This window comes from Chiloscyllium plagiosum, unplaced genomic scaffold (assembly GCF_037043375.1).
Source record: "Chiloscyllium plagiosum isolate Xiang-an unplaced genomic scaffold, Cpla_swu_hap1 HiC_scaffold_13, whole genome shotgun sequence".
Lineage (NCBI taxonomy): Eukaryota > Metazoa > Chordata > Chondrichthyes > Orectolobiformes > Hemiscylliidae > Chiloscyllium > Chiloscyllium plagiosum.
In genome coordinates, this window is record NW_028270151.1 from 46,987,159 (window position 1) to 47,131,337 (window position 144,179).

Genomic DNA, 144,179 nt, shown 5'->3' on the forward strand with positions numbered 1-144,179 from the left:
GGCTGGAATTGAATCTGGGTTCCTGGTACTGTGAGGTAGCAATGCTAACTACTGAGCCACTGTGCCTCCCTATGATGAATCAATACACCCTTATTTGTCTTCTGCATTGGCTCTGTCATTTGTAGATAGCTGTACCAAAGCTTGTAGATGCTGCAAGAACTCCCTTCCTCTGTGGTAGATCTTGCTCTGCTGTTCTTTCCCCTCAGTGCTCCACAGCAACTGTGAAGGATGCTTCTGTGGAGAGGACAGAGTTGCATCTGCTGTCTTTTGTGGTGATTCCATTCAAAGTGGAAGGACAGCAAGAAGAACTGCTAGATATTATTCTGCCCTGCTTACTAAACCTGCAGCCGATCTGAGAATGCTTCGAGGAAGTTATAGTCTTCGTAGAGTGATACTGCACCTATGACACCTTTCCCTATTAAGCTCTGAATATACCCTCGCAGAGGCTTGTGTCACACTTGATCAAAGCCCCAAGCAGTGTATGTGTGTCCCATTATTTTCTGTATTGCTGTTTTTGTTAAGAGAACAGCTCCTTGCCATCCAATTTACAGGATCTTGGAGATATGTACAATTGTAAGAATACCACCAAGCCTGACAATATCCCTTTCCATGTACATGAGTAATCCTTACCTCATGTATGGTGATCCAAGAAAGTGTCTGTGGGCTTGGCATGGAGCACATGTCTGGAAGCTTTCTGCCAAACCATCTGATTCACATCCCAAACCCTCCAGCCCCATATTCCCTCCCACATCAAACCTACCATGGGAGCACTTTCCCATCATCCTTTGCAGGGGCTGGCGTTCTGGCTTGCAATCTTCAAGACTGTGCCTTCATCAATGGGGATGATATACATACTGAGCAAATATGCTTCATACTAACTTCAAAGATCGTAAGATGCCAATTAGGCCAGAATGTGGGCATGAACATAACCACTACCTGGACCTATTCATGATTATCTTGGCCTGGCCCAGGAGCAAATTCATGATGGGATTTGATGACCTTCCCACTCCCCACCTCTGTGGGTGGTCAAAGATCAGGAGTCTGGGACTGAAGTACAAAAATATTTTGAGGAGCAACCCACCCCTATCCCCCCTCCAACAGACCATCCCACATGCCACACACCATCCCACCGCCCCCCCCCCCCCCCCCCACCCCGGAACCACGAGGGAAAATGAAATAGCTGCTGTACTCTATAACACAGAATGCATGTGGAGCAGTGATTCTTTGAGACTGCAGTTGACACTCTGCTTAACTCTGAATTGAAAGCTGGTGTATAACATCATGTAAATGCTGGATGTGTGATTACTTTACTTTAAGAGGTCATATGTGCCAGCCCCGCTCTCTGACCCCTTTCAAAAGGGTTACATGCTGCTGCCACTTGGACATGGCTTTGTCAATATCATAATTTTATTGTACAATTGACCTTTGGATCAATACGACAAGCTTTAAACAATACTATCGCTGTAATGATTAGTAGGATCTGCCTATGACTCGCAAAATTACCTTGTCCATTCTTCCTGTCACTTGTTGCACTCCCTTGTGTCCCTGATGACCTTCTTTCCCCTATTTTGATTAAATCCCTTAGCCTGACCATTTAATGACATTCTGACCTCCTATCAAGGTACCTTTGTCTTTGCTGGTTCTGCACATTCATCATATCAAGGTCAGAGTGACTATAACTAGCCTTGTAACCCGCAACAGCTTTGGGACTAAATGGTATTCCCATTTCCTACCAGGTCACACCCTATCATCTCCAACCATCCCCTGGGACGGTGACCATTGGATACAATCAGGCCAATCCCAAGATTTGAGCTGACCACAGTCTTTATGATCACATGATCTGACCCCAAAATCTCCCGGAATTTTGTGTGATCTATCCTGCTCTAACTGACCATAGTCTATTCCACAGACTAAATTCACAAGACAACTGAATGATCAGCAAGCCCCAGGCATAATTTGCTTGACTGCTGGGGTTGACTTTGCTGAAATCTCAGGAAGCAATAGCACACCTCCTCAGACTTGCACAGAACCAATAACACACCAACTTTGGATTGTATTGGTCTATGGTTATGCTTTGTATGGTATTGTAGTGGTTTGCTATTGCTTCTGCAGATTGACCAGAAGACTCTCCCATTCTTTTTACCTGCCACTGGCATATAGTGGAAGGATTTGTAATTTGTAATTCTGCTTAGCCATATAATAAATATGCATTTCATCACCATTGAAACCCAAAGTGGGACTTGAAATTGGAGCTTTTGGCTCAGAGGCAGAGTTGCTTCCTGTGGCACCATAAAATTGCCTCATATCAAATAACAACAATCTTTAATTCATCGGTCATCAAAAAATGTAGATTTCTAAACCCAGGACACTGGAAACAAGTCTATATCATAATGACAAGATCAGCTCTGCTCAGCATTAATACTCCAAGGGGTCGATATGTTAGATTTTTTGATGTTGTTGAATTCTCAACATCTAGAAGTTTTTGGATGAACCCAAATTGAGGTTGTTTGCTAACATTCAGCTTCCTGACATCACCTCAGTAGCGTAGTCTAAGTACAGATATGGATGGGAAGCACATTTATAGTGGATGTGACAATGTGTATGTGTGTATAATTTAAAGGGATGAATGCATTTAAAAGAAAGTGGCAAAATGACAAAGATAGAGAAGCGTTTGTAAAGACTCCAAGGCAATTCTATCCAATCAAAATCGTGAAGTCTTAAAAGAACGGACACTAAGAGCAAGCAAGGCTGCAAGGAATGGAAATCCACATACAAGCCTCTTTCTGCCGAAGGTAATGTGGCATATTAGAACCTGATCTTCTGCTGGATGCCTAGCTGGGGCAAAGCTCAAGCTCGCTGGGTTGAACAGTGGGTCTCATGGCAGCATTATCACTGGTTGATATTGCAACATGCCTATAAAAGGCGATGAAAGTCAACAGTGACCAATAATTTGCAGGGAAGTGGGATTGTCAATGGCTGCCAGAGCTGTATTTACTGTAGTCACAGATGCCCCAGCAGGAGACAGCTAAACTTTACATCTGAAATGGTCACAACATTATTATATTATAGATAAAATAAAATAGAGATCATGGGTTGAATTTTCCCTTCCCTGGGGTGTTGAGAATAATAGCAAGCATGATGACTTAATTGGGTGAGAGTTCCAAGTTCAGATTCCTGCTGTCAAGCTTTTGCAATTATGTCCTCCCAATTCAGATCACAAGATTACTTTCTCACCCTTAGGTGGCGTGAGGCCTATATACATGTATTTTCTTCTTATAAATGACTTGACTCATCAGAATTAACCTTTTCCCAATCAAAATATTCATTGCTCGAGACACTCGATTGCTAATCCACAAGCATGTAACTGGCACTCACTCTGCCTCCAGTTAGGGTGAGTATTGTCACTGTCTCTACTGGTACCTTCATAGTGTTCTTTTCTTCACTTTGCTGGAACTTCCAGGAGGCAATGTTGACTAAAATACAATGTATCAATGGACCATTTCTCCATCCAACTGGGCAACAGCAATGTACCGGTATCTGCTTCTCAGGTGACTATTTAATAGAGTCAGATAAGCAGCACATGGCACATACTGTCTGCCTTGATGTCTGTGCTAGAGGGGAAACTTTTAGTGCAAAATGTAAAGCAATTGCATGTGGTTATTAGAAATGGTAAATCTAGGTTGTCCAAACCTACTTCAGTTGTTCTTTTGCAATCAATTTGAATATTGCTGAACAACTTCTGTTTTTGCTGAACCAACAAGCTGTGCCAACAAAGCTACAGGGGAGCAGGTCAAATTAGACGCCATTTGATTCCATGTAAACAATGTAAAGTCAAACTGTTGGATTGACTCCATCTTAATGAGACTTGAATTGTTCACCGTGTCTGAAGAATTAAGCAGCCAAATTTAGTAACAAAAAGCTGTATAAACAGTATGTAATTGATTTATTAAAATGATCTTGAAAGTAAAACATCAGATTGACTTTCATATTCAGAAGTTTTTATTAGCTTTAATAAATAAATTTTGAGTAATGCAACGTTGAAAGAATGTTGAGTGGGTGTAGCGCACCAAAACTAAATTTGTTTTGCAATTATTTTTATGAATATTTCAGAGGAACAGAGCAAATTCTATGAACAGAAATGAGATGACAGCTTTACATTCAGTATAAGAAATTTCCTTGTATGACTATGGTTATAATGGAACTAACCATTTATGGCAAATTAAAGGCACAGAAGAACATCCAGTAGACATTACTGGATTTCATCAAGGGATGATTATATTTTAATATGAAAATAAATCCCTACCTACAATTGGGTTTGACAACATTCTATGCATGCTCCAGATAGAATGTGCCTTCACAATAACATCACTGTGCCTTTCTGCTGTCAGCATTCTATTATGAATCTGATGTGAAGGCTAGTGTTTCTGTTGAGATTTTCTATTCATCTAATTTAAGAATCTTCACTGACATCAAACAAGTTTTCAAGAACAAAAAGCATGTTACAGAAAATGTAATTACAAGAAAACATTAAGTTGAGTGATCTCTGCTCTGTCCCTTGCATAAACACAACAGCTTCTTTAGCACAATAGCACGAGTGGCCTGTTCTGTATAAGTTTTGATAGAAATAAATAATTGAGAAACTTCAAACATTGGTTCAGTATCTCATGCTGGATTTATACTGGAAGAAAGCTTAATTTGCAAACCAAAGATTATATTTCATTCTATTTGATCTAAGTTCCAAATGAGTTGCAAGTCTGGAATAATTGCTTTGTAAATACAAAAACAAAATACTGCAAGTTCTAGGAATGTGGAAAACTGATGGAAATACTCCATACGCACCCAGCATCTATGGAGAGATTAATAGATGGGATTTAATAGATTCAATAAGGAGAGTTTGAAGGCAACTCATTTAATTCAGTGGTGGGGTGAATGGCAATGGGGGACCCTGCTGTCTTACCATTCATTCCCTGATAATATTTAAGTGTGGATGGGAAAGTGTGTGGATGGTGCCCATCTCAACACCACTTGGTGCCCTTGACAATCAATGCCTGCTTAAAGGTCACACTCCACCAGCAGCTGTATTCATCCAGCAGTCGCAGCAGGACTTGTCATATGGGAAGCCAGGAAAGTAAACCTACTGGAGCTGCCTGCAGGCTTGTTGTTGTGGGGGTGTGGAGGCTGGAGGGAATAGAGTCATAGAGTTATAGAGATGTACAGCATGGAAACAGACGCTTCGGTACAACCCGTCCATGCTGATCAGATATCCCAACTCAATCTATTCGCACCTGCCAGCACCCAGCCCATATCCCTCCAAACCCTTCCTATTCATATACCCATCCAAATGCCTCTTAAATGCTGCAATTGTACCAGCCTCCACCACATCCTCTGTCAGCTCATTCCATACACGTACCACCCTCTGCATGAAAACGTTGCCCCTTAGGTCTCTTTTACATCTTTCCCCTCTCACCCTAAACCTATGCCCTCTAGTTCTGGACTCCCCAACCCCAGGGAAAAGACTTTGTCTATTTATCCTATCCATGCCCCTCATAAATTTGTAAAACTCCTATAAGGTCAGCCCCCAGCCTCCAACCCTCCAGGGAAAACAGCCCCAACCTGTTCAGCCTCTCCCTATAGCTCAGATCCTCCAACCCTGGCAACATCCTTGTAAATCTTTTCTGAACCCTTTCAAGTTTCACAACATCTTTCCGATAGGAAGGAGACCAGAATTGCACACATTATTCCAAAAGCAGCCTAACCAATGTCCTGTACTGCCACAACATGACCTCCCAACTCCTGTACTCAATACTCTAACCAATAAAGGAAAGCATATCAAACGCCTTCTTCATTATCCTATCTACCTGAAACTCCACATTCAAGGAGCTATGAACCTGCACTCCAAGGTCTCTTTGTTCAGCAACACTCCCTAGGACCTTACCATTAGGTGTATAAGTCCAGCTAAGATTTGCTTTCCCAAAATGCAGCACCTCGCATTTATCTGAATTAAACTCCATCTGCCACTTCTCAGCCCATTGGCCCATCTGGTCCAGATCCTGTTGCAATCTGAGGTAACCGTCTTCGCTGTCCACTACACCTCCAATTTTGGTGTCATCTGCAAACTTACTAACTGTACCTCTTATGCTCACATCCAAATCATTTATGTAAATGACAAAAAGTAAAGAGCCCAGCACCGATCCTTGTGGCAGTCCACTGGTCACAGGCCTCCAGTCTGAAAAACAATCTTCCAGCACCACCCTCTGTCTTCTACCATAAGCCAGTTCTGTATCCAAATGGCTAGTTCTCCCTGTATTCCATGAGATCTACCCTTGCTAATGTGGTGCAGGAAATGCTAATTCTTATTCATAGGCATTCAGACAGATCATGGCAGCCCCCCTCCCCCACCCCCTCATTGAGAAGGGCTCTCTGTAGTGCTGAGAGCCCTTCTCCTACTGGTTTATGCAGCCGCCACAATCCCAGCCCTGTATTCTCCGCACTGATATCATTCATCTCATGGCCTTGCTCCATTGACAGACCTGAGTGTCTGGTGCCTGCACTGAGCCCAGCAGCTACCACTGCTCCCTCAGCAATACACAACTGCCAGACTCTCATCAATCAGCAAGGCCCTGGGGTGGGATTTTCACATTACCCACCCCGCCATCCCGATCCAATATGGTCTTTTTATTATGTAATCACCTTGTCCTGAGATGTTATGGCACACATCTGCAGCAGGCAGTACTTGAAAACGGGTCTCCTGGTCCAGAGGTACTGACTTTACAACTGTACCACAAGGGTCCTACCCAATGTCTTTGTGACCTGGAGAGGTCCATTGTCCAGTTAATTGTCTGACTAGCATTTAGTTTGGTAGGATGCATAAAGTGGGAGCACTGATCATCTCTGTTATATACCAGTACATTGCAGAACATTTGAAACTAAAAAAAATCCCCCTTTATTCATAATATCTTTAGCTTTCTCACTGAATGCTGCCTGACTTAATGAGTATTTCTGGTTTTTTTTTGCTTGGAGCAGAGATGGAAGGGTTACAGAGAGTTCTCCACTTGTCTCCAACCTCTAAATTCACCTTTTGCCAACTATTGTTAGCTGATAGCTGGTTGGGAACCAGTCTCATGTTGCATCATCCGTATTAACACTAATTATTGATCTGTTGCCTTTCTTTTGCTGTTGTTAATGGCAGCTTGTTTACTGGTGGCACATAACATCCGACTTCAGTGACAGACTTAAAAGCAGCCTGCATCTTTCAAAGGGGAAATGGACTTCAGCTGCATTCGACAGCTTTGCAATAGGACTGGAAGCATTAGCAAAGGATAGAGATGTTCTGTCCATTCATGGGCATTAGCATCTTCAGCCAAACCTCCGGGCACTAACTATGAGATGTGCATGAGGTCTAAACTAGAATTGTGGTACCAAAACTGTCCACAAAAGCAAATGTAATTAATAATCTGACAAAGGTTCTGAAGATTTCAAAAAACAGCACTCTTGCTGCTCTCTCCTTAGACATATACCACCAATAGCCCCAGCATTTACAACTCTGTTTCAAGTGGTTCACTACATCAACCAGCCTTGCAGATCAACAGTAGCCATCCACCTCAGTTGCCATTGCATCTTAGAAACAGTGAAAGTGTATGATTAGCACAGGCAATAGATGTTTTCACAATGTGATTTTTACTTCTCATTTTTCAATATCGTAAACCTGAAATGCGATGTTGTAATAACTTGGTGTAAGCGGTTTGTGTGGATTACTGTTGGTTCAGAATTCCTGACAAAGTGCACACGATAAGATCAGTATATGCCCAAATGGTGCGACTCAAATTTTGTATTCTCCTTTTTGAAGCACAACAGCCTTTTACATTAATCTAGTGTTTCTGCCCAAAGTGGCTTCTTCATGCAGTAAAATCACTAAGTTAAATTGTGGAAGCCTGCAAATTTGAGTTAAACAGAGCTTCAAAAGGTTGAGGAATCACCTATGTGACCCAGTTTGCCTACAAACAAGTTCTGTCAAAAAACATGAGCATGATGACACAGTAAATGTGAACGCTTTTTTTTCAATTTGTTTACATCTTATAAAGGCCTGACCTTGTATCGCAAAAGGTAAAAATAACGAGAGTTAGCTCTGAAAAAAAGCCTCAGTTGTCTTTCTTTCTGCTTAGCACATCATGTCATTAATGCAAACATCTTTTTAGGCAGAAGGACAAACTTCCAGAGCAGGTCTTCCATTTTTTGCAGCTTCAACTGTGGAAACAGGAGAGAGAGCAGACAGGTATTCATCAGACTCTTCAGGTCCATAAGAGCCTTTATTTTCTTCTATTCATACATTTTGCCCACCTTTCTGATCCACTTCAAATGATGGAGATCATCCAGGCCGTTCTGTTAGCCTCATAATATAGAGGTTGATATTTGCAAAATAACATAGCTTCTTGGACTTTGCTACCACAAGCAACAGCATTTCTTTGGTACCATCTATGTTGCACCAATCACATTAATGGCATGTTCCTCGCTTTACTTTTCACCATATGCATTTCAGCATTAAATAGAGTGATCTGCTAAAAGACAGCAAAACAATCCACTTTCATCCACATTAAAACTACTCTTGGTGTATACTCATTCTGAAAAAAATTGTTCAAAAACATTTTTGCTGCAGGCTTTCCCACGATTTCACACTTTAGCTTGGTCTAACTCCACTCTGATTAGCACAGTCATATGATAAACATGCATAAATCCAGCTAATCAGGGTTACCAGTCTGAATTTTCAACTTAATGTGGGCATCCTTTTTTGAATTTCCTATGTCAATGAGAATGAAGTTTAAAAGCAAGTTGTGTCTATTTTGAATTCGTGAAATATGAAAATGTTAGTTCATTAACACTTCCTGGATATTTTACATTGGCTTTCCTTCAGAGAAGAGGAATTTAAGCAACATAAATGTTGTTTCGACACACTTTGTAGTGTATTTTTGTGAGTCTTTATAAGTTAGTCCAAACTTCATTTGATGCAAGTTGAGTCAGAAATAGCTCTTCAATGGTTTCTAGACTGCTTGGTGTGTGAATTTGAGTATTTCCACATTTGTAGAGTAGGATGTCTTTTTATTGGATCATGTTTTATAAAGGTATGGGCATAATCAGTTTCATTCTATATGCTGAAAAAGGCATTAGGTTGAATTAATAAATTTGTGTAAATTGCACCACCCTCTTCCCATGTTCAAAGTAGGTAGCTTTGATCTTTCCTATGCAAGATGACCATATCTTTATTGGACACATCCATGTCCGATGTCTTAGGTAGGTCTTTACAAGGATCCAGATGTATAAATGCTCAGTGCAATTGTTGTTGGCTTAGCTGATCAAACATTTACCTTACTTTGGATGACTAGCACATAACTTTGCCTGGTCCTGAAGAACCATACTGAGGCTAAGTTGTTTGTTAGAAGCCTGTTTCCTTCAGATGCAGTTAAATGAAAACACTGCTTTCCCAACCGTAAAAAGAAAGTGCTCCAGTCTGTGATGTTGCACCAAGATTTCTACGTCTTACCTTCTTGTCAGTAAAATTGGGTAATGCTAACAAACCATTTAAGGATTCCTTTAGAATTCAGCTATGTAACAAGGACTTAAGATCAATACTGAAGCGTAAAAGAAATCAGTTTCCATAAAAGTACGTGAGTAATGAAGATGAAATACATACCATGGTATTAAGTCATAAAAATTTATAGACTACAGCTGCCTTTAAATTTCCTTCAGCATAAGAATATTAACTGTCTCCACCTCACTCAATATATTGTAGGGTCACAACTCTAAATGCAACATTGAACATTCCAAAGTATTAAATTTAGTTTCCTGTCAGCAGGATTGAAAAGAAATGAATGAAATCCATTTTCACTTTAAGACAAAGACCAGAACTTGCCTAATATTTGAATACTTGGGAGTTAACTTCAGCCAAAACATAACCACAACCAGCTTAAATCAGTCTCTATTTGTTACATGAAAGTAGAGAGTTCTGTGTGAATTGAGCAGACCTGCATGCCCCTTACTCGTAAAAATCACCCTTAGGAATATGAGTTCAAGTGTTCTGGTAGTCACTTTAGTCGGACCTGAGTTCAAAAACTACAGCATTAAATTAGTACCAGAGTCTGTCATATTGAAAAATAGGCCATATGAAGAAAGTCACTTCATGCTGAATACAGAAATAAACCTCTTGGAGAAAATCAAAACTTAAACCAAACAGATTGAAATTTAATCTTGCTATTCTGTCAAATCGTGAGAATATTTAGAGTCAAACATAATCTCCAAATATGCAGGTATAATCCAAATTTCTTTCAGCAAGTGAAAAGAAATAACAAATAGAGGATGACATGAAGCCAAATGTACAAATAAGAATAATTCCACCAAAATGAGAACCAGAGACTCAACAAGGTGCTCATAAGAAAGGAGTTTCACAATGTAATGGTCACACATTGAGTCCATGGGTTGCAGGATACTTGAATCTGTCAACTTCAGTTGTGGTGAGTTTTACCAGTTACAGGCTGAATCTGCAAGGGTTCCTAATGATACTGGAGCATTTCCTTTCTCTGTAGGTGGATGACATTCTCCAATTGGTTAACAGCTACACGAACTTGAGACCAGTTATTGGTCCACGTGTTAGTAATGAAATACTCAACCTGACTAAACTATCTTAAACAACAGAGGAAGCTTCAAGAAAGCAGCTATTTGAGGTTAATAATGCTTACTTTAAGAGACTTGAGATTTAGGCATTCTGTAGATATACCACAAGATTTGTTGAATTGGATTTTCCAGGTCCAGAGGAGACCTTCAAAATGAGACAGATTGGCATGGCGATATGCTACCCAATGCCTTCCCTCCTCCATGTAATTAAGTGCTGGGTTCATGGTTCCTTCCAAACCCACATTCATTTAATTGACTACTTAAGAGTTTTAATAAAAACAATCACTTTAGGTTCTCATCCTGATAGCTGCAATTTCCCACCTCTGGGTGGGCATAGTGTGGGGTATGATGTTTGTTGAGAGCTAATTCCTTTCACTTGCTTCTAATGCCCTGGCACTTCTGCTCCCAACCCCTGCAACAACACTCAAAGTTTAACTTGTGTTAGTCCTCAATCTTGAGATTCCAGTGCATGATATAATAGCGGCAACCATAGTCCTCTCACTAGTGCTGCTGAATGCTACAGCTGTGGGCAGATGGAACATCATATACTTCAGTTTCAAGTTGAGAGGAAGGTCTGCCGGTATCCTCTTAAGAGCTTAATGGACAGGAGATCCCATAGGCCTTCCTTCTAATACAGAGAGTGCGTGTATGTCTGTGTCTGTCTTGGCTCTCTTAGGCTATCACAAGACACCTGCCAAAATCGGAGAAATTCAGCCCATTGTTAGTGTTCATCATGGTATTTAAACTTTATGAAAAATGTCCCCAAATTCAGTGACATCCTCAAATCCACAATTGATTGACAAACAATGACAGTATTAGATTAATAAATATATATTCCTCATTGACTTTGAAGCCAAGAGAAGATTTTGAAATTTTAATATAAACTTTATTTTTTCATTAGACTTTGTCATTTCACTCTATTACAGAATTGCTTCAGGCCACTATGACTCATTTTTAGTTACTCACTTAAAATCAGGTGCATTGTAAAACAAACTCTATTCTTAACTCAGGATGTCTCCAACAGATTGACATTACCATAAAACATTATATTAACCAACTGCCAACTTTGAATACAAGGAATGGCACTGAATTTGATGCACAAAAGAAACAAGCTCAGGGAATACCATAAACTTCTTAAATAATTTAATTGCAAAAGGTTTTTTAAAAATATTTCTACAAATGCAAGAATGCATCTTTTTCACCATTAAATACATCTCAATATTTTAAAAAGTTTGCAAAATACTATACAGGTATGTTTTCCAAAGTGACTGGAAGACAGCCATTAGGTTTTTCTACAAAAGATTAGCCACTGTATGGCTCTTACAGAAGTACTATGTAGAAAGATTACTTGAGAAGAAATGGTGGGCCACATTATTAAAGCTTGCACCAAATTCACAGCAACATAACCAAATGTATTTTGTTAGTCACAGATGTCGAGCAGGTACTGTGAACTACTACTGAATGACCTATCACAACGAATAGTTCAAAATTATTTTTTACAACATTGTTATTTTACAGAACAATTTGGAATTAATGGTCTACTTTTGTGAATGAGGATTGCAGAACATCAAAATTTAACTGTATCATTCTGCACATTTTGCCTTGTCTATATACAATATAGGTACGTGCCATTTAGAGTGGCAAAATATACACAATCTGTATTTATTGGTTAAAGCCCACACATTAACAAAGGAAAATATCTAAAAGTATGTACAAATATACAGTCTCCTCTGCCAATGTCTTCTTGGAATATTAAGTAAGGGGAGGTTTGGAGATGAGCTAAGAAATGATTTACTGTAATACAACCTAAATTAAAAACGCTTATTGCCTTTTCCATATTTTGTGTCACAATTACTCTTTGCACTCTATTGTTTACAAAGGTTTTATCTGTTCTTTAGAAAAAATAAAATTTCCTTTCTTTTGGCAATGACAACAAAATTTAACAGCACTTGATTAAACAGATGGCCATGAAGTTTCTTCGGTCATGTAGAGTTATTCTTTTTCTTGACAGCTCTCACAGTTAAAGGTTCTAAATCATTTTGGTGTTTCGGCATCTGCTTTTGCAATTCAGAATGTTCCACACAACTGTGTTCCCATGGGTGACAATTTCACAAATTTCAGCTGGAAGCCAAAGGAACCCCAATAATAAAGTCCAGAATGAAGATTCTGTCCTGCATTACAGCAGTTTTGAATCAGAATCAATTTATTGATGAAAGTCTTGTCATCCATCTTTTTCCAGGTGTTATTTGGTTGAACACTATAAGAACTGCTTCATGCCTTTTGTGCACAGCATATCCTTCCCTTGTCGGTACGCAGGGATAGCCAATGCATCCAGTCATTCATTTACTTAGCGTAACCATAAATTAAAAGAACACCCGGTAACTTCAACTTCAATCTTGTATTCATGATAGCTAGGCATGTTTCCTTTCACTTCCATCTCACGATATAATTATCCTGATGCCAGTATTCAATACTCAAGTGCCACAGAAGTTGTGAAGAAAGGTCATTCTGAACCAAAAGGTGCAAGCACACCTTGAAGGCATTCCATTATTATTCCAATCTGGTTTTATTGCAAGTTGAGAAATAGGAACTAACTCAGAGACTAGATTATCACTCTATATACAGAATTGTTCAACTTCTTTCTTTCTTTTCATCGATGGTGCTCTGAAGGAATGGAACACAAGTGGAATATCAAATCTATGATCCAATATCTCATGTGGTATCTTGATACATAGATTTTAAATAATACATCTTCAATATGAAGACTTAATAATATACTGACTTCTGGGCAGAACTTGCCTTCTGTGGCAGCTTTTGAAAGTCTTTGATATCGTCACAGGTTTGGTGCAAAAGAAGTAAAAATCCCATGACAGAAACCAATTGCCCAAAAGCCAAGATAACTATTTTCAGACTGTGTTCCTTTTTGGAGCCCTTTCAGATATTTTTCAATTCATGCTACAATTATCCTTGAACTGAGGGTTGACTTGAAACAATAGAACTAGGTGCTCCACACAGGAAAAACTGGAAGTCAGGCACTGCACACAATTATCCTACTTGACTTCAATCTTAATTAATTCCAGAGTGCCTTGCTGTCAGACCTGCACTGGAAGCGTTTGGTTCATCTGTAATCTCATGTCCTGAATGCTGCCGAGAATCTTCTTCTGGTGTCCAGCCAATGTAACTCCTATCCTCAGCAAGTCTCTGCAAAAGAATGCACATTTGTTACATTTTCTTTGTCAATTTATTTTGACTAGTTTCCAATTTTTAAAAAAAATTGTTTAATAATTCAACACTGATGTCTTCAGAATTCTCTTTTTTTTCCTCCAATGCAATGAAAAATGTGATTTCTGTAATTTTAAAGCAACAATTTACAAATGTCTGAGTTGCCCTACTTTGGTTACTAATATTGTTTATCATCTAAGATTCCTCTACTTAAACATAATTATTCTGCAGTATTTATTATGTAATAAGTAAATTATAAGGATTATCTAATGAAGTCTTTAATTGCATCCCATTCAGCTGATTGGTAGATGTCTAAAGACATTGACGACTAAAAAACCTTTTGGAAGGAAGAAAGTTCAACTTGATGGTTCACAAATTCAACTTCCCACTCATTACTCTTTTATGTAGTATTCATCTCTATTAGTTAATTCTGTCTTTCCTATGATGAAAAATATCTATGTAATCATTTGGTCCCAATGAGTTAAAATTACTTATTACACTGAAACCCAAGCATGAAGCCAGTTCCTCTTCAAGTCACACACTAATTTTATTGGGAACTTTATTCACTGTCACTGGGTCAAAAACTTGGGAGTCCTCTTCCTAACAGCACTGTGAGTATACCTATAGCACATGATCTGCAGCATTCAAGAAGGGAGCTCATCACCACCTTCTCAAGGGCAATTAAGGATGGGCAATAACTGATAGTTTGCCAGCAATGCCAACATCCCATGAGAAAAATGGTTTCCAATTGGTATTCTAAGGACAGAGCCTATACTTTAGGTGTGAGACAAATCATGACTAAAATGGTTGAACCAATTGTACATGTTTTTGTCTCAGCCTTAGTTCATAATAAATTTCATGAACAGGCTAGAGAAAGTGATGAGGTTTAATACTTACTCTGCTGTCATCTGCGCAACCAAGTCGAAAGAGGTGAACCCAGCATTAATAAAATTCTCCTTGTATCGACCCATTTTAATTGCATCTAGCCAGTCTCCCACTGTGGTGAATGTGGTGTAGTCAGGAACAGTACGATCCAAAAGAGGCTGGGAAGGGCTGTGGGGAAGATAAGACAAAATCAGTCCACACCTTAAGCCCTGTTTACATCAGTATCCAGAGTGAGCCTGAAACAAGTCACTTCAGGTACTGAGAACTTTAAGGATCACAGCTGCCCTGTGTGCACTAATTCTCATAATGGCTCAGTTCTGATCATTGACAATTGACTGAGCATGTCTACACTGCTTTAAGATATAATATGGCACAAGAGGTAAATGATTTGCTATTGTTTTCTGCTAATATCTGCAATGCTTTGTAACCTGTGAAGTAGTACACAAAATACCAGTTACTTGCTCCTTGACTAAAAAGTCTTAATTTTGTGTGTTTTGTGTTCACCTTGACCTGTGTGTTGAACTACATGGTTAAAATACTGAAAGGGAACTTCATCATCAATGACAAGGGAGACAGAATCAATGGAGGGAGGAAGATAGCATTTTGTATTTTTATAATATCATACAATGCTGTGAGCACTAATGTCCTGATGAAATAGTAAAATTGAATTTTCCTAACTCTGCACCGAAGGGGTTTTGCTTTTGTGTTGTCTGACTCTGTATGCTCTGCCACAATATATTTTGGAGTTGTGTCTGTAATGTGTTGGTAATGCAATGTAATACAGGAAAGAACTGGTTACTACTCACAGGTATGCTTTGCAATATATATCTCTCAAAGTTCTAGTTATCAGTTTTACCTCAAGAGAATTTAGAATTATTCTTCCTTATGACCTTGGTATTGAAGTGATAATGATGATGGCAGAACCATCAACTTTCACTGTCTTTACTCTTCTGAAACTGGGGAACCTTTGAAATTTTGTGTTAAATGCAGAAATCCATTGCTCCCAGGGATTCCACCCTGCCCTCCAGTTTGCGGCTGATTATAAAATATTGAGCTAATGTGAACTTCTACTCCTAAACTATTAATCTTACTCTTGAAAACTTTTGCAAAAAGGTGGACTTGTTGAATGAGGCAGACCTGTTCTTTTAATAACATACAAGTTTCTAATTATTCCTAAACAAACTCTCTGACCCTTAAACAGTACAAACACATTTGTGGAATGTCAAATTTCTCCAATACGATAAAACACATCCTGTATTTTCTTTCAAATCATTTCTTTCAAGTTTATTTAAGATACGTTAGCTTCTACTTTAATCTTATATGTATACTCCATTTTTTTATCAATATAACATTTAAAGTAAAAATGAAAGAAGTGAGTAGTTTGTGCTTCCTAATTTGCTGTTGATGAGAATACTTCATGTTTTAAACTCATTCATGGGAATGTGGTGATGCTGGCAAGGACAGCATTTATTACACATCTCTAATTGCCCTTGATAAGGAGGCAGTGAGATGCCTTATTGAACTGCTGCAGTCCCCATGATGTAGTTCATTGGCTGATTGACCTGTCGGATGACATCTCTGCTGCTAGACACCGAGATGACTTGGTGTCTGACTGAAACTGACATCAGGAAGGATGAAATCCAGGTTACAGAGATCACAAAACCTTTGTGGGCAACTTTCTTCAAGGTCAGTAGTCAATGCTGTTGCTTCACTGCTAACTGTGACACCCAACTCCACATTTCTGATTCTTTCGCAGAACCAAAATCATTGTTTTAGGTTTCACTCATTCATAGTAAAATAATGATATATTATTTGGCTTATTACTCTTAAAAGTAACAAAATACATAAATTCATCAATAATAAATAAAATATAGTTAAATGCATCTGTAGTATTTACACTTTGGCACAAACCAGACAACACTGTTGATTATATAAAATGAAGCAGATAGTTCAATAAAGGTCTATAGTTAAATAGAGTGAGAACAATTAGCAATGAGGACATCAGGAAAGAATTTGAGGCACAGTTTATTGTATACTTTGAATACAATACAAAGGTTAGCTTGCTTTGGACATATAAAGTGTTTTATGAGTGATTTTTGCCAAAATATTCCTACCAAGGCATCTGCAGAGAGATTCAAAGATAATGTAAAGCAGACTGCACAGGAAATGGATGAGAAATTTTAAGGAAACAGATCAAGCAGGCATGATTAGCAGCCCTTGTTAACGACCCATCCTGTTACATGGGCCAATATTGGAATTAGTCTGCTAACTGATGACAACATTGATGACACATATGTGATTAAAAGTGCAAAATGAATGAGCCTCTTTGGGTATTTGGAACTGGGACTGGGACCATATCATTGACAGCTAATCACTTAGAGCCATTATAGAGGTAAAGAATGACTCAGGATTGTTGTAGATATACTGTTAATAAAATAAAGTATTTGAAGATCATCTTCTATGCACATCAATACAGGGGCAGGTGATACTTTCACAAAGACAGATCTTATTGATGTTACTTAAAGGAATAAAGAAAGACGTCCCAGTCTCTTTCAGGGCACAAACTCTTTTAAGCTACTTTTTCAATTTTATCCTTATAATTTTTTTAAAGTAAGGGAAATAATATCTGATGGACACCCTACATATCATTCTTCACATATGCAAAGCTGTACTGGTCACTCAGGGCATGTGTTTCATTTGTTTTCACCTCCAGCAGCGTAGAGATCAAAATTAGACTCATATGAATCTAATTTCATACATCTTTTTTACTTAGAGACAAAGAGGGTGGAGGAGAAAGAACAGATGTCTTCAATATTTCATTCTTGAATAAGCAAACAAGTAATAAGCAGGATCCAAGATTCATCTTTTCCATTTCACCTATCCAGTTTTGCCAAATTAGAACATAGAAGAGTACAGCACAGGAACAGGCCCTTCAGCCCACAACGTTGTGCGGAACATGACGCCAAATTAAACTAATCCCTTCTGCCTGACCTTGGTTCACATCCCTTCATTCCTTGCATATTCTTAATAATTGTTATTAAAATTCCATTGAAATTTGCAAGCTTCTAGTAAAATATCGAGGTGGTTACACCTCAGTATGATCTTAAAGAATTCCAGCAAACAGCTCATCACTACACAGCTACATCTTCCATAATTCTCATCGAATGAGCCGGGCCACGAATTCTGCTGGAGAGAGGAGCAGCATGTTTTCAAATTAGGCATACCTAGAGTAGATGTGGCAGTGAGTTAACCACTAAAAACTAAGAACTGTGGATGCTGGAGATCTGAAACAAAATAGAAAGTGCTGACAAAACTCAGCAGGTCTGGTGGCATCTGTGGCAAGAGTTAACGTTTCAAGTCTGGTGACTCTTCATCAGAACTGATACCAGCTTGGGAAAAAATGGTAATAATGTTGAAGACAAGTTTGAGAGATGTTGGGGGAGTGATGAATGGATAGGTGGAAATGAGTCCAGAGAGCGAGAGACAGAGCGATATGAAAGAGGTAGCAGAGAAGGAGATTATTAATAGTAGCCAGGACAGAGGAGAAGTTGGATAAGTGAAGATGAGAGCTGATAGTAGAAGAGAATGGGTATGCTGTACTGAAAGTAATTCATGTCATGACAGATGACACAAACAAATAGGCATGGGTAAACCCTAAATTTTGCCTTCACCACTTCGGTAAGTATTGTATGACAGAATGGAAATCTGCACACATCCCCGCCCACCATACAGAAATTGCTTCTGGGCAACACCAAACAAAGAAATATAGCACAGGCCACTTTCTAGGCTCAGGTCACTTTTATCTATGTAAATCAATGTCAATTTGCAGTGTTTCATTTACACAGTGAGTTATCTCAGCAAATTCTATTAATATTTAGCCAAAGCAACTTACGTAAGTACTGTACTGATAACTTTGCTTTAAAATGCTGCATTATTGAATGGATGAATGGAAAAATACAAATTAAGTTGTGTTAAGTGCATGAGTGGGCAGACAGGTAGCTGATAAAATTTATTGTGGCTAGATCAAAAGTGATTCATTTTAGTAGAAGGAATGAAGAGGGGTAATACAAAATTCTGAGAAAGGAAGACTGAGGGTCTACATACATAAGTCTTTGGAGGTGGAAGATCATGTAGAGGAGGCAGTTGAATAGGAATTTGGGAGCATTGGCTTTGTAGTTTGAGGCAGAGAGTATAAACTGCAAAAGAGCTATATCAAATCGTCATGAAACACTGGTTGGACACCAACTGAAGTATTGTTGCGCGACTTAGGTCAAATAAGGTTAAAAAGGGATTTAATAGGGCTATTCAAAATAGTAAATTTTTCTGAAAACACGAATAAAGGGCAATTTTTGTTTGGCATAAAATTCAATAAGCAGTTGATACAGATTTAAGGTGACTGAACAAAGTGTCAGAAGCGACACAAGGAGAAAAATGCTTCTACAGTGAATTATGATTTGCAATGCACTGTCAGAGAAGAAATGGCCAGTAGATTCAATTGCAACTTGCAAAAGAAAACTAGATAAATATTAGAGGGGAAATATTTATGGACCTGTGAGTAAAGATCCACAGAGAGCAAATAGTTCTTTCAAAGAGTCAGCACAGTGGGCTAAATGTTTTCCCTATTGTTGTATAATTTAATGATGAAAGAAATAAATAATCATGGCTACATAATCATCTAAGTAATTCTTTTGTTGCAGGCTGCAGAAACACTGAAACTGCTGAGCCACATGTCAACTGTCTGTCAGATCAAATTTTATAGCAGCGTCAGTCAGCCCTGCTTCTTGTACTAAATCTGAGGTAGTCACTCCTGAAATCTGACTCATTAACTTTATCTATAGGCTGATGTCAGTCCTGTCATCAGTGTTACCCTATATCATTTATGACCCTCCTCATTCACTTTAATATATATACATTTAAGAGATTTTTAAATTAAAAAAAAACCTTAGTGCCTCATGCCAGTGTAATTAATTACTTCTTACTACCCAAAACTCCTTAAACATTCTTCCATGCAAATTTAATTACAGGTTTGACAAGTATTTCAGGTAGAAATGGAGATTTTCTTTGAGTTGAAGGTTTCATCCCCACGACTAGAAGTGGACTTTGTCTCATAAATCCCCCCAGTGTTTTTTTATTAATTAACTTGTCTAAAGGTACCATAAACGTTTCACGGCTATTGTTTATTCCCATCTTGCTGATGTGCATTTTTTCAAAATTTTCTGCACTCACTTGTGTAACTAACACATCTTTGTTTGTATTGTTCAGGTAGATTTCTTATCAGTCTTATCAATTAAGTGTCAACTGACCTTGTGACCTTTAGTTCTAAACAAAAGGTCACTTCATTATTGTTTCCTGTCTATCACTCATCAGTAAGGATCTAGATGCACAGACAGAAGAAAGGATCCAAGCTATTTTGAAAATCCTTAGTGCTTCACCATTTGCTGAAGAGTCCATATTGTCTTTTGTGGTCCCACATACCATCTTAGATGACAGGCATTATTACAAAAGATAATCAGGATCATGACCGATACTGACTTCATGCTTGAGCAACAGACACCAAGATGAAGATTTTAAAGTCAATCACTTAAAATGTCAGTGTTTATATATGGAAATTAAGCATTCTTTCATCAAATTAAAGGTCCCTTTCATGGCATCCTTAGAACATGATGTTATTTAAGGTTATAACTTAAAAGGTAAGAACCTAGTCAAAATCAAAAGTCACATTTCTATGTGGTCTTGAAAACGGAACTTCCACTTTGTCATGAAACATACCCTGGATTTGCAATAGAGACGACTTTCAAGCTAGCTGCATTGCGAATAAGCTTGTCCAGCGTGTTTACAATCTGAGCAAACTTAGGTCGGTTGTTACGGTCTTTTACCCAGCAGTCCAACATCAACTGATGTAGGGCAGTTGGGCAATCCATTGGAGGTGGCAAACGATAGTCCTGTTCCACAGCATTAATAACCTGCAAGAGAATCCAAAGTGTTATGAAAGACTGCAAGTGAACTGAGCTCCCTTTGCACAACTCTCCATATTTTATATGAGTCATGGAATGAAAACTACAAATATCACTCCACTGTTTAAGAGAAACAGACAGGAACCGGAAAATTACAATGCTGTCGATTTACCTTCAAGTGCTGAAAACGTACTGAAATAATTCATCACAGAGTCACGAACTACTTTGACAGACAGAGCTCTATATACATCCTATATAGAGTTCCAGAAAACATTTGTTAAGGTCTTGCATTAGAGATTATAAAAAAAATGAGAGTGCATGAATATCACTACAGGGGTTTCTCAGTGTGGTGTCAAACGCCCAAACATCTGCAACTGATTCATCCTTCCCTCCACCATAAGATGAAAAATGGGGTCATTCACTGATTCTTTGTATACTTTCTGATATCATTGCCACATGCAGGAGGTCCTGGTCAGCTTTCAGGCTTTGGCTAATAACAGGCAACTACCAAATGTGTCACACACTTGCCAGGCAATGATTATCTGCAACACGGTAGAATCTAAGCATCTCCCCCTGACATTCAACAGCCTTAACATCATTGAATCCCCCCATTATCAACTTCATTTGGGGTTGCCACTGACTGGAAACTGAACTGGACTCAGCTGTATGACTTCAACAGCAGGTCAACAGCTAAGAATTTTAGGATGAGTGATACACCTCTCCACTCTCCAATGCCTCTCCACTATTTAGAAGACACAAATCAGAAATGTGGTGGAATACTCTCCACATTACTGGATGACTGCAGGTCAACCAACACTCAAGAAGCTCACCACCACCTTCTCAAAGGAAGTGAGGAATGGACAACAAATGTTCGCCTTTTCAGTACTTCTCACCTTCCACTGGTGAACAATTACATTTCAAATTAACCTATTGACATGGAAGGTAATTGGTAAGGAAGTAGAAAACATAAAGTAGGGGTAAAGGGCAAGAACGATGATTGACAGGATATGAGGATTGGAGCTTTCTAGGAATGTTTACTCAGCTCTTCACCATATGCAGTAATGTCAAATACAGGAATAGACAGTTATATGTCTAAGTATGCAGGTGATACTAAACTGGGAGGCACAGTAAATTATGCAGAAAGGAGGAATGTTGCCAAAGGAGATAGTGAAACTAAGTGATAGAGCTTAATGTGAAATGTGAGGACATTCTCTTTGGACCTGAGAAAGACAAGGTGAAATACTGTCTAAATTACGCACAGCTGGGAGCTATGGATAAGCAAAGAAATTAGAGAATCTAGATACTGTACACAAATTACTAAAGTTACTATACATGTTTAAGAAGGAATAAAGAAGGCTAGTGGAATGCTATCCTTTATCTCAGTAGGTTGAACTACACAAGTGTGCAAGTTATAGCTCCATTGTACAGACTTGGTCAGATCACATCCAGGGAGCATCATTAAGTTTTGGGCACTGAATCTCAGCAAAGATACATTGACTTCTTTTCAGAGAGACAGATATGATGAGTTGCCAAACTAATCATAAACAGATGTTTAAATTGAAATCCACAGCTTGACAAAATCCACAATTTGGCACATCTTCCAACAATCCAGCTCTGCCATGAAGACTGTGTTTTAAACAAAATCAAAAGCCTCACACAAGTTGATAAAGGCAATTAAATTGAATTTCCCCTCAGCCGCTTGACGTTTTGAAATTTTGTATGAAGCCTTGACCAGCTGATATAATTTCTCCTGAAAGCAAAAAGTACCAGTTCCTGTCTGGTTATTCTACAAGATCAAAAGTATTTGATGTCTGTGTCCTCATTTCAAACCAAAAAAAAATCTTAAGAACTGTAGTATCTGGGAGATATTACACAGCTTTTAGCCTTAGGTTATTCCTTATTGTGGGTAGAAAACATAACTACATTCTGGAGTATAGGAGGAATATATTTGACTACTATGAGCCTTAGAAGAAGCAATGCCAAGGCACTGCACTTCCAAACTTGAAACCTTACCTTATTACAAATAAGGTTTTGAACTGTAACATTCAATTGTCTTAATATGTAGCAAGTACATCCCCACAATAAGGCATCACACACATCCTACCATTCCCCAAAAATATTTAATCTAATTCTCTGTGGCACAATCAATACATAGACATCTATCCAAACCCCATTAATGTCAAAAACAGGACTCATGGTCCTGGGCTTCTATTTTCAGATCTGTCTGAAAGTCCTGCTGTTAATTTCATGGCAAATCCTACCACGTTTACTTTGACCAGACTTTGGAGGAGAAATCTTAGGGTTTTGATATCAATTTCTTGAACCAAGTTTAAAAAATTCCTGCATCCAGTCAGTGCAATCTGTGAATTATCCAAACGAGTCAAAATCCAAAACAATTGAGAGGACATTTCATCAGAAAGGAGCAAAGTGATAGCATTTTATTTAAATGTTTTATTTAACACTTCAGATGGATCCCTCATGCAATATGTTTGCTTGAGCTTATCGGCTCAGACACTTACATCTTGATTTGACATGTCCCAGTATGGTCTCTCACCATATGACATCACTTCCCACATGACTATTCCGTAACTCCAAACATCACTGGCCGAAGTGAACTTGCGATAAGCAATTGCTTCAGGAGCTGTCCACCTGATTGGAATTTTGCCGCCCTGGTACCAAAACAGAAAGGTCTTTTTAGTCCACCTTCACTTTCAACACATTGATATTTGTTACAAGCCAGATAAAACAGAACAATGCTGCTGCTGATTCATCAGGTGGTTGTGGAGTAAACAATCTTATCCTCCACAAGGTGAAGGAGCAGCGCTCCAAAAGCTAGTGCTTCCAAATAAACCTGTTGGACTATAACCTGGTGTTGTGTGATTTTTAACTAAGTCTAAATCAGTTTCTCATGAACTGCAGAAAGGATAAGAACAATTTTCAATTGCTGTTTCCCTCTTTCTCAATAGAACGGTGGAGGTAGTTATCCCTTTGAAGGTGAGGCTGACCTGATTCAATTTCCAGGAATACCTTCTAACAACGGGAAGTTGTTTATCATCAACATTTCTTTTAAGTCCAAATTAAAATATGTTATACTTTTTATACAGGCAAACTGGTTAAGACAGTGATTAGCATTTTCGCATACAAATACAGGAAGCAAGCACTGTTTGTAATATCTTTAGACATAGCAGGTATTGAGTGGTCTAACCAATTATCATTTAAAGGGACTGCTGAAAACTGCTATAAAACAGCATATGGAAGTTATGAGATGAACCTTTACAGTGCTTGGAGGAGAACAGTGCTTCTGTCGGACCCTGCAACAGTAAAGTACCCACTGTCAGCCTCTTCTTTACACCCTAAACACATCAGAATCATCTCCCCAAACATGGGTCCAATTCCATCAGGAGAAAGAAGTCTATGTGCAGCCTCAGACCTCTTCTGCTCACCTCCTCCTCTCAACGTCTGAGCATTCCCTGACTCTTGATCACCTGGCCTCTTGAATCACCAAACCAACAGTAATATTTTTTAAAAAGCTGATACTTTCGGTCCAATAGAAATATTATACTGAGGGACAATAGGGAAAATAGCCCTGGAAAAATGTGAGCAATGGCCAGAATTTGGAAGAATTGTGCCGGATTGGCATTAACGAGATTCCTGATGTTGAAAGCAAAAAGTCCCAATTTACAATGAAGTGTTGAACACCCAAAGGAAATTCTCACTGGGGAGCAATAAGGGGCATGTTTAATGCAGTAACATCTTATTATTATACCATCGTGATTCATTGACATGTAGCTTCCCATTTTCCCACTGATTAGAATCTAGATTGTGACAATTCCAAAAGTGAAAATCAGAATGGTCACCTGGCAATTCAAGAGGTCAGAAGCTAGGAATCCTGCAATGAGTAACTCTGCTCCCAACTCCCCAAAGCCTGTTCACTATTTGAAAGGCACAAGTTAGGAGTGTGATGGAATATTCTTCACTTGCCTTGGTGAGAGCAATCCAATAACACTCAAGAAGCTGACACTATCCAGGTTGCTTGCTTGTTTGATACCATTCCCTCCACCATTGACATACAGTAGCATCAGTGAGTAGCATTTACAAGATGCACTGCAGAAACTCAGAGGTTCCTGCACCTTCTAAACCCATGCCATGTGAATCTAGAAGCACAAGAGCAACAGCTTGATGGTAGATATACCACCTGTATTTCCCCTTCAAACCACTGGAAATAATTTGCCATTTTTTTTTGTGTTGCTGGGTCAAAATCTTGGAATTCCCTCCCTAAAGGAACCGTGGGTCTACCTACACCAAACAGATGGCAGTGATTCAGGAAGGTGGCTTACTACCACCTTCTCAAGGACAGCTAGAGATAGACAACAAATACTGGCCCAGACAGCAATGCTCACAACCCGTAAATGAACAATTCAAAAGAGTCTGCTTGTTGCTCGCTCCTCCAGTCCTGCATCTTGGACAGGAGTCTTCGACATCTCAACCATACGCACACTCCCATCCATCCATGAGAACTTCCGAATCCCTGACGGAAAGGCCCTTTATCTGCCCAACATGTCTGGGAGAAGTGACAGGAACCATGTCAGGCAGCTACAGATTTCCAGCACTTGGCCAAATACATGGTTGGCCTTTAAAGATGGTGCTCGCACCAGCAATCCCAGGTGGTCCCGGCAGTAGCCAATAATCCTGTCTGTGGTGACTGGAGGTTTACAATGAGAAAGTGCCATAGGGTGGAATGCACAGATAATGAGACTAGTTTGGGAAAAGTAATGCGAAGAAACCCATTAGGACTCACTGGAGAAAAACCCTCCATGAAAATTGCCAAAATGACGCTTTGCTAAACTCTAGCAAAATTCAGCCAAACGACATAAAGGAAACTGGAGTGCTTTCAAACTATATTGATCAGTAGAAGCATTATATTAAAAAAGCACATGAACTGAACATTACAACATGAAACAGTTTCACCATTTGTATTTTCAGATTATGTCATGAATCCTTTGCAGCTAGCATGACATTTAGTTTTATCTATAGCCTAACTACCTCATTTCATTCTAACATCTCAAGTGTTCAAACAACTTCAGAAAGAAGTACAGAGAATGTAATGCACATAATTGGTGTTGCCCTCACCAATGAACTTGTGTAGGTTGGATCAGTTGGATCATCTTCCAGGAATCTCGACAAACCAAAATCTGACACTTTGCACACAAGATTACTGTTGACCAGAATGTTCCTGGCTGCCAGATCTCTGTGCACATAGTTCATTTCTGACAAATATTTCATCCCAGCTGCAATTCCTCTTAACATGCCGACCAGCTGGATGACTGTGAACTGTCCATCATTCATCTGCAAAATAACAAGCAACAAGGCCAGAAATTCAATGAATAAAAGGTATTAAATATTTTGTTTCTATAAAGGCAGCGGAAGAGGAGCTCAGGTTTCTTTGAAATTCCTGAGGTAACCTTGATGAAATAAATTGACATCCTTTCAATCATGTGACTATAAAGAACACACCTGCACTATATCACACAAAGAAATCTGCCAAGTGTGCTTGTATTTATTTACAGGCTCACAGTGAGCATATTAACCCCCATCATCAAAGCATTTCACTTCAGTTTAGGAAAATCAAAGAATTAAATTCTAATTAACTGTTGCTATGTCAAATTTAATGTAAGTTTAGAGGGAAGCCAGGTACTGAAAAACCATCATGTCTCATTAAAGAAGTATGGTTCAGCTTTGGTGGGGTAGAAAGTGCTGGTAGTAAATTGACCACCAGTTATACATTCCTCATGATTTTTCTTCCCATGGATTTCAAGAACCACATTAGATGCAAGAAGTGCTAAATTTTGCACTTACCCGGAGGAAGGAATCCAAGGCACCATTCTCCATAAACTCAGTAACAATCATGACTGGACGGCTTTTAGTGACCACTCCCTCCAAATGGATAATATTTGGGTGATCAAACTGTCCCATAATACTGGCTTCACTTAAGAAATCCCTTCGCTGTCTTTCTGTATAACCAGCCTTAAGTGTTTTTATTGCTACAAAGATCTCCCTTCGTCCTGGAAGTTTAAGGCGTCCTCTACATACTTCCCCAAATTCACCTGCACAAAAAAAAAATTACAAACTAAATTTCAGATTTTTGGTCACATAAAACATGGCAAATTTAGATATGTTTTAGTATAAGAGATTGTCAATGCCTTTTGGTCTACCTGCTCCAATCACTTCTTCAATTTTTACACAGGATACATCAATTTCCTTGGCAAATTCTCTGACAGCCTCATTGGGATCTTCATAGGTGAAAGGGTCAATATAAACCTTCATTCCTGGTGTGACTATTAGTGATAAAGACAAGTGATATGCAGCATTAATGGAACAAATAGATTATACTTCTTGAATCAATAATTAGCCATGGAAAATAGAAACTGCATTTTTTTCTACCCATTTTGTAAGCACTAAGTGAGGACTAAGTGGTGTACTGGTGCCACTGCCTCTTGGACAGAAGATATAAGGTTCATGTCTCACCTTCCCTGAGTGTGTGCCAAAATATGTCTGAATAGGTTGATTAAAATAGCTAACTGAAAACATAAATTGAAAGTCATTTTCAGCCATCCCAAAAATTGTATTAGGTTTATTATGTATGCAAGTAAAGGCGGAGTTGAAAAGTGTGGTGCTGGAAAAGCACAGCCGGTCAGGCAGCATCCGAGGAACAGGAAAGTTGACGTTTCAAGTATAAACTCTTAAACCTGATAAAGAGCCAATGATCGAAACGTTGATTTTCCTGCTCCTCAGATGCTGCCTGACCAGCTGTGCTTTTCCAGGACCAAACTTTTTGACTTTGAACTCCAGCATCTGCAGTACTCACTTTCTCCACATAAGTCAAAGCGTTGACTTTCATTTTAAGTGCTGTCGAGAAAATCACTTTTAGATGAGCAGGACAGAAACTGAGTGCAATCCAAATAGAATTCTTCAATTCTAACATGGTCACCAACAAATATTATTGGCAATTTTTAAAAAGAACTTTGTACTGACAGTGGTTGTAAGAATGCTTTTCATGGGTCCAAACTTCTTCTGCTCCACCCACCTTAAGCACATTTATCCTACTCTGGGCCTTTCTACATCATAAGAAGTAGCTATCATCAACAGAATGAATTTTGAAATGCTGAAATGTTTGAGATGCCGAGGGGCACAACACCAAATCAACTGAAATGAGATCTGATGCCCAATTTCAGGTGTCTTGTTTGAGCTACAAGTGCCTTGCTCAGCCCTGCTTCTGGGCCTGAAAACAATGTGAGACCAACTTCTACCCCAATATGTTTCTTGTGGAAAAAGTTCATGGAGGAACTTACTGTGGCCGGTGCTGTACTGCTGGAGTTTCTCAGTGTATTCTGACTCTGAACCACTTCCACGTTTTCTTCAGACAAGATAGAAAAGAAATATTTTCTGAAAACTTTTATTGTGACACTAAGAGCATTAAATACAGACTATGAAAACTCTTATGAAGGCTTTTCTTTGAGCATATGAAAAGGTTTGATTACCTGATGCACACAAATGCAATCACAAGCACAGCTACAATAAATACCAGGCCTGCAGTGGCTGAACCTACAATCAGGGGCAATTGTTCTTGAATGCTTTTCCCACTCTCATCTGAAGAGAGAAGGACAGGTATTATTTAAGAGTTCAACCAGTAGAAAAGAGTAGTTTCATAAAAAGGAATAAAAACAAAGAAATGTGAAGCCCTTAACAATCTGTGAATGTGTTAATACGTGTATTCCACTTTCACATAGATTAATCCTAATCTTGAATCATCATCTGCTTCCCACAGTCTGACATAGTAGCTGATCTCTCTAGGATTTATTAATTGATTTCTGTAAATCATTTGACAAATGCCACAAATAGATTATAATAAATGCCAAAAAGTGAAGAGATTTAGATTATTCAAATTTTTGCAGTGTTGATAACATACCTAAAATAGTGTTAGTAAATTATCAACAACAGATTTAACTTTATATCCCTAAGAACTCTTGTTGAAAACTGCCAATCAAAGTCAAAATTTGACAGACATACTTTCCATCAGAGTCTGGAAATCTACAGTTTCGCTGTACTTTCCATATCCAGCCACGGTCCTGGCTCGCACCTGAACTCCATAAGAAGCAGATGGTTTTAACCCTTCAATGCGAATTGTGTTTTTCTGACTTGTAATGGTCGACGCTGTTGATTCATCTTGGTCCTGGATTAAAATACACGTGAAATATTGATGAAAAAGTATTAGGACAGGGCGAATAGTTATTGTCCAATCCATAACTCAGCTGCCAAGTGATAGTAAAAGGGCTTTTATTGATAAACCTGTGAAAAAAATACCTATTGAAGAGTATGTTCCAAATCACTTTTGAAAAGTGGTTTGTATTCAAAATCTTTGCAACACCAGGGCTAAAATAAATTGAGGGGGTGGATAATTGGAAGGTGAAATGCAATGTGGCGACATATAAGATGAAACATTTTGTTAGGAAGAAAGTAGAGAGAAAGTATAAACTAAAGAGTACAACTCTGCAGGGAGTGCAGGAGCATAGGAACCTGGTATATTTGTGCTTTATTCGTAAAGGTGGAAGAGGTTGAGAGAGCAGTAATGAAACATATTTGATTAATAACGTCTTTACTAAAATTGGCATACAACACAATAGCAAGGAGGTTGTGTTGAACATATAATAATAGACTCAGCTGGAGTGTTTTCTCCTGTTCTGCATGCCACTCCTTCGGATGGAACTGAAGAAATTGGCAAGGGTACAGAAGGTTTGTGAGAGTTGTTCCAGGGATGATGAATTTCAATTGTGATGATAGACCGGAGAAGTTGGAATTGAATTCTTCATAAAAAAGGGAGAGAAGAAATCTGATAGAAACATACAAAATTGAGAGATCTGGACAGAGTAAATAGGGAAAAAATATTCCCATTCATGAAAAGATCAAGAGCGAGACAACACAGATTTAAAGTAATTCATAAGAGAAGCAAAATGACAAGGAAAAATCTTTTACACAATGAGTGCATAGGCTCTGGAATGCAGTGTCATTCACAGTGGTGGAGGAAGGTTTAACTGAGGTATTCAAAAGAAAATTACATAGTTATTTGAACAAGGACAATGTGCAAGGTTCTGTAGGGGGAATGAGAGGCGAATAGCAAGAGGTGAGATGCTCTTTAACAGAGCTGGTGCAGACACAATAGGTCTACAGCTTCTTTCTGGGCTGTCAAATATCAATGATTCCCTCATGAGCAATTTTAAAAAAATATTCAATTTTTTATTTTCTATGAGATCCACATAAACAATTGAAAATAATTATTGGGAATAGAATACTTCAATGGTCTAGGATTAGTGTCACTAAAGTACCAGCATGCCTGATCTTTTCAGCAGCATGTATAGCATTACTGTACCTTTTCACGATATTTCAGCTCATAGTCCAGGATTATGCCATTGGGTTTTTCAGGTGCAAGCCATGATAGAGTCATGCTATTTGATGTGGCACTCAGTAGATGCACCATAAGCACAGGAGAAGGAGCTGCAAAGGACAACAAACAACAAACATTTCTTTTTAGTTCCAAGCACCACCAACAAAACCAAAGGTGTTTACAGTTCAGAAGAACCTTTGCCACATTTTATCTCTAATAGCTCTTTATTGCAGCAATCCAAAATAATTCCTATTTACCTACTCAGTTGCCACAGTGCTTTCTTATTTCAAATGCAGAGCCAATGTTCCAATATAAAGAAGAAGTGACCACTTCCTCAATAACTCTCTCAGCAATGTATTCTCAAATTCAACACTTTATGAAAAAAATACCTACCACCACTAAGTAGTAATTTTAAATTGGTATCTAATTCGACGTCCAATCAGAAATTAATTGTTCACAAAGAACTCGATCGAAATCATTCAGAATTTTAAAAACATCTAATAATGAATAACTACAACTGAAACAAACTGATACCTAAACGGTATAGGAACTTCCCTTAGCTTAAACCCACTGTTTTATAAAACTGTATCAATTGTTCAATCATAAGGATTCTCATTTTAAAATATGTCCTGAGGCACTGTATACATTCATGAGTGAATGATGAATATCACGAAGACTGCAATGGAATATGTCCCATCTTAGAAGTGCAGTTATTTGTCATTTCTCATTGCCCTCATAGCGTATTTTATATGTAACACCTATATTTTATCACTAACTAAAGAAATTCTTCTTGTTTTATATCCATAATACCTATAAATTAGTAAACTTGTTACATGCCAAACTCTTGCTAGATTAATAAAGATTAAACAAATAACTTTCCTTAATTTGCAATGATTCAATAGAAAGTATGTTAAAACATTATGAATTTTCTTGAAATAAAGTCTGGCAATGTTGGAGAAACTCAGCAGGCCTGGCAAACTCTGTGGAGAATGAAGCAGAGTTAGCATTTGAGATCTTCATCAAAGATCCTTAATTTTATATTAATTATTTTAAGGTAACTCTTTATCCATTTATTCAACACTAAGACCACCTATTTTCACTTTGGAAAAATGTCTGGGTCAGCCCCTGTTTCAGCTCAGTTCCTGCTGATGTCCTCATCCATATTTTTGTTACATCCAGAATTGACAATTTCTGCTTAGCTTCCCACATTCTACTCCAAGAGATTATCCAAATCTCAGCTGCTCATGTCTTAAATTGCATAGATTTCTGTTCATTTATCACCCCTGTGCTTACTGACCTGCACTGGCTTCTGCTTTAAGCAATGGCTCCATCTTAATATTCTCATCTTTGTTTCCAAATCCTTCCATAATCTTGACCTTCATTAGCAGCTGCACAGCTCCCCCTAAATTATCTGTGATTCTCCACTTCTTGACCACTCACAATTTTGGTAATGATGCATTCAGCTTAATTTGGCCATGAACTCTGTAATTTCCTCCCTAAACCTTTTCTTAAAGCTACTTCTTAAGACTCTTTGATCAAGCAATTGGCCATTAGCTGAACAATTTAACATTAAGTTTTGCTTTCTAATGCCCCTGTGAAGTGCCTTGTTAAGTTTAGCATGTTAAAATAAGATCCATAAAAATATATCTTTGTTGTTAAAAACAAATATGTTCATTTGCTTTCTAGCTTGCTGCCTTTGTACAGCAATTCACTTGAGGGGGGCTATCTTTTTCTGCTGATAATAGAGTTTCAAAACTGGAACTGTGAGTGCACAGAACAAGTTCCATCATCCTGCTGCAATGTTTAAACCCAAACTACTTAAATAATTTTACCTATAGAGAATAAGACTTCAGATTTCCACCACTTACAGCTCCTGCTGTCCAACTCCTCTAATCCAGTCATGCAACAATGGAAGCTAATACCGTCCATTAAACACCAATCAATGGACAAATTACATACATACTGCCTGGAGGTAAGATTCCCTTAACAGCCGAACTCAGAACACAGTCATCTGTCTCTCAGGGCCTAATTACAGCTACACCATCCAGCACCTGGACTGCCAGTGTGAATTCCTGTCTGACAAAGCCTGATGGCATCCCACCAGCTGCTTCGGGCTGTGATTTAGCAGGTCCCCTAACACCATTTCATTGTGTCGGACTTATAATATAGAAAGTGCCAAGTGAATGAATATTCAGGCCTTAATCACTGCAAGATAAGCTACAACACAAAAGGGGAGCTTAATGTGAAAGTCAGACAAGTCTTAACCTCAAGGATGGCCACCCTCAAATAAATCCTTTCTGCTCAAGGGTTGAGAGCTTTCAATAATTGGAATCAAGAGTTTAGGAAACCTACAGGAGTGTTGCCATTGCAACACAAATTGTTTTGTGGTGACATACTCAACAAGCAGAACATAATCTTCACACATACATAAAATGTGCATGTTTCTGTAAAATGACTATCAGTTGCAAATGTAATTTTTGGATATTGGTGCAACAAATGTGTGTCAAAATGACAGTTTTTAAATTTGTACGCTTTCTGTACAACCTGAAGCTGAAATATTTAAATTGCTTTTTCTTTTGTAAAATAAATGCACTTGTTCTTAACTACATGAAATGTGCCTACACTAACACCAGTTGTCCTGCGACAACAAATAACTGACACTTGAACTGGCATGGTGATGCAAAACTGTATTTATTCTGTCTATACTGTTTTCAGGGAGTGTACAATAGTGCTTTTGAGCTGGTGTGAGAGGCTGAGTTGGAACTGAACAAAGATGAAAGGAATCCACTCATATTTATTTGCACACACCCTAAATGTTAACCAAGATAAATGAAAGGAGACAAAATCAATGTTTATTTTAATCGGAGATGGTTAAGTTCTACATTCTGACCAAAACCATGCTAGAGACTGTTAACATCTTAAAAATTTATAATTAGTCCGAAAGAATAAAATGGCCTGAGGACAGGATGATGCCAAAGAAGCAGTGTCCTGTCAGGCCGTGTGAAACTCTGTAACCACCTGGCTCTTTGTCTACTTCTACTGGGGCCAAAAAATTCAGCTTGTGTTTTTTGAAGCTAGTGTCAATTGTATTCACTTTAATCGAGTTTGAAAGGATCAGGTTGCGGTTGGAATGTTGAAGAAACTGAGGTGTTAAGACTATAAGATAAAGGAGCATAATTAGGCCATTCGGCCTTTTAAATCTAGTCCGTCTTTTGATCATGGCCGATATGTTTCTCAACCATTCTCCTGTCTTCTCCCCATAACCTTTGATCCCTTTACTAACCAAGAACTTATCTATTTCTGTCTGAAATATGCACAATGACTTGGCCTCCATGAACTTCTGCGGCAATACATTCCATAGATTCATTACCCTCTGGCTGAAGAAATTCCTCCTATCCCAGTTCTAAAGGGCCATAACTTCACTCTGGGCTCTGTTTTTGGGACCTTGTCTCTCCTACTAGTGGAAATATCTTCTCCATATCCACTCTACCCAGGCCACTCAGTATTCTGTAAAGTTTCAATCAGATCTCCCTCATTCTTCTGAACTCCATTGAATACAGACCCAGAGTCCTCAACCACTCCTCATATGACAAGTCCTTCAACCTCAGGGTCATTCTTGTAAACCTCCTCTGGAAACCTCCCCCCTCACCAACCAAGGCTAGACATACTTCCTTAAACACGGGACCCAAAACTGCTCATAATATTCTAAATGCAGTCTGACCAGAGTCTTATGCAGTCTCAGCAGTACATCTCTGATCTTGTATTCTAGCCCTCTTGAAATGAATGCAAACGTTGCATTTGCTTTCCTAACTGCCAACTGAACCTGCATATTAACCTGAAGAGAATCCTGAGGCTAGGGCTCCCAAATCCCTTTGTGCTTCAGGTTTTCAAAGCCTTTTGCCCATATAAAAAATATTTTAAGCCTCTATTCTTCCTACCAAAGTGCACAATCTCACACTTTTTCCTACATTGTATTCCATGCACTCCCTTCCTTGCCTACTGTTTTAGACTGCCCAAATCTTTCTGTAGCGTCCCCACTTCCCCAACATTACTTGTCCGTCCAACTATTTTTGTTATCTGGCAAATGTAGCAACAATGCTCTCAGTTCTTTCATCTAAACTGTTATGTATCATGTGAATATTTGTGGTCCCAACACTGATCCCTGCAGAACTCCACTCATCAAGGGGTGCCATCCTGAAAAAGACCCCATTATTCCTTCTCACTGTTTTCTGCTACTCAGTAGTACCTTGTCCCCGACACTAGAAGCTCTCATTTAGTGAGCTTTGACAAAGGGTCAGTTAGACTCGAACCGTCAGCTCTTTTCTCTCTTCACAGATGCTACCAGACCTGCTGAGATTTTCCAGCATTTTCTCTTTTGCTCTCATTTAGTAGCCTCTTTTTCGGCACTTTGTCAAATATCTTCTAGAAGTCCAAATAGATCATGTTCACTTGCTTGTTACCTTCTCAAAGAATTCTAACAGATTTATCAGGCATGATCTCCCTTGACAAAGCCATGCGGACTGAGCCTTACTTTACTATACACTTCCACATACTTCACAATACCATTCTTAGTAACAGATTCCACAACTCTGCAGTGTCTCCATCTGCTCCACATGATTTATTCACTATCGGACCTTTCAGCTTCACCAGCATCTTTTTTGTAGTGATGACCATGATACTCACCTCTGTCCTCTGACTCTCTAATGGTTCTGGTATCCTACTGGTGTCTTCTTTTGTGAAACACTACTGATGGAAAGTACCTATTGAGTTCCTCTGTCATTTCTTTGTTCCCTTTTACTACTTCTCCAGCCTTGTGTTTCAGCTGTCCAATGTCCACTTGTGCCTCTCTCTCTCTTACATTTCCTATATCTAAAAAAAATTCTTGCAATCTTCTTTTATGTTACTAGCTAGCTAGCTCATGTTTGCATCATTACTCTGTGAAGCATATAGCAACTTCTGATGTCCCCAACTTGCTGTCAGCAATATCTTACTCCTCCGCAAGGTGCAATGTCATAGTCTGCACTGATGCAATCTACACAGAAATCAGTGATTCTTTTAAAACTACATTGGGAAACATAAAGCACAGATTCACTGAATTATTTATTGGGAAGCTGGAATGTTTAAGTTATATATAGACATTACAATATTAAATGTTGAAACAATGCCCTACTTACCAGCTTGATTCGTAGTAATATTAACTGCTGCAAACTGAGGAGGAAGTGAACTCTTGCTGGAGACTCCATTTACTGCTTGGATTTCAAATGTATATCTGGTGTGAGCCAAAAGATTGCTGATAAACACATGCCTTTCCGTCAGGCCCAGCTGTCGTGGGACAAACTCAACATTGTCATCACATCTGGAGCAGATTTTGCCTTCGACACTGCACTTCTTGCAGATGATATTATAGAGCAGGTCATCACGGCCACCAATATCCTGTGGCTCACTCCATTCCAAACTCAGAGAGGTCTCATTCACCTTTGAAATAACATTCTGTGCAGCAGAAGGTACACCTTAGTAAAATTGAAATTGGAAGTTAGAATGTGTGTTAAACATAATTAAATTCAACATGTATAAATTTAGAAACATGCATTTATCATTTATATAATACGTGTTTTGTATTATATTACTGAAATATATGTATTGCTTCCATATAATACTGGGTTGCAAACACTGAATTCAGACATAAAAATCTGTTTGCATCTTATTTCACAGAAATTAATGTTCTCATTGAAATAATCTGTAATAAATCAAATAAAAGAGCAGACTTATCTTTATTATAAATTAAGAGCTGATCAGAAGTACATTTTTTAAATGGAAATATATTTTGAGACAATGGAAGACTATTCATAGCAAGTCAGAAGGATATAACATCTGCTTTGAAAACACTTTGAAGGTCCCTGGAAAGGCAAATTGCTGTTTAAAAAGGAAAAGTTCTAAAATGAAATTAAAGCCTGTTCTGAGAGAAGGTATCTGGGGTTGGGTATGGCTTTTACTGATAAGCAGGCAATGGAAGCATCTGAGACACTAAGTTTATAGAAGGCAGAACGTAACTTCAGATGTACTTTTAACAACCAGTCTGTTGCCTGCATTGTGCTGATAAAAAAATGGAAAGCATCTGAGACTAACAAACCTTTAAATGCAAGGTAAAAGCCATAAAGTGTTTTTCACCAAATGTGCTAGGGCAAACTATTGGAGATAATCCTTTTAGGAAAAATAATATCTTGCTTGAAAGAGGATACATACTATCCTTTTTTCCCATTTTTCGACCCTAAGGTCATTACACTTAGAGCCTTGACACACCTGCATTATCTGCATTAGTACAGTATCCAATTAAGATTTTCTGGTTTCCTTGTGATGCATATTTTCCAGTGTCCTTGTAAGAGAGAGGGAGAGAAAGTGTGTGTGTGTGTGTGTTACTTCGTGTTCAATTAACTAAGATCCTGTTAGCTATTTTAATAAAACTTGATTACGTAAAGGATTTCTTTTTCATTCCTGATTGCATTATTTTTCATTTCTATGTTGCCCATCACATTTCACAGTTCCTCTCTTTTCTTGGTATCATTTGTTCATCTTACAATTCTGTCTTGTTTCTGAATCCAATTCATTTATATTAAATTATAAGTAGTGGTGGCCCCAATAATGTGTACACTACTTGAACATAGCTCCTGCACCACATTATGCAGTAAATTGATTCCTTGAAATAATTAATTTTTGAAGACTAAGAGGTGATTTCATAGAAAATTAGAAAATTCTTGAAGGGGCAGATGGTAAATGCAGGCATGATGTTTCCCCTGGTTGGACAGTCAAGAACCAGAGTCCACAATTTAAAAGTTAAGAGAAATACCAGTTAGGTTTGAGGTGAGGAGATTTTTCGTTAACTGAGAAAGTTGTGAAACTTTGGAATTTTCTACCACAGAAGGCTATGGAAGCTCAGTCTTTGTGAATGTTTAAGGTAGACATTGATAGATTTCTGATTACTAATGGCATACAGACTTATGGAGATTGTCTTGAATAAAAGATTTTGAAGTGCTTGATCAGTGAATGATTATTTGGAATGGTGGGGCAGAATCAATGGGCTGAGTAGACTGCTGTTCCTAACTTCCTGTTTTCCCCGCCATACTCTTTCTTCTTTTCATTTGTTGACAGGACATGGACATTGCTGGTTAGACCAGTATTAATTGCCCCTTTTTAATTATTGTTGAGAAGGTGGTAAAACTGCTTTCTTGAACCACTATATTGCATGGGCTAAGAAAAGGTATATAGTGTATAGGTGCAACCACAGTACTGCTAGGAATAGAGTTCCAGAACTTTTTGACTCAGTAACAGTGAAGGAATAGTAATATATTGATGAAATATAAATAATTACATTAAAGTGTAGGATGTTACTCCCTTCTCAGATAAAATTCAATGTAATGGATAGCATTTTTGTGACTTGAACTAAGCACAACATTGGAAGTATTGTATAACAGAAAATGAAGAATAATTCAATTAGTAATAGCAATAACCTCAGTAAGATTTTGGCAATCATTGCAATGAAACCTAACAAGTTTTAGTTGTTTTAACCGTTTGTCTTGTCTTGATGAGATTTGGGAGAAATTTGAGAGTAGTCATTATTAATTTTTTTTTCGAAGTGTAGTTACATATATTCGTAAGAATATTCAGTTACACTCATAAAATCGCCTTTCAGTAGTTGTGTCTCAAAGGCCTCACAGCATGCTTTACTGGCACTATGATATGTACTTGCAAACTTTTTTTTTGACAAAATAAGTACATAATGTGAAAGGAATTTCATAAGAGTATATTAACATGTTTCAACAAAGGTCAAAAATGTTTAAGCTTAAACACCACACACTGCTTAAATAGTGTAAACCATCTCAGTTATGAGACAAAATATTTCATATGTGCACTAAGGCTGCCAACATGGGCAAAATACGCACGCTACTACTCGGAATAGTGCTCAGGTTTAAAATTAATGTGCAGTAACTACACACAGACATGGTTGCTTAAGATTTACAGACTAGCAGCATGGTCATTAATGTGTCAGAGGTGCATTTACTATTTGAGATAATTAAACTGCAAATAACCCAATGGCACTATAAAAATATATCTGTCTCAGACATGTTCCCCCTAGTGCCATAAAAAGAAGAAACTAATGGCTTTGGGATCACAGGGAAAACAGAAAGAAGATTATAAAAGCCTTGGAAGTGGTTTAAAAACTGCTGTCTTTGTTCTTGTCAGTCATTGTCTGCTTTAAAGTCCTTCTCAACACAAACTGTTATTTAGGCCTGTAAAATAATCTATGTGAGTAAGATTATATCATGGCTTAGGCAGCTTAGGTTCTGTAATTATTGTACCAATGCTGAGAAGACTGGACTTGATTAGTGTTTAAAATATTTGGAGCTTGGTTGGATGCAATGTCATTTTTTCACATGTGTCTGAATTTGCCAACTACTATACTGGTCATATTCATTTGGCTGTGTTACTAATTACATCTTTAACTTTAAATACAATTAAAATCCCATGCTCAATTAATGCGAATTAATGGCAGAGTAAGGCAGTTTTTGCTCATTATGCCTTGAGTGTTTTGGACCTTCAACATTCGTGGACAATGAACATAGTTAGGATGTATCTGGATCTTTATCATAGTTTTATGCTTGCTTCATTATTTTTAATTTAAGACATGAAAAAAGAATTTATTCATTACTGCAGTGTTGCAAAATAAAGAAGCTTCACTGAAGTACAGGTTAAGCATGAGAATATAATATAAAGTAAGTTATTTCAAAGCATCATAATATTTAGCAAAACGTTTGGTAATTTGCTATATGGCTAAGGTTGTGTTTTAAAGATGATATCTGCTGTTCTAACAGCAGAAATGTAGAGACAAAACTGGTCTATGATCACCTAAGAGATTACGACACATACATGTATATGGTATCAGAACATCGTCACCAATTCTGTGAGAATCAATGTTTGTCACAAATCAACAGAGCTTAATATGAATGGTATGACTTAATAATTAGTGTTAGACTTCTGGTTGACATGAAAAATAAGATCAATAACTAACTTGTGCATCCCATCTCGGGCTGGTCACTGTCCGCTCGATAGAATCCATTCTTGCACTGACAGATAGTGGCTGCTTCAGAGTTGACCCTGCTGTTAGATGGGCAAAGTGCGCAGGGTTCATGCCCTTGTTTGGATTTGAATGTTCCTGGGCTACAAGCTGAAAGCCAAGAACAAACAGTAATTAGGAACATAGTGCTTTACCGGCAAACACATTTAATGTTTAATGCTCGCTAGTCTTTAGAACAAAGAATAAATGCTTAAGAAAGCTTTCCTTGCAGGTACAAAGCCACATTTGCAAAGAACATCAGTACATTATCCTTGGGAAGGAAATGATCCCACTAGAGATAATCCTAAAAGGGTCTGTAATTCAAAAGCAGAAATGCAGATATATGATTCCAGCCATACCCAGACACAAAACAAACTCAGACGGTTCAAGTTGACAACTTACTAATATCCTCTAATTGTAATATTAGTATATTACAATAATGTTCCTACAGTGAACTGCTGTTCTGCTGCTAGATATCAAAAATGCATTTAAGTTGGCTGCTTTCTGTTTCCCATGTTACATGGGGCATTACAACGCTGGGGGAGCATATCAGCTACAATTTTTTGGATTGGGTATGTGGTATTGTTTGCCTTTCCAACCACTACCCCTCATTTATCTGTGCTGGAGATAGGTACCAATATATCCTGACCCTAGGTGGATTAAATCTTAACCAACCTGCCCTGGATGGGGTTTGAATCCAAATACAGGAAAGTTACCCATTGAACTATCCTAGCTCCTACATTTTGGCTATTCTCCTATATTTTGAAGCAAGTAGAACATAGAATTGTACAGCACAGGAGCAGGCCCTTCAGCCCACCATGTCTGTGCTGACCATGACGCCATTCTAAATTAATTGCATCTGCCTGCAAATGGCCCTAGAGCCTCTATTCTCTGCCTGTTCATGTGTCTTTCTGAATGCCTCTTCAACACTGCCACTGTATCTGCTTCTACCACCTCCTCTGGCAGCATGTTCCAGGCACTACCACCCTCTGTGTAAAAAAACTTTCCTTATACATCTCCTTTAAATTTTCCCACATAACCTTAAAACCTATGCCCCTTGTATTTAACATTTATATCCCAGGAGGAAAACTTTAACTATCTAGCTTATCGAAACACCAATTCTAAGGACAGAATATTTTGATTCTTTGAATTCAACATCAAAAATGGAGAGACATTCCAATTCTGAATAGGTCATGGGGCTATTTTACAATAGCAGTTACCAATATCTTTATTTTATAGATTTCTAGTATTATTAGACAATGGTCATCTGCCATATTTTAATGAACCAGATTTTCTTGTAGCATGAAACCTAATGGTGTCTGTAATTCCTATAACTTTCTCCACACAGTTCAGCATAAAACAATTTTTATTAAAGTGCAGATTAGTGGCATCTCTGCAAAAAAAAAACAGGACACTCAGAACCAGAGTGAGCAGGGCAACCAGCAGGGTATGTCCTCAACCAATGAGGCTTAAGAGTTGGGAAATAAGCACAGAGGAGGGGGATTAATGGGAATGAATATTGCATCAAATCAGGTAAAGAAAGTGACATTTAAGGAGAAAGAAATGTTGGGATAAGGGTGAAAAAAAAAGCGACAGAAAGAAAAAGTAAGAAAAAAACTATAACAAAGTTGAAAATATTCAAAAAATTCAAGGAATGAATCTCCACACCTATAATTGTTAGTTCTTTGTGTCAGGAAGATTGATTGGCAGTAAACAACATTTATCATGCCAGTTAAAGGGTACTTACCCACCAATTACTAGCCCTAAATATCTATGGTGTTTTTAGTTTGTGTCTATGGTACAATTTCAGTAGCTTTACAATATTCACTGCATGTCAATGGTAAGGCAGTCAGCAAAATACTGTTTTCTGCAGTTGGCAGTAGAGTGGTGTTACTTGAACAGTACTTACAGAAATTTACATTTAACCATACATTTGAATCATGCTTAAATTTGCTGTATCATTCACATTTAAACAACTGCAAGTACCATTAGTAGCCCAAGTTATTTTGAGTACAAATTCTGGCTGATTATAATCTTTCTTTGCTGTGATATTGCTTTATCACTGAATATTGACAACGAAATTGGTGAATAAGTACTCCAATTTTACAATTTTGACACTTGTGCTTTCCACTAAAATAAAACTGAACTTTGAAAAAAACGATATTATTCGTGCTATTATCGTGATCATTTACAACCAGCTAATATAACAGTATAACTCCCACCATGTGAATAATAGAAATTGGAAGGTGGTTAAAAACTTACTGCACACAATGCAATCACTGCCAATGAAGTTGAAATAAACAATGTAGAACATTTTTTTAAGGATGCCTTGATAGCAAGTACCAGCTGCTGCACAAATTAGAAAAATCACAGGAGCATTGCCTCAATATTCTAACACAATCTTAAATAGGCAATGCTTTCTGACTGGCAATGTATCCTGACAAGATTACTTAATGTCATAATATTTTACAAAAATTAAGGTTTAGTCCCAGGACAGAAGATAAATTAATAGACCCAAGAGGCCAAATGACATTTTTGCATCAGAAACAGTTTTATTAACCTTGCAAAGCTAATGTCAGTGAAATTGTGCAGGAAGGCAGTTAAAAGTCTGGTTCCTGACCTGAACCAGGTCCTCCCCCTCTGACTGCTACTCCTCCCCTGACCTTAACCAACTACCAATGTTCTCCCCCTCAGTTCTAAATTCCATTGTGTTCCTCAATGACTTAGACACCAATAAAAATTCTCACAGACATAAGAGGTTCCAGAGCAATTTGAAATGACTGAAAGAAAATTTCACTTTATCTCAAAATGTAATTCAAAATCTTAAATATTTTCCACCTAACCTGAAAGCCTTTGGAGGTGAGAGCCAACTTTTCAAGGCTTCATTCTCAATGTTGAGTCAATCTGATACAGAGAGGAAACTGTAAAATTGTGCCCTAGTGCCCAGAGCATAGCAGCTACAATTTGTGGTGTAGAAATCTGGGAACTACTGCCAAAAACATGTTACATTACAGGCTGTGATCATTACTTATACAGACCTTTTTCTCCATTTCATGATGGTTTTAAAGAGGTTGCTGGCCGAATATGCCCTTAGCATACAACTCACCTTATAAAATAAGCACACAACTAGTCTTTTGCTCTGGTCTACTGAAGCTGGATTACTATAACAAAAATAAATGAAAAATCAAAAAATCTCTGCTACTTTCTCCCTGTGTTTAGGCTTTGATGCTGCAAAGTGTTTTGATTTTAAAAATTAAAAGTTTTTTTTGCAGCTGAAATGCATCTAATGCCAAACAATATATAGAAGATAGTCATTTCCTCAGTGATGTTTATATGTGTTGTTTATATGAGGAAGCCAAGTTCAACAATTGCATTTACTGGTCAAGAAACTAATGTGCACTATTGTCAAAAGACACAAAACCCACTGTATTCACTTCTTAGTGGTGGGAGTGACGACTAAACAATTGTGTCATCCCTTGGAGGCTGACCTGTGGATACTACTGCAGTGGGATAACTCACCTCATAAGATATGTGTTGCCTTTTTTTTGTAATTATTTCCTTCCAAGTTAATCATTTAGTTTTTGACAAGGTACCGCATGGTGGGTTGTTGAGTAAAATTAAATCTTAAAGGATTCAATGAGAGCTAGTCAATTGGATACAAAATTGGCTTGAAGGGAGAAGAGGGTTATTGTTCAAACAGGAGGCCTATTATCAGCAGTGTGCCACAGGGAGCAGTGCTGAGTCCACTGTTGTTTGTCATTTGAATAAATGATTTGGATGAGAATTTAAGAAGTATGGTTAGCAAGTTTGCAGATGACACCAAGATTAGTTGTATAGTGGACAGTGGAAAAGGGCTATTTGGGATTACAGCAAGCTCTTGATTAACTGGGTTGAGGAATGACAGATGGAGTTTAATTTGGTAGGTCAAACCAGGGTAGGACTTATATAATCAATGGTAGGGCCCTGGGTAATGTTGTAGAACAAAGAGATCTAGGAGTACAGGTTCATAGCTCCTTCAGAGTGGAGTCATAGGTTGGCAAAGTAGTGAAGAAGGCTTTTGACTTGCTACTTTTCAATGGTTAGAGCACTGAATATATGAGTTGGGATGTCTTGTTGCAGTTGTACAAGTCATTGGTAGGGCTACATTTGGAGTACTGTGTGCAGTTCTGGTCACCCTACCAATAGGAAGGATATTATTAAACTAGAAAGAGTGCAGAAAAGATTTACTAGGATGCTGTGTGGACTGGAATGCTTGAGTTATAAGGAGAGGCTGAAAAGGCTGAGACTTTTTTCCCTTTAGGAGACTTGAGGGGTGACCTTATATACATCTATAAAATCATGAAAGATATTGATAAGGTAGATAGCCAGTTGCTTTTTTCCATGATAGGGAGTCTAAAAATAGAGGGCATAGGTTTGCTGTGAGAGGGGAGAGATACAAAAGTGTCCGGGGGCAATTTCTTTACACAGAGTGGTGAGTGTCTGGAACGGACTACCATAGGTAGTGGTGGAGGCAAGTACAATTTCATCATTTCAGAAACATTTGGACAGGTACGTGGATGGGATAGGTATGAACGGATATGGACCAAACACAGGCACATAGAACCGGTTTAATTGTAAAAACTGTATGGCATGGACAAATTGGGCCAAAGGGCCTGTTCCCAGACTCTATGACTCTAGTCTGTAACCTATTCCACAAAGCAACTTGCAACGGTCTGACTTTCACGAAACAACATCTTCACTACATTCCTTGTGGAATGGAGGCAACCCTTAATATGGCACAGAATGCTTCTCAGGATGAATACTACTAGTTGCAGTGGATAGTTCTTATGCTTCACATAAACTGGATCTTTCCCAAAGGTTCCTGACAAGTGGTTTACATTGTTGCCTGTTGGTGCTAGGAAGGGTAGCCTCGAGGGCCACGTCTCTACTCACACTCATGAAATAGAATGACAGTCACTTTGTTAGTCATCAAACAAAAACTTTAATTCTGTGTCACTCACATAAAGGCACAAGTCAAGATACTGATCTGAAATGTGCAGCATGGACCCAAATTTAAGGGTCTGAAACTTGCTGGAATGTAGATTTAGGACTCATCAGCAAAGCAGAAACCAATAGCACACTTTGATGTTACTTTCTGTTTGGGCATCTGGCAGTTTCCATACAATGCTGCTCTCTTGCAAATTCAAGATGTCATGTTTCTCCAGGTTCCACATTAAAGATAGGGAGATAAAAACCTAGCCTACTCTTTTGCAGCCTGAAGAAATCCCAATAAATTAAACTGGTGATGCCACAATAGAGCGAGCAACATTTACTGGGGCATATCCAATTTCCACCCTAGAGGGAAACACAGTCCTAAAATTTGCATTAGGTCCCTGATTAGCATTTTCACAGGGCCCATAATCTTACTCAGACACAAAAACAGAAATTGCTGGAAATGCTCAGCAGGTCTGGCAGCATTTGTGAAGAGAAATCAGAGTTAACGTTTCAAGTCCAGTGACCCTTTCTCAGAACTGGCTCCAGAACTCAGTTCTGAGGAAGAGTCACTGGACCTAAAACATTAACTCTGGTTTCTCTTCACAGATGCTGCCAGCCCTGCTGAGCTTTTCCGACAACTTCTGTTTTTGTTTCTAATTTACAGCATCCGCAGTTCTTTTGGTTTTTACCTTATTTAGACAAATGCCTGAGCACTCAAAAGCTTCCACTGGAGCACTTCAGAAATGTCGAGTGTGGGAGTACTGCATTGGAAACTTGGTGATACAATTGTTTTCTAGCCAGAAATTGGACAGAATGGAGAGTAATTCCCTCTCCCTCCACGAGGTTTGTTATTGCTTCATTTTAACTTGGTTCTTCACTTTAGTTCTTCCCCAGCCCAATCAAAGACTGATTGAAATATTAATATCATTTGAAGATTTATGAAGGCTGAGAAAGTAACTGCTCCTTTGAATGACTACTTACATTTGAGTGGATAACTTAAATTTGAGAACATTTGGCCATTAGTTTACCTGCTGACACAAAATTAAAGCTATGTTGCAAATCGTACAAATGATCTAACAGTGTAAAATGAAGCACACTATCTCAATGCATTACAGTTCAGCTTGAGTCAGCTGTCCAGCCAATTCTGATTGAACTTCCCAAATTTGGCAATAATATGCAGTGATCTTTAATGTTTTAGTTAGACATTGAAAGTTTAATGAGTGCTGTACTGTGATATGAGACTTACTCCAACTATTATCACAGCCCCGCAAATAGCATTTATCTACAAAGAGCCTCTTGCAAGTACAATCTGGGAGGAAACTCATTCCTTTCTAATCTGACCAATGTCAACACAAATCTCTTACAGCAAACTGTTTCCAGAACACTCCAAGACAGTGAAGGAATTTAATGTTCGAGTGTTTAACGAGCATCTTTACAGATGTGGCAAAAAAATCTTATTATCCTACCTCATGAACTCCCAATATCCAAATGGCAAACATTATTTCACAGTAATGATTTCCATGGTTTAAAAAAATCTCCCCACATTCAGAAAAAGGAGTGCTCTGAAACAACTTGATCGCATTCTCCACTAAAATCTGGGTGAAGATTAATTACAAAATATATTCCATAAAACTTTGAATTAAATAAAATCAATATTGATAAATTGAGCTGAGATCTCCAGGGAGTGTTTCAAAGGAACTGTAACTATTCCTGTTGTGGAAATGTTAGTTTCACAGAATGGTTTAAAACAAGCCAAAGGATAACTTTCAGAGAGAACATGTTTGGGCTATTTTCAAAACATCGATTAGATCTTGTGAAGCTTTAGGAATTGCATGTTGCATGGATGGTGAAAACTTTTTATTTTAACCTGTTAATGGGGAAAACTGAATTACCTTTGTGCAGCACGTATAATTATTAAACATTTCCTTGCATAAAGCACAGGTAAAATCTCCCCAAAGGGTCAGAAACTGAGATATAGACTTGAAACACTAGGACTATTTTCACTGACCTACAGAAGAATGAGAGAAGATACAATAGAACTGGTTAAAATCATGGAGGGTTTTGAATAGTGACAGTTTACTTGCCTTGGTTTTCAGTCAGTGGTAGAGGATACTTAGTAAAGCTGCCAGTGAGAGCGGGGAGAGAATTTGGATAAACTTCTTAACATAGAAGGTTAAGAGAAATTGAATGCTTACTAAAGGGAGCAATTGACCTTTCAAAGAGATTATGTACATGTAGATTACAAGTAGAACTTGCACAGCCATGAAACAAATAAGGAAGCAGCATATTCATGGTATGACTGATGAATTTACCCAGTGTTTTTACTGTCATAGGCAGGCTAATTAGGAAAATCCAACTATGAAGTACCTAGAATAGTACACTTGCTCTGACTGGGTTGATGTCACTCCATGATGCCAAGAACAGTCAACAGCATATTCTTATGTTGTTCTTGATACATAGTCCAAAACACATTCTGAAAGTGACTATAGTTTTCAATATCAGTTGCTGGTAAAAACTTGTTAATTGTCCTTCAAGCAGAAGTTGCATTTTAAGGATGGGTGAGCACAGACTCAGAACAGACGTTGAGATTTTCATGCTGCTAGGTTTTTCTGAATTTGCTAAATGGTATGTCCAGCAGTCTCTATTACAGAATTATGGATCTGGCTATTGAAGTAGAACTGTGTGATTCAGTCACTTTCGGAAACCCAGGAGAACTCTTTGTTTGTATACCAGAATGAACTGCTCTTAATTAAACCTTTTCTAGATCCACATTTGACTCATCATCGAATTGGTAGCACTTTAGCCACCTAAGCCACAAGGTTTTAGTCCAGGTTATGCTCTGGAGCACCAATATCCAGATTGACTGTGCTGAGAGAGTATGTTGCATATGTCAAAGGTGTTGCTTTGCAGCAGTAATTTTAAACCGAGTTACCGTCTGTTTAACCGTAGTCAAACATCCAATGGCATTTTGAAGCAATGGAAATTTATCGCTGGCATCCTAGCCAAAATTAACCCCTCAAGCAAAGTTATTAAAATAGATGATCTAGTCATTTTATAACACAGTGCTATTTATGGGAGCTGGTTATCCACAAAACATTTGAACTGTTTCAGTGACTATACTTAAATGTACTTCGGATTGTACTGAGGTTGAGAAAGCTTCTATTTAAATGCATCTTTCTTTATTTTTCTGTTTTACTTAAGAATTCAGATTTTGCATCATTTTTAGAAATCAAATATTCAGAAATATTTTCAAATATCAAAAGCCATTTTCTTTAAATTTTAAATCTAAGGCAAATTGCTGGATAAGTAGGAGTTCACAATTAATTAATAAATAAGGACCCTAACACAGGTGTTCAGCCAGAAACAGAAATTCACAATGTATTGGATGGTATTTGGTGAATGTCTCATCACATTCCCATCCCGAGGTCGTTCGAATCAGAATATCCACCTTTAAAAGCAGAAGATAAATTGAAGCACCTGGGGTAAATTATTCTGCTTGTGGCAGATTTAAGCAGACGGTGGCAATGACAAATGAGAACAAACCAAAGTCAAAACAACTTCTGTTCAGAGAATTGTGGCAAGTACAATAAAGTACTTCAAATATGTTCAACAAATAGCCACAGATAAATTGCCAATGTGAACAAAAAAAGCTCCTTGTTAGATAGCTAGTATGCACATTCTTTGTGAATGGCTCGAGAAGCTATGCAAGTAATACAATCTAAACAATGAATGACAGACAAGGGAGACTGTGGACTGTCCAGAGGGTTATGCGACCTCCACTAAAGTATTTTTAGATCGATATGGAAGAGAAATAAAAATACTGACAGGCAATTTTTTTGTTTTATCTCAGAAGGCTCAAATAATGTTTACATTTTAAGAGTAATTCTTTATGCTGAGATACTTTGGGTAAGTTAAGGACTTTAGGACCCAGTATCTGCACTGTTTGGTGAGTTGGTAGTCATAGATTCAATGACATTCAAATGAGAACTGGATAAATATTTGAACAGAATTATGGAGAGAAAATAGGGGCATGGCACCAATGAGATCGATTTACCAGACTGCTGCCAGAGGCAAGGTGAGCTGAATGACTTCCTTCTATACAACATCAATAAATGATGCAATGGCCTATGCCTTTGCAGACTCTGCTGCATATACTCCTATGATGGACTGATGGCTAAAAGTACAGCCCATTGTGTCACAAAACTACGTGCTATTTCTTGCATAACATTTTAGGTCCGAACTTAAGTAATTAAAAGTAATAGAAATAGCAATTGTGCTATACTTGTTCTCTGTCTTGCCTGGTTCAGCAAGAGTTTCTAGTCCTGACAGCTACCCAATGTCTCCTCAAGCAAGGTGCAAAGCTTTGGCTGCTAAATAAGAAACAGATTAATATTAGGTGTCATGCCTCCCATGGTGAGCAACGAGGTGGTTCTCATTGTCTGGACTGTTTGCATGAAACATAGCCTATGCGATAACACCCATTGTGCTCTGCAGGGAAGGAGAGGAGGAAATAATGGGAAAAAGAGTTTTAAAAAGCCATTTTACTGTGTAGTTATATTTGTGATTTTACTATCATTGCTGTTGAAAGTTTTCTCAGGCTGCAGAATAACTTTACTTAACTCTGCTCGCCTGTTACCACTATTGTTTCTCTTAAGTGTTATACACGTTCTTTTACATAATCACCTTCAGGCCTATCATTGCCACTGTGTGTAATGTGGTTCACTGAACATTGTTCAAAACCCTTTTGCAATACATTCTTCCAAATCTGAACAATTGAAAGAACACAGCAGAAGTATTCTGTATTTAAAATAATGAAACCAGCATTTCCAAAGCCTGGAAATATTGAGATACTGTTTGGGTATCACTGTCTAAGTAAGTTTTGATTATTGTTTTTGCAATAGGACAATTAATATTTTGAGAAACAAATAGATGTTCCTGAAACTAACCTGTCCTGCTCTGCAGTTTAATAAGGACACATAGATGCTTTAACGAATAGCAGATGTCTTTAAAACATGCCCATAAGCAGAACCTTTGAATACTGTACTGTAATTAAAATATCTCAACCATTCCCTTGGCTATTTTAATACAATAAAGGTAATAAAATGGTTTAATGAATATATGTGTACCATGTTGAGGAGAAAATGCCTCAGGCAGCGCATCTTGTTAGAGTGAATTTGTGGCCTCCATCTATATGTTGCATTAACGAAAAACAGAGGGTCTGCACACAGTATCAGCTCTTTTAAATCAGCAGGAAATTAATTCATCAGCAAACCTTAAGTAAAACTCTAAAACCAGTAATGTGTTGTCAAACCTTTGAATTAAACCACAAGTTTATATGGGTTCATTTTCAAACTGGTAATGTTCCATTATGTAGATGACTTTTTGCTCCAACAGGGTCTGTTCCCCAATTTATGCTTACACTGACTGTATTCACTAATCTTTTATTGCCAAAAGTATCACGAGAAATTTAAATTAGTAATTCCTTTAGTAATTGTTTCGAGAGTAAAACTGCTTCATCCCCTGTTTTAAATTTAACTATTCACCAAATTCCAAATGATCAAAATAAAATATGCAGCATCGCAAGCAAACTACAAATGTTTGACTTTCTTTTGTTAGTCTGATCTTTTACAACTTTTAAGTCATCATTCAATTAATTGGCTTATAAATCTGGACTCATGGTCTTCCATGAAAAGGTCCTCTCAAGTTTATCAGATTTCTGCATTCCTTTTCATTCGCCTTACTAACATCATGGTCCCATAGGACAGTTCTCTACTACAGTCCTTAGATCACCTCCGCTCAGCTTCATCTAAACCCCTCAACAGTGTCCACCTCTCTCCATTGGGCTGAAAGCCATTCTGTGCTGTGACCTCTTTCATTGGGTCTCCCACTCTTTGATGCCACTGTCAATACTAAAGTTGCAGTTCACATAAATTTGTCCCTGCAGATACACTGAGGCCATCTGAGGTTCAGCACAAACTTATAGTCCTGTCACTGGAATCCTGTTGCCTGTGAGAAAGTTCAATCCATTAATTCTATCTCTCTCATTCCATAGACAATGTCTGATCTTCAAAGTATTTCCAACATTCTTTGCTTCGATATGCTGTTTGTTCTAGCTATGAAATATAAAAGCAATGAAATGCTTACTTAGAATTATGCTATTGAAGAAAAAACATGCATAAATATGCTTGGAACAATTTAAAACTAATACATCTTACTGAAGACTGACTGAAATGGATTGGTCCCCGGTTTTATTGCCTGCTCAATTTTGCTTTTCCTTAATTTCAATGGTGGGGAAATGGGCAGGATGGGAGGTCCATCAGTTTTCCATTCGGCGAACTAAACTAAAATTATTTCCAGTTGTATCTGTAGCTGATTTCTGAGAAGCAGGAACTCTAAACTTAATAATGGCTAGTTTAATTTAAGACCTGGCATAGGTGGGGTTGAACTTTATAACTCCAAGGCCTGTGGGATTAATAAAGTGCACTCAGAATAAAACAAGAGAAAAGAAATGGGAAGGGATCAGAGTAACTTTTCATATTCTGTTTTAGCCCTTGGTTCTTTCTTGGATTGAATCCCAGTTTGAATTAGACTTTATTTGAAAAGGAACACAGTACATTTCTGCCCTTTTTAAATCAGTTTGAAGGGATACAGAATGAAGGGATACTTTATCCAATTGCTTTACAAATTTTTGTCTGACCTATTCAGTAAGTACTCTTTGACCAAAGATTTCATTAAAATTCTTGTATTATTCAATATGTGAGCCATTGGCTTTGAACATACTTAACCTTAGTTACAGATAGATGAGTGGCACTGCATTCCTGCAATGCCGAAGTTCCAGGCACTACAATCTCTTGCTAAATGCAGTATTTTTACTTTATTGAGAAAAGCAGTTAACAGTAAGTGGCAGTGCACTAATTAAGGCTATAGTGAGAATCCATTTAAAAATGAGACATTTATTATATGATTCTAAGTAATTAGATACAAAACAATATTTCTAGAACACATTAATAGTAGTAACTGCAAAGTAGAAGATTTGGTATAACTTATAAGGACCAGAAATTATTCTGGGTATCAGTGGACATGTCCCACAACTCCAGAAGGAAGTCAATAGAATCCATCATCTAATGTCAGGGAGCCAGCTGTTGCTGGAATGTTGGTGTTTTAGGAATGTTGAGTTCTGTTTTGTAAGAGTATGACATCCACAACCCCTTACAAGGCAACTAATGATTGTTTGGGGGGAAGCAATCAGTGATAGGGATGGTTGCTGTTTATGGACGGGAGATCTGGGACCGCTCTTTTCTGGAATTTGCAATTTTCCAGGTTTGGCTGGGGTTTCCCTTCATAGTGGAAGCCGATAATTACAATGAGAGAAGACAGTGCAGCATCCAGATGAAAGCAAGGGGACGACTGGAGAATGGGCAATTAAGGAAATGTAATTGTCAATCGGTGCACTTACTCAGATGCCAAAGAGATTATAGTTTATTTCAGGGAAGGTCTGGCTATTCTACCTCATAAACCAGATTTTCCAATAGCCGGGAGCAGCCAAGTATTAGAAATGGACTAACATTTAGATTAATAGGCAACTCTGATCATTTCAATTTGGGTGACACTGATCAGTACAATTTGGATTTTTGGTATCTTTGTATTTAAAACATTTAATTAATCCAGTGAAGAGGTGGGGACACAGAAGGATAAAAGGAAACTGAAAACAAGGTGTAAAACCTGCACAGTGGAGTTCATGCAAAGTGATGAGAGTTTTCATTAATTGTACTTCACACATGATATTTATCTATTAGGGATGCATATGAGGAATATGGTAAGAAGAGGCACCCCTCACAATTTCCCGACCATTTTTGCAGAGAAAAACTGAGTAATGTGCAGTGGAAACTCCGGCATATATTCACAGAGTTAACAGAAATGTGTGAAAGGCTCTGAAGATGAAATAATATTTCTTTTTCGCTTGATTGTTTCTTAATTTTCAACACTTTGGAAAATGGTGGGGAAACGTTGGGACAACTTGAAGGTTGTTTGCAAACTGCTGAACATATCATGAAAGCTCTTTCTGTGTTCTGGAGTAAGACAATGGCATGCACAGCCCTGCAAAATACTCTTTACCAACATCTGAGGCTAAGTGTCAAAATTGAGACAGCAGTCCCACTGAGTAGACAAACAGCAGCATAGTCATATTCATGGAATCATTTCACACAATTCTATACACTAATATTACCATCCCTAGGGTACATCATGTCTTACGGGCTTGGGAACCCTCAACATTGATTCTAGACTCCATAAAGTCTCTGGCATCAGGTCAAGCATGGGCAAGGAAACCTCTTGCTGGTTATCACCTCCTCTCCCTGCCATCCCACCCTCACTCCCAGGAGAGCATGTCCAAAATAGCTTCATGTGTACCTTAAAATGAGGTTTCAACTAATGAGGCAACATCACAGGACTATTTGCATGCCAAATATTGGAAGCTGCATGCAGTAGTCAGAGGTAAGCCATACGACATTCAAGATCAGAGTCAAGTTCTGCAGTCCTCCCAAATCCAGTTGTGAATGATGGTGCACTGGAGGCAGATGCTCCACATATATCCCAATTCCCAATGATGGAGGAGCTGAGCACATCAGTGCAAAGGTAAAGCTGAAGCACTTGCATCCATCTTTAGCCAGAAGTGCCAAGTGGACAATCATTTTGGTCTCCTCCTGAGGTCCTCAGTATTGTAGATGCCAGCTTTAAACCAATTTGGTTCACTCCACATGAAATCAAGAAAAGACTAAAGATACTGGATATTGCAAAGACTTTGGGCCATGAAGCCAAATTGGAGTCAATGAGATTGAGGGGCAAAATTATTTGCTGGTTGGAGTCCTAACTAACACAAAGGGAGTGGTTGTTGGAAGTCAATCATGTTAGCCCAGGATATTACTATAGGAATTCTTCAGGGAAGTATCCTAGGCTCAATCATCCTCAATTTTGTTCTTCAATGACATTCCCTCAATCGTAAAGTTCAAATTCAGGATATGCACTGATGTTTGCACAGTGAAGAGTTGGGGACACAATGTTTAGTACTACTTGTGAGACTTTAGATACAGAAGTGGTCCATCACTATATGCAAGAAGATCTGGATGACATCCAACTTTGGACTACGAGTGGCAAATAATATTCACGCCACACAAGTGTCAGACAATGGTAAAATCCAATGAGAGAGAATTGACCCATGAACCCTTGATGTTCAATGCCATTGCTATCACTGGATTTCCCAGCATCAATATCCTGAGGTTAGTATTGACTAGAAATAAACTAGACAAGCCATATATATACTGTGACTATAAGAGCAGATCAGAGGCTTGGAAATTTGCAGCAAGTATCTCAGCTCCTGTGTCCCTAAAGCCTCTCCTCCATCTGGAAGGCAAAAGTCAGGATTGTGATAGAAGAGTCTCCATTTGCCTGAATGAGTTCACTTTTAAACGTACTCAAGAAGCCTGACACCGTCCAGGACAAAGTAGCTGGCTTGACTGGCACCCTATTCATCACCTTCAACAGTCACATACTTCACCACTGATGCACAGTGTGTATTATCTACAAGATGCCCTGCAATAGCTCACAAAGCATCTTTTGACATCATTGCCCAAAAGGAAGATGTCTACCATGCAGAAAGACAACAGCAGGAGATGCATAAGAATACCATCGTCTCAACATGCCCCTCCAGGTCACACACCATCTCAACTTGGAACTATACTGTATTTTTTTTTACAGTTACTAGATCAAAATCCTTGAACTCCCTTCCTAACAGTCCTATTGGTGTCATGATTCGGAGATGCCGGTGTTGGACTGGGGTGTACAAAGTTAAAAATCACACAACACCAGGTTATAGTCCAACAGGTTTAATTGGAAGCACACTAGCTTTCGGAGAGCTGATGAAGGAGCGTCGCTCCGAAAGCTAGTGTGCCTCCAATTAAACCTGTTGGGACTATAACCTGGTGTTGTGTGATTTTTAACTATTGGTGTCTGTTCACTGCAAAAAGACTGAAGTGGTTCAAGGAAGCGTCACAACAGCACCTTCTCTAAGGCAAGTAGGTACAGGTAATGAGTGCTGGCCTAGCCCATGACACCCATGACCCATGAACAAATAAAAAATGTGGAGCTTTTGGTCAAGGCAGTGGTGGTACTACTGAGACATAACACCTTCTTTATTGGTTTTTACATGCAAATTTGTGTAATAGTGCAGAATTATGAAATCTACTATTTTCAGCAATAATGTACTGAAATAGGGAGATTTAAGATGTTAAAAGCATCTTTTAAATATCAACAACCAACTCTGGACGTCATCTCAAATTTTCAAACATTATGTCATTTCATTCTTTGCTTAAGTTCTGAGAATAAAGAAGCTGACACATGACCTGGAATGTAATATTAATATGATTAAAAAGATGAGTACAATTCCAAAGATTGGCCTTTTCACATTTTGTTCTGAGGACTAGTCTGTTTAACTTGCCTTAATTATCATTCTTCAGAGAAAAACAGAAGTTGATGATCTCATGGATTTTTCCATGTTTTTAAACCCATTGTTCCAATGACTGCTTCACAGTTAACTGCCTGTGAAATCTTTTAAGATATCAAAAAGATAAATACAGCAAACTTTATTTTAATCGGTACCTTATGAACTGGCACTCTTGGTAAACCAGAATAAATTATACACCCCAAATACTACAAAGTTTACTGTATATTCTGCCCAATTATTGTATTTTTTGAATTTATTTGCCTCAATGTAAATATACTTGTTGTTCAATTGAATGGCCACATCAAATATCAACAGCTGACTCAATTTTGAATCAATTTCTCCTGAAATACTGAAATCTGCATGATGTCCGAGTTGTCAGTTGAAGGTAAGAGTGAGAAGGCTGTCTGGTGGTAACTTTAATTTAATGCAAAGTTACATTATTATTTAAATGATTTATTTTGTAAATAAAGTATAACAATGACGTGTATACCTCCTGCATTATGTTTCTAATATTTAGTGTTTCACACAGAACAGTACAGCACAGTAACAGGCCCTTTGTCTCTTGATATTGTGACAGCCTTTTTTCCAACTCTAAGATTAGACCAACCTACATACCCTTCAAAGTATTATATTCCGTGTGCCTAAAGTATCTGACCCTACTACCACTGCTGGCAGTGTATTTCACACACCCACCACTCTCTGTATAAAGAACATACCTCTGACATTTCCCCTAAAGCGACCTCCAATCCCCTTAAAATTACGCCACCTTGTGATAGACATTTCTGCCACTAGAAAAAGTCTCTGGCTATCCACTCTATCTATGCCTCTCAACATCTTGTACACTTCTACCAAGTCACCGCTCATCTTTCTTTGCTCCAATGAGAAAAGCCCTTGGTCCCTCAACCTTTCTTCATAAGACATGTCCTCCAGTGCACATAGCATCCTGGTAAATCTCCTCTGCACATTTTCTGAGCCTTCCACATCTTTCATATAATGACGCGACCAGAACTGACCACAAGTTCAGTTAGTATGTATTTTAACATTGATTATATAGATTTCTTGATCAACCGGAATATTTTGATCAACTGACACATTCCTGGTCCCAAAGTGCTGGATTGTAAAAATGTTTGCTTTTTTTTTTGGAATTTGAGGCAAGATCAGGGGTCAAGACTTCACAATATGGCAGAAGCAGGAACCCAATATCAGACCTGTTCTGAAGAAGACCTATTGGACTTGAAAACAGTAATTGTGTATCTCTGTACACAGATGCTGCCAGACCTGCTGAGTTTCTCAAGCACTTTCTGTTTTTGTTTTGGATTTCAATCAGTTGGCCACGTAATGACAAGGAGCATGCTCACTGTACAAATGAGGACAGTGGGCAAGCTTTAGAAACAGTCAAGCATAGAGGAGGCCAGCTAGCACTGAAGGAGCTACAGTCTGCCGTTACAGGTAAGGGGGAGAGAGAGAGAGAGAGAGAGAGAGAGAGAGACCACTTGCATCTTGAGGTGCCCTTTTAGCATTTTTAACATGCTTGAAATGATACATGGCCACACAAGCACCATTGTGGAGGAGAACTACACCCACCTCCTGTCTGCCACTCAGAGATCACCTCCGGGAAGCTGCTGTGCTCCCAAGAACAGAGGCCATAGGCTGACTGGAAAACTTGCATGTTCTCTGATCAATGGCTTTTTAGATGTTTCAGCAATCTACCCAACACCACCCAATCTACCCACCTAATCCAGCCTCCAGAAAACTGGTCAGGAATTCCATGCTTGTCTGCATTCATTTCCAGTCCAATTCTGGGGCCAACATCTTGTCCTTGAACCCAGTTTAGGTAAGAGAGTCAAAGATTGCAAGGGGAAAGCAGTAAGGTGGACTTAAAGCTGATTTAAGAACTGGGCACACTCCAGGTGCAAAATGGCTTTTGGCTGTTACTTCTTCATGCTTTTATGTCTTCCAGTTCAGCTGTAATCTTTTGAGAAATATGATGACTTTTTTGTTAAGGATGTTCATGAATTAATCAAATTCAGAGTAATAGAGTCTAATTTTCAGAAGTCCACATTATTAGCAAGAATAGATCCTTTTGTAACCTATTTTTGAAGACATAGCCAGCATTTGTGTGAACTAGTAGCATCTCTCAAATCTTCAAAGGGTGCTCTGCTATCTTAATATATGATTTTGTTTTGAACATGTCTCTGGCACATGGAAGGGGTTGTGGCAGTTTGGGCTAGAACAATGGCAGATCAAATTTCAGGTTAGACATTTTACCTTGGTCTTCGGCCTTTGAATTTGTGTCATGATACATTCATTTTAAAATGATAAAACATGTCTAATGAAATCAATTTTCACACAAAAACATTTTGAACAAAGAAAATATTTATGATTAATCTTGATTGTATGAATCCTCTTGGTTTCATGGAAATTGTTGTTGGAACTTTTACCCCTTTTTTTTTAAATCTATATTCCTTAATAATTGACATTTCTATCTTTTGAAAAGGACTCCAAATTTCCATCCTACTCATGCATCTCTTAATTTTGGAAACTTCCATCAGGTATCCTCTCAGCCTCCAACATTCAAAAGAAAACAAACCGAGCTGTTCAATGTCTCCTTATAGTTAATGCCCTCCAAACCAGTCAATGTGCTGGTAAACATTTTCTGTACCCTCCTCCAAAGCCTCCACATCCTTCTAGTAACATGGTGACCCAAAATATACACAATATTCCAAATGTAGCCTAAGTAAAGTTCTATATAGCTGCAGGATTAATTGCCAATTTTTATAATTTACATCCTGATCGATGAAGGCAAGCATGCCATAAACTTTCTTGACCACCTTATCCACTTGTGTTGCCACTTTCAGGGAAATGTGGGCTTGTGTGTCTATATCGCTCCGTATGTTAAGACTTCTCAGGATTCTGCCATTTACTGTATACTTCCCTCCTGCATTAGATCTTCTAAAATGAATCACCTCCCATTTGGCTGGATTAAATTCCTCCTACAATCTTTCTGCCCAAGTCTGTAGTCTATCTATATCCTACTATATCTCAGGCAACCCTCTTCATTATCCACAATCTTTGTGTAGTCAGCAAACTTATTAATCAGGCCACCTATATTCTCCTCCAAATCATTTATATATAGTTACAAAAATCATGGGTCCCAGCATTGATCTCTGTAAAATGTCTAATCAGAAAAACACTCTTCCATCACTACTGTCTGTCTTCTCTGACAAAGCTAATCCGGTATCTACCTTACCTGCTCACTGTGGATCCCATGTAACCTCACCTTCTGTGTCAGTCTGCTGTAAGGGACCTTGTCAAAGGCCTTGCTGAAGTCCATATCGACAACATTTACCTCCCCGTCCTTACCAATCATCTTTGTCACTTGCTCAAAAAACTCAATCAGCTTGGGGAGAAGCCATATTACTTGTCACTAAAAATATCCATATTTTCCCAAATATTAAGTCCTGTCCCTAAGAATCTTCTCCAATAATTTCCTTACCACTGACCTTTATTTGTAAACATACTTAATTTGAGTAGATGGGTCAGCAATAACAAGGAAACATTTACAGTTTATACTCGGTCTGTCTTGTAAGAATGTTGGATTTCCAAATGTACCTGGCAGCAACAATTGTTTCCAAAAAAGCAAGTACCACAATCATTTTCAGAAAGTTTTTGCAAACTTTAAGATCATCCCTTAAAAGGCATCCAATACATTGATAATGGATCAAACAGAATAGGTGCCCCAATGGGCTTCAAGTTACTCTCTTTCTAATACAGGCGGCACAGTGGCTAGCACTGATGCCTCACAGCACCAGGGTCCCAGGTTCGATTCCAGCCTCTGGTGACTGTCTGTGTGGAGTTTGCACATTCTCCCCGTGTCTGTGTGGGTTTCCTTCGGGTCCTCCGGTTTCCTCCCACAGCCCAAAGATGTGCAGGTCAGGTGGATTGGCCATGCTAAATTGCCCGTAGTGTTAGGTGCATTAGTCAGAGGGAAATGGTTCTGGGTGGGTTATTCTTTGGAGGGTCGGTATGGACTTGTTGGGCCAAAGGGCCTGTTTCCACACTGTAGGGAATCTAATCTAATAGGAATCTTTTATGTTAATGATCAACAACGTGTATTAATGGAAAAATGGTTGCAAACCTGTGTGATTAAGAAACCTGCTGATCTCACTCCATCTGCCTAATGATTCATTCAGCCTCAAGCTGCATTACATTATTAGCTATCTTTGCACGAACTCTTGACTACCCTCAAGACTTCAATTTCCTCATAGGCTCTCAGCTACTCAACAAGTTTCCATTGCTTCACAGCTGCAAGATTTTTCTCACCCCAAAACATAGAGTCTTGGAGCATGGAAACAGACCATTCAATCCAACCAATCCACACTGACCATAATCCCCAACTCAACCAGTCCCCCTGCCTGCACTTGGCTGATATTCCACCAAATGTTTCTTATTCATGTACGTATCTAAATGTTTTTTAAACATTGTAACTGTACATGTATGCACCAATTCATCTAGAAGGTTATTCCACACATGACACTCTCTGTGCAACAAACCTTACATGTAGTTTACTTTGCCATATAGCTGTACCAACAAATCCATTAAATGGATTTATAACAGGTACAGAATACAATTAGTAGAGTCAGTGATTTTTTTTAAAAATCATAGAAGAGATTAATCTCTAAAGATATAGCTCAAGTATATTAAAATGTGGATAGCTAGGTGTTACAGTATTTCAGGGCTTCCAAATTAAGTTCACTGTTCATTGATTACAACTTGAATTTGGTGAAGAACTTGAATTTTTTCACCATTAAGACAACTGTGGTCTATTCAATAAAGAAAACTTTTCTGATGGATTTTCATCACCAAGAACTTAGTGATGAAGAGGGAAAATCTCCATCACTCACTTTTATGTTTTCTTACCTAATGTTGTATAAATGTAAACAGTTTAATTGTGACACTTAGTAAAATATTAAAGGACTGCACATCCGATTTCCCCAATTAAAACTAAATGAATGAGACACTATTCAATGTTTCTGTCAAAATGTCCTGCAATTAACAGACCAGAATTTCTTTATTTCTCTCATTCATTACGCTTTGCTATTCATCACCCTCGTTGGAGTTAATGTTGTATCTTTTGTTGGCCTTAGCTTGATTCCTAATTTGTCAGGAATGAATTCTTCTGTTATCCCTTACAACACTGACACCTGCAAGAGTTCTCTCGTAACAGATGACTGCAATTAGTCACAAGTTACTGTTGATGTTGAAAGGATTCTTCTGCCTGAAGTAATTTGTGTGAGAAATAGCCATCTGTGCCATGTTCTCACCACAGGGTGCTACACTCACAGAATAACTGTCTTTTCCAAAGTTCGAAGACATTCAACTGTGTTACCTTGCTGGTACTTCTGAAAAACTGATCTACATGCTTAAAAGAGCAGAGCTTTCATGTAGTTATTTTTAGCATTATAATTATTTGGGGCTGACGATGCATGCAGCCTCAATATGAGTCCTGCTGTGAGTAGGCTGCTGTCATTAGCACTGAGCTCTCTAGATCTCTAGATATGTAGAGTCCAGTTCATGCATTAATTCAACACACCCTTCTAAACTACTAAAGCTCTTCAAAGAAGTACTGTGTTGAGCGAAGAAGGCACTCGTAGCTCATATCCATTAAATTTTATAGCTTCAAATTAAAGGAAACAAACCTAAATAAAGGAAAGTGACCTCTGAGCTTGTGATCTGTGAATTTTATTAAGGCTACATTGAGAAATAGACATCATACATACTAAAGAAATGAAAACAGGACATTTTGGGGCTGTGCTCGGTATAAAGTGTGGTACATGTGTTGAAGCAGATGGTGTAAGGATAGAAAGCTGTTGTATGGAGGGCAGGGGCAAGGAGGACTTGCAAATGGACAGCTGGAGTAAGGAGGTGTGATGTAAGAAGTAAAGGGATAAAAGAGGATCGTCTATGGAGGGCTGGCACATAGAGGCGGGGCAAAGAAGACTGGTGGTTGGACGCAAGACAGAGGCATGGAAGCACAGGGGCAAAGAGGACTATGGCATGGAGAGTGGGGTCTTGTAGTCCAGGCTATGGGGATGTCATATAAGAATGGTAACCAAACAAAATATTGAAATTTGGAGCTAACATTCAGATCAATGGGCTAACTTTTATAGCATATGATGTGGAGATGGCAGTGTTGGACTGGGGTAGACTTGTAATTCTATAGCATACATAGCCCATGTGACAACTCATTTCAACAGTGACTGCAAAATCTGCAAAACCAGGAACAGTTGACACAGTGGACAGCATACTGATAAGGTAATACCTTGGAACAATACCATGTCCTAAAGTAGGAAAGCTGCCAATGTTTCCAAGGCACAATATACTATTAAGCTTTCAGTGCTTGTCCTTGCAAAACCTTGAGAAACAGTCTTTTGGCTCAGACATTGCATCTCAATATTGACACCACAGGACACACAGTCAAATGGAAATTACAATTAAATTCTCCCTCACCATATAGCATCAGAAGAATATTTTTCAGTTTGAAGCAAAAGTTTCATGCAGAAAACTGCAGTGAGTGAAATTGAAAAGGGTGCAAACAATCAAAGGGTATGACAACTTGCTGTCAGAATACTGAAACAAAATCCTTACAGTCTTAAGGAGACTTCAATATGCATCTCAAACCACTAGCAGATTTTTCTTTAGCTGAAGTGGAAGAAGGCTAAGAAGAGACAAGCACAAATGAAATAAAAGGAAATAGTGTTGCAGGTATAAATATCCCGAGAGATGACAGCAGCCTAGCCCTTTGCTGTCTGATAGCTGTTCATGTGGAATAGCATTGCCTCAGGTTATTGTAACAATAGTGACCTTTTTTGCAATTGTATGCCAAAGATGTATAAATCTGTAGGTTTTTGGGGAGACAAATAAGGTATAGTTCCCCAGTATCTCTATTCTGTGCTACATGTTGGCTATAGCTATAGTTACAGCAGATGACTCTCAACTCCACATGATCCTTATCAGGTTGGCAAACCAAAGCCTGGATATAGGTGGCACCTTGGTGGAAGTAGTTAGCCAGGCTCTGCTGGCTATTGTTACTCTTGCATGTATTTCATGCAATGTCACTTAATACTTGGCATACCATCTTGTCGAACCATCCTGCCTATATAACAGCACTCCTTGGGAACTGTAAGCTCTGCATGAACTCAGCTTTTGTCAGCACAAGGATAACAATTGATTAACACACATCTGAGGTGCTCCCTGAACTTGGAAACTCAACATTGCTTCTATCTTCCCCAGAGTCAGAGATATAAGGAGATAACAAGGACAGTAATACAGTAGCACTGCACAATGCATCACAGTAGAAAGATTAGAAGACTACCCATGTCTAATGCAACTAACTGAGTTGAACACCAAGTGGCAGAAGCACAATTAAGCCGACAAAAAGGCTTTAGAAAAGACCTCACAATTTAGCAAACAGTTTTCCTGTAAGGCTTCTTAAATGTGATTTTATATTCAGCACACCAACCATTCTAGACAGATGGGAATATCAATGTCGTTTATAAGTATTTGAGGCTTACGGACAGGATGCTTTCTATTAAGCAAATATTTTAATATGGCGATGTTTCCAGCAGCTGCTCCTTATCTTCCTAAATGTATGCAATGCACTAAGTGAACAAAGACCTAGCACAACACATCTCCACCAATTTACTTATCAGGCTTTCTCAACCTACAAAGTGATCAGAAAATCTCAGCTTACATATAATGTTGAGCTTTTACATCTCAGAGAACTTATTCAAAATGAGCCTGGAATCATTTCACTTTACTTCTCCAACAAAGACAGACATACATGCACACACAAATATTCAAGGGTACAGTTTCAGGTCCGGTGCATATTGTATGAGACTGTGCTTATTCAACTGTACGTTTCTCTCAGTAGTACCCTGGAAGGGAAGGGGGTCAAAGACAACCAGAGCAGACAGCTGTAAAGTCTAAAAATTTTCAGTCTAAAAATAGCTACAGAACAATGCAGCAAACAGGACCATCTATCTATTTTTGGTTTCCGCTTACAAATTAAGTGTTGCTTCTCAGATCTGAATGAGGCTGGGTACAAAATCTAAGCCATGCCACCAGACTTATATGTGGACATCATCTGCTATGATTCAAGATAATGATGATGAGAGACTGTGATATCATTTTCATGCTCACTGCTGCAATGGGGCCACGGGATTTGCACAGTTAACACAACAGATAACATGAGAAAGACAAAGAGCAAATTTGCTTTGGAAAAGATCTCCACTGCATGCTGCCTTTAAAGTAAATAGTAAAAACAGATCAAACATGCAATAAACAAGTTACAAATCTTCACGTCCAAGTTTGAGTTCTGTTGCTTGAGACAAAGGCTGTGAAATTATTATGTTCATGAGAGTCACTACAGTGAGAACGCTGTCTTTTGAGAAACAGTTTGCATGTATTATGGACAACCAACTCTGTACTCTCTTCTCAACACCTCAAACCTCCAGCTTTATTTTGATAACCAACATTATTCTTCCATTCTACTATGAAGGAATTCAAGACGCTATTCTTTATTTGTGCACTTCATTGCCCTCTGAGAACAAATGTAAACGTCTCTTTACAATGCCTAGAACTAATGGGGCCTGTCCCCCTACTTCCCAAGAAAAGAAAACCTCTCACAGCCTCAGCCAATCCCATACAGTAGGGAAAGCAAACTTTCTTTCATTTCTCCCACCAGATTAAAGTAAAACCTGCCTTCTTCACCTATCCAAAGCCCATGCAATTGAAAAGAAAACGATTGCTTTATTTCTACCCCTTGCCCCCACCACCAAATGAAAATGTATACGAACCCTGAATAACTTCAAGTGCCAAGCAATGATCATCTCCAAAAAACAATCCAACCATCACCCCTTGATAACTACCATCACTGACTCTCCCAGCGTAGGGATTACCATTATTAAGAAGCCGAATAGGACAGTCATATAAATACCTTGGCTACAAAAAAAAACTAGCCTGAGGTTGGGAATGCTGCTACAAATAAATCCGTTATGTTGTTTCAAATTTTGCCCACCACTTGCAAGATTCAAGTCTGGTATTGAAAGTATTCTCTTCACTAGTTTGGATGAACACAGATCAAGATACACTGAAAAAGCTTGACACTGCCAAGAAAATACAGCCTGCTTGAATTACATCCCATTAAAACACCTTCAACATTCAATCCCTTCACCCCAAAGCACAGTGGTCCACAAGATTCTCTGCAGCAAATTACTTAGACCCCTGAAACAACAACTTCTAAGCTCACAACCTCGATATAGAAGATCAAGAGCAGCAGATATCTGGGAACACCACCACCTCGAAGATCTGACTTGAAACAATATTACTGTTCCATTATTGTCACTGGGGCAAAATACTGGAGCTCCTTTCCTAAAAACAATGTTTGTCCACCTCTGTCATATGGACTGGAGTGGTTAAAGAAAGCAGTGCATCATAATATTCCCAAAGCAAATTAGGGTTGGACATTAAATGCTGGCATAATGCCCACATTCCATAAATGAATTTAATAGAAGAGGTAGTTTAATTCCACTACTCCTTTATGACTAAAATCAACTCAGGTCCACAGCACCCTCCCTCAGTGAAAGGGAAGTTAGTTCTTTGCCTCGGACCACCCATTCCCTCTCTCTGACTTTTTGTGAGCTCTGTTCTCTGGCCTGTTCCAGCATTCACTCCCTTTTCTCTCTCATTCTCTGCCAAAACTCCCTATCCTCACCCTCTCACACATCAATGAAAGATGGCCCATTGCATCCATTTTACTCAGGGAAGAGAATGAGCAATGGCTCGGAGGCAGCCACCTTTAAGAGCCCCAAATCATTTTCCCAAATTTCCTTTCTCAGTTCCCTGTATCCTGTTTCCCAGCTGCTTCCAAACCATCTGCCGCATCCCCCTTTCCAGCAGCCTCCCACATCCACATCATCCCATCTTCTCTCATCTTCTGTCCAGATCCCGTGACTAAGTGTAGTCATTCACTCCATCTTTTAGCACTGCTTGACCTCAATACTACAATTAATCTCAACTACATGAGTGCAACCAATGTAACATAAACCAATGTAACTTCTCTGACAAAGCAGCTGGTTTAATCTGTTTGAGTTACATTTCGGCATCATGCTTGGATTCTGTAATTATATGACTGCAGCATTCTGTTTGTAATGCACACATGTTAAGTATTTACAGAGTGCAAGCAGCAGACATTAATTTCTTTTTCAGCTGGTAAACAAATCCATCAGCCTCTGTGGGTGATCAATGTTACATTCAGTCAAGTAACAGCTCAGTCAATATTTTATCAATGAGGATTCAGACAGAAAGTTATCTATAAAGATGACAAGTGGTACAAATCTGCTTTTTAAAGAGAATGCTGGTTATACGTAATCAGGATAGTGGGAAGTTCAGCGCACCCCCAGGACAATAAAATCAATCTTCAACTACAATGGGGAATATGGGACATCTCATTTGATGAAATGAAGTGTATCCCAGCAGTAAGAAAGGATAATGTATGACCAAGGCCAGATGTTAACACCATAAGGGTCTACAGTAGCCTCCTATAATAATTTTCCAACAATGTTTATCAAGGCAGTTCTTACAAAATAAAAAGGTCAAATTTACATAAAATGAAAATTCATATGTTAAATAAAAGAGGGGGACAGCGAATGACGCAACCTTACATGGAGATATCATTTATTGTGTATACATTTTGCTGCATATAAACTGACTGCCTCCAAATATATAGAGTACATCATCTGGTCTTTTTTCACACATTATTGAAAGAGAAGGAAGAATGAATAAAGAACATCAATGAAAGATCTCATTTGCACTCAGATGAAAGAAGACTACATCTGTTAGCTTTAATTAAAACATAACATTTACAAATTGCAGAATGTGCTTTCAATTGTTGAATTACCATCAACAAACAGTAATTTCCATTATTTATTAAGCTTTTTGTAATATGTTGGTTAGCAAAACAAAGATGGCCTCAAGATATTGCTATTTAGACAGAAGATATTTTAAATGACTTTCATCAGGCATGTTTTTGTAGTGGAAAAATGATGGGGAAACTGTCAGCAGTTTATTCCTCTGTTATAAATTGGTCTGGAAGGTAGGGAATTTAAGCCAACCAGAACAGAACTCTCTTCTACTAATGGCAGTTGATGCTACATCAATTGTTAGTTTTAAAATCTGATTTTTGTTAAGCAAAGGCATTAAAGGATGTGGACGAATGACAGTTGTATAGAGTTAGACCACAGATCAGCCACGATACCATTGGATTCTGGAACAGGCTCAAGGGATTGCAGGCCCTACTCCTATATATCCTATATTCTTATGTTCCCAGCAGCCTTAATGCCTGTATCATTCCAAGTACAGCCACCAGAACAATGTATTACCTAAAAAAGAAGCCATTTAATTATTTATGGCTTCCACCTAACCTTGCTTACAACCCCTTTGGAAGAGCTTCCATAGTCAGTGCATCCAATTAAGCAAGGAAATCCAGACGAGCTGATGAGATTTCTCCAAACTGTAAAGCAAAGTCACAGAATTAGGGCAACTTGCCCTTCTGCATGAATGCACCGTGCTAAGAATCTATGAAAGAAATATACCTTGTTCCTTGTTGAATGCCGCACAAGTTGGTTTTTTGACTCGTGCATAAAGTTCATGATCATTTCCCTAAAACCTCTCTGATACCGAAAACACTACTTTCACATTTGCGGAATATCAAACTTCTACATTTATAAAAAGGAATGTTTCTTTAATGTGTTTTTATTAAGCTTCTACCTTAATCCTATATGGTATCTCAACCATTTACTTCACTTTGTCTAAACTTAAATAAAATGAAGGATATCAGTGCAATTTGCTTCTTGACTCGCTATCTGTCAGAATACTTCAAATTGATTGGCTGCTTACCATGCTTGGTAACTTCAGGGGTTGGATTTTATGTTGGCTATGTGAGGCACATTTTCAGCAGAGGAAAGGAGCGTTTAAGATCGTTGTGTGGTTAGCCCCCAAGCTCTCACCCAACCCCAAGTTAAACCCTATCATAGGCTCGGGGGTTGGGCATGTAGATTGGTGACTGGCCTGTTCAAAGTAAATAAATAGTTAAAGATGAATTAGGCTAGTTAACAAGCATGTTGACCTGAATAATAAGTTATTTATGTCCAACTAAAGTTGGCAAGGTTAGGCAGGAGTTGGCAGGCCATTCATACAGGCTGCATAAACCCTAACAATTCCTTTCCCAAGGTCTGGAGTCCCAGCCAGCATTAAAAGACCCCAGGAAGTAATTCGCTGGAGCTGCTATGATCCAATTTAGCCTGCTTGCAACATGCATGGCTGCAGACAGATTTAATTGGGATATGTTGGCTTCCAGCTGATTTTCATTGCTAGGGGATCAGTCCCTTTATACCCTCATAAATTGCTGCCAAAATGCCTTGAAATCCCCTTTACTTAGCCGATGATTCAGACTTTTGTAGACAAAATTTAGGCTTATTTCATTGAAGCCTCAGTGTTTTTTAAGCAGCAGATTTGCCTTAGGATTTTATGATGTGCACATTATCAAACAAAATACTGATTTCTGTTTTTGTTTCTTTAAATGTCAGTTAAAGTGAAGGAAACATGTTGTGTGCTGCTTAGTAAATGCAATTTGTACGACTTTATGGTGAAAAGCTGTATCAAGGTAGTGTCTGATTTAGATTTGGTTGCCACACCTGTATGAATAGGCATTTACTTTAGCAAAATATTATACATTCAAGTGAAGACAGTGAGTGTAGGTGCCCTTTGTCTGAAAAAAAATACAAGAACAAAATCTAGTGGTACTGTAAAATTAGCAGATTCCCATGCACTATATAATTCTAAACAGAAAGAAGTAGCGTGACAGGTGAAGCCTGGGAAAGAGGATTTCCCGTTGTCTCTCATTTGCTAGATCTGTCCCACCCTAATATTCTCAAAGATTTCCTCAAAGCACAACAAAAGCTTTATAGAACAAGACTGAAACCACTGGCTACCTTGCAGAAGTTTTGCATACTGTACATCGTCATGTCATTTTTTAAAATAATGTAATTGTCTCTTTCTAGTAGTCTCAATGTACAATCCCCAATACTAGAGAGCTTCTATTTATATCTACAAAGTTTGAACCAGTGTCACTCTACCACAAAAGAATCCGACCCTATCTGTAACAAAACATCTAACCCCATCCTGTGTCTACTTATAACAACCAAAGCTACCTTCTTCTAAGTTTCTGTGGCATTTTTATCCTTACTGATGTGATGACCTGAGCATAATCAATTACAGTTTTTAGGTGCTGCCTGGCTTTCATTTGATTTAAATCAATTGAACAAAATTACATGCATTTTTTGAACATACAAGGCAGACAATAGGGTCAGCTTTGTCAAAGGGTCAGTTAGACTTGAAACTTCAGCTTTTTTCTCTCCTTACAGATGCTGCCAGACCTGCTGAGATTTTCCAGCATTTTCTCTTTTGGAGGCAGACAATAGCGTACACTCTTGAGATGATCATTTGGTGGGCTCGCAGCTAGGTGATGAATGCATTTCAAAATCAACATATTATTTCACAGTCTATGTACATTGAAATCTGCATCAAAATATGTTTAACAAAAGCATAATTCACTGACCATTATTTGTTACTAACTGCATGTACTGCAAACTTTGAGCATGGCTGCTTGGGTTCCTTACTTAATAAGTCACTTTTGAAAAGATAATGTATGAAGTTAGATGTGGGTTGTGTGAATTATATCAACCTGTCTGTCTTATAGTTTGGATTTGGTGTGTATGCTAAGATTACCAATATGAGTACAATTTCTTAACATTCACTTAAGGAAGTCAATCTAAGATTTTGCAGCGGAGAGATATGTCATAAATAATCTTTTAAATGTTTGTTTTATTAAAAAAATGTTTTTGTCATCCTATTAAATAACTTGAACGTACTGCTGAGTGAATGTTATAAACCCATACTTTTAATGTGGAGAAGAATGTAATATGCAAGAATTTATTCTTAAACTGATGGGATGATCCTGTCATGCTCACCAGATACAGGGAGAAATACAACTTTTCCTTCGTTGCTGATATAAATGAATTTCTAGATGCTTAAGAAGTAAATAGATAAGTTGTAGTAATGAGAGCAGTAACACACTTAGATCCAGAATTTTTGGTGAAGTCAAAATGTTCACCAAATAACTTCAATGGGAGTGTGATGGAAGCTTCCATACCTGGATGGGATTTCCATTGTACTTCCAGAGAATCTAGTGGAAGCACAACAGGAACAGCTCCTAGAAAATTCTAAAGAGTACTCTTCAAATTTCACATGAAAACTTTGATTTAATTGTGCTCTGTTTGATACTTTTGGTATAGAATGGCTTTAAAAAGTTTGTTGATGACCGCAAACTACATCAATCATGACTAATTTAATATAGTTCAAAAAAAATCAATGGGATCAGAGTAATTAATATTTTTTGAAGTAAAAATCAATATAAAATGACACAAATTTCAAGAACTGAAGGTACACAATGAATAAGCTCCATGGTTCACAATCTACCAGCAGTGTCAAGTCAATGTGAAGTTGAAAATGGCTGCACAGATGATGGGGTCCATCTGAAGTACTTCAAATTTCAATTAAAGCACATTATTTACGCTTGGTTAGCTTTTTGTTAAGGGTACATTTGGAAACAGTATGCACAATTTAAGGCACTTTACTTTAAACTGTCAATGATGCGTTGCAGATGACTCAAGATGTAAAACTGATCTAATGTTTTAGAGTTTTACTCAATCAAGTGTTGATAATCAGGAGAAACTTAACACAGATTTATCTTCTTGGGAATACACTTGTGTTTAGTTACCTTCATTAGGCGATTCAGTGTACTTCAATTTAGAATGAATTTTACAGAGTCTGGAGGAAATAGGCTTGATGGGTTCAATGACTTTTTTTTGTTTATATTTCTTCAATGGATCAAAACTATTTCAAACACCTAACTTCCCTCTTAAAAGCTATAACATGTCTCCTAGCAAACTTCTTAGGCTGTGGAATCTGCAAACATCAAGAACATGCAAATAGAAATCCCATTCATCACTCACGGACTGCTTTAAAAACAAGAATATTCTCAAGTTCCAGCATCATTTCAATTCCAACCTGTTCTTAACATTTTTACTACTGTGCCAACCGATTTTCTGACTGAATTCCCTTTCTAATATAGTCATGGACTCTATTGAAACATTGTGAAAAAGCTTTGATAAAGGTATGTAGGAGAGCTTGAAATAGAAAAAGGTACACTTGCCCACTCATTTGATTAGACCATGGACATCCTATTTTATCATGGCCTGTCCTAATTCAAACTTCTTACTATCATGCTCAAAAATAAAACAATCATAACTTCAAAATAATGAGTTAATCATATATAATGTCAAATTCCTTCAGTTCTGTTTCTGTTTATTACTTTGCTATACTGTCAGCTATTCAGGTGCCACCAAGCTTCATGTATGTCTACATTTGTTGTTTTGTGTTTTCCACAATACTTGTGGACTTAAATAAGCCCTTACCAAAGACTTAGCCCCATGTTTCACCAATTATTCAGAAGACAAAATTAAGATAGATGAATAATAATTAATTAAAAGAGAGGGACAGCTAGCTGAGAAAAGAGAAAACAAAATTGATTGACACATTCATTACACATGATACATAATATTGACAAAGACCATTCAAGTGAGACCATAATTTGCAGATAGTGCTTTGCTTCAGTGAGTCCAATACATAGAACCATCCATTAGAACCAATACATACATGGCATAAAAATATACTTGCACAACTTTATAGCTGGACCACAAGTTTCAGCCATTCCAGTCAAAGAAATAATGAACAGAATCTTGTGGAGACCATGGGGTTCTTGGACACTCGCAAAGCCCTATGGTCTCTGTCCTGATGGCAGGAAGGAGGTTATAAGTCATAAGTGGAGAGGGTCAGGAATCTTCCAGTGCATCCCCCTTGCTGATGCTGGGCCCTCAATCAGCTGCTGAGTATCTTTGAATGAGAAACAGTACTCTCCACAAACAAGCATGCCACGAGTTATTTTTGTTGTGTTCCCTTCATGGTGAGCACCTGAGCCACTTCTGTGCCCCGACCAGGAGCAGTGGAGGCCCTCAAATGCCTATTGATTGCTCACTGAAGGACCTCAATTGGCATTGAGTAGGAAGGCTGGTCACACACCTTCTTGCCTTGGATTTAATCAGGGAAGAAGGAAGGTGGCTGTGCCATCACAAGCTATCCTCCAACCTGAATAAATCCTCATGTCTCCCTTCCTCCATCTCCACCGCCCACCCCCATCCTAGCTACAATCCCACTCAGGATAATGGAGGGCACAAGGTCTGTGCAACCTTTGTATCTCCAGAGCTTTTATCTAATTTTCATCATATTAAGTTACATGATTATCCCATTTCTTTACTGAGAAAGGAACACAATGACAATTGCTCCAAATATTAGACTTAGGTGCCTTAGGTTTGTATGACTAATCTCTAAAACATTTGGGTGGAAACAGGAAAAAAGTACTGAAACCAATTGATAATTTTCCTACCTTGGCAAGCAGTCTCCTGTTTAGCAGGTTGATATCCAGCAGCACAAGTACAAGCTCCAACAGGTACCATCCACTCACCATCTCCATTACAGTACAGTTTTAGGGGGACAGACAATTCCACAGCATTACTGAGACAGATGCCTGGAGCAATCACAAGTGATGTAGGTTCTGCTCCAGTAACAGTTTCTGGAAAAACTGCAAAATTTGCGATCACAGATGGGCATTTCTTGTAGAACACACGCAGGGAAATGAGTGACATGCATGAGCCCAGATCCTGAAATGCTAGGTAGAATCCATTCTTAGATAATGGGCCAAAGCTTCTGATCTTTGTGTTGACTTTACCAGACTCCAGTTTGGAAAAACTCTCATCTGGCGCAATGGTGTCCACTTTTATGTAAGGGTTCTCCATCCACAATGGAGTAGATGCTGTTGCTGAGTCCGTGTCAGACTCATAGTAAAATAAATTAAAAGTTTCCTTACAGGAACCTGGGATATTTGGTATGCTGTTGCAGTCCCGCACAGTGAATTTCATCTCTACATATACTCGCTGAACGTCGTTATGTTCTATGTAAGTAGTTCGAAGCCAATTATTCTGGTTTGCTTCCATCACATTACAGACCTGGTATGTGCGAATAGGATTTATTGCATCATCATATCCACTTACTTCTTCCCACTGAACAAAGAAAACAGAATAATTATTTTAAAATTCACTGTCATTTTACAAATAATACATTTAAATATTACTTATGGATTAACTCTACAATTGTTGAACTGGGAGTATATCTTCAAATTGTCTCGACTTACTGAAGGCATTATAGTCAGCAGGGTTCACAATCATATAAAAATAATTCATTAATTACTGCAGCAATCCCTTCAGCATTGTTGTTTTTGCAACACCATTCATACATATGTTATCATAATTATTGATACATATTTTATTGCTATTCTATTTAATGAAATATGATTAAACATCCAACTTGATTTTCAGCCCACTGCACTATTGCAATGAAGCTCAACATAAACCTGAGGAACAGCACTTCATCCTTCATTTTGATTCCACTCTCAGGCGACTGTCGATGTGGAGTTTACACATTCTCTTCGTGTCTGTGTCGGTTCCTCCAGGTGCTTCGGTTTCCTCCCACACTCCAAAGGTGTGCAGGTTAGGTGGATTGGCCATGCTACATTGCCCATAGTGTCCAGGGTTGTGTAGGTTAGAAGGATTAGCAATGGTATGTGAAAAATATGGGGTTACAGAGACAGAGGATTGGGTCTGGGTGGAATGCTCTTTGGAGGATCAGTGTGAATTCATGGGCCGAATGGCCTACTTACACATTATAGGGATTCTATGATTTAGGCCTCCACAGCCGTTCAGACTTAACAGCGAGTTCAACAATTCTAGAGCCTAATCTCTACCCCAGTTTGTCCAATTTGGATTTTTTACTATCATTTTTGTTTGCAGTCAGTAGCAAACTTGCTCCAGTCACATCTTTCACTCCTTTGGACAAAATCTTACAAGATGAGGATGGGAGGGGATAGTTTGCCACTCCACAAGGAAAGTCAGTGACCAGCTGGCAGACCACTTCAGAATAAAAGCAAATTACTGCAGATGCTAGAATCTGAAACCAAAAGAGAAAATGCTGGAAAATCTCAGCAGGTCTGGCAGCATCTGTAAGGAGAGAAAAGAGCTGACGTTTCGAGTCTAACTGGTTTGACAAAGGGTCAGTTAGACTCAAAACGTCAGCTCTTTTCTCTCCTTACAGATGCTACCAGACCTGGTGAGATTTTCCAGCATTTTCTCTTTTGGGACCACTTCAGAAGCCTGTCCTGAGCCACAAGCAATGTGGGAAAGAATGGGATCCCTGTCCCTCAATGTGTGAATGTTCAACCCTCTCGAGCTGCCATCCAATCAGATCAGCAGTTAGCTCCAATGGCAACAGAGCTCTGTAATGGATGGTGCCTGGATCAGAGCACATCCAGGATGATCTCCCAATCGATCCCAGGACCTGGGCAAGTTGACAGCATTGGGAGGAAGGGTTTAAGCATCTTAGAAAGTTGGGGCAAGGGTTATGTTCTAAAGTGCAGGTACAGAGAAAGGAAGGAGGGGGTTTACTATCTTCTGGGGGAGGTACCCTGATGAGAAAAGGGCACCCTTTGAAGACAGTACTCCCCTCTTTCATGATCTTTCTAAAAATAATTTAAGGGTGACACATATTCCTGCTCATCTGCTTAATCCAACGGTGATAAGGAGTGGGCATGATAATAATGAGGTCACTTTGCCCTTATTTATTTACTTATGGCAAGCAGTCTGCTGATTGTGGCACCTGCCCATTCACTCCTAGCATGCCCTCACCCTTTTCCCCTTTATTATGGAGGTCAGGTCAAGAGTGGGGAGATGGTGAGCTTGTACTAAGCATTTGGTATTCCCCTTCAACTGAAAATGCACTCGATAGGGACATATTCAATCAAGCCTTTTGTTTGTTTTCTTGCACCGTGACCTATCTCTTTGGCCCTAGGATATTAATGTCTCTGTTATGCTCCCAGTTCTTAAGGAATGGACAGAGGACGGCTAAATGAAGCTGAGGCCATGGAGAGATCAGCCATGATCCTATTGAATGGCGGGCTTGAAGGGCCAGATAGTCTACTCGTGCTCCTCATTCTTATGTTCTTATTCTACGTTTCCTACCTTTCACTTTATCACATACCTATTGTCTTTATCATAACACCCTTTAGGCAAAATCTATTTTATCTTCAATTTTCCCTTTCCGACCAAGAATCATAGACATGAAACATTAACTAATTTTCTCCTTCTATAAATGCTCCCTAATCAGCTTAGTACTGTATTACCAGCATTTTCTGCTTTTGCTTCTGATTTCTAGGAATTTTAGATATTCTGTTTTGCAACTGGTACCCACCACAATATTTAGCCTACCTGCAACATTTTGAATGAACACCTTTCTGTAAACAGAACTGTCACATGTACAAGAAATTCCAGTGCAAAATGATGTAATCTTTACTGATTGACTTCCACGAACACAGGTTGACATTTGAGGCTACTGGTTTAGGCAAATTAAAATCAACTGTGAAGAGTTGTTTTCTAAAATGTGATTATAGATGTTTAGCTGCTAGATTTACTAAGTAGTTAATAGCTGCTAAAGGTCATAGGTCCTATCAAGTTTAGTCATATCTATATAATGCTCAAGGCTGCTTTCTTTTTAAAGTAGCCAGACTATACTCTGGAGCCTCAACTGAAGCTTAGTGAGCAGATACTTTTCAAAGGTGTTTTGAATATTATTCGTGGGCATATTGAATGTCGCTGTAGTTTACAACATGCATAAGCAATGTTTAAGCATAAAGTATTCACTAATTTAGTTCTTTCAATCATCAAAAAAGCTTCAAAGAATCTCATCCTATTTCAATTTTTCTCTGCTTTGTGAAGTAATTTGAATTAAGTAACCATCATTATGCGGTCCCACCATGCAGTTGATCGTGCTTTTCTAAAAGTAAAATGACATCAGTGTGGAGACACACTGTAAAAAAATTATTCTAATCATTAGGTTCAGATGAGGCAATTGGGAGAGGAAACTAGCATGGCATGTAATTCTATCACAACATTTGAAACTGGATCAGGTATGATCAACAAGCAAAACTGCCTTTTCTTGTTCCACTCTATACTGTCTATTGTTTATATTTCAAAATTATTGCAAACAAATCTTAAGTAACTTCTGTGGTTGCTGTAATTACTCAATGTTGTAAGCTTCGCAAAGGTTGGTAACCACAATCTGTTCAAAACAATTCATAGTTATGTTTGTACATATATTTAAATTGAAGACTGGTTTACTAATTTATGAACATCGATTTAGTAAAGATAATTACATTTGAGAGAGATGTCTTAGTGCACTTATCTAAACATTGTCTGTCTGGGAATTCTACATGAAACAGTGTCCTTTGAGAATTGTTCAAAAAGATTAGAAGTAAAATGAACTCAAAATCAAGACTTTGCTTCTGATGAAAATGTTCTTTTTTATTATACAGAAATATTGCTCATGTATGGTATGATATAAATACCATATGGCTAATACAGTGGGAAAATATAAGCTTTACACAGGTTAGAATACAATCAGTTTAAATACAGATTTTTTTCTCCCTTAATCATTGTTGTAATAGAAGATAAAAGGATGTTTGAAGATTAATAATATTTTCATGCAATGATCAATCTTTTTCTGCTATTCAGAAGCTACACACCTGTTCAAGCATTCCTTCTCATATTGCCACTGACAGAGATAAAACGTTCTGTACCCTACTTCATTTAACAAATTAAGGCTGAGGAATAAGAGAATGGGGTATGTCTCAATAGGTCCCTGGTACAGATTTCTTGAGCAGACACTTGATGAGCCTTTGAAAGAAAATGAAAGTACTCTCCTCCACCGTTCGCCAGTCACCACCATGTCTGTGGGAGCCCACAAGCCATCCTGCACAGGTTTGCCTGTCATGCTCCTTACATTCGGGAGTGGGTGGCATCCATGGACATGCCCAAAACAGAAATCATCAGGATGGATGCAAGAATATAGCTGGGGTCTCACCTGCCTGACTAAAATGTTCTATCTCTGTCAAATATACAATGGAGGAGGACATTAAATTCCGCCCCCAGAATGCATTCTCAGTGAACCAATCTACTCTCAACTTTGATTTAGATCTTGCAGCCTGCTACAGTAATCACATGCCATTTGTACTTGGCATATTTTGGTCAAGGTTTTGATTTGTTTTGATGATGTTTTGATCACCTGGTTTATTTTACTTTGTGGAGCCTTAATTCAAATAAAACATTGATTTAGGAGAATTTTGAACTTGACAACTTAGTTGTGTATGTATTGGGATTTGACCATATTTAATATTCCTTAAAATTAATTTCCACATTTGAAAACGAATCTTTCAATTATTTATGACTGCCTTTATTTTACCATTTTTACTGACACACACTGCCATTTTTGATTCACTACTTGGCACTGAATAGCTAATTCTATGCTGTCTTGATATGATTTAATGACAGTTTGTAATTGTCCACTGTTTGCAAATGTTTGGCATTTTGAACTGAAGTTTTGACTCTGAAGCTACTCAACCAATAACACTTTCAGAATTTGGCGCGTAATTCAAAAACTTGAAAAAGGGGCTGATTCGTCATATTAAATTCATCATTAAATATCAATAAAAAGGACAAGCCTGAGAAGTAAATGACTCAATTTTCTTTTTAATTATTTAAATAGTGGAAATTTGAGTAGGTTTAATTACAGCAGTATACTCTGACTTGTGAAGTACACCTGGGGTCAGGTCTGTGAAAATCTTTCCTCTCAGCTTTTGCTGTTACTGACTCAAAAAACTACTTTAATTAGTGAGCAAAGCTTTGAAAGTAACCAACACTCCATTTTATTGCATTATGTTGAAATATCCCAGTGTTTTTTTACTGATGAGGTGGTATGACATCTTACTGGAGGAAGATGCAAAAGCCTTTCTTCACCTGCAGGATCCCACAACTATCAGTGAGGTACAGATAGTTTGTTTTCAACATTTTTGGTTGTCCAGTATATAATTATTGTTCTTCTCTATACGGAGTTAAAATAGTTTTAGCAATTTTAATGGACTGAGCCTGAGCTGAACATCTTGTCTAAAGGAGAGCAGGTCTATTAATGCCCTGTTGCCTTAGCACTGTATCAATGTCATTGACCGGAAAGGTCAACTTTGTTCTCTGTCCACAAACATTGTATGATTTGCAGAGTATTTTCAGCATTTTCTGCATGATTCCCTCCTCACCTCAGTGAAGTACAGGTTCTATTTTTTTAACATTAGTTTAATTTTGTTATTCAATAATGTATTGTTAAATTTTCCTTACCCCAGAATCTGGGTATGCAGTCCATCCCAATTCAGCTGTTGCCAATCTTGAATCCATAAGCATTTCTGTGGACCAAAATTGAGGTAAAATCAATGTACAATCTAAGAATAAAAATCTTGTGATAAAATAGAAGGCAGCATCCATAACAACTTACATATCTACACATCAGAAGAATAAAACAGAACATTCATTGTTGCTTCTTTGTGCCTATTTCTCAGAAATATAGTGCTGCACACAATCTGACATGTCTTTGGTCTTCAGCTTTTATAACCCAAATTCACCCATGAAGAAGTAACTGTGCAAAAGGTGTACTTCCTTTCTTTGAAACCAATGGTTTGTGTTTTATCCACAGAATTTTTTGATTTATGCAGAATACAACCTGGGGGTCTCAGCACATAAATCAGCACTTTACAAGACAAAGGTTAAGGAAACCAGGGGCACAAATTGCTTGGGAGGGAGGACAGGGTCAAAAGCACAGAGGGTTTTAAAATGGATCAGGGTAATTCACATTAAAGAGGCCCTGCAGCAGAAAAAGACTGTTACAAATCAGTGAAACAGGGGATGATTTCTATAGCCACATATGATGAAGAACAGCTGCTCAGCAGCTTGACTATTATAAAGGGCTACTGCTAACTTAAATCTGTACAGATAAATAGATTCCTGAAAATATATCATATTTTAAGTTTAAACTGCAGTTTTGTCCTGTACAGGGGACATGAAATGACAAGTAGACACAAGATGAGATTAGAAGTAATGCGCAGTTTATTGACCATAAAGACACCATATGACCTGGTTTTAGGGGTCTATTATTTACTCTGTATATGCAAAAATGAACTTACTTCAGAAATTAAGGAAACCAAAAATGGTCAAAATTTGCTTACAGAATCAATTTGGAATTGTGGGTAAGTAGCAACAGGAAGCCCACAGAAGTAGAAATAAACCAGCTGAATGGATGGATAGATGACAAAAGGAATCTAATTTAGAGAAATGTTCGGTCATACATTTTGAAAGTAAGAATAGGGAATTGAAGTGGTCTCTTAACTGTAAGATTTTGAAAGGATAAAGAAATCTTGATCCACAGACACATAGGTCATAATAGGTGATAACACAAATTAATAAGACCACAAAAAGTCAGTTAAAATTATTGGCATTGCATCATCAGACACATATAAAATAAAAATAGCAAGTAAAAGATAGTAATATAAGTCATGTTCAGAACCATATTTATGTTTGCCATGAAGCAGTTTTGGCACAGTACTGAAGAGAGGACATAAAAGCATTGGAAAGTACAACATGACTACGCAGTCATTGTTTGTGTTTAAGTGGGACTAATGTACTATAAAATACTCTTACAGTATTTGAAATATTGAAAGAATTAGGGTCCAAATCTTATGAGTATGTCTGAGTTCTGTTGAAATTTTCAAAGGTTTTTCATTGAGGTCACGCAGGTTTTCCCACATCTTCCCAAACTCATTTCATCATCTATCTCTGCTGCCCCTACAATACTTAGCACATCCAACTCCATTTTACCAAGTGAAGTTCCCAGAACAATTTGCCACTCAGTGGATATGTGCCAAAAAGTTCAGATTCTCTGCCATCTTTAAAACTTCAGTATTTGCACCCAGAAAAGCTTTGGCATTCCTAAGCTGCCCTGCTTGATCAAGGACACTTCCAGAATATTTTAGAGAAGGCAACATGGACTTGGTTTGGAGGTACTGGTCGAGAGGTTGGTGCATAGGAGAGGAACCCTCTTCCCAGATGACCAGCACTGGAGGCCGTGGCACCAGCTCCTGACAACATAAACCGGGGTCACTAGCACTGCTTCCATAGTACAGAGCTGGCGGTGCTGTATGAAAGACAATGAAATCCCCTGCTCTACCAAGGCTAATTGGCATACATCTCAATCTGCTGTATCATCCTCCCTCTATTTCTGATATTGCACCCTCCTCCCACGAAGTTCTGCCGCTCTCACTGGTGCCTGCAACATGTTTACTTATCAGTGCATACTCCAGGCCTCTCATTCACCCCTCCAATAACCCTGCAAGGCCTCTGCACTGCCATCTCACTCTCTCAGACCAGCTCACTCCCCTTTCACCAACTACACTAGCAGACACTTTGTTCAATTTGTCCCTTTCTCTCTTTACAGAAGAGGAGCACACATTGCTCCAACCACTGGAGTAATGGCTCTCACACAGACCTTTCACGATTCTCCACTCAGAACACTCCTGAGCTGGCCATGCCATCCACCTCCAGCCTGCCTGACCTTCTCAAACCTTGGAATTTCATACCAAGGAAGGTCTATTTGCAAATGAGAAGCACCCTCAGCTTGCCTGGCCCATCTGGACAGAAAATCTCCCCAACCAGATCACCTGACTAGACATCATGTGCCAATTGGCTCAACTGCTTAACAGGTTATCTCCATCTGAGCTTCAGAACTAGGAAGTGTACAAACATATAGTGGTAGGGAGAGGGAGAAACAAACATCTGGAAGGCACTTTGATGGCACAGATGACAATGTATGTTATTTGGCAATTTTGTTATAAATGGCACTGCTTTCACCTTACATTAGGTTAGTTGTCCTTCTGTTTAGACTTGACTGTAACAATTGCAGTATGAGGTATAATTTCATGCCTGTGCACGATATACATGAATGGAGATCTGGAAGCCAGAGGAACAAGATATACAGACAGCAATGGGTGCTGCTGACACCTTTGACCCTCATTCTACAACATCCCTACTGCTTCTCTGGCCGCTGTGTCCCTCTGTGTGGGAATGAGTTGCTCAGCAATATCTGGGCAGGGAATTGCAAAACAGTAAGCTAATGCAATAGCTTTGCCTGAGATTACTGACACACTAGGTCTGTGCCTGTGCAGTTCATTAGTCTGTTTGCTTGTAATGGTGTTTCCCTTTAAAGGATCTCACTTTATTGGTTTCTGTAAATCCCTCCTTCAAAGCTCAAGACATTTACCTGTACACTCTAAGAAAGATTGCAGCCAGTTATTTCTCCATAGCATGTTTTTTTTTGATTTCCAGCCCAATGGAAGGTGACAGTGAGAGCTCCTCTGGAACCATGAGGCAACAGTGCTAAACACTGAGCCACCTTGCTGCCACACATCCTGCTGACCAGATGCCTAAACATGCCCAACCCCCAGGACTTGTATTAGAGGCTGCCCTTGATTTATTTTGCTGGGAGCCTCTGAATGACAGGTGCCTCTCTGGACTTCACTTAGAACGAACACACTCAGACATGGCTGCTAGCTTGTCCACTTGTAGAGTGTTTGCAGCAGAATATCAACATTTGGTGCAGCACCCGTCCATGCAGCATGGTGTCTGCTCCTCTCACTGAGGATTGTGCCAGCAAGGCAAGCTGCCTTGGTTGTGTGGGTGCACTAATTGGGACAGCAAGGCAAAGCAGGATACTGTTAACATGCAGGCAGGAGCTCAGTCAGGGTTAAGTAATCAAGCAAGCATCCCTGAGATGTAGCCTGACCCAATCCTTCATCTGGGTCCCTGACCCTATGCACGAGTGTCCTTGAACTAGCCTTTCAATGCTCATGTACAGCACGGAAACAGACCCTTCCGTCCAACTCGTCCATGTCGACCAAATATCCTAATCTAATCTCGTCCCATTTGCCAACACTTGGCCCATATCCCTTTAAACCCTTCCTATTCATGTATCCATCCAGATGCCTTTTAAATGTTGTAATTGTACCAGCCTTCACCGCTTCCTCTGGCAGCTCATTCCATACACACACCAACCTCTTGTGAAAATGTTGCTCCTTAGATTCCTTTTAAATCTTTTCCCTTTCACCTTAAACCTATGCCCTTTAGTTCTGGACACCCCTAACCCAGAGAAAAGACCTTGTCTATTTACCCTATCCATGCCACAGCCTATTCAGACTCTCCCTGTAGCTCAAATCCTCCAACACTGGAAACATCCTGGTAAATCTTTTCTGAACCCTTTCAAACTTCACAACATCCTTCCTATAGGAGGGAGACCAGAACTGCACACAATATTCCATAACAGGCCTAACGAATGTCCTGTAAAGCTGCAAAATGACATCTTAACTCCTATACTCAATGCTCTGACCAATAGAGGAAAGTATACTAAATGCCTTCTTCATTATCCTATCTACGAGAGACTCTACTTTCAATGAACTATGAACCACACTCCAAGATCACTTTTGATACAGACTGGCTCAAAGCTAGGAGACAGAGGGTGGTGGTGGAAGGTTGCTTTTCAGATAGGAGGCCTGTGACCAGTAGTGTGCCACAAGGATGCGTGCTGGGTCCACTGCTTTTCGTCATTTACATAAATGATTTGGATGTGAACATCAGAGATTTAGTTAGTAAGTTTGCAGATGACACCAAAATTGAAGATGTCATAGACAGCCAAGAAGGTTACCTCAGAGTACAATGGGATCTTGATCAGATGGGCCAATAGGCCAAGGAGTGTCAGATGGAGTTTAGATAAATGTGAGGTGCTGCATCTTGGAGAGGCAAATCAGGGCAGGACTTACACAGTTAATGGTAAGATCCTGGAGAGTGTTGCTGAACAAAAAGACCTTGGAGTGCACGAGTGCATTACAATGCAAGTCTATGCTTCCAGAATGTTCTGCAATATATCTGAGGTGCCACGATGACTGTGAAATGTTGACAAATGCTGGATACCAATGTTCGTGGATGAGGAGTGAGGGTGACTGTGTCCATGGATTGTGCCCTGAGAAGCTGTTTGATTCTATGCAACATAGAAGTTATTTACAGCAAGCAGTGAGCTGAAGTCACCAAGTACCCACTCTACATTCCATGTGAAGGCATTTAACAAGTAATAATCCCTCTTTACTGGCAATTCACTGTTATGTCATAGCTTGTCAATAGCGTAAAAGATGGACTGAGATGCTCCTGATGTCAAAATCAGCCTCACCAGATTGCTCATTCAATTCTACAAAAATGTCACAATATCTGGGGTGAGACTGATAAGGGAACAATTTTCAAACAAAAAAAAGAGGCATTTCAAGGCAAATGAAATTAAAGTTAGAAAACGTTTAGACAATGGTTAGAATATGGTATTCTTTGACATAAAGCTTTATTGAAATTGTAGCACAAAAGGGAGCCATTCTGTGGGTACGTGTAACCTTGGTGTTTTCTTTCTTAAAACAACAATTGCCCGACAATGAAATGTTCATGTAAATTATATGCTCATATCTGTAATTGATCTGGAATCTAAGACCTTTCAATTCAGAGGCAATAGGACGACCAGTTGAGCCAAACTGAATGAAGAATATTAAGGAGTACAAGAAGAGAGTGGGTCGCAGGATTATATGAGGTCACAATGAGGAAAAAACATTAATCACACATGAAAACTCAAATGGCCTTTTCTGTATGATTATGTAATATCCTATGGATAACTGTATGACCAGATGAATGTCAAAATATGGTTTCAAAATCTGCTCTGTACTTACTAATGAAAATCTGTGGTAAAATATGCAATTGAAAATAAAACTGATCAGCAAATTTTGCTGTTTTTTTCTCTCACTTTGATGGTTTGCTTCTGCATATATAGTCAAACATGTCTAGATGCTTTCATACCTGAATGAAGAACAAGTTACTCAAAAATGATGCAGAAAAACAGTGTATGCATTGAAAAGGAGCATGAAAAGAATCACCACAAACTATTGATTTCCATAATGTGAACTGAGACAAAAGCACACATAATTTGAAAGCAGAAATCAATAATATGCTGCCTTACAGAATACAGACACCTGTGTTTATTTGGTAATTAATCATTTTTCCCAATTTCATTTTGTCTAATTGCAAAAAGAATACACCTTTTTTGATCACCTTCTGGGCTTGATATTACATGCAATCACTTGTATTAATTGTCAAAAATCACACAACACCAGGTTATAGTCCAACAGGTTTAATTGGAAGCACACTAGCTTTCGGAGCGATGCTCCTTCATCAGGTGATAGTGGAGGGCTCAATCCAAACAAACAGAATTTATAGCAAAAATTTACAGTGTGATGTAACTGAAATTATTCATTGAAAAATTGATTGTTAAGTCTTTCATCTGTTTGAATACCATGATAGTTTCACTTCTTTCATGAGTAAATCACAAAACCTTTTTTAAAAGTTGCATTCTCAGGTCAGCTGTTAACAATGGGTGATAGCTAGACAATATGTTGAAGGTGTTAGCATCCTCCAAGGTGGACTTCGGGACAGGCAACAGCAAAACGTGGCCAAGCAGAGGCCGATTGCTAAGATCGGTACCCAAAGGGAGGGCCTCAACCGGGACCTTGTCACATTATAGGTGACCACCATTGCACTATACACAAACACAGACACTCCTACACACACACACACACACACACACACACACTCTCTCTCTCTCTCTCTCTCTCTCTCTCTCTCTCTCTCACACACACACACACACACACACACACACACACAGACACACTCTCTCTCTCTCACACACACACACACACACAGACACACATATACACAGACACGCGCACACAGACTCCCACACACACCCTTACAGACACACACGCTCCCACACTCACACATGCACCCCCTCACAGACTTAAGACACTCTACACTCACTACACACATACTTTCTCACACTCACAACCCCCAAACCAGACAGACAGACACACACACACACACAAACAAAGACCCACATGCACACATATATTTTGTGGGGTGAATTTGTACTTGCAGGGTTACATTGTACTTTGCTCAAAAACTGCATGAATTCATGTAAAACTCCGTTATTTCACTTCTTAGATTAGAATCAATCTAAACACCATGGCATAGACAGAGAACACAGGGGGCTAACACCTTCAACATATTGTCTAGCTATCACCCATTGTTAACAGCTAATCTGAGAATGCAACTTTTTAAAAAAGGTTTTGTGATTTACACATGAAAGAAGTGAAACTAACATGGTATTCAAACAGATGAAAGACTTAACAATCAATTTTTCAATGTATAATTTCAGTTACATCACACTGTAAGTTTTTGCTATAAATTCTGTGTGTTAGGCTTGATCCCTCCACTATTACCTGATGAAGGAGCGACGCTCCGAAAGCTAGTGTGCTTCCAATTAAACCTGTTGGACCATAACCTGGTGTTGTGTGATTTTTAACTTTGTACACCCCAGTCCAACACCGGCATCTCCATATCATCAGTACTAAAGCTGAAACCAAGGAACTGAGGTGACAAAGTTCAAATATTAACAAACGTGCGTCTGATTAATTATGGATGGAAACTCATGCAAACCTGTGGCCACACTTGTTTGTTGCCTAAACAAATCAATTAGTGCCATAATGAGATGTAAATCGACAGGAACTCTCGGTCAGCGGGATCAAGTGACATGCGAGTGTTAGCAAATTTGAAAACAGGCTGCTGATGCTTGTTTGCTCAGCACTTGCTCAAACAATACAGATAATAAAAAAAGGATGACATAAGATAAATGATTCTGGTTTGTTCTGGTGAACTTAAAATAGAAAAATAACATTGTCACTAAACTTAGCTTTAACATGTACAGCATCTGCATTTTTCAAAGCCATAAACATCATGTTGTCTTTGTGGGTGATAATGCTATGTTGTTACAAAGGCATAATGTTACTAGAAAAAGAAATTCCTGCAGGGTTTTTGATGTCTTGAAACTGCTCATGATATTAGTCTCTCCTAGTTTATCTTAACATAGTGAACAAGAACAAAGCAAACTAATTAAGAGCAGTGCAACAATTAATTGTGAGATTGAAAGTCTGCCTATTCCTTTCAAATACTTGCAACAAAAATATCTTTAAATTCCTAATGATGAAGACTAAAAAAGCAGAACTGGAGAAATAAGCTCCACTACTGATCATGTTTTAACAGTATTACTGAAATAACATAGAAACATGCATCACATTAAGACATTCAAGCAAAGAAATGTCATAAAATGTATGATTGATTTCTTTACCTTTCTTTGGTTTTCCCATGATAATGGCCTATACTATTGTTAACATGTGATCTCTGATTTAAAATGAATTATGAAGCAGATCCATGTCATAACTTCTTTTACTAATTACAAGGTCTAAGTATTAATACAAACTGCAGAATAATTAAGTTACCATCCACTTTATATGACTTATGCAAACTGATTGAAAGAATTTAAAGCTGCCTGCCTGACAATGTCTTTGGTTTGAATCAATAACCCACATCCGTAAGTCGTTGCCACGCAAATTACAGATCAAAACTATTTACTTCTTGAAATTTTGAACTGGAAAATTAGCTGAATAGTATTTAAAGTTTCTTTTTTAAATTATTTTTATGTGACTATGTTCCAACTTAGCAATCACAAAGAAATTTGATTATATAATAACAGATAAGAATAAATACTAATTATATTAAAAATTGGATAACAGGTCACAGATGCCAAGTTTACTTTGTCTAGGTGGGCATAAGACTTAAAAGACAAATATGGATCATGATTTCAGGCAGAAAAAAATTATCTTCAATTAACCTCTGAATGATCAAAGCTATTGATTCATCTTTCATAATATGTTCAGTCACAACTAAAATCTGCGCAACTCAGAAATGAATTTTGAAAATTTAACACAAGCCAGCACAAATTAAAATAACTACATATTTGGATGTTTGTTATCTTTTAAAGTTCAAACATAAATCAGAATCTTTCAGCCTGTGCTCACTGCTGAACGCATATATATTGTGAGCAAGGGTTGGCAGATAGAGAAAACAAAATTGAAGAAGTGGTTGTAGATTCTCATTGATATCAGAAAGCTGAAAATGAACTCCACAAAATTACATTCCGCTATTAATCATTGTTTAACAATACAACTCATCAGACCTGGACAATGCATTTGTGAAGTGTTATGACTATGCTTGTGACTGTCTGCTTATGGTTACTTTCTTTCTTACTCCTGAGATGTAGATTACATTTTTTTCATTTTTTTTTACTTTTACCTTTTCCTTTAGTAATCTTTCAATTTACTTTAATTCAGAAATGCTTGCGCTCCCCAGAGCTTCTCTACAATATCTTTTCTCTGAATCTGCTCTGCATAATTTTCAAATTTATCTTTGACTTTATCTGACGGTTCTGCATACCACACATAACACACAGAGGCATGTGCAGAGCATATTTTGATATAAAGTGCACAGTGATCCATTCAGGATGTAAAGCAGGGAGAGCATTTCTGTTAAAATGGTAAGACTATAGTCATGACCAATTTAGTATATGCTGTGGGCAAAACTTGATGCAGACATTCCAATGTTGCTGCAGTGATACAACAAGGCTTTGCGTAATGTACCAAAAACTTTGAATTTTTTTTTTAAAATGAGCTCCACAAATCTGCAAGGAGCTGTCTTGTGGTTTTCATCTTATTCCCCACAGATTTATGTAAAACCCAAGTGTGACATTTTGTGCAAATGGTTTGTGACAGGGTTCAGTTCCTGTACTGGAAGTCATTTATCTTCATCAGAGGTGATGAAATGATCCCTGACTCTTGATTATACTTACCATGTGTCTGCAAAGACATCAGAAGGTTGAAAATGCAAGCAAAAATATAATGAGACTTGTGTAAAAGGTAACTAACAACTGTGTGTTCTATTCTATGAAGGACTTGACAAATATTCTCTTTCAAATAGTTGCTGATAGAATTAAAGCAGACTTTGACTCATATGCCATGCATAAATTTAGGTGAATTTTACACCTCACTTTTAATAGTGTTATAATTTGAAGACTAATGATCTATACTCTGTTGTTTGTAATATGGATAAACTGTATTTATTACACTGTTTAGCATTAGTTTATAAGAACAGTTGGAATTAAAGACATCATTCAGACCTTTTGTAATCCTCTTCATCATCTTCTATATATCAAATCAGTGTGATCACTTAAAAAATGTAATAAAAATATCATTGGTTTATTTTGCAAATAAAGTTGTGTAAATTATTTTATCATATAATAGTTGAGTAACCTTTATTGATCAAATCTTGCAATAGATGCAATACAAGAATGATCCCTGATGCAGTTGAGGAAATGAGGTTCTACAGATTATAATGCAATAACTGCTTTGTACAAACGGACTAAATGACCATGACATTGACACAAACTTGAAGCTAAGATTGCATCACTAATGCACAAAGAAATGCAGGAATTGAATGATCAAACTGAATAAGATACCTACTAGACAATGTATTAAGAAAAGTGCATCTGCATGTAAACAGCAGACTTACATAAATTGAACAGGCAACGTTATCAACTTCCATATGGCAGAGGAATGCCTCCAAACTCACAGCAAGGTGAGTCAGCATGTCTGAAAAAAACAGTTGACATTTCAGGTCTTATCCTTCATCAAAACTATGATAGGTATCAACCAGAAATGCAACCAATCTTGTTTTCTTCACAGATTCAGCTTTTTTTGGGAGGGGGGCATTCAGATTTCCTGTACATGATTTTTTAATTAATGCAGTGCCTCAGTTTTAATTTTCTGCTGAGGTAGTTTGAGGGGTGGTGCTCAATTCTCATCCTTTCCAGATGTTACACCTGAAAATCTACCATGTTGGAAATTGAAGGTGCATCCACACTCTGCCTTTCTGTAACCAACCAGCTGAGACAGACAGCTAATTCAAATACATCGAAGTAAATTAGCACCTGCAGTATGCCTGGCAGCCTGTCATCTGGTGAGGGTATGCTTTGAGAATCGGGGCACAGATTTATCCCATTACATTGGAAACTCTTTAGTCTTGGAAATACCAATATTAATGCTTTATTTACAAACCCACAAGACATTCCTCCAACTACCACTTCAACAGATGCATTGTCCTATTTAACATTTAGTAGATTAATGCCTTCGGTGCACACCAATATCAAATTAATAGAGGCAGCCTGTGCATTTGCCTAATAATAATACCAATTATTAATTTCAGACTTATTGCTCCTACTTGTCATAATAAGAGTTATAAAATTAGACTTTGTAATGCATGATGATAGGAAGAATCATTTTAAGAGTAGGTGAAGAAGAAACAACTCCTGCTTCTCTAAGTAGGAATACTGTGCCCAAACATTGACGGGTCAGCAGTGTACACAGTATTCTGGTGTAAATGCTAGATATACCGATTTGAACCTCTGCCACTGATCCTACCAAATTGCTCAGTATCAGGGAAAGGCAGTTTGATTTGCATGTGAATTGCAGATGTCCAAGTCACCAATACCTTATCAAGGATGTCAACGTAACCAGTAACAATAAGTTCCAGTATAACTTGCAGTTTCTAACGTTTGTCCACAGAAAGGAACTTTTGGTGCTCACAGTGTAAAGGGCAAAATCATGTAATAAAGAATCTCCCTTTTTTTTAATGTTTCTGTGTATGTAAAAATGTGTGTACGGTAGTGGGTTGGCAGGGTAGGGGCCATGATTTGGCTTGAATCCTAAAAATGGGACTCACTACTGCCATCTAGTGGGCTGTCATGCCATTTTGCATCATACCCACCTTGTCCTCTCATCATTTATGCTCGAAAGAGGCTCTTTTCTCAAATAAGAAAATCCAATTAGGTCCTGATAATAATTTAGGCTATCCTGCCAAATTCCAGCCCCAATTATACAGCCTTGCGGGGAATGAGTATCATCAATGAATCATTGTTGTGTTAAGGTCCAATGAGCCAAAGCTGGTCCATTTTGAATCCTGCTCCACACAGAGAACAGTGTGATCTAACTTTGATTTTATTATTTTCCAAGTTCTCTGAGATGTTTCCTCTTTTCATTTTAATTAAGATTTATTACACCAATTTTATAAATAAGATTTTTAATTTAAAATATAGGTTACTGTAACTGTAAATGATGTGTTAGCCAGTTATTGTAGAACTGTAAAATAATATTCTTCTATTTACAATTATATCAAAATATGTTAAAAGGCATTCTTAACTTGAATATACCATATAACTCAAGTGTTATTGTGCTCATGGTTTTTGATACATACACACAAAATATATCTCTATATTTTATATATGCAAATACATTATATGGGTATGTACACAGCTCGGAGATGTATATTTAATTACTGGAAGTAAAATAATATTTCACAATATTTCAGACAGAACCTGACAACAAAAGTCAAAACAGAAAATCCAATGCAGTACTTAGGGAGTGCTGCACTGTCGGAAGTGCAGTCATTCATTTGACAGATTAACATGAGCTCCCATCCAACTGCTTGGGGTGGGTGGAAGAGATTCCACAGCACTATTATGAAGACAGCAGGGGAGTTTTCCTCAGTGTCCTCACTAATATCTATCCCTGAAGAAACACTACAAAAATAACCATTACATAGCCAATTATAGAGAAAGTGTATGTTTGCTGAGCTCATATGGGCTGTTGGGTTTCACATACTACAAGAGTGATTACACTTCAAAGTTGACTGTAAAACATGTCTGGGGATGCAAAAAGCACTTTACAAATGCAGGTTTTTCCTTTCAACAAATAATGGCAGGTTAATGATTTTAATCATCAGCAGACCAGATTTACAGTTAACTGAGATATTTAGAAAACCTCATAATATGGAGTATCCAAGGTATTACAAAAGTAGCGTTTTGCTTATTTTTATCCATGTTGACAAGCTCTACAAACAGATTGTGGTTTTCATTTTGCTGAAGACTGCACAGTCAGTACTTCTAAATATTGATTCTTTATATGAAACCATTAAGTTGGTTAGTTTAATCGCTTCAAGTGTTTTTCATAACTGTAGGTTTGTAAAAATAATTGAAGCCAGTACCGATGTCAAACAAAGCTGAACTGATGACTGTGCCCTCAGATTCACACTTTTAACATGTTTTCCGGTATGTTAAAATATTCTAAAAGCATCCCAGAACTGTTCAATTTGAGAGTATGGAGGGTGGGCACAGAGAGTATGTACACAGCATTCTGTGTGTGGCCTCTGCTACTCTAACATTTTGCTTGTATCGTAACAGAATACAATAAGGCATGAACTTCTATGAAGGCAAGAAAGAACTATGGGCCGGGGGGGAAAAAGATGCGCATTGACTTCTGAGAATGGATTCAGGCATGCACTGGTCTGGAACAAAAGTATCTGACAGGGGTTAACAATGGTGGCATCGTCCACCTCCTAAAGAAAGTTGATAGTTAATTGCACAAGACAGAATTTTTTTTTCCACACACAGCAGCCTCTTGCTTCAGTTGCTGCATGCAGAATGCAGTCATTTATACAAAACTATTCTTGAGGAACAATTACACCAAGGGGAAAAAAAACTGTGAAAATGGTAATTTCACCAGCTAATGAGCTACAGGCTGCCCTGCTGTCTCTCGCCTGCCAATCTCCACTGAGCCTTGACTCAAATGAAAGAAAATGCCGCAGAGTTCAGGAGAACTTGAGCAACATCTCAGCAGGCAGTAATTCATCTGAGAAGAAAGAAAATCACAGTATAGTCAGACCATGCAGTAGGTCTTAGCACGGTATAAGGTAGCAGACTTCTGGATCACTGGTGAATATTTCCTCAAGTATGATTAAAAACTAAATATTTATTCAAGTTTTAAAATAAATGTATTTCACTAAGATATGCCTTTCTCTAATATAAACAGCTATTTATTATAACCCCTACCACAATAATGTATGTATATGTACACCTATAAAATACATGAAATTACCATGCTTGAACGTGTCTATGTGAATTGGTAGTATACATGGCTGCATATCTGAATTCAAAGAAAATTGGTTCGGTTTACGCACACAAGAAGCTTAATTATCTGGCACTAATTTATTCAAACTAGTTTTACTTGCTTTTAAATATTTTTGCTTTCAGTACCATCAATTTTAAAATAATGCAGTATATGGGTGGTCCAATGTATGAGTTCACCAAAGTCATTCTGGGACCCAGATCTACATCCAGCTTTAACTGATGATATGACTAACTTTCTGATGGCAATTAAGGAGAGAAATCTGGATTACCTTAATCAATTCATCATTCTTTTCTTGCTTTGTTTAGAAAAGCTCTAGGGATAACTCGTATTGAAAGTGAAAAATTTGTACTGGTGCAAAAGGAAATCCCCATTTGAGATTGGTGCTAAGACATATTGTTGTAGAAAATACTCAAAAAACATTGCTATACAAATATTCTTTATGATGCTTCAGTGCAATTAATGCTGATATCAGCTGCTAAAATGGAAGACATAGACTTGTCACACATTATGACTAGTGCCCTACCTTCATGTGTTTATCAATAGAAAAATTTGAATTAGAAAGGATGAGCTATTTTAAATAAGTTTTAATTTACAATAACTTCATACACAAATATGCTCTTTAAATATATTTGTTATATATAACATACAGTGTTAAGCATTATCTAATACTTCTTCCATAAAATGTACAAGTAGATGCCTCTTCTACCCATGATTGACAATTAACTTAAATAATATCTTTACATTTTCCAAATGAGATCCAATTTCCTAGGCTACATCCTGTCAGTCACACACCCAATTCATTCATAAATCTTTAGCACTACAGTCAGTCCACATAGGGACAAACTGTTCTACTATTATTGCGTAAGTGTGAATAAGCAAACAGACAATGTACAACATCCATTCCAAAGCTCTTTCTTCCCAAATTATTCATTTTGGAATGAAGAAAATCTACTGTCGATTTGTCACCATCTGTCTGGATTTTATTTCACATAGACATAACAATGCCAATGGTACAATGGGAATTCTTGATAAATGGTACAACTGTGATTAATTAACAGCTACAATTGAACATGAGTCCAAGAAGGTTCTTTTCTGGAACAGTTGACCAGATGATAGTTTAAAGGAAATTTTGAGATCGTCAAAAGCATAAATATCAGGAGTCTCTTCAGGTTCCTGTTGATGTAAAATGGTTATAATGTAACTAAGTGTTTTAATCTTGTTAACAAATAAAAATATTTACAATTAAAATAATCAGACTGAAGTGGATTTCTCCTCCCTCCACAAGCATCTCAGAAAGCCTTTTCTGAAGTCGATTTACAGAAAAATAGTGACCTTAGCATATACATATTCCATAGCGTCGACTGCAGTTATTGAATACACCCTAAAACTGAGTCAGAAAGTTCAAAGAATGTTGCAAAGGTATGCGTCAACTTAATTTGGTTAGGTATGGATGATCGTGTAAATGCAGTAACAAAGAAACTACTGTCTAAGTTTGCCTTTTCTGAAATGCACAATCACTAACCAGTTCCTAATCACAAAGGAAGCACTAGGCAAAAAAAACAAACACCCTTTGAAACCTTTTCTCATACTTGGCACTGTTTTAATAATACACATATTACCTTGTACATTGCATAGCTTCCTTTAATATACCCAAGTGATAAAGCAACGAATAGATGTTCACCATGGTACGTAAAACAATAATTGCTTCTGTTATTAAAAGTAATAAGAATGATATTTGCAATGAATGCTGAATATATTTTCCTTTGTCTATGACACAAATGTTTAGACTAATTTCTAGTTTTTAGCCCAAGGGCCAGTGGCCAGCTGTGTTTGCTGTTACCAAGACATTTTACAGGAGTTTTGTAATTTTCTTCTATTACTTTTAGTGACTGTTCTTATCTTCTGTCTCATCCATAAAGAAATTATAATCCTGTGGTTTAACAGCATCTTACAATCGATTTTGTTGTCAGTACACTGATTTTTAACTTTTCAGTAAAGCTCAGATGGTATCTGTTCCTGTAAAAGGATTTGCTGTTCAGTACACTGTCTTATGAGACAATTTAGCCAGCACACTATCATCAATGTTAGTAAATTGTTTTGCTAAATGTACAAAAAATGTAGAGTTAGTAATGTGAAAGTGGCATTGCAAACTTCTGGTGTTGAATAAAGGATCTGAGATAGAGTTTCCAATTGACAAAATGATATTAACAGTTTTCACAACTCAATATTCTTGCACTTGCCCAGATTCTTTCCAAAGAACTCAAAATACCAGAATCCTCAAGACAACGCAGATGGAGTTTAATTCAGATAAATGCGAGGTGCTGCATTTTGGGAAAGCAAATCTTAGCAGGACTTATACACTTAATGGTAAGGTCCTAGTGAGTGTTGCTGAACAAAGAGACCTTGGAGTGCAGTTCATAGCTCCTTGAAAGTGGAGTCACAGGTAGGTAGGATAGGAGGTTTACAAAATTATGAGAGGCATGGATAGGATAAACAGACAGTCTTTTCCCTGGGGTCAGAGAGTCCAGAACTAGAGGGCATAGGTTTAGGGTGAGAGGGGAAAGAGACCTAATGGGCAACTGTTTCACACAGAGGGTGGTACATGTATGGAATGAGCTGCTAGAGGAAGTGGTGGAGGCTGGCACAATTGCAACATTTAAAAGGCATTTGGATGGGTATATGAATAGGAAGGGTTTCGAGGGATATGGGCCAGGTGCTGGCAGGTGGGACTAGACTGGATTGGGATAAGAGTCTGTCTCCATGCTGTACATCTCTATGACTCTCTGACTGTATAACTTGAAAATACAAATACTTTCCATCCTATAGCAACATCAAGTTATCATGTATAATTATCTTGATGCTAATGTACAAAGATTTTATGTCTCAAAATATTATCTTAATTTAAATAAAAACAAGGTACTGGAGACACTCAGCAGGTCTGGCAGTATCTGTGGAGGGAAGAACAAAGTTAACATTTTGTGTTCAATATGACTCTTCCTTCGAATGTCTTTGGACTTGAATTATTAACACTGTTCCTCTTCCCATATATGCTGCATTTCACCAGTACTTTCTGCTTTGATTTCTAATCTCCCGTATTCACAGTATTTTGCTTTTTTCCAAGTGAAAATGTTAGTTTTAAATCCCATAACTAATAACATACCTGTTATCAATATGAGACTGAATCTACCACAGTTCAGCTTCAGTTTTTTTTAACTGAATAAGGAAACATCCTGAAATTAGCTTATAGTCCACTAACCTCATGAGCATAAGGTAAACTATAGTCTACATAATGAGTATTCATCTCATACTGTGACTAGTAATCACTTCCAAATGAATGAAAATCAGATGAGTACAAATGTTTAAAGAAGATTCTTATGGCATCCTATTTGTAATACATCATGAATGTTATTTTGCAATAGAACCTTCTCAATTCCACACAAAGGTCTTTGTTCAGTCACAGGATGTGGACATACTGGCTGAACCAGCATTTATTACCCATTCCTTGTTGCTGTCACAAGGTGGTGGAGAGTTGCATTCTTGAATGGCTGCAGTCCATTGGTGTAGGCAGACTCACAATGCTGTTCATAAGGGAATTCCAGGGCGTTTTTAACCCAGTGACACTGAAGGAATGATTATATCTTCCATCACACTCTTGACTTGTGCCTTGTCGAAGAACCTTGAACAGACTTTGTGGAGTCAGGAGATGTGTTATTCGTTGCAGGATTCCTAGCCTCTGACCTGTTCATATAGCCACTGAATTTATAGGCTATATTAGCAAATTTTAATTTTCCTTCAGAACATTAGAGACTAAACAGAAATGTTATGACAGTGTTCTAATTATAACAAAATTCCTATATTTAACTCAATTGTATTATTATAAAACTATATGATCTTTCATCTGCACTTAGGGTTTAATTTCTAATTTACTACTTTTCTTTTTATGAAAATAAATTCTTAAAGGCTTGATTAAGAAAAGCAGAAGTAGATACAGAACCTATGTTGAGATGGGAACATTGTATAAAGAGCTGATCTTAATAGAGACTTAGTAGTTGCACGGGTTGCGGGTGGGGGGGGGGGGGGTGGGGGATGACCTCTCAGAATCAGCTCAAAGTGAAGCTTTTTTTCTCCTTCCTCCATGCAATCAGTGGTGTAATACACATGAATTATGAACTCTGATACCATTAAGAAAATGTCACCCCTTTGAATGTGCTGGAATGGGATTTTGCGAGCAATGGTTAGAACTTTGTTTAGTGCTTTCTTTTAGTGGCAGTGGCTTTCTGAAAATTATTAGTCCCTGAACAATACTACATTAAACTTTGAATATTTACATTTGTAGAAACAGAAGTTGTCAGCAAATAACATCAATGATCAGGATCCTCAATGCCCATTATATTGGAAAAGGGGGGCAGAGAGAGGGAGCAATAGAGATACAGCAACAGAACGAGCAAATGCTGTGGGCTGTGAGATGCTCAAAATATTACACTCTGTGCTTTGGAAAGGCTAACATACCATACAAGAGTTAAAAGCCAACTGCAGAGTATTATTTAAATAATTTGTGAGAACAGTTTTCAAACCTTCCAGACATAAACAAGAGCAATGCCACTGCAACCATGAACATTGGTTCATGCATTCTGGAATATATTTTGATTAATTAGGTGGATTTTTTAATGAACACTTAAAGAGGAATCTAAACAAAAAAGTTATGAAGCACTGGTTGGTAAAACAGACTTTTAGCACAAGTGCAGTTTCTGTGACCGGTCACTTTAGTTACGCCACCATTCTGTCTGTTGCATTAAGTTCAAATGCAATTGAAATGTGTACAACAGTGCAAACTTACAAAATATTTTAATGAATTTAGATTTCTTCCCAATTAATTATCTGAAAAACATAGCTATCACTTGCTGAATAAGTGTTGCTACTGGGAAAATGGTTGCCTCCATAAATGTAACATTTCAATTTCTGGTGTTACTTTCAAAATAGTGAATATAATCTTTCTGGACACTAAACAAGCAAGTCTTGAGAAATGTTGCCTCTTTCACATTGCTCAGACTAAAATCCCAATATTTAATAGAAAATACTTCTTACAGTTTCAGATTGGATACCTTGCCATAAACAAAATGTTGGGCAATAACACTTTGTAGAACTTGTTCTATTCATAGTTTACGGAACCCACCAATTTACCAAACTTATTTGTGCAAGCAATACTTAAGACTTATTTGCTCCCTTCTATCTGAAGCTAGATTCTGTAATCAACGGCATGCCACTGAGTACCCTCTCTTTCCTAGATACAATTTCTTTGAATATAGATTTATATAAGTACACATTAATCACAATTAGATCCACCCACAAGAAAGATTAATACGTGGACATTTCTTAGGTGAAGCAACCCCTGTGATGCTTAATGTCTCAGCACAGCATAATACCACCTGAACCAACCCATAATGCCCATGAGAAAAACAAACAGAAGCTCCCTGAAGTTTCCAGCAAATTCACATATCATTTCATAGCACAGAGAATCAAACATACTTAGTCGAGCATCATTCTCTAGATTTCATTTGTAGTTTCCTGAGTGAGCAATTTTTGTCTTCAATGGCAAACTTTCACATGCATGCAGAAATAAACGCAAATTGATACATACGTGGACAAATATGCAAATTTACACTCACACATACACAGTATATAGACACATATACACAGACACACATTTGATGATGTAAACACACACATGTAAGGGCAATGAAGACATTTATAAACAATTAACTTAAAGCTGAGACACTCTGTGATGATATTGTGTGGTTTGTTTTCAAATGCAATAATTTGTAAATTTTGGGGATTATTGGCAGGGAGCAGTATTTGACCAATGGGTAATTATCCATTAATCTTTTATAGTTATCTTTCTTAGGTTTGAAGTTGGAGGATGGTGAATGTTAAGAAGATTTTACTGGATTTGGCTGTCTGTGCTATCATTGCAACAAGTCTTAACAAACAGCCAGAATGGGCAGCAGTTTATGATTTCCTAGAGTACAGGCAGGTGGACGCAAGGTGGAAAAGATACATTATGCAATAAAGGGATTCTAAAAAAACAAACTGTTAATCTCACTTCGAGAGTCTATTCAACACATTTGCAATAAACAAGGCTTATGCTTAATTTCTGAATATGACAAATTGAACCCAATTATACTGGACTGCAAAGTATATTTGATGAGCTATAAATATTGTAAGTTTTGCTTTAATTCTCGCTTTGATAATTAACATTAAAATATTAAAGCAAACAAAACTAAACTGTCTTGTTAAATAAGTCAACTGGTCTATAATGACATTGTTTACCAGATCCCTGGCTTTTATCCCGCCTGACATTCTCCTTTCAATTTATTAATTTGATTCTTTTGCGCATTTTCTATGTGGCTGCTTAAAGCTGTTCATGATGCTGACTTAGTTTAGTGCCTATAGTTCCATCACCAACAGTTATATTCCAGATCAAAAACCATTCTCCTTTCCAGTCCCTTTGTGTGTATCCCTTTTATTTCATTAATTCTCCTCCTGCATCTTACTATTTTAACTAAACAATTGCACTGATAATATATTCATTCTTCTCGCAATAATTTCAAATTCTCACTGACTAAAGATGTTCAGCAAAAAGCAGCAGAGATTGACTGCAAAACATCTGGCCAGCTGCATACACCATCGATCATTAATTGCTGCCCTGCAAAAGGAGGAATCAAAAGCTCCATTAGTGTTGTGAAGTGCCTCCCCTTCCTCAGTAAAGCACACTCATGCTCATTGTTGTCTGGGAGGGCCCTTGACAGAGGGAGTCATTGACTTTTTTCACAGGCTTGCCTGCAAAGTGGGTTCTGTGAAGTGCTATCAAGGCGCTGGTTGTGTATGTGTATAGTTGATGTTTAAACGTGATCTGTTTGCCTATCAAAAAATAGGTTTCACAGTCTGCCTTAGGAAACTGATTATTTTGACAATTTTTTTCATCAATAAACACTGTATTATGCTACATGTTCCATTCGACACTGACATTGTATGACCAATTATGTTCTCTGTACACACAAGGAAGGACATTTCCATTTCTTTTAAACATTGATCTGAACAAAAGCTGTTTGAGAAAAGTTAATCACATTTAAAATGGACTCTTTATCTTTTTAATAGTTCTTTTCCCTTAATCCATTGGCTTGCAGTATCAAACAAGCAACAACATATACTTATTTTCAACCACCATGTTACTGAGAAATAAGCTTGCAAGGAGTAGCAAGCTGAACAAGCTTGCATTACATTTTTTTTCTCTCACAGCTAGTCAAAGATGGCACCAAGGTTCAAATCAGTGCTTTGTCCCATGGCATGGTGTTTCTTTTCTATCAGATTGTAAGTCATGATTTTTCATTTTGATTTACAAAACCATAAATGTTTCTTTAATATTTACTGCAGTCTTAATCCAATTCCAGTTAGAATATGTCTTTGAACCAGCCACAGGGAAAAAAACACAAACCCTAGTATTATAGAACCAAGGGAACACCCAACATATTTCATGACTTTGTGCTCTAGTTTAAAAACAGCACTTGCATCATGATTAGACTTGAGGATCAAAGTTTACATACTAACACTTTAAACAAAAATTTTGTTACTATTCAGAGTTACATAAAGTGTTAGTTAACGTTTGTACCTTTGGTGAGACAAAAACTGTCTAACCTACAGCTCCCCCTCTCACCCAAATTATGATACTTAGTCTGGTATCAATCTCACTCTCTACTTATCTTTTGACTCGGTATTTATGTCTGGTAAAATGGTCCATTATAATATAATCTATACTTCTGCATCTACTATCTTACTCAACCAAGTGATTGCTATAATCACCAAGGTTTGGCCTACAAATCAATAAAATGATGCAGTAACTTGATGTGAATCATTCCACACTAAAAAAAATTGAGGGTCAAAATGGCAGAAACTGGTTAAGGAAACAGGACGCTAAAAATGATAACAAACATGAGCAGAGGGCCCTCAAGATTTTTTTTTAAATTTGCAGAAATATTAATATGACCCTTTCCAATAGTGTCGAGGGATCATCATACATTTTGCCTGCCATTTTACCAACGAGGTTCTGTCACTATTGCACCAATGCTTTTTCAGCTCTTCTATCAGCAAGTTCATGACCTCTTCCTGCCCTCTTGATGACAGTTCATGCCTCAGGATTAAAAACTGCAAGCTCTCAGTGCATTAATTGTGCAATTCATCACTCTAGTACAAAAGGACAGGAGATGTGCAGAGACTTTCCAATATTTCAGAACCAGTTCGCAACAGATTCTCCTCATAAAATTTAAAAAACTTTGCTTAGTCGCAAACAAGACAAATTATGATTGAAGAAACACAGAGGTGTGTGATCATTTATTTATCTCATTGTTGGTTAATGCTGACTTCTGTCTTAGCCACAGTCCACAAGTCATGAAAACCACGGGTGCAATATCAATTAGGTGGTGCCACATGTTTGAACAAGCAATGTAAAGACGGGGCATTTCCTTTTTTTAAATCTGTGGTGAACCTTTGTTTGCAGCAGCCAGCTTTTCATATCTGTCCACATATACCACCAGTCTAACCACCAACCCTGAATATTTTTGTTCCAATTCATTTGTATAGCAATCTCCAAGTATTACAGAAAACTCGCCTTAATTGGTCGAATTGCTCACAACATTTTATTTTGGTTACGCGAAATGTATCCATTCACGTTGTGTTGCCCATAATACAAGATTATCCAGTGTCTGGATTAGAGAAGCGCTGTTTACGAGTAGCCGGAAGCTTTGCTTTGTAAACGCAATCACAACTCGATGGTTCTAATGAGGGAAAAACACAGCTCAGAACGAAAATGCGTGCAACACCACTTCTTTCTGCAGTTGTTTACTAAATTTGTTGTCATGGTATCTGGGAGATTTTTTTCCTTTAAAATAAATCCATTGAAATCCGCCAGCCCATATGCTGAAAAAGCCACAACAAGCGAGCACGCAACTCTGAAACCAGAATCTGCACCAGACTGCCACATGAGCAGCTTTGTATCCAGCCTGCGTTCCTTAGATCTGTTCATTCTATGGAAATGTCGAAGGAAAGGTGTGGGGGGTGGGGGGTGGAAGTTTAGCAGTAATGTGCGAAATTCACTTCAGACAAAAGGATCCCAGGAGCATACTGAAATTCACACCGTCCAGCCTCCTTCCAGGTCTGCTTTGAATGAAGGAATCGTGCTGTTGGCACGGAGGGGAGACAGAATCCCCACAGCACGGTCAACACGTGGAGGAGCCCCGTCTCCAAATAGCTACTGGCCCACTTTATCCAAATTGCCAGGCCCGGCTCTCTTTAGCAAAACCTTCAATAATCATTTCATATCAACTGAGGTACTGGCCATCATTGTTCAATGGATAATTCTCAAATTTTACGTAGGAAACCTAACTATAAGGCGGAAATATGAAACTAACGTTATGTGTGTTTATCGTTTTCCTTATGATGTGGTACACGGGAATGTGTCTTTCCTGACTCATGTAAAACCATAATCAACAGACATATAAGCTCATTTAAAAAAAAATCAGTCAGATTCTTCCCCAATAGAACGTATGTCAGTAACTTATAGTGAAAAATTAAAAAGTTTTCGTTTTGCAAAATGAAATTCTGAACAGCCCTGTCATTTTCTAGCTTTGCCGCAAGATGTAATATAAATTATCAAAGTTTCTGATATATTGTGCTTGCCCGTTTAAATAGATATAAGACATCTTTGAACATGTATGCAAAAATGACTCATTTCATGGATATGATTAGGTCAAAATATCTCATGTGTTTGAATTCTTAGTAATTTGTTAATTGGGCATAGATGAGATTTACAGAATTCAGTGGGGACCTTTTGGTATGAATACGGTTTGCCCACATAAGGGCTGTGGGCCTTAATATCCACAAGCGAAGCACCAAAGCAAAATTCGGCAATGTTCTGTTTGATTATGTTTGACCCAGCTTTATGTGAACAAATATTTAAATGGTATACCAGGATTAAAAACACTCAAAAGTGTATAAACTCTCTCTGAATCTAGCACTGATGGTGTCTAATTACAGGATTCCACTCAGAAAGCCCGCTGTTATTTTATGGAGTTTCAGTGAAGATTAAACAGTGACAATATGCACCAACTCCATAGGTTTACCCAGGAAGAAACAGCAGGAATGACGTGGAATTTTGGTGCAAGGCTGATAATGGGAATATTCACTCTGAACTGTGATTTGAAGTGAAGCAATTTTCTTGAAGTGGCACAGAGTCGCCTTGTTACCGTCGCTTGGGAACAAACAGCCCGTGTCTGATCGCAGCTCGACCACTCTCGGGAACGCTGTTCTCATGGCCATTGGTATTCGCAACCAATTCGGAAGATGGCAGCGGCGAATTTAGCACAGGAAACCTTGTTCTAACTACAAGGATTGGTATTCGTGGAGAGAATTATAATTGTGCCCTGTTAACCGACGGCCCACTGTGCTGTGACTACTCTGACAGTTTAACAGATTATGAAATATAGAACTGAACAGCTCACTGCAGCGAGAATTTACAAGAATATGGCATGTTGCCGGCTGGAAGACATGATCGTATATCCCACGATTTCTCGCTGTCACAGTCAGCTCCCGAACATAGCTGCTGTTTAATGTGGTGGGTGTGTAGAAGTTAATTACAATCAATTTTGCAGCTTGCAACCATTGTTTTGTATGGAAATCTAGCGTTTCTCAGCAACTGTAAAATGCCCTGATTGAGCCTTTGTCAAGTTTCTTGTTAATCGGCTGACTGATTAACTTTTAAATGTTGTTCAGTTGAAAGCAACTGAAGGGTTATCGAAGGCATCATGGAAGCCAAATGTCCACTTAGATAAAGGTGGGCTGGGGAATTAAATAGTTAAACGGCGCTTTGGATACTCTTTCTCCACGTACACAGCCAGCATGGGAAGTCGCCCAAGATTGGAAGCAAGTTCCAAAGACTAGAACTGCCTGTAATATCCCCGCGATTTTCCTCATATCTTCGTGATAAGGATTGGGCAGCGATTTCTGGTCTGGGCAAATTCCACTCCACCTTGTTTCTCTAAACAAAGGCCAACCGAGACTGGACTTGTTACTAATGAATCTGTATTTCTACGGCTACCAAATTCTGATTGCCATTCAATCGGTTAAAATTCTCTGAAACCACGATTACTTTGGTTTAGCCTGATTCGGGTTCCTAATTCTGAATGCCTGCAGATAAACCCCACAGAAAACGCCATCTAATACCCCCAACCTCCCACCTTAAGTTGCTTGTTGCTCCCAGACTCAACAATTAACACGCAAAAAAAAATCCTACACTTTCAAACGACAATGCCCTCCTAAAAGATCCGGGCGTCCCTGCCTTACGAGGATCCTGTTTAAATTTGCAGCGCCCGAACAATGATGCAGTGTAGGGCACACCACAGCGGCGTGTGGAAATGTACTACTCGCTGAACTGATTACTCGCCTCGAAATGGAAGGGAAAACTCCCTGAGGTTGGATTCTTCACTGCCAGGTACAGTCAGGTTTGGCCGATCGTCAGAACCAACAAACTTCCTTCGTAAGATTTTCTCAGCCTCCACTAACCCTACCTCCCCCATTCCAATTACCACCCAAGTAAAAAGGGCACAGAATCAAACTGCAATCCACAGGATTGTAGTCCCAGTAATTCTTGGCTGCAGCCCGATGCGCAGCCTCTCTCGCCAAAATAAAGCTCATCTATATCCTGGAAATTTCAACCTGACCGCTTCAGAATGTACACGATGCAACAACTGTTAACTATCGGCGTCCTTTCTTGTATTACATATATCGGAAGATACCACGCAGCAGCAAATGTGAAGTAATGAACTCTAAGGCATAAGTTTATGCAGCAACTGCTTCTACATATACTATAGGTCCGTAACAGGTAAGAACAGACAGACGATTACTCGTAATACATGAGAAAACCCAAGTGGATCGCTCGCTCAGTTTTCCGATCAGGTGGATTCAGAGACTTGCATGTAGTTGCCGCGATCTCGTTGCCTTCTCCGTCCCCCTGAATGAATCCAATTGAAACTGCTGCGTTTCATCAAATGTTAAGAGTAATGGGACCACTGAAAAGCTGTCCTACCTTCAACAGCCAAGGTGAGCGGGAAGAAGCAGTACAAAAACACCGAGATATCCATATTGTTAACGTTGACCACTTCCCCTCTCCTCGCCTCGTCTTATTCCAGTGTTGAGCTCACACTGCTCTCTCGATCGCTCTGGCACTTGGTCAGGAATCAGTGGTGAATGAGTGCGGCTTGCTGGGAAAGCCAGTCGCGCTGTCAATCACAGAGGCCAGTCCGCCCACAGGCTCAGCGATTCATTGCTGCACCCGAGAGGCTGTGTGCTCACTGGGCTATGTGCTCTGAGCGCCTCCTACCGACCTCAACCATCCTGGGCACATACAAGTCCCACAGCAAAGTGAATCAGACCTGGACAAATGGACACCAGTCTCTTTTAACAAAAAAAAACACTGCAGGGCTTCGCAGGGAATTATCGATTTATTACTCAAATCACTGAAGGTCACACAGATTTTACTGATCTCTCAACTACAGCGCAGTGTATAAATGGTATTGACAAATAGGTCATTACACAGGGATACAGATAATTTGTTTATCGATCTCTCCGTCTTCTCGTCGTTATTGGCATTTCACCAAGTTTGGAATCTTCAGCCGCTGCTTCCCCAGACTGTTGCTACCTTTTAAGTAGTTTTAATGCAAATAAAAATTACATAGTCCGCAATTTTAAAAAAATCAGTATTTTTCTCAAATGTATGTACTGTATATATCGTTGACAATAATCAGACCTCAAGTCTGAAGGTTGTGATTACTGTAAAATACTAAAAGTGCTGTTTTAACAAGGAACGCACATCTGTTCAGGTGTATAACAGACTTCTCGGTCCTTGACGCTCGATGTAATTATAGTTTTTAATAGATGAAAACAACACAGCAGAAAATAGTGCAGGAACTGAAAATTAACTTTTTTAAAAAAGCTGTTTAATACATTATCCTTGCCACAATAGTGTTCCAGTGAGGAATATAGAATATTGTTTCGAACTGGTTTTGCTAAGTGTTCAATTTTCCTTATCAGGCAACAGTTTGACAGCGCTCACGGCTTAATGTTTCCTTTTTTTCAGAAACGAATGTTTTGTTTTGTTTTGTTTTGAATCATTACTCCGAAGCCATGGTTGAGTATGATATTCCTGAAAGCTACTTGTTAAAATCCTACTCATTTGAAGGAATCACAGAAAGTTGCAAATCGCTTATAATAACGATGCATTCGAAACAGTTAAACCAAACTCTTTGGGATAATTAATTTAACGTTCTGAGCCTAAGAGTGGACGATGAGTTATTGTAAGCAGTGGCTCTACAAAAAAGTAGAAGACATGTCGATTTGCCCTGTAGTTCCCGCCCTGGTAGTAAGAATTCCACTGTACTTGCCCTGGCCTCTTTGTCGCCTTCTGACCTTGTTCGGCTAATTCGCACGGTGTTGCTTGTGTATATATGTGTGTGCTGTGTTCTGTATTGTGCACCGAGGTATGCAAACGTTACTGACATTTGGTGACAACTTAAGCACATTCGATACTTCCCGATGTACCAGTTTCCCTGTAAAATACAAGCCCATAGACAAACACTGTCGTTGCAAACGAAGCACATTTACCAGCCATGACTGAATCCAGCAGATATCTACGGATCCTAAATGGACACATATTTGCGAACATCCAAACAGTAAATTTTACCAGACTAAATAGTCTAATGAGGAACTTAGATCCCCATTGCTTCATGTTAACAATGAGGACAATTTAGAATGTGAATCCTGAAGTATGATACTGAGTCGGGCTTTGGCAGAAGGAAAATATAATTCAAAACAAATGTTCCAGCATGTCAGCAAAAATTATACTTCATTAGAAAAAAAACACATTTTATTGTGTAATTAAGAGATGGAGAGTTTATAGAAATAATAGAGGTAAGTTTGGGTTTTAAAGTAAGTTGCTTAATGGGAATATACTTAAGTGCAGTCGGCTGAATAAACAATTTACAGTAACTTTCAATTTGTTTTCAATGTATTAAGTGCAGGGATTTCCCAAGCATAGTCACGTCTATCCTTATTATACAGCAGCAAATTTACCTCCCAACCTGACCCACTTAAACGTTCCATTCACCTCATGTTCCACGCTGCATTACAACAATATTGTTGTCTCCTTCCCGCTTTAATGCATCACGGATGTCATTTCATGTAACCAGCTTGATGTTGTCATTCATGCATCTAATGATTAATTTAAATATAACAGTCCTGAATGATAAATACATCTCGATACGTTAGCAGGTCCTGGTCTTCTAAAATGTCATTGCATGATCATGTTTACAGAACCAGTGTGTCTAAAAAGAGACTTCAACCCCTAATGTTACCAAGGATTCTTATACGGTTGATCAAAATGGCCCTAATTCTAAATTCGGGTTAAGCACTTATTTTCTATTTAATTTTCACACAAACCATTGTCATGCTGCACAACGTTCTTTATTTAAAAAGTCAGTCCTTACATGCATGTTTCTTGTCATTTTTCTCATATTTGAGATGGAGGTAGTGGTAAGAGAATTTGTATGCAGTGCTCTTGTTTATTCTTGCTCATCCATTAACCCACAACTACTGTTTGATTAGAATTGACACAGCCAAGGCAATGTCCCCTGGTGTAAATAGAAGCTTAACTATGTCATAACATCCCTGGATTTTTTTTTCTTTATGTGCAAGGCTTGCTTTTTCCATTCTTGAACTGTGAAATGTCATGTTTTAGTCTTGTGGCGAGATTCTTTATGAATTAAAATAGAAAATGGAAACAGTGCTATTTGGGAAAACTTTCATAGATTCATCCAGTTGAAAGTTAAAAAAACTCAGAATGAGTTGGAGGTGGGTGGGGGTGGGAAGTGTTCGAACATTATCCTCATATGTGTATAAACTGTACCTTAATACTAATACTGTAATATTAATACTGTACCTTATACATCGCTGTCAGATATATTCATTCATTGAGTTTTATTCGCACAAATATACAATGTGCCGGAGTATAATTTTAGATTATGCCAATTGTTATTAAGACATTATTTTATCATTTATTAGTGAATAAGTGCACACGAACTACTGTGTGTATTATGTATAATTAAATGGTTATCATTTACACACGTTTAACTAAAGACACATTACTCTCACACATATTTCTAAAAAAGAAGTCAGACCATGCAAACAAGGTGAATGGCTAAAAGAAACAAATTGCGATTTCCGGTGCTTTGATGACTCAGCCGTCGACAGTAGCTCTCTGATTCTGGGAATGCATCAGACAGGTGAGCAACAACCAGGAAAGACTCATCACCAGGAACTCTATGAGTCACTGAAAGCTGGCTTCTTTCACCTGGGGAGCTTGTCAAGTAGCCCTTAAGTAGATAAGTAATTTGCCTGTGTCAGGATTTCAAACCACATTGCTACAACTCATAATCTGACATTTTACTTTTGGAATAATATATAGCGGCACATAGTCTTTAAGCATGAGTGCTTAAGTGCAATTTCAATTCTGTCGGTCATACCGAGGCCGCATATCATAATTTCCCTGTCTACAATGCTGCCGACTTTATAATAATAGGTAATATGCAAGTCCCTGACTGTTTCTGCCTCCTTTTGGTTTATTTTCGCGAGGGCCTATCTGTCACCAGAACCTGACATCAAACTCAAAAGCCCAACAGTCGGGAATTTACAGGCGGCAGCAACTCATGTACAATTATTTACATGACAGGAAAATGAAGCACACCAAAACCATTTCTGACAAAGGAGACTTTGTAAACAACCGATTTCAGCACTGCTATGCAATGTTCGGGTTTAAATTTGTGTGCGAGTAACACCTGTAAGGCTTTACCTGATATTCGGTAAAGAAAAATCATTGCATTCTTTCTGTAAGGGAGACCTGTGTTCTGTAAACAACGTACAACAAGTAGGCCGGTCTTTTCCTCCCGAGCCACTTCGCCGAGCTGAAGTCAGATGTAGGTGAACTGAAAGTTGATGAATCGAACAGTCTGAGGTGGTGCAGCGACGTGTGAATTTCACCGGGTCATTTGCTCCTGGGAGGGGAGGCATTTCACACAGAAGCTCAAGGAAACAACCTGTCAGCAGCAAACTTTACACCTTTCGAATTGTCTAACCTCTCGAACGGCGTGGGGGGGGGGGGGGGGGGGTGTATGGTGGTGCGGGGGGGGGGGGGGGCATGGAAATTGAAATGAATGAGTTCAATGTAAAATTGAGTTGCGGCTCTGGGAGATTACTGTCAATCTGATCGGGGTCGGAAGATTGAGAAAATGACATTCATTTCCATACACATCACCGTTGCTGAACTTTCCATCTGGATAGTTCGGTAGCTGGGAATTCTCTGATCGAATGAGGTGCAGTCGGATTAGAGTGACCAGCTGTTGATTAAAGGACTCCAGGGATATTTAAAATATGTGGTTTCAGTGAAATCAAAGTAACTCTTCCTTTCAGCTAATTTACTTGAAACATAATTGAGCCACTTGCTATGTGAGATTTTGCCAAGCAATTTTAAACATATCGTACATAGATAGGACGTAACCAAATTGGTTACGGTTATTCGGCGTCAGAATGAAAAAAAAGTCAATTTTGCGTTTATGTTCCTTGCTGCAGTTAGTAGTTCTCTAGACTAGGTGGGGATTAAGGAGAAGTATTACACCAAGCACTGGCATTTAATAACAAGACATTTTACCGTTTCCAGTCACTTCTGATCACTGTCCTGAACATCCCGAGTGTCTGGAAACAGCTTGCTGAGCCAAAGTGAAATTGCTTCTAAGTACTGGGCTTTGAATTCTTTGTTGAGTTGACGGTACATGTATACTGCATTATTTTAAGTTAAAACAATTGGGTGTGAAAAATTTGGTACAGCGATCACTGCGAATATTTTCAGCAAAACAAATCTTCGAGTACATTTCTATTTTCGAAATTGCACGAGACCCTTGCTCCAGTAGTTTATTCGCGGCTAGTTAGAGATGTGCGATCACCGCACAATCTTTTCACTTGTGTTCAGCAATCTATATGCTAATCCTACATGGTAATAGGTGATACATGGTGAGTCACCATTAGTAACTCGTCCACAGGCTATAAGGCAGGGGCTACAGCATAAAGAGTTCTGGAACACGGGAGAAGGTTACATCCGGAGCATATTGCCAATATGTTGCCAAATGTGTTATTTCTTGTCTGTATCCTGAAGTGAGTTCATGAAAAGGAAACGTTGGTTCAAGGCCAAGCCTCTTGCGCCACCTACGGGTTTACAAATATACACACTACAGCAGTAAGACACAAACTCAAGTGAAAAAAATTATGCAATTAAAAATAAATAATCCCTAAATAAGATGAAGAAAAGTACGACATGCAACTGCAAGGAAGCGAAAACAGCAGAATTACTCCATATTAATTATATGAACAAGTTCTACCGCTTCAGAATGTTCCAACGTGATCTCAGATTCGCAATCCTGTTTTGGCCCCAGTTTTGCAAAAGAAAAGAAAACAATTGTGACTCTGGGTGCCATCTGAAGATAGTCATCGCCCATTTTTTGGTCTTGACACTGCCTCGCGTCTGACTTCAGTGTGGTCTCAACTGACTTTTCAAACTGATTTAAAAAGTACAACCGCCTGAAGGGGGGAGGAAGCATACTGATGGGTGTTTCCAATGTAGGAAAGCCAAAGATCTTAATTCATGCCTTGGAAACATTTAACATTTTTCAGAACAGAAGCAAAGCTTTGCCCATGTATTGCACATTCTGGCCTCAGGATAAGTAAAGTATAAACACTGCCTTAGAGTTTAAATATGCATTCTTGCACAAGAAGATTTTCAATTATATAGAGTTTTTCCAGACCCAGAACATCCCAAAACTACACTAGAATGAAAGAAATATGTTTTTGAAGTATTGCCACAATTGAATTTTTGGAACTGAACAATTTGTACACAGCAAGTTCTGACAAACAGTAATGTTATCCTTTGAGTCTCCTTTGTTATCCTTTGAGTGTGAAAGCAGGCCATTCAGTCCATCGAGTCACACCTGACCCTCCAAAGACCATCCCACCCAGACGCACCCCCCCTATCCTATAATCCTGCATTTCCCATGGGCAATCTTCCTAACATACTCTCCCCTGGACACTGTGGGCAATTTAGAATGTCAATCCACCTAACCTGCACATTTTTGGATTGTGGGAGGAAACTGGAGCACTCAAAGAAAACCCATTCAGAAACAGGGAGAACATGCAAACTCTACACTGGCGGTCACCTGAGGGTGGAATCAAACCCAGGTCCCTGGCACTGTGAGGCAGTAGCTAACCACTGAGCCACTGTGCACCCCACTGTCACGGGTTCTTTTATGTCAATCTGAAAGAGAACAGAGAACCTTTGTTTAACATTTTATCCAAAAGATGGCAACTTTGACTTGCAATACATCCTCACTATTGCACTGGAGTGTCAGCTTTCTATTTGTGTTTAAGTATCTGCAGTGGATTTTAAATAGATTTTCTTATCACTTAGAGGCAAGAATGTTACAGAACATATATCTTGACAACTGAAGGAATAGCCACTGATGCTGGTGTTGTTAAAACTGAGGATGCCCAAGAAGCCAGAATTGGAGGATCTTTTAAAAAATTATTCACACATAGGACATGGGCAACACTGACTAGTCAGCATTTATTGCCCATCCTTAGTTGTCTCTGAACTGGGTGGCATGCTAAGTCCTTTCAAAGGACAGTTGAGAGTTAACCACATGCAGGCCAGACCAGGTAAAGATGGTAGTTTTCTCCAATAAAAGACATTAGTGAACCAGATGCATTTTCCTGACAATCAACAATGGTCTGATGGTCATCAGTAGTTTCTTAATTCCAGATTGTTATCAAATTCAAATTCCACCATCTGCTGTGGCAGGATTTGATCCAGGATGTCTGGAAGATTAGCTAAGTTTCTGGATAAATAGCCCAGCAATAATACCACAAGGCCATCTCCTTCCTCCATGCAGGTACTTCAGATCATTTTAGGGCAGGAGAAGAATACAATGATAATAAAGTAGGATGAGCTTGTGGAAGAACCTAAAGACAAACATAAGAACATTAAAATCAAGGTGTTGCTTAACTGTGAGATAATATCATGAAGTGAGGACAGGGATGATATTTGCCAAATTAACTAATGGTTCTGAAAGGGCTAATGTTGGAGACTGCATGGAGCTACATCCAATTTGATGATTTCATGCAGGCCAGAGTGGGGTTAAGATAGAATATGGTAAGATCTCCTGGTGCAGACTTATATTCCCAGGTTGCCTCATAGCTTTCGTAACAATGTAGAAGGAACTAATGCAATTTGTACCTGATTACTACCATTCAATAATCCACATCTTGTTGAGACAATAACTTATTTCAGTTAAGACTCAATAATAGCTCCTTCTCAAAAAATAGAAACTAAATGCGCCCTTACGGTCAATCAAAGGAAAGAGGAAAAGTAGCATTCTTCTTCCCACAAATGCCACAGTAGGTAAACCAAACTTAGTGCAAGTTCAGACACAAGATAATCCTATTTCCACTGAGAATCAAATGATAAATTCCCTAAACAAATCTGTAATGGTAAGTCAATGGGTTAAAAGCATTTCTCATATGTAGAGACTGCTTGTAGCAAGTTGGAGAAGAGAAGATATTAATTGGGACATAGAATCTCAATAGGCAGCTAATTTATAAATAAGGAAGATGTAGGATTCAACTCTTGCTCAATGTGATCTAAATTTGAAACCCCGCTATTCCCAATAATACCTGTCTTAATTATATTAATATTAAAAATTAAATAGATTTTATACATGCATTTTCAACAACAATGTAGGATTATTTACTACAAATAATCTTTAATCTCACTGCAGAATCAATTACTTTTCTTCTAAAAATTTTCTTACCAGACTAGAAATAAATAATTACATCCCTGTTGTGCACAATGCTATATTGATTATCTGGTTCTCTTCATTATGTTGCAAACACCCCAGTTACCATGTACGATTGTTTCATTAAGAGCATGGAAGATAAATATTGCCAGTAGCAGTACTTATCTGTCAGTTCTCTGCTTCTTCTCTAATCTGATTGCAAATAACTTTATTTGAACTTAACTAATATGTTAAAATAAATTTAAAATACTCTGGATGATGGAAATATGAAATAAATATACTAGATTCAGGAAACACTCATCACACAGAGAAATATATTTAAGATTTTAGGCTTTGATGTTTTGTATCTTCCTGCACATTTTATTTTTCCTTTGGGGAATAACGGAGGCATTTGAAAGCATTGGGAAACTGACTATCGCTCTGTTGAACCACATTATGAATACTTTTTCATGACCAACAAGTTCTCGAGCAGGATTAAACCCAATGCTTCAGATTTAGAGATAGGGCACTACTAACTAAGCCACAAAACCTTTACGTATTTCGTGTTACTCAATAAAGTGTAACTTATTCTTCTTAAACATGGAACTTTAAATATGGTTATGCTTACTTCATTATTGCTGCTTAATAGATTTCAAACTGTCAGTGATGACATTCTTTATGGTTGAAACCCATGACTTATTCTGATGTTATTGAAATTAACCACACTTCAAACAAACAAGAAAATTGTCAATTTGCCTTTTTTTTAGAACAAGCCTCATTTAGACACTTTTTTAATATTGGCAAGACCAAAGCACTCTTCATTTTCTTCCTCCTATTCAAGTTGCTTTTTGAACATTAAATAATAGTATGGTAAGCATTTTTTTTTAACTAAATGAGCAATTCAGACAACTGATTTAAAGCAATGTGAATACAGTTCCCATCATACTAAGTTTAAAAAAAAGGAACAAAAAGTTACTATTAATAATGATGGGCATGAACAAGACCTCATTGTAATGAAAATCAGAAAGAAATCTGCCATCCCTTACCAATTTAGTCAATATATCACCAGAGACACAGCAATGTGGTTGGCTTTTTAAATGACCTCTGGAATGGCCTAGCAGAGCTTTTAGGTTTCAAGCCAACAGCTCATCACCACTTGAACAAGGGCAATAAGTGATGGACAACAAACTCTGGCCTTTCCAATGCTCTGCACATCCTGTGAATGAATTTTAATAATGTCAAGACCCATTAAACCATTTGCACCACATTTTGGGTTAAAAATAGGAAGTTGATGGGGTTTCTGGCTGCTAACTGTTTACACTGGGTACCTTTCTAAATGTAAGTAGAAATTTGGATTAATTTATATCAGCCAAAATAATTGGTTTTAGTCTTTGGAATTTTCTAATAGGCCAGTTATTTGTAACAATTTACATTGCTTCAATTTGAAGTTCATGCTGAGTTAATAGAAATCTTGCAGTGCAACTTTGGCAATGCCAGACTGGATTCTCTCAAACAGAAGCAGTCAAAATGTTAGCCTCATGCCAGAATGGCTTTGCACCAGTTGTAGTGTGACAGAAGCTGAATATTAAAGTGTTTACAAATAATTTCCTTGAAACTCTTCAACCACCATTTGCTAAAATCAGTACTTGGACACATACATATACACACACACGTACACACACGCATGCACACTTCGTTTTAAAAATGGTGCCATCAGCAGTAATGTTTTTAAAAAACTGGTCTTAAATTACACAGTACTTAATAACTGTAAACATTCATTGTCCAATTTTGCTTAAAGTGACTGTATGTATTTTATTATTCATTCCTGCTAAGGTAATTTTGAAAGTTGGTGATTACAAAATAGAGGGAAGAAAAGTGTGTCACTGTTACAGACGAAGTTTTACTACTTTAGATAAGATTTCCTATCTCTCATTGATAGGATGATTTCTTGATTTCATGGCAATTGGCCATGAACTTCTCTATTACCATCAAACACAAACCTATTCTCACTCATCAGAATATGTGTTGGGATTACTATAGTTCCAGCACCATAAAATTAGCCTAATTGACAACATCATAAATTGAGCCCAAGCTATTTTTTCAACATATAAGTTGGATACTGAAATACAGTGCATCAAAGTCATGCTGTGGCTACCCTGATCAGATCAGTTCTTGCTTTGTAGCCTGTAAAATTATGAATGGGCCATGTCCACCACTTTTAGTCCTTAAAATTGATCATCAATCTACCACTCACCACCTTCAAGCCAAAAATTTACCCTGTCACAAAAATGAGGAATGTGATCTATGAATTTTGGAACTGATGTGATGCTAGTTATTTAGGCTATAAACCACAAAGACAATTAAATCATATCAAACAGCATATCCCTTTGGCTGTTCACAACAAGTAAAGTTCTGACTGCCCACATTTGCGAAATCCCATTATGCAGCATCAAAAATGAGACATGATTCAGCATTTCTGACATTAGCTACATAAGCCCACCCTGCCCATCCCTCTCATAATTTTATATACTTCTATTAGGTCGCCCCTTAGCCTCTGACACTCTAACAAAAGCAATCTAAGTTTGTCCAACCTTTCCTTATAGCTAAAACACTCCAACCCAGGCAAGATCCTAGTAAACCTCTTTCATACCCTCTGTAAAGCCTCTACATCCTTCCCATAGTATAATGACCCAAACTGCAAATAATACTTCAAATGTGGCCTAACTAAAGTCGTTTACTGCTGCAACATGACTTATCAACTTTTATATTTAATGATCTGACTGACAAAGGTAAGAATGCCATTTGCCTTCATTACCACCTTATCCACTTGTGTTGCCACTTCCAAGGAGCTATGGATTGGCACCTCAAGTTACCTCTACATATAGGCCCACCAGCCTATAATTTTCTGGATGATCCCTATTGCCCTTAAATAGAGGAACAATATTGGCCCCGGTCTTCTGGGCCTTTGCCTATGGTTAAAGGGAATACAAAGATCTCTGTCAAGGCTCCAACAATCATTCCCTTGCCACCTTCAGTATCCTGGGATAGATTCCATCAGGCCCTGGACTTATCTACCTTATTGACTTTCCAGGCACTCAACACATCCTCCTTCTTAATATCAATTTGTCCTAGACCATCACTATACCCATCCCTAATCTTACTGTCATCAATGTCCTTCTCCTTTGTGAATACCAATGCAAAATATTCATTGAGGGCCTTATCCACTACCCCTGGCTTTACACATCAATTTAGTCCTTTGCCCTTGAATAGACTGCATTGTCAAACTGAAAGTGCCTAACAGTTTCTATAAGGTCTGATTAAAATAAATACAAGAAGAAACCAGCACATTGATATAAAGCAAATTTATTGGCTTACTCTACTTTAAATATATGCAAAGTAGTGAGAGAATCTATTAGCTAAAACTACTTTCGACATATTCAACAAGTGAGTCTCACACCCCTCTGTCCATCAGGGACTCCTGGGTGACAGGTGGCACGTGGAACTGTAGCTCAATTTCCACTGCCGTGGTCTCACAACCCCAATCCAATGGGGAAAGTCCGCTCTCATAAATCCCAGTCTAACAGGGAAGTTCGGTCTTGTAAGCCCACTCCACGGGGAAGGTCCTAAGTGTGGGACATAGTCCTCGGTATTAATAATATCCTGGTTTTGTGCTGTATCATTATTTCATAGTACTACAGTACTTTTTCAGCTGCCAAAAATAGGTGGAAAAGAAGTCTAAGTGACCCCTTTGTAAACCCCACAAGTGGATGTTCCTACAGGTGATCAAGATTATGCATAGTTAAAAATCACACAACTCCAGGTTATAGTCCAACAGATTATTTAGAAGCACAAGCTTTTGGAGCATTGCTCCTTCATCAGCTGGTTGTGGAGTATAAGATCGTAAAACACCAAATTTATAGCAAAAGTTTACAGTGTGATGTACCTGAAATTATATATTGAAAAAGACCTGGATTGTTTGTTAAGTCTCTCATCTTTTAGAATGAACATGTTGGTTTTAGTTCTTTCGTATGGAAATCGCAAAAGTTACATTCTCAAGTGAACTTTATCAATTGGTATCATGTTGGCCCAGATAATGCATTTAAGGTGTGATGTCCCCTATGTGAGACTGCCTGTGCCACAATGTCCAGACTGATTCTAATTTAAAAAATAGATTTACAGAATCTTACATGGATTCATGCAATTTTTGAACAAAACAAAATGTAACTCTGCAAGTATAAATTCACCCCACAAACACATGTGTGTGCATGTGGGTGAATGTGCAGGGGATGGGGGTGGTGGTGGAGGTATGAGTGCTTGTGTGAGTGTGTGTGTACTAGTGTGAGTGTGAGTGTAAAGGGGCATAAGTCTATGAGAGGGTGCGTGTGTGCATGTGAGTGTGGAAATGTATGTGAGCGTATGAGAGAGAACTTGTGTATGAGAGAGAGCCTGCATGAGTGTGTCTGTCTGTCTCTCTGTAGGAGTGTGTGTGTGTCTGTAGGAATGCGCATGTCTCCGTCTGTCTGTGATTGTGTGTGTGGTTCCGTCTGTGTGTCGGTGTCTGTGTGTGTGTGTGTCACCTGTAGTGTGACATGAACCTAAGGTCTCAGGTGAGGCCATTCCCATGAGCATCGAACTTGGCTATCAGCCTCTGCTCAGGCCCCTTTGCATTGTGGCCTGTCCTGATGTCTGCCTTGGAAGACGGTCACCCAAAGGTCCTATGTCGAATGTACTGGAGTGCTGAAGTGTACTCTGACTGGGAGGAAACACTCCTGCCTGTTGATTGTTGTGCAGTGTCCATACATCTGTTGGCGTAGCCTCTGTTTGAGCTCACCAATGGACCATGCCTCAGGGCATCCTTGCCTGCAGCATATGAGATAGACAGTGTTGGCTGAGTCGCATGAGTACCTGTCACGTACATGATGGGAGGTGTCCCCATGCATAATGGTGGGATCCGTGTCCACCCTCCATCACGTCTTGCAGGTTGTATCTCTGAGCACCATCCTACATTCCATCCGCTTTATCCTTGACCACAACATTTTCACCTTTGACAACCAGTTCTTCATCCAGATAGACAAAACAGCCCTGGGGACCAAATTTGCACCCCAATGTGCCAATATTTTCATGCACAGGTTCGAACAAGATTTCCTCTCTCCACAGGACCTCCAACCAACTTTATACACCAGATATATTGACGACATTTTCTTCCTCTGGACTCATGGCAAGGAGTCACTGAAAAAACTACATAGTGATATCAACAAGTTTCATCCCACCACCAAACTCACCACGGACAACTCTCTACTATCTGTCTCATTCTTGGACACATGCATCTCCATCAAGGATGGGCACCTCAGCACCTCACTCTACCACAAACCCACAGACAACCTCACCATGCTACACTTCTCCAGCTTCCACCCGAAACATATTAAAACAACCATCTTCTATGGACAAGCCCTACGCACACACAGGATCTGTTCAGATAAGGAGGAACATGACATGCAACTGGAAGTACTCAAGGATGCCCTCATAGGAACGGGGTATGATGCTCAACTCATCGACCGCCAGTTTCGACGTGCCACAGCGAGAAACCATAATGACCTCCTCAGGAGACAGACGCGAGCTGCAACCGACAGGGTTCTCTTCATTGTCCAGTACTTCCCAGGAGCCGAAATACTAGGTCATGTTCTTCACAGCCTGCAACACATTATCAATGAGGATGAGCACCTTGCTGAGATCTTCCCCACGCCTCCACTTCTTGCCTTTAAACAACCACCAAACCTCAAACAGATCATTGTTTGTAACAAACTGCCCAGCTTTCAGGACAACACCATACAACCTTGTCACGGTAGACGCTGCAAGATGTGTCAGAGTATCTATATGGATACCACCATTATGCATAGGGACACCTCCCACCATGTATGTGGCAAATACTCACGTGACTCAGCCAACGTTGTCTATCTCATATGCTGCAGGCAAGGATGTCCTGAAGCATTGGTGAGACCAAGCAGGGGCTACAGCAGTTGATGAATGGACACCGCACAACAATCAACAGACAGGAGCGTTCCCTCCCAGTTGGAGAACACTTCTGCAGTCCAGGACATTCAACATTGGACCTTCAGTCACCTTCCTCCAAGGCGGACTTCGGGACAGGCAACAACACAAAGTGGCCGAGCAGAGGCTGATAGCCAAGTTCGGTAACCATGGGGATGACCTCAACCGGGACCTTGGGTTCATGTCACACTACAGGTGACCCCACTGCGCCACACACACACAGGTGCACATTCATAGATAGACGCAGAAATACACACACACACACACTCGGGCAGACTCTCACACACAAGCTCTCTCTCATATGCTCACACATACATTCCCACACTGACATGCACACACATACATATATGCTTGTGGGGTGAATTTGTACTTGCAGAGTTACATTTTGTTTTGCTCAAAAACTGCATGAATCCATGTAAGATTCTGTAAATCCATTTTTTAGATTAGAATCAGTCTGAATATTGTGGCACAGGCAGTCTCACATAGGGGACCTCACACCTTAAATGTATTATCTGGGCCAACATGACACCAATTGTTAAAGTTCACTTGAGAATGAATTTTTAAAAAGTTCTGCAATTTGCATATGAAAGAACTAAAACCAACATGTTCATTCTAAAAGATGAGAGACTTAACAAACAATCCAGGTCTTTTTCAATATATAATTTCAGTTACATCACACTGTAAACTTTTGCTATAAATTTGGTGTCTTACAATCTTATATTTCACAACCACCTCATAAAGGAGCAGCGCTCCGAAAGCAAGTGCTTCCAAATAAACTTGTTGGACTATAACCTGGTATTGTGTGATTTTAACTTTGTACACCCCAGTCCAACACCGGCATCTCCAAATCAAAATTATGCATTTCCCTCCCAGCCAAACTAGGCTTATTTTTTATACCAGAGCTGAAAATGTGTTGCTGGAAAAGCGCAGCAGGTCAGGCAGCATCCAAGGAACAGGAGAATCGACGTTTTGGGCATAAGCCCTTATACCAGGCCTGTTTATTTTCTCTTTTTCTTTGAAATGGTGGGACTTGAACTGAGCCTCCTGGGTCAGAGGTAGGTACACTACTACAGTGCCATAACAGTCCTACAAAATGGGAGTTATAGGTATCATTCATCAACCTGTTATGATAAGCCTTTGAAGCAGGTTAGATTGGGACTTAGGCCTCATGCTGGGGATTATAGATATTTCCTAATCAACCTGTTCAGAAATGTCATTACACTGCCAGAACAGGTGGGACTTAAATTCAGATCTCTTAGCTCAAACAGTATCGCTGCAACACAAGAGCCCTATGATGGCAGTTTTAGATTTTTTCTACACAACCTGTTCAGTGATGTTATCATATATCTCTGGAATAGGTGAGACTTGAACTCAGGTTCCCAGTTGGGGGGGGGGTAGGGACATTGACACACCAAGCCTGTTTTTCATGTGCTTGTCCACTTTACTTCTATTGCTCATGTCATGTTCAATTAACCTTTAATGAATAACCCATAATGGTTTGGTTTGAAGATATAATTCTTGAGTTAACACTGCATGGATCTACCTTTTCCCAAGCTACCCTCTTGCTTCTGAGACATGTGGAGAACGCCTGGTGATTATCCCTAATCCTACTAGAGAAAAACATTTCATGGTCCCTTTTAGCCCTCCCAATTCCTTGTTAAAGTTTATTTCTGCTCTCTTTATGTTCCACAAGTGCCTTGTCTGATTTCAGTTTCTTAAACTATGATTATGTTTTTGTTAATTTTACTTCATAACTAAATGGGTGAACCTCAAATTTGGGATGTTTTTATGCTGGTACTATACTGCCATACTTGGGATACACCCATAATAAGTCGTATCAGATTAGAGGATTCCTGTATTTTCACAAATATTTCAATTTTTTTCCCTCCTTCCACCTTCTTTGAATATTGCCATTATTGTCAATACTATTGAAAAAAAACACCTTCTGGGTAGCACAACTTTGTTGTGCGTCCAAGCAATTTAGTATCTCTCCTCTGAGATTGATGTAATAATTCAATGTAAAACAGTAAAGCGCTACATGACTTCTTTTTTAAAAAATAATTTCTGGGTCATGAGTGCTACTCGTGAATCCAGCATTTATTACTTCTTCTTGACTGCCCTTGAGAAAAATGATGGTGATGTTCCATTGCAATCCATGTGGAGAAGTAATTTGACAATGCAGTGGGGAAGTGATTCCAAGGTTTTGACCCAATGCTGAAGAAATGGCAATTAATTTCCAATTCAGGATGCTGTGTGCTTGTACTCCTTGCTGATGATGATGTTCCATTGCCATTTTAAATTGCTGCACTGACAAGTTTGGGTGATACTGTCAAAGAAGATTTAACATGTCACTGAAGTGCCTTTTGTTGATGGTACACAATTAGGTCATAACATGTTGGGGCTGAGGGAATAAATGTTTACAGAACATGATGGATGCCAATCAAGTGGGCTGCTTCATCCTGGATGTTGTCATCAAAAAACCCCTACAGTGTGGAAACAGGCCATTTGGCCCAGCAAGTCCACACTGACACTCTGAAAAGCATCCCAACCAGTTCCATTCCCCTACTACTTTTACATTTCCCCTGACTAATGCACCTAACCTACACATCCTTGAACACTGTGGACATTTTATCATGGCCAATTCACCTAACCTGCATATCTTTGGACTGTGGGAGGAAACCAGAGCACCCAAGGGATACACACGCAGACACAGGGAGAATGTGCAAACACCACACAGACAGTCTGCCCGAGGCTGGAATTGAACTCAGGATCCTGGTACTGAGAGGTAGCAGTGCTAACCACTGAGACACTGTGTCACCTCTTGTTGTGAAGATTCCTGAGTACTAATATAGCTGCATACATTCAGGCAAGTGGAGAATACTCCATCATGCAATTTGTGGATTCTGGAAAGGCTATGGAGAGTCAGGAGGTGAGTCACTCACTGAAAAATTCCCATCCTCTGCCTTGTTCTTGTAGCCATAGTATTTATGTGGCTGTTTTGGTTATGTTTTGGGTCTTTATTAGATAATCTCTTAGGGTACTGATAGTATGGGCTGATGACGATGCTTTTGAATGCCAAATGGTAGTAGTTAAATTCCCTTTTGTTGGAGATGGTAATTGGTCTTTTGCGTGATATTAATGTTACACACCATTTATTAACACAAGCCTGTCCAATAAGATCTGCAGAATATGGGAATGGATAGTTCTCTTATTTGAAGAATTGCAAATGTAACTGAACATTGTTTAAGTATCGGTGAACATTCACACTCCTGATCTTATGATGGACAGAATGTCTAAATTACTGTACATGCTACAGGTGAATCAGCTCACCAATGGAAAACTAAGTACTTCAAATACTTCCCTCAATTACATCCCTCCGGCATTCTGTATTGTGATTGAATAACACCTTTAGATAATGGCACAAATAACCATTTGATAAAAATGACATATTATTATGTTCACCGGTGACTGCAGTTTTAGGTGTGGGAAATATGGTAGTGAAAGGTTCACAGAATGTCTCCAGTCACCTCAAGGGCCCACTTCTACTAAAGTGCAATAAAAGTTGGGAAATTTATGTCTGAAAAAAATGCACATTTAATGTGCAACTCTTCAATCAGGAGCCTGTCATCTAATTAATATCTGGAGCACATGGGAAATCTCCAGTTTCAGTAGGTACAGAATTTATTCGTTAGACAACTCATATCTTCATTAATTGAACAGGGCGACATGAGAAATATTTATACAATTCTATTATATAATGCTTCAAATATAATGAAGACATTTGTCTTTATAAACAATAAAAAAAGTTTATAATTGGATATACAACCGAAGAGATCATGACCAGTGCATGGTGATGGTAGAATTGCTCGAGGGAACAATAAATGGTAGATTATCTTGGTATTTCTGTCGTATAAAGAAATGGCTAATGGAAAGAGGGAGATTTTCCAAGACTAAAGTATTTAAAAACAACACTTTTTACTGCTGGATTAGTAAGAAAGGGGACATAAGCTGTCCAACAGTAAAGCACAAAGGACAGGGGATTCCCGTCAAAAGTGTAAGTATAAAGCCATCTATGTAGAACAAAAAGTCTTTCAAAATAACACAACCTCATGGAAGGTTAAATCAACCATTTCTTCTGAAAATATCTATTGGATGAGAGTTATGGGCAGCACATTAATCCTGTTTTTCATTACAGTTTTAACTTTATGGTGAATTTCGTGTTCAGATCAATAAGTTGACCAGTTCCTCAGTACACAGTCTTGCTCATCAATCTAATTGGAAATTCAAAATTATTGGAGAGGGAAAATTGTTTCAGAAAGGGAAAGAGATTTTAAAAATGTCAAACATGAAAAATAAGGATCCTTTTATCGTGAAGTTCATTCTCGGGTATGTTTCAAAAATCATATTGATTTACATTTTAAAATTTATGCTCTGAGAGCAGCCACACTGACTTAGAGGGAATTCATTTTGTGCCCTCTGACTTGAAAATTAAAATTAAAAAACTTCTTGAATACTGCACAGCTTATTTAGTCAGCAATAATAAAATGCATCTGTTATGCTGCAGAAAAATGCCAGGCTGATTTGGAAAAAAACAAGGCAGTCATAGGAAAGTACAGGTGAAGATAAAGGGACTTAGGTGCTTTGATTTTCTGCAATTTTCTGTATTGGGGAGAAAGCTGAACTTAACTGAATACTTAGGGCAAGTATATTGCATCAACATTATGGCAAAATCAATCTGCAAAAGCATTTAATGCCCTTAACTCACTGAATGAACCTAGTTTTGCCTTGACATTCTGATAGAAGGAATTGTGAGTGACTTTTATTGTAAATCCCAATTTTGGTTTCTCAGGGAATCAAGGGATATAAGGAGCAAGCAGGATGTTGGAATTTAATTTGAATATGATCATGCTGAATGGTTGGGCAGCCTCCACAGGTCATGTGAAATACTCCAGCTGCTGTTACATTATTATTTGAGAAGAACGCAGCTTAAGTGATTACTGTCACACTCAAATGACCTACTGTCCAACGGATAAAATGATGAATTCCATTCAGAAATTCCATTTTTAATAAAGCAGGAATACATCTATTAGATTCCCTACAGTATGGAAACAGGCCCTTCAGCCCAACAAGCCCACACGACCCTCTGAACAGTAACCCACCCAGACCCATTTCCCTCTGACTCATGCACCTCATGCTATGGGCAATTTAGCATGGCCAATTCACCTGACCTGCACAGGTTTGAACTGTGGGAGGAAACCGAAACACCCGGAGGAAACCCATACAGACACGGGGAGAATATGCAAACTCCACACAGACAGTCACCCAAGGCTGGAATTGAACCTGGGACCGTGAGGCAATAGTGCTAACCACTGAGCCACCATACCACCCTATGGTCCAACTAGGCCAATATTCTTCAGGGTTTAGATAAAGGATTGGTGAGCAAATTTAAACATTCAGGATCTGAAAGGACTTTATAGAATAGACACTGAGAAGTCATTTCCCCAGCTGGGAAATCTCAGACGTGGGTACCTCACTCTCAGGAGAAGAAGTCGATCAGTAAAGACTGTGATGAAGAGAAATTTCCCCATCATTGAGTGCATTTAAGGACTGTGATCTATAGACTTTGTCTTCTCATGGAATCAGTGAGATATGGGGAGCAGTTGGGAAAGTACATTGTATTGGATGGTAGCGCAAGGTCAAGGAACCATGTGGTCTACTTTTGCTCCTATTTCTTATGGTCATTTAAATATCTGCCCAGAGAACTCATCCTATGGTTATGAAAATGATGATCACAGTATTCAACTCAAATTCTTATTACTCATTTCAATTAATCTTATGTGTTTAAATATCACTTGAAATATCATAAGGCATGTAAACATCAAGTAGCTGAAAGACTTTTTAAAGATAGTCTTCAGGTTAGTTTTCTTCAAAGGTTGTTATCTTTAGGATATACATTTGTGAGAAGAAAAGTTAAATTTATGTACAGTGTTAACTGGAAGGAAACAACATGACTTTAAAATTGCTGGAGAGATCAGAAAGTGATTTGTATGTTCCAAATCTTCTGCATGAAACAGTCTTGTGTCCTTTTTTATGGCTAAAACAACAATGTAAATGTTACTGTGAACAGTTCAGATCATTCTGAACTGAATGGTCAGTTTATTGCGATACTATTGATTAAAATATCCATTAGGAGAAAGTGAGGACTGCAGATGTTGGAGATCAGAGTCGAGAGTGTGGTGCGGGAAAAGCACAGCAGGTCAGGCAGTATCCGAGAAGCAGGAGAATCGATATTTCAGACATAAGCCCTTTATCAGGAATGAGGCTTGTGTGCCAGGGGGCTGAGAGATAAATGGGAGGGGGGTGGGGTTGGGGGGAAGGTAGCTGGAAATGCAATAGTTATTTGAAGGTGAGGGAGAAAGTGATAGGTCGGAGAGGAGGGTGGAGCAGAAAGATGGGAAAGGTGATGATTAATCAAAACAGTACAATTAAACTATGTGTGGTAGTTTAGTTGATATTTAATAAAGAATGAAGTTGAAAGGGATAATTTTCACAAAACAATACCAGGAATATTTAAAGTTTGCAAATTTAATATGTTGTACATTATTGACCACAGATACACCACACAGAAAAGGAATGCATCCTGAAGTTTTACATAAGTGAGTGAATATCACCCTTTGTTTCAAAGTCTTTCCTCTTTTGTTCAACTAGAAGCTGTTTTCTTACATGTTATGCCCTAAATGTGGCATATTCTTCAAAAGGTGCTTTCGATACACATTTTATTTAACCTGTAATAGCTGTTAATTTACGAATGCTGTTTCAGTACATAACTAGCCACTATCTGAAGCACATGCTATTGTATTCTACAATGCTTTCTTATTGATACCAAGTTTTTGATACATTAAAGGACAGAACAGAAACCACAAAGCAATTCAATAACAAGAGTGTGATGCTAGGTGCTAATATGCCATTGCATAGTTTGTGTTTTAGTGTCATATTTTATTAATCTTTTTGGTTTCCTAGATCATTTTCAAGGTCTGAATTACAGTAGTGAGCAGGTTATCTAGCCTCATCCTGTTTTGGACAAGGAAAGAATTGACTCCACCCTACCTTGCAATGCAGTTTACAATTATCAGGAGAAAACTTGTTTTGTATCATTCTCAGTGCTCAAGAATGAAACAGCAATTCACATCACAGCTATTATGAGTGGGAAACTGCCAGTATTTTGTTATAAACTGGTAGCCTCAATGCCTGAAATAATTTTCCTACTCCAGAACAAAACAATTTTGGTTGGCTCTTTTATCAGGAAGACATATGATATTGTTATGTGTTGCCGTTCGGATTGAAAGACTTTGATAAGTTATGATATTTGTCTGTACACTTAAGTCAGTATACACACTATTTTATATGTTCCTCTGTTTAAATAACATATCACATTAAAAGCACCCTCAATCTAAAGCAACAAAATACAACAAAGGTTTTCTATTAACAGCCTAGGGTGATTTTTTCTCACTTTAATTTATTCTAATATATAGCTGAAAACTCCAGAGTAACTTCAAAATAAACATTTCTACTCACAAAGATTTACTTCAGTTCAATGTGTTTTGATAAGTTCTGACCAGACTACCTTCATGAGAATGATACATTTTACAAAATGTCTCAAACAGATTTCCTTCAATAAATTAAGTAAAATCTCTTTTAGCTCCATTTCCTTTGCTGCGATGGTGAGAATTCCTTTGTAAACAGATGAGTATGTGACATTTGGTGGTGGCAGGTGTGATGATTTGCATGTCTATCTTGAAGTGTGATGATGGACCCTCTCTGTGAGGACCTTTTCAAAATGGATTTGTAGCTGTTGTGTGCTAATAGCTCCTCATTACGAGTTTCATTCTTTAACCACTTTCTGGCAAGGAAAACACAGGAAACTACTCATTCAGAAATTTACAGCGTGCATGTGCTCCATTAACTCCTTAAGAACTACATTTTCTTTGAAGTTTGTTTCCTGCAGAATGTTAACAGTCATCAATCAATATACATGTTCTGTAACATTACCAGTTATTCCAAAAAACCCACTGAAACGAGGCAATTAATATTCAATTTTTGAAAAGACAAAGCTGTATAGACAGAAAGGAAAGAGTGTATGTGGGTTTGACATCAAATACAGCAACATAACGTAAATTGGTCTCTCTGTTATGTGAGTAATTTAAAACATAAAACTTTCAAGCTGTAACAGTATTAAACAGGTAATTGCTTAAATGTGCCTGCACCATAATTGAATAATTTTAAAACCATAATTTGCTTCCTAAGCTCATGGAAACTCAATGACTACTATATATAATCGGCAGAGTACTGCAACATTTTATCTACTCCTATTCAAGCATTGCAATTTTGGTATAGTTATTTCAGATCTGCACACACTGTTTTGAATGAATCGTTCCAGCTCACCCAGTTCCTGTTTAATGCTTTTGGCTAAAAGCTTCACCATGGCCCCGGTTTCTTTGAACATCAATATTTAAACAGCTTACTATATGTGGAAATACCACAATAACAGAAATATTTATAATCATAAATAAATGTTATTTATTTTATGGTTGGTTATCAAAGTCAATTTAAACTGGAAAAATGCTATCCACATTTTATTATTACTAAATTCAAATACTTGGTCTGCTAGGAGGACTGAACTACATACCTTTGACATTCAATGGATCAAACTACAGAAAGCATCCTTGAAAAGATTACCAAATCCACTGACTCACGGGAAACTTGGCTTGTGACTAATCAAGGTAGAGAAGGCTGATTCAAGGACAGATTCAGAGGGTAGATTGAGAGTGTGCAGAGGTAATGTCAAAGCATTAAAGGAAGTGCAAAACTTACAAATAACCCATCTACTAGATTGTATCAAGAATTACCTGCCCACACACCAAGGATGGCATGGTGGCTCAGTGGTCAGCACTGCCAGGAACCCAGGTGCAATTCCACCCTTGCATGACTATGTGGAATTTGCATATTCTCCCCGTATCTGCATGGGTTTCCTCTCCCATAGTTGAAAGGAGAATTGCCCATACTAAATAGTCAACAGTGTCTAGCGATGTGCAGACTAGGTGGATTATCTGTGGGAAATGCATGGTCACAGGGAGATGGTAGGGGCTGGGACTGGGGTGGGATGCTGTTCGAAGGGTCAGTGTGGACTCAATAGGCCAAATGGCCTGTTTTCACCTGAAGGGATCTGATGTAGCAGAGCATGTACCAGCCAATGTAGAACTCAATAAACCAGAGTGGAGGTAAGTTGTCCTTGATCTTGAAGAATTGTCCAGGAAGAAGAGGAATGGCCCAGACTATGCTGCTGTTAAGTGTGAAAATAATGGTGAATCAAACACCATTTGGTGAAGACCTGGTTTTTCAATAGCCTTCCTTTAAGGATATTGCTATTTAATGTGAAAAAAAGCATGTTTCAGTGAGCCTGATGTAATTTTCCGAATTCCTAAAATTTATATTTTAATAAAACAGAGTATTAATTGGGTTTTATTGCTCATCCTCATTGATATTTTCTAGTTTTTGATATTATCAAGTTTTATTTGTACAGTTGAAGTGATTCCCGTGTCCTGGAACAATTGACGTAAATCATCTTAACTAATATTAGTCTGAACATCCATTATTTTCAGACATTTTAAACACAGTCTTTTATCGTTCACTGGGAGTTTTGCATGATCGAAACAAACAAACTTCGATATATTTTTTAAAATTAAAAATTGTTGAAGAATAGCCATTACAATATAAGCAAATGACGATGTCAAAACATATGGACAGTATATATTTTTTTCACATCTCTCTGTTTGAATTAGTATAGATCTATTCCATCCCTTTATTGTTATTAGTGTATCAGCACTTGATGAAAAGATTAAGGACTACAAATTACTGCCAACACTCCATTATTTATCATGCAAATAGCAGTTTATCATAGATATCACATTATAATGCAATTGATTTTAAATGAAATGCAAGAGCATTGAGAATGCTGCAGTCTTTCACTTTTCAGCAAAGAATATCGCACTTTCTGCTTTGCTTGTGTTTGAAAAACAAATGGACAAAGGGAGTAATGTAGTCCCCTAAAGCAAAAGGCCTCTTTTATAGAGGAAACCAGTCTATATGGCAATACTCAGTATGGTGCTTCAAACCCTCCCCCACATATAATAAAATTTCACGAGTATCACAACGTGAGAAACAATTTCATAGTTGAAAGACAAAAGTCCCCTGTTAGGAGACTTAAGTCCACAACTTATCACTGAAACTCAGAGAGCAACAATTTTGTTTATATTTTTAAAAAAGTTAAAACTATATTTCTACATATAATAAAGATACTCTGCAGAATACTACAGTAACAACGCAACAATGTTAATATAACGAAACATCCAAAGGGACCTCATAGCAATAGTACAAAATTAAGTATGACACCAAGATATATAAGGAGTTATTAGATTGGATGACCAAAAGCTTGGTTAAAATGTTAGGTTTGAAGGAGCTTTTTAAAGGATGAAAGTGAGGCTGAGAGTTTTAGAAAGGGAATTTAAGGGCTCATAGCTTAGGAAACCCAAGGTATGGCCATCAGTGGTGGACCAATTATAATTGGAAATGCATAAGTGACCAGAATTAAACAAGCACAGATATATTGGAGGGTTGTGCATTTGAGGAGGTTACAGAGATAGGAAGGAGCAAGGCCATGGAGAGAGTTAAAATTAAGGATGAGAATTTTAAAGTTAAGACATTGCTTGTCTGTGATGCAAAGTAAGTCAGCAAGCACACAGATGAAAGAGCAATAGGACTAGTTATGAGTTAATATATCAGGAACTCAGTTTTAGATGATCCCAAGTTTAGGGAGTATAAAATTTGAGAGACCTGGCAGAAGTATATTGGATAGTTGGGCATAAAGGTAATGAACGTACGTTTGTGCATGTCAGCAGAAATTGAACTGAGAAATGGGGAATATCTGCCCATAAAGTCCATTTGGGCTAAGTCTTTCCTTCAACACATTATTTTAGCGAAAGCAAGGCAGTGGTACAGTGGTAATTGTTGTTTCCTTTAAGCTGCATGTCTGCACAACCACTTGAGAGTCCACACGCACCAATCAATGTTTTGATGCATTGACATCTGGTTGTGGAAGTTACTGCTGCATATGGACCTCAGAGGTCTGTACAGCAGCAGAAAAATAAAAGGGCACGTCAGTGGTAATGTCGCTGGATGACCTATCCAGAGGATCTGGAAAATGCTGTCGGGACGTGGGTTTGAATCCCACCTTGCAAATGGTAAAGTCAATTAATAAATCTATAATTAAAAGCTAGTCTGATGGTGACAATGAGAGCATTATTGTTAAAACCCATTTGGTTCACTAATTTCCTTTCAGGAAGGATACCTGCCAACTGTGATCTCACCTACTTATGACTCCAGACTCAATTTATTTGAGACATTGCTGATTACAACCTGATGCAGCTCTCCTGCCTTCCCCCACACCCCATCCACACAGTTGATAGCTCAGTACTGTGCCATGCTGAACACTGCTTGGAAAAACACTGAAAGTGTGATGACACAGAATGCACTCTGGATGGCGGACATCAACACTTATCACAAAGAGTGTCTTGGTAGCACCATTACTCATTGGGCTGGCCAAATCCTAAAGGACATAATCGCTTGAATGGATCTGCAGCAAATAATGAGTGTGCCGACAAGAGATAAAAACCTACTCAAGCATGTCCTTATCAATCTACCTGTTACAGATGTACCCATCCATGTCTGTATGTGTCAGAGTGGCCACTGCATAACCCTTGTGGAGACCATCCTCATGATGAGGATACATTCTAACATACTCAATTGTATTACCACTATACCGAATGAGTTATATTTTAAAGAAATCCAATGATTCAAACTGGTAATCCATGAACCAAAGCATCAGCAGAATTGTACTTAAAGCACAATCTGTAACCTCATGATTGGTATATTCTCCAATCTTGTACAACTATCAAGCCAGGGTTTCATCACTGGTTCAATGATGAATACTGTGGGGCATGCCAGAAGCAGCACCGAGCACACCTAAAAATGAAGTTTCAACCTAGTGAAATTACAATACTGAACTACTTGCATGCCAGTATACAATACACAGAGCTATGTGATCCCACAGTCAGCAGATCAGATCTAAGCTCTGTAGTTCTGCCACATCCAAGCAAGAATGATGGTAGCCAATTAAACAACTATTGGAGGTGGACATTCCATATTATTTTCATCCCATTCTTATCCTATTCCCAAGCCCAACACATTAGTGCAAAAGACATGACTAAAGCACATGCAGAAATGCTGAGCGAATGATCCTTTTTGTGCTGCTCGTGAGGTTTCCAGCATTACAAATGCTAGATTTCAGCCAATTTCATTTATTCCACATTATCAAATAATAGCCAAAGATATTGAATATTGTAAAAGGCTATGGCCCTGAAAAGATTCTAGCCACAGTACTGAAGACTATCTGTGCCTCTTGCCGATCTGTTATAGCATACTATAATACTGGCATATCCAGTCTACAAAAGGAAAAATGGTCCCTCAGTACCTGACCAATCTACCCTTGATCATCAGCAAATGTTGGAAGGTGGCATTAACTGGGCTATCAAGTGGCATTTGTTCAGCAATAACCTGCTCAAAGATATTCAGTTTGGGTTTTGGAAGGGCCACGCAGTTTCTGATGTTATCGCACGCTAATGTCAAACATGAATAAAAACGTTAAACTCCAGAAGTGATTGACCTTGGCATCAATGCAGCATTTAACTGAATGTGGCATCAGGGAGCTCTCTCAAAATTGGAGTCAATGAAATCCAAGGGGAAACCTTTCCACAGGTTGAAGACACAAGGGTAGAATGTTGTGAGTATTGGAAGCCAATCATCTCATCCCTAGGATAATGCTGCAGGAGTACTTCAAGGTAGTGTATTCTAGGACCAACCATCTTCAACTGCTTCATTAATGAGCTACCCTCCATCATACGATCAGAAGTTGGGATGTTTGCCAATGATTGCAAAATATTCCACATTATTCACAGCTCTTTAAGTACTGAAGCAGTCCGTATCATATACAGCAAGACCAGGATAACATTCAGGCTTAGACTGATAAATGGTAAATAACATTTCAGGCAATAACCATCACAAACAAAAGAGAATCTATCCATTCCCTTTTTACATTCACAATATTACTGTCACCAAATCCCTGCTAATAACATTCTGGCAGTTAACATTGACCAGAATCTGAACTGGACCAGTATTATAAATACTGTAGCTACAAGCGAAGGTCAGAGGCCAACAATTCCACAGTAAGCAGTCATGTCCTGTGTACCCAGTACCTGCCCACCATCCACAGGGCACAAGTTAGAAATATGATGGAATACTCTTAATTTGCCAGGCAGACTCTAGCTTGAATAATGCTCAAGAAACTTCACATGATCAAAGACAAAGTGGCCTGTTTGACTGGCACCCCATCTAGTATACCCACCATTCATTCTCTTCACCCCAACTCACAATGTATGTACCATCTACATGATGCAATACATCAAATCAACAAAACTCCTTTGACAGCACATTCCAAACCTGTGATCTCTAACTTAAAAGGACAAGAACAGTCGATGCATGAAAGCAGCATCCCCTCAGGTTCCCTTCAAGTCACACACCATTCTAATTTAAAACTACATTATTGATCTTTCAATATTATTGGTTCAAATCGTGCAACTCCCATCCTAATGGCACTGATGGTGCACACACATTCAAGGATTGCAATAGTACAAGAAGGCAGAACACCACTGGCTTCTCAAGCACCATAAGGAATGAGTAATAAATGCTGGCTCAGCCAGCAAACCCATATCCCATGAATTAATTATATAATAAAAATGTCAATGTTTATATACTCTAATGCCTCCTCTCTGTGTGTTTATTTTCCTTGAAAGAATGCATATTCAGGTATTTTCTCCCCCTCTGAGACTTCAGCTTACATCTACACCTTTCTCAGATATTAGAGTTTTTGTATTTAGCAGAAACCACATGGTAGATTGTCAACTTTATTAAGTTAGGAAAATGCTCATTTCTCAGATGTAGTAAAAATGAAGTTCAGGGCTCAGACCTGTTAGATGAGGTCTCTGCACGTTGTGCACTGCCACACAATCTCAGTAGAATTTCAATTTGGTGTTGGTATTCAGAGGACATTTCTCACCTTCCCACTTTAAATTTGCTGTGTCCATTGATGGGTGACCAAAAATTGATCTTGTAGAAACGGATGAATATGGGATTTTCAGCAAGAGCTTTTATAGACTGAAAGGTCTGGGGATGTCCTAAGGAGATCCTGATGAATCAGCCTAGTTCAAGGCAAACATTCTTATTTCTACAACAACAAAGTAGTCACATTTTGGGAAATTCTCATTCTGGGCTTCAGCAACATTCAGAAGGAGGTGAGTTAAAAATCACAGTCACAATTTTCTGCAGTCTCCAACTGTTCTTCATCTTTGCGCTGGTCTCCATTTCTAGCACAAATACACGCAATGGCTCTCAAACAGCAAATTTCATTCCTTCTCATCCTCAATGCCTCAAGGCCTCTTGCTGAGATATTTGTACCATCATTAGTCACAGGTGAGGTGCTGGAAGACTGGAGGTTGGCTAATGTGGTGCCAGTTTAAGAAAGGTGGTAAGGACAAACCAGAGAACTATAGACCAGTGAGCCTGGTGTCAAAGGTGGGCAAGTTGTTGGAGGGAATCCTGAGGGACAGGATGTCTGTGTATTTGGAAAAGCAAAGATTGATTAGGGATAGTCAACATGGCTTTGTGCGTGGAAAATCATGTCTCATAAACTTGATTGAGTTTTTTGAAGAAGTAACAAAGAGGATTGATGAGGGCAGAGCGGTAGATGTGATCTATATGGTCCACAGTAAGGCATTTGACAAGGTTCCCTATGGGAGACTGGTGAGCATGGTTAGATGTCATGGAATACAGGGAGAACTCACCATTTGGATACAGAACTGGCTTAAAGGTAGAAGACAGGGCGGTGGAGGAGGGTTGCTTTTCAAATTGGAGACTTGTGACCAGTGGAGTGCCATAAAGATCGGTGCTGGGTCCACTTCTTTTGGTCATTTATATAAATGATTTGGATGTGAGCATAAGGGGTGTAGTTAGATAACACCAAAATCTGAGATGTAGTGGACAATGAAGAAGGTTATCTCAGATTATAACAGGATCTTGATCAGATGGGACAATGAGCTGAGAAGTGGCAGATGGAGTTTAATTCAGATAAATGCAAGGTGCTGCATTCTGGGAAAGCAAATCTTAGCAGGACTTACACATAATGGTAAGGTCCTAGGGAGTGCTGCTGAACAGAGACCTTGGAGTGCAGGTTCATAGCTCCTTGAAAGTGGAGTCTTAGGTAGATGGGATAGTGAAGAAGGTGTTTGGTATGCTTTCCTTTATTGGTCAGAGTATTGAGTACAGGAATTAGGAGGTCATGTTGCGGATGTACAGGATATTGGTTAGGCTGCTGTTGGAATATTGCATGCAATTCTGTTCTCCTTCCTATTGGAAAGATGTTGTGAAACTTGAAAGGGTTCAGAAAAGATTTACAAGGATGTTGCCAGGGTTGGAGGATTTGAACTGTAGGGAGAGGCTGGGGTTGGTTTCCCTGGAGCATCGGAGGCTGAGGGATGACCACATAGAGGTTTACAAAATTATGAGGGGCATGGATAGGATAAATAGACAAAGTCTTTTTCCCTGAGGTGGGGGAGTCCTGAACTAGAGGGCATAGGTCTAGGTTGAGAGCGGAAAGATATAAAAGAGACCTAAGGGGCAATTTTTTCATGCAAAGGGTGGTACGGGTATGGAATGAGCTGCCAGAGGATGTGGTGGAGGCTGATACAATTGCAACATTTGAATGGCATTTGGATGGGTATATGAATAGGAAGGGTTTGGAGGGATATGGGCCGGGTGCTGGCAGGTGGGACTCGATTGGTTTGGGATATCTGGTCGGCATGGGTCTGTTTCTGTGCTGTACATCTCTATGACTCTATGACTCTAACACGTGCAGCACTGTCAGGTTTGCTGTGAATGTTTGGTTGTGAGAAATAATCCAGGTTTCCTCTTTTCTCAGAGATTACCATAGTTTCTTGCAAGGAACATCATAATCTGATGGGTGAGTATTGGCAAATTTTCAAGGTGATGTGTTTTAGTGTTTGGGGTTTTGCAGGTATTTGGCATTTAATCTGCCAATCCTTTGAAATGCATTCCTGTGGTAGGGATAAAAATAAGTTAGCTGTGCAATGTTTCACTGACGGATTTCTCTTTGTGTGTCAGGCAATGCCTTACAAGAATTCTCTTCCATGAAACCCATTTCTGGGTCTGTGCTGATTCACTGTTGTTGGTTGCTTTTAAGCTATTTCCTTCAATATCTGGTATAACTGGTATTTTTAATAGATGAGAAAGATAACCATTACTTCCCTGAATTGTGAATCTTCTTTCCCTGGACCCTTGCAAAAGATTAGCAAGTTAAAGGCAAAGCAAGTTTTTCTCACTCAATAACTGTGAAATCTACAGCACTTTGGTGGATGATTTGCCACTTTGCCATCTCAGTATTTTTTCAGGTTGTTTGCTGACTTCTAATTGCATTTTCAGCTGCTCTATGTTAAGAACTTGTTCATCCCTTTTCATTGACTGGTCAAATGTGTGGGAGAGAATGTTCACATTTAATTGCACAGTTTGAAACAGCAAATCTTGTTCCCAGGTGAGAGTTCTAACTAAAAGTAATGGTACTTCATGGTAAACTCCCAATTAGTATGAAAGCAGCAATGTCTAGAACACTGACTGGAAACTGAAGCCACAATTTTAAAAAAAGTAAGGAGCATTTTTTTAATTATTCATACCTGGTGGGCTAGAAAGGCTGTTTGATTTCTGGTGGTCCGTGTCTGGATCTGAGGAGTTTATAGGCAACATATGCATCCAATCGTTCTTTATTTTGTAACAAAATAATTTAAAAAAAAATCTCTGACATGCCAATGTCAGGAGGTGGGTTGCATGATTCTTGGCATTTGAGCTGTATCTGCATTCAATTATGGGTCTAGTCACTTTTCTTCCTTTTTCAAATGTTTTAAATCAACAAATATTTACACCCTGGAGCTCAAATATATGCGTACATAAGTGGCAAAAGACAAAGCCAATAGAGTATTAAATTACAAACCAAAACAGCAGAGAACAAATCAGAGGAAGTGGGTGATCAAGCATGCATACTGTTCAGGTTAGAAATCACCTTGAGTACTGTGTCTGGTTTTGGTCAATGAGAAACAAGGGAGACAGTCAGGTTATAGACACTCTGCAGGGAGGAGTCATGAGGTTTATCCCCAGTGTCAGGGCTCTAAGGAAACATTTGTGATACTTGGCCTTTTCATTCTGGAAAGAAAGACCTCCATTTTAACAGATCTAAACCTTGGACAACAAGTAGATCTGAAAATTGTGGAGAATTCAGAAATTGGGATTCACTCATAAAGTGTGGAATTTTAACTCCACACCATACACATGGCATCACAGATTAGTTACCCATATTATCTTCTGGATAAGCAGAAGAAGAACACCTACACGTCTTCAGAAACATTGGGTATCCAAAAAGCATAGTACGCTGATACCTGCCTGACAACAATAGAAGGCACAACACATCCTGACACACTGGCTACACTGCGATACATTAAGGACATATCAGAAATGACCACCAGACTACTCCGACTCCTTGGTATCATGGTAGCCCACAAACCAGCTACCACAATTTGGCAGCTACTAACGAGTATAAAGGATTCCATACTCACAGGACTAACGTTGTATACAAAATACCATGTAAAGACTGCCAAAAGCCCTACATAGGACAAACAGGAAGGCAATTAACCACCATCATGCACGACCACCAACTACATGCCAAGAAACATGACCAGCTATCACTTGTATCCATACACAAGGACAATGAAGGACTTCGTTTTGACTGGGACAATGTATCCATCCTAGGACAAGCCAAACAGAAACATGCATTGCAATTCCTGGAAGCCTGGCACTCAACCCAGAACTCCATTAACAAACGCATAGAGTTGGACCCCATATATCAACCACTAAGAAACAGAACCAGCAACATAACCAGAAATGACACCACCAACCCCAGCAGACTCAGACACATAAATAGCAAGAGGACAGAACACCAATGCTTCGGCGGGGGCTCATTGATGATGTTACCTAGGATGGTGACAAAATGTCTGAAAACAAACTTACCAGCTCAGCGAGCAAGTCAACAACCTCTCCTACAACCTGAATTACAAATTTTCTTGAATACTCTGAATATTTAATAATCATGGAAGATTTTAATCTTACAAGTCAGATGGCCAAAAGTAGCCGAGATGAAGAGAGCAGAGAATGTATCAGGATAATTTTTTAGAAAAGCACTTTCTGGATTCCAATAGAGAGCAGGGTATAATAAACTTGATATTGGGTAGTGCAATCAGATTAATTAATGATCTCAAAATGAAGAATTCCCCATAGGTAGCAGTGATCATACTATTGTTCAACTTTACATTCAATTTAAGGAAGAGGAGAGTAGGTCCAAGACTACAAACATTATAGCAGAGCACTTGGAAAGATTTAAGGTAATCAGGCAAAGTTGACATAAATTTTCTTTAGCTAATTAATTCAAGTTCTTTGAAGAAATATAAGCCATTCAGCACTGAAGAGCCAATGGTGTGAATCTTACTTTTGTTTGGCTAAGTGCAAGTTGCATCAAATGGAGTGAGATGCTTCTGATGTTGAGATAAGCCTTGTCAGACTTCATGTTCAATTCTGCATGAATCTCACCATAGCATATGTAGTTCAGACCCCTATAAGAATCTGCCTATTGTGATAAAATGCAATGCGAACCATAGGGTTTGGCAACTGCTAATGTAAGCATAAAGTGAGTGAGTGCTGATAAATGAAGTCAAAATCATAAGGTGTATTCTACAAAGGAAAACAGGAAATTAGTAAATGAGTATAGAGGGCAAAAAGAACAAAAGGTAGTGATCAGCAATATAATAGGGTGGCACGGTGGCTCAGTGGTTAGCACTGCTGCCTCATAGCACCACGGACCTGGATTCGATACCAGCCTCTGGCGACTGTTTGTGTGGAGTTTGCACATTCTCCTCATGTTTGTGTGGGTTTTTCTCCAGGTGCTCCAGTTTCCTCCCAACAAAGATGTGTAAGTCAGGTCAATTGGCCATGCTAAATTGCTCATAGTGTTATATGCATTAGTTAGGGGTAAATGTAGGGTAGGGGAATGGGTCTGGGTGGGTTACTCTTTGGAGGGTTGGTGTGGACTTGTTGGGCCAAAGGGCCTGTTTCTATACTGTAGAGAATCTAATCTACAAAAGAAATTAAATGAAAGGAGCCCAGTGAATAGAGCAGATGTGACGTGGACACAGATCAATATTTGCAAATATGATATAATTGCTGTGACAGAGCCATAGCTAAAGAAAATGCAGGAATGTTTATTCTAAATTCCTGAAGACAAGGTTTTCAGACAGGATAGAGAGAAAGATTAATGAAAGGAGGTGGGTGTACTTTCATTTGTTAAAGAACCAATCAAAACTGTGAGGTGGGATGATGGATATATCAATAAATTAAGGTGCCGGGATAAGAAGATACAGTGGTTGCTGGAAATCTGCATTGGAACTGGTTCCAGTGCTGCAAGAATCATAAACCCCATTCTTCTGCATCGTCTCTTGGGCATTCATTCAGCTGCATTAATCACCTTGCCTCACCTAACCTCTGTAACTTGTCCGATACCCTCCATTCCTTCACCATTTTCCAGGCTCCTGAATCAGTCTCCATTCAACATCATTCTCCGCAGTCTGGCTGAATTTGGCTATGGGCACCTGCATGTGTCTGATTTATGCCTGCCTTTTTGTGGGATATGTAGAACATTCTTTGTTCCATTTGTGCTCAGGAACCCTCTCTAACATTATTGGTGCTTGTATCAATGATGTATTCTACTCTTTCACTGAGCTGGAAAATATTATTGACTTTGCTTTCAATTTGTACCCAATACAGCTTAACATGGCCTCTAAGCAACTCTTCCTTTCACTTCCTTTCACTTCAGGGAATAGATCTCTGGAAGTGGTAGTTTCACTGCTGTGGAATGTCTTCAGGCTTGCGTGTGAAGGAAAAGTGACATCAAGTCAGCACATTTTTAGATACAGTATGCCCAATAGCTGAGGATGTTCTGGTAAGACAAATAATGGAAGAAAGCTTGACAGGATATGATTGTTTGAATAAAGCATTCAAAATGTTTTTCAATACTAAAAGAAATACAGTAATGGAACAGGTGGGACTTAATCAGCCATCCTAACACTAAGCCTTCAGAACAGACCCTTCTTCAGAAGGGTACTGGACTCAAAGCATTAACACTATTTTCTCTCCATGGATGCTGCCAGGCTGATTTTCTCCAGCTATTTCTATTTTTGTTTGTTTCAGATCTCCAGTTCTGCAATTCATTGCTTCACTTTATTATTCTTAACCTTCTTGGTAATCATTAGATGGATCTTTACAGCTGAGGTTTTGTTTTTCAAATTAAAGTAGCTTTTAGTTGAATTGCTTCTTTAAATGTTTATTTAATACCATATCTTTCAATCTACTTTACTCTGCTCTCCCTTAATATATATTTTAGTGGATTTGGTTAAGTTTGTGATTGCTGTGTGTCATTTTCAAACTTAATTTGATCACCATGCTGCAGTGTATCTTATACAATTTGGAAACATGTAGCGAAGAGAAAAATGAATGCCTCATAATTCAATACAGCTCTCAGCCATATATATTTGAGAGCGAAAGAATCCTATTTATGAAAATTATCCAAAGCATTAAATACTCTTAGGTGGTTAATCACTGATAAAAAATAAACTTCTATTTAAACCCCACATCAAAGACAGTTGATCCCTGATGAAGGGCTAATGCCTGAAACATCCACTCTCCTGCTTCCCAGATGCTACCTGAACTGCTGTGCTTTTCCAGCACCACACCGTTTGACTCAGTCTCTTTAAACTGTCAATCAAACTATGAAGTCAGAACCCTTACTGAGATAATATTAAACTTTGAAATGCAGTTAAATGTTTGTAATAACCCAGTAATAGGTCATGCAAAATATAATCTTTCACTCATCACTGGCAACAGCTTTGTAGAAAAGGACTGGAGGAAAGTTATTGTTTTAACAGCTTTTAAAAAGATAGGAAATGATAGACTGAGTAATAACAGGTGAGCTAGCCTAATCTCTGTGGTGGGAAATAATATTTGGTAAATATTCTGAGGGACTGTATAACTAATAATTGAGAAAAACACAAATGAACAAAGGATAGTCAATTGAGAATGGTCATGTGTAAATATTCTGATTTATTTTTGGGAAGTTTACAAAGAGGTAGCCTACAAAGTTTCTGTCCAGGTCTAACATGGCAGTCTGGGCAGAAAATAAAGAATACATGGAATCCTGGATCAAGTGACAAGTTGGATCCACAATTGGATCAGTGGCTGAAAGAGAAGGCTAATTGATGATAGGTATATTTATGATTGGAAGGCTGTGGCCAATTGAGTTCCACAGGGCTCAGTGCAAGGTCCCTTGCTTTCTGTGATAGATATCAATCATTCCAACTTAAATGTAGGTGTGGGATGATTCAGAAAATACAGATGATATCAAAAATGATCATGTTAAAGTAAGGAAGAAATTGGAAGACTGCGTGAAAATTTCAATAGAAAAGTGACAAATTGAATTCAATCCCTTAGTATAAAATGTATCACATTTGGTAAGGGCAAACAAGGCAAGGGAATACACAATGAATAATATAGTACTGAAAGGCATAGAGGAATGGAAAGACTTCAGAATTAATTTCCACAGATTCATGAAGGTAAGGTACAGCTGGATAAAGTGATCACAAAGCATTTGGGATTGTTTTCTTTATTTGCTGAGACATTGTGTGTGAGGACTAGCAGATTATATGATAGCTGTATAAAGCACTAGGTAGATCATAACTAAAATACTTAGCACAGATTAGTCATTGCATTTTAGGAAGGATGTTGTCACGTTGGAACAGCAATAGAAGAGATTACATGGTTGTAATGAGGAATGGAGAATTTTAGCTGAGAAAAGATTAGAGAGGCTGGAATTGTTTTTTTTTTCAGAACAGTAGATGCTGAGGCACAGAATTGTGAGTGGCTTTAGAGTGAATAGGAATTTCCTTCAGGAATCAATTAGCAGAGGGCATATGTTTAACACAATGAGCAGAAGAATTAGAAGGGAGTTCAAAGAACTTACTTTATCCAAAGGGAGCGAGGGATGAATAGTGACAGCCTGTAAGGGTCATGGAATCAAGAAGCTATCATTATGTTTAAAATAATCATGAAATATGCACTTGAAATTCTATAACCTCAATAGTTGAAGAACAAGTGTCAAATTTACGCTACCAAACCTGGAGGGCAGAGATGGGAGATTTCCTGACTCTATAAATCAAATTCTTATTCTGGGACCTGGTTCCAATTGATGTCTGGCCTATATCTCCCAGAAAGAGTTTGAAGGCAGGTATTGAGATTCCGTCTGTAAGAAATGAATAAAAACAAAAACAGTTCTCAAACACTCATCCTTCACACCCATACACTCCCCATGCTCATCCATGCCACCCCATGCTTGAAAGGCTCCCTTATATCCTCCATGCTAACCTATGCCCATCTACCCACCCAATGGCCCCCATATCCACTATGCCACATATGCCCCCAACCCTATGACCTCTCATAACCTTTATGACAGATTAATGTTAATTCATGAGGACTTATCCCGTTGGATCTACATAACTCCTATGTCAAGTTAGTGCTAATTCACGTCAGCTATGCCCTACCTAGCATCCTTTGCCATTACAAGTTTCCTGCAACTCATTGAGTGTCCACCATGGGGAGATCGTGGAATTATAGTCATATAAAACAAAATAAAATTTTTGTGTCTATTACAGACGTCATTATATTTAAAACAAAAACGCTCATTGATAAAAATCTAGTCAAAAAATTTAAATCAGTTCAAATGTTTAGTCCCTTCTGCAAATAAACATTTGCTTGAAGTACTTGACATCATATAATAACATTTTTAATTATAGTCCCACATCAGAGAAAGCTCATCTTTTGATAGTCAGTTGGATCTGTTCATCAAACAGCCTAGGAATTACAGGCTCCAATTGTGTTAGTGTTGGATTGTGGAAGTAAAGAATCAAAGATAATACTACAATGAGAGCACACAGACTTTTGTCAACAAATGTCTATTGAAATTGCAAGTGATGGTTCCTTTTTCAACAACAATTTGGTTAGTTTCTGTTTTAAAATTTATGGGGCAAGAACTTTAAATAACAGAAAAGCTTGACAGTTCCACAGAGTTTGTTCTTCTTTTGTGCACATTCATGATTTGGAGATGCTGGTGTTGGACTGGGGTGTACAAAGTTAAAAATCACACAACACCAGGTTATAGTCCAACAGGTTTAATTGGAAGCACTAGCTTTCGGAGCGCTGCTCTGATCCTGAGGACCTGATGAAGGAGCGGCGCTCCAAAAGCTAGTGCTTCCAATTAAACCTGTTAGACTATAACATGATGTTGTGTGATTTTTAACTTTATGCACATTCATGGCTGCTCTTAATCACAAAGAGTACTGACCTTTCCAGAAAGAACTTTTCCTTTTCAAAAAACTCCAGTAATTTTGTATCTTTTTCTTAAATGTTTAATGTCATGTTTCTGAAACTTCAATGACCAAACTTTCTCTTGTTTGAAAGTAATGTGTTGCTGCCTCTGTGAATTGTAACTTTGTGAAAAGCCTCCTGATCCAATTACTGAAACCACCAATCTCCACCACCCCCCCCCCCCCCCCCCCCCCACCCAGCCTCCATCACTGTGTTTGGTGGCAGAACTTCTGGAATTGAGGCTCTGGGGCTATTTTGGCTAAGATCTGTTGTCTTCTAAAGTTGTGAAAATTCAGGCTGAGGGTTGGGAAGTGGGATTTGACTAAGTCATTCCTTTTTGCCTGGTATGGTCATAATGGGTAAAATGACCTCTTGTATGCCACAAATTTTCTGGTAATCTAAGTTTCTGTAGCATAACTGAATCATAGCAATAATTAACAGACTTAATAGAATACTTGAACTCTAACTGTTAAACTCTGACAATAATACTCAATGTAAAATAAATTTGTTTATATTTGAGGTATGTTATAAGCAAAATTTTAAAACAAGAGAGCCTTTTTTTAAAAAAATGCTGCCAAAGATAAAGTACTGCAAATTTGACGATGAGGATTTTTAATATTACACACAAAGCTGCTGATGGTCTCTTTAATATATGCAGATATTTTGGTACATTAGCGATACAGACTGTTTAATCTTCATTAAAGCAATGTCTTGTCACATAATATGTATATAAAACAGGTTTAATGCCATAAATATCGTAAAAATCCGATAATTCTATTGCATAATGTAAATAAACAACCATCTGTTCCAAAACCTTAGAGATTATGCAAATCCAAAAAGCAACGATATGTTTATAATGAAAAATCATATTAAGATTTGAAGAAATAAGTGTCAATCATTGTATCAACACCCAAATAGGAGTTATTATCTTTAATCTATCCTATGTCGAGACAAAAGATGGTTTAGGCAGATAAGTTGCACCACATGCTGGACTTTAACAACATTAATTTCTTAATGAAACATTATAATTTTAAAGGGTTAGCATGAAGAAAAGTTAAATTTTATCACTTCTTGTGTGAATATGTAAGTAGCCTAATGAGATTAGCTGTTTTAATACTTTAACTCAGTTAATATAGTATCCTCAACATATGTGTACAGTTAAGTTCAATGTCTGTGGAGTGTACATCATGCAAAAGTTGGATTTCCTCCCATATATTTGTGTACTTTTGGTTGAAACATTTCTATTTTAGTGAGTTATTTCACTTGTACACGATTTTTGAAATTGATGATGCATTTATTTTCACATGAACAAAACATAAATCTGATTACTTTTTAGTTTAACTTCTCATCATTTAAAGCTTCTGGAGTCCAGCCAACAAAATGACCAAACGCTTGTGTCACTATTGACGATCCCCTTGCAGAAGATAGTTTATAAAACATAATGTTTGCAAAATTTCCTGGTGGAATAATGTATTTTCCACTTGCTTCTGACAAGGAAAATGTTCTCTAGCAAAACATAAACATCCCAAATGCTATGGATAAAATTAATAAATTAAAGCAACCACTTTTCAGTCAATACTAGGAAAAGCAATGGAAGCAGTCAGGACTGAAGTTGACGCTGAGATCATAATTGTTGGCCAGGGCAATAATTATTGCCAAGGAGGTGACGTTAATTTGATCTGCTCCCGTCTCCATGATGGAGCCGTCTTGCTGACCCACCTGTTCCTGCACTGAAAAACAAGATTCCTGGTTATAGCCCTCGATTAGCATTGAAGCCAGGTGCAGAATGAAGTTACGTTTGGCAAAGCAACTTCCTTGGTTAGCACCAATGAAAAAGAAACTCACTTTTTAAAAAACTGAACAATGGTTAAAACTCAGTTGGCATGCATGAATGATTGAAATCTATTCCCCTTCCTCATTCACCCATATATCTCAGTGAATCCCACAAATAATGAGGCAATGACTCATGTCATCCATAAGGACGCTGGGTACAAAACCCAGCCTTATATTAAGCTAGTTGGATAACATTGGAGATTATGTAGTTGGGCTCAGTGTCCTCAGGCTAAGGAAGAGAAAATACTCAATCATGGTTCCTGACCAGAGCCCTTGTGGGAATATGTGAGGGTGACTGGAAATCAGATACAGCTGTGTTGCTTCTCCAGGGTTAAATAGATCATCATCAGTCACTCTTTAGAAGAGTAGACACTCATTCTACAAATGTTCTGTCTTGTTGAGCCCTATTATAGTTTGCTTCCAAGCATTGAGCAATGACAGGTGAAGAGCAACTGTAGTGACAGTATAAATTTTGCTGAGCAGCTGCCTTTATGTATCTAGATTCGCATTATATTAATAGGAGTCATAATTCTACTTGAATGATCAGTCACAGAAGCAAAGGGCCGACATTTAGAATATGGCAGCTTGCCAATATTTCTGCTTGGTGTTAGTACACATCCTGCACCTGTTAAATTACGATCAATTTTCAGAATGTTAAATAGCGCAATAATGAACACAAAGCCTCACTCTTGTGTGTGTCTGTAGGCTCATTCCTGTTCTGTGAGATCATTCTGGTTCCATGAAATCATTCCTGTTCAATTTCAATTTTAAGGGAAGATTAAAATTGACAAACTATGGGGTGAATTTTCCCATTTTAAGTTAAAGGGTTTTGTCAAAGTGAGATTCATGATGACCAGTCTGCTACGGCTTGAAGTGATTTCGTTTCTGATGCAATTTTCTGTTCTTCACTTCATTAACTATGAATCTGGGCTTTGCAGTGCACTTCATATGGAATCAGGAGAAGTGGAAGTACTTATCACTGATGAGAACTTCTGGTGTTCATGCCACTATCCCCATGTTTAAAGCCCAACTACACACCATTTCAGACACTACAAGCCAGGAACTGGCTCTCAGACTGTGATGCTCAACCATTTTCACTGAAGACATGGGCAAGAGATGCAAGTTCCTCCCCCATGCAATGCTGATGGATTGGTGGTGGTGAGGAGGGCAGTGCTTTATCTTATTGATCACAAAGAAGGCCAAGCCACCAGACTCAGCCTGCGTGTGCTTTGGCAACAGCCTGTGCCAGTACTGAATTGTAAGAAGAAATGCATTGCATAGTCTTCTCGATTCCACATGATTAAGTGCATCATCGTTTCTCTGCTATCTCCTTCTCACAAAGTCACCACTTACTCTAAAGCTGCTAATGCACTTGCCACTCATCAAAGCGCATGAACTCCAACTCGTAAATATTGTAAGAGTTGGTGACACAGTGGCTCAGCGGTTAGTCCTGCTGGTTTGATTCTAGCCTCAGGCTATTGTCTAGGTGGGGTTTGAACATTCTCCCTATTTCTGCGTGGATTTCTTCCAGGTGATCCGATTTCCTCCCACAGTCCAAAGATGTGCAGGTCAGATGGATTGGCCATGGGAAATGTACAGTCATAGGAATAGAATAATGGGCTGGGT

General features: G+C 38.4%; 1 protein-coding gene across 5 annotated transcripts; it reads right to left on the reverse strand.

Annotated features, from left to right (window-relative positions):
- Window positions 1–11,790: 11,790 nt before the first annotated feature.
- ephb3b (eph receptor B3b) lies at window positions 11,791–103,287 on the reverse strand. Of its 5 annotated transcripts, none has more exons than XM_087993565.1 (17): window positions 103,082–103,286; window positions 77,252–77,316; window positions 71,368–72,040; window positions 39,227–39,382; window positions 35,337–35,672; window positions 30,148–30,272; window positions 28,791–28,953; window positions 28,262–28,370; window positions 28,073–28,137; window positions 26,924–27,058; window positions 26,580–26,827; window positions 25,854–26,069; window positions 23,243–23,392; window positions 20,539–20,732; window positions 14,782–14,937; window positions 13,761–13,863; window positions 11,791–13,326 (listed from the first exon to the last, which is right to left on the reverse strand). In XM_087993565.1, exons 1-17 carry the CDS (start codon window positions 103,134–103,136, stop codon window positions 13,294–13,296), a joined length of 2,982 nt encoding a protein of 993 aa, XP_087849691.1. In that variant the 5' UTR covers window positions 103,137–103,286; the 3' UTR covers window positions 11,791–13,293. The 5 variants fall into 5 exon arrangements, with proteins under 5 accessions (XP_087849691.1, XP_087849692.1, XP_087849693.1 ...); XM_087993566.1 differs by having other exon boundaries at window positions 26,936–27,058; window positions 103,082–103,285; XM_087993567.1 differs by lacking the exon at window positions 14,782–14,937 and having other exon boundaries at window positions 103,082–103,287.
- Window positions 103,288–144,179: the final 40,892 nt, after the last annotated feature.

Excerpts from the sequence above, each read along its gene's own strand:
- ephb3b (XM_087993565.1), bottom strand. The coding sequence starts at position 103,136 with ATGGATATCTCGGTGTTTTTGTACTGCTTCTTCCCGCTCACCTTGGCT. Across the intron at positions 72,041-77,251 it reads CTGCATACCCAGATTCTGGG|TGGGAAGAAGTAAGTGGATA; the intron begins GTAAGGAAAATT and ends TTCTTTGTTCAG. Across the intron at positions 20,733-23,242 it reads GGGACATGTCAAATCAAGAT|GTTATTAATGCTGTGGAACA; the intron begins GTAAGTGTCTGA and ends ATTCTCTTGCAG.